The 143,560-nt window shown below is 44.5% G+C and overlaps 7 protein-coding genes across 11 annotated transcripts; 4 read left to right on the top strand and 3 right to left on the bottom strand.

Moving 5' to 3' along the window:
* Window positions 1–5,236: 5,236 nt before the first annotated feature.
* On the top strand, window positions 5,237–14,369 carry LOC120051348 (inositol-3-phosphate synthase 1-A-like). Of its 3 annotated transcripts, none has more exons than XM_038998173.1 (11): window positions 5,237–5,508; window positions 9,662–9,777; window positions 9,860–10,021; window positions 10,981–11,113; window positions 11,458–11,651; window positions 11,775–11,924; window positions 12,010–12,225; window positions 12,481–12,645; window positions 12,832–12,945; window positions 13,022–13,239; window positions 13,409–14,369. In XM_038998173.1, exons 2-11 carry the CDS (start codon window positions 9,664–9,666, stop codon window positions 13,596–13,598), a joined length of 1,656 nt encoding a protein of 551 aa, XP_038854101.1. In that variant the 5' UTR covers window positions 5,237–5,508; window positions 9,662–9,663; the 3' UTR covers window positions 13,599–14,369. The 3 variants fall into 3 exon arrangements, with proteins under 3 accessions (XP_038854101.1, XP_038854100.1, XP_038854102.1); XM_038998172.1 differs by having other exon boundaries at window positions 9,655–9,777; XM_038998174.1 differs by lacking the exon at window positions 9,662–9,777.
* An 8,262-nt stretch (window positions 14,370–22,631) lies between these two features.
* LOC120051353 (protein ANTAGONIST OF LIKE HETEROCHROMATIN PROTEIN 1) lies at window positions 22,632–34,602 on the top strand. The gene is made up of 5 exons (XM_038998181.1): window positions 22,632–22,907; window positions 32,025–32,573; window positions 33,041–33,201; window positions 33,366–33,498; window positions 33,734–34,602. Exons 1-5 carry the CDS (start codon window positions 22,743–22,745, stop codon window positions 34,064–34,066), a joined length of 1,341 nt encoding a protein of 446 aa, XP_038854109.1. The 5' UTR covers window positions 22,632–22,742; the 3' UTR covers window positions 34,067–34,602.
* Window positions 34,603–45,366: 10,764 nt separating this feature from the next.
* Window positions 45,367–81,371, top strand: LOC120051355 (guanine nucleotide-binding protein subunit alpha-11-like). 2 transcript variants are annotated; one of them, XM_038998183.1, is made up of 7 exons: window positions 45,367–46,002; window positions 68,475–68,659; window positions 68,835–68,989; window positions 75,230–75,358; window positions 78,877–79,006; window positions 79,288–79,441; window positions 79,558–81,371. In XM_038998183.1, the coding sequence occupies exons 1-7, from the start codon at window positions 45,867–45,869 to the stop codon at window positions 79,746–79,748; spliced, it is 1,080 nt and encodes a 359-aa protein (XP_038854111.1). In that variant the 5' UTR covers window positions 45,367–45,866; the 3' UTR covers window positions 79,749–81,371. The 2 variants fall into 2 exon arrangements, with proteins under 2 accessions (XP_038854111.1, XP_038854112.1); XM_038998184.1 differs by lacking the exon at window positions 75,230–75,358 and adding an exon at window positions 74,545–74,673.
* Window positions 81,372–85,375: 4,004 nt separating this feature from the next.
* On the top strand, window positions 85,376–103,552 carry LOC120051361 (TLE family member 5-like). 2 transcript variants are annotated; one of them, XM_038998191.1, is made up of 8 exons: window positions 85,376–86,069; window positions 87,803–87,900; window positions 88,063–88,126; window positions 89,780–89,824; window positions 90,367–90,429; window positions 90,557–90,631; window positions 90,724–90,897; window positions 100,547–103,552. In XM_038998191.1, exons 1-8 carry the CDS (start codon window positions 86,043–86,045, stop codon window positions 100,631–100,633), a joined length of 633 nt encoding a protein of 210 aa, XP_038854119.1. In that variant the 5' UTR covers window positions 85,376–86,042; the 3' UTR covers window positions 100,634–103,552. The 2 variants fall into 2 exon arrangements, with proteins under 2 accessions (XP_038854119.1, XP_038854120.1); XM_038998192.1 differs by having other exon boundaries at window positions 85,377–86,069; window positions 90,727–90,897.
* A 9,289-nt stretch (window positions 103,553–112,841) lies between these two features.
* On the bottom strand, window positions 112,842–126,285 carry LOC120051357 (phospholipid phosphatase 2-like). The gene is made up of 7 exons (XM_038998186.1): window positions 125,857–126,285; window positions 117,213–117,364; window positions 117,029–117,115; window positions 116,723–116,898; window positions 116,586–116,643; window positions 116,323–116,499; window positions 112,842–115,659 (listed from the first exon to the last, which is right to left on the bottom strand). The coding sequence occupies exons 1-7, from the start codon at window positions 125,921–125,923 to the stop codon at window positions 115,504–115,506; spliced, it is 873 nt and encodes a 290-aa protein (XP_038854114.1). The 5' UTR covers window positions 125,924–126,285; the 3' UTR covers window positions 112,842–115,503.
* A 6,738-nt stretch (window positions 126,286–133,023) lies between these two features.
* LOC120050778 (testicular haploid expressed gene protein-like) lies at window positions 133,024–135,524 on the bottom strand. Its single transcript, XM_038997329.1, has 7 exons — window positions 135,072–135,524; window positions 134,954–135,015; window positions 134,576–134,642; window positions 134,378–134,504; window positions 134,072–134,228; window positions 133,660–133,859; window positions 133,024–133,577 (listed from the first exon to the last, which is right to left on the bottom strand). Exons 1-7 carry the CDS (start codon window positions 135,194–135,196, stop codon window positions 133,536–133,538), a joined length of 780 nt encoding a protein of 259 aa, XP_038853257.1. The 5' UTR covers window positions 135,197–135,524; the 3' UTR covers window positions 133,024–133,535.
* Window positions 135,525–138,319: 2,795 nt separating this feature from the next.
* LOC120051351 (SH2 domain-containing adapter protein F-like) lies at window positions 138,320–142,317 on the bottom strand. The gene is made up of 9 exons (XM_038998178.1): window positions 141,953–142,317; window positions 140,919–141,165; window positions 140,609–140,710; window positions 140,222–140,474; window positions 139,934–140,097; window positions 139,754–139,859; window positions 139,258–139,429; window positions 139,019–139,138; window positions 138,320–138,841 (listed from the first exon to the last, which is right to left on the bottom strand). The coding sequence occupies exons 2-9, from the start codon at window positions 141,159–141,161 to the stop codon at window positions 138,655–138,657; spliced, it is 1,347 nt and encodes a 448-aa protein (XP_038854106.1). The 5' UTR covers window positions 141,162–141,165; window positions 141,953–142,317; the 3' UTR covers window positions 138,320–138,654.
* Between the last annotated feature and the right edge of the window lie 1,243 nt (window positions 142,318–143,560).

The following is a 143,560-nucleotide window of genomic DNA, read 5'->3' as shown; positions in this document are numbered from 1 at the left end:
CACCAGCTACACCCAACACCCTGACACCAACACTTTCTATGTTGCGTTTATATTTTTGTTCAAAGTACATTCATTAATCTGACTTCATTATTATGTGAATGCTGTAGGCCCATAAGCATTTCCAACGTATCTATCCAAGGTAGCGAGCCTTGCGTCACCACTGAATACTATTAAGAGGCTAAGAGACAAAATAACTAATATCTTATGTCCTAGCATTAAATGATTGAGTTGACAATTAGACGCCAAGCATGTAGGATGTGTAGTGTAAATAACCCTTACCATTAGACCATTCAACAAATAATAATACAAAGAATTTTAGCTTCTCCGAAAAATGAGGACTACGGTTTCGTATCCATTTAAAAGTGATCAGATTTATTTATTTTAGTTTTGCAATAAGAATACAATTATCAAATGGTACATTTTTTATTTGATTTTATTTCACCTTTATTTAACCAGGTAGGCCAGTTGAGAACAAGATCTCATTTACAACTGCGACCTGGCCAAGATAAAGAAAAGCAGTGCGACAAAAACAACAACACAGAGTTACACATGGGATAAACAAACGTACAGTCAATAACACAATAGAAAAATGTATGTACAGTGTGTGCAAATGTAGTAAGATTAGGGAGGTAAGGCAATAAATAGGCCATAGAGGCAAAGTAATAACAATTTAGCATTAACACTGGAGCGATAGATGTGCAGATGATGATGTGCAAGTAGAGATGCTGGGAGGCAAAATAGCAAAAACATATGGGGATGAGGTAATTGGGTGTGCTGTTTACAGATGGGCTCTGTACAGCTACAGTGATCGGTAAGCTGCTCTGACAGCTGATGCTTAAAGTTAGAGAGGGAGATATAAGTCTCCAGCTTCAGTGATTTTTGCAATTCGTTCCAGTCATTGGCAGCAGATAACTGGAAGGAAAGGCGGCCAAAGGAGGTGTTGGCTTTGGGGATGACTAGTGAAATATATACCTGCTGGAGCGCTGCTACGGGTGGGTGTTGCTATGGTGACCAGTGAGCTGAGATAAGGCGGGGCTTTACCTAGCAAATACTTATAGATGATCTGGAGCCAGTGGATTTGGCGACGAATTTGTAGCGAGGGCCAGCCAACGAGAGCATACAGGTCGCAGTGGTGGGTAGTATATGGGGCTTTGGTGACAAAACGGATGCCACTGTGATAGACTACATCCAGTTTGCTGAGTAGAGTGTTGGAGGCTATTTTGTAAATGACATCGCCGAAGTCAAGGACCGGTAGGATAGTCAGTTTTACGAGGGTATGTTTGGCAGCATGAGTGAAGGAGGCTTTGTTGTGAAATAGGAAGCCGATTCTACAGCTCTTTTGCAGCTCTTTCAGAACATCAGCTGTCTGGATTTGGATGAAGGAGAAACGGGGAGGAATTGGGCAAGTTTCTGCGGGGGGTGCAGAGCTGTTGGTTGGGGTAGTGGTAGCCAGGTGGAAAGCAGGGCCAGCTGTAGAAAAATGCTTATTGAAATGATTGATTATCGTAGATTTATCGGTGGTGACAGTGTTTTCTAGCAGCTTGGAGGAGGTGCTTTTAATCTCCATGGACTTTACAGTGTCCCAAAACTGTTTGTAATTAGTGCTACAGGATGCAAATTTCTGTTTGAAAAAGCTAGCCTTAGCTTTCCTAACTGACTGTGTATATTGGTTCCTGACTTCCCTGAAAAGTTGCATATCGCAGAGGCTATTTGATACTAATGCATTACGCCACAGGATGTTTTTGTGCTGGTCAAGGGCAGTCAAGTCTGGGGTGAACCAAGGGCTATATCTGTTCTTAGTTCTAAATTTTTGGAATGGGGTATGCTTATTTAAGATGGTGAGGAAAGCACTTTTAAAGAACAACCAGGCATTCTCTACTGATGGGGTGAGGTCAATATCCTTCCAGAGTACCCGGGCCAGGTCGATTAGAAAGGTCTGCTCGCTGAACTGTTTTAGGAAGCGTTTGAGAGTGATGAGGGGTGGTCGTTTGAACGCGGACCCATTACTGACGCAGGCAATGAGGCAGTGATCGCTGAGATCCTGGTGGAAGACGGCCGAGGTGTATTTAGAAGGCAAGTTGGTCAGGATGATATCTATGAGGTAGCCCATGATTCCGGATTTGGGGTTGTACCTGGTAGATTCCTTGATAATTTGTGTGAGATTGAGGGCATCTAGCTTAGATTGTAGGATGGCCGGGGTGTTAAGCATATCCCAGTTTAGGCCACCTAACAGTACGAACTCTGAAGATAGATGGGGGCAATCAATTCACATATGGTGTCCAGGGCACAGCTGGGGGCTGATGGGGGTCTATAACAAGCGGCAACGGTGTGAGACTTGTTTCTGGAAAGGTGGATTATTAGAAGTAGAAGCTCGAATTGTTTGGGCACGGACCTGGATAGTATGACAGAACTCTGCAGGCTATCTCTGCAGTAGATTGCAACTCCGCCCCCTTTGGCAGTTCTATCTTGTCGGGAAAATTTTGTATTTTGGGATGGAAATTTCAGAATTTTTGGTGGCCTTTTTGGTGGATTCAGACACGGCTAGGACATCAGGTTTAGCAGAGTGTGCTAAAGCAGTGAATAAAACAAACGTAGGTAGGAGGCTTCTGATGTTGACATGCATGAAACCAAGGTTTTTACGGTTACAGAACTAAACAAATGAGAGCTGTGGAATAGGTGTGATGCTGGAGGTTACAGGGCCTGGATTAACCTCTACATCACCAGAGGAACAGAGGAGGAGTAGGATAAGGGTATGGCTAAAAGCTATAAGAACTGGTCGTCTAGTGCGTTGGGAACAGAGAATAAAAGGAGTCGATTTCTGAGCATGGTCGATTAGATTCAGGGCATAATGTACAGACAAGGGTATGGTAGGATGTGAGTACAGTTGAGCTAAACCTAGGCATTGAGTGACAATGAGAGCGTTTGTGTCTCTGGAGGCACCAGTTAAGCCAGGTGAGGTCTCCGCATGTGTAGGGGGTGGGACAAAAGAGCTATCTAAGGCATGTTGGGCAGGGCTGGGGGCTCTACAGTGAAATAAAACAATAATAACTAACCTAAACAGCAGTAGACAAAGTATATTGACATTAGGGAGAGGCATACATACCATACCACAAGTCTTTAATGTCATAAAATACAAAAATATCTCAAAGTCTATAGGCTAACTTTAAAAAAACACACTATAGTGTAATGGAACGCTACACCAGGAGACTGGTCTACAATGTTTCAGTTTCAAGTTTTAATGTCACGTGCACAAGTACAGTGAAATATCTTTCTTGCAAGCTCTAAACCCAACAAAGCAGTAATCAATAGCAATGTAATACTAAAAATAACACAAGGTAGTACAAAAAAACACACGAGAAATAGAACTAAGAACACTGGAAAGTAAGTGAGCATACTACATATTTACAGGGTCAGTCAGTTTCAGTACCATATTTACAATGTGCAGGGACGCTGGAGTGATAGAGGTAGATATGTATAGGGGTAAGGTGACTAGGCATCAGGATATACAGTACCGTGGAAAAGTATTTGCCCCTTTCTGATTTTCTCTATTTTTGCATATTTTTTTACTGAAAGTTATCAGATCTTCAACCAATACCTAATATTAGATCAGTTGAGTTTACAAATAAATAAAAATTATACTTATTTTATTTATAAATTAACAAAGTTGTGTAACATCCAATCCCCCTTACACTCAATAACTGGTTGTGCCACCTTTAGCTGCAATGAGTGAAGCCAAATGCTTCCTGTAGTTGTTGATCTGTCTCTGACATCTCTGTGGAGGAATTTTGGCTTCTGATAGGATAATTGACATCATCAGAGTCAATTGGAGGTGTACCTGTGGATGTATTTCAAGGCCTACCTTCAAACTCAGTGTCGCTTTGCTTGACATCATGGGAAAATGAAAAGAAATCAACCAAGACCTCAGAAAAAAAATTGTAGACCTCCACAAGTCTGGTTCATCCTTGGGAGCAATTTCCAAACGCCTGAAGGTACCACGTTCATCTGTACAAACAATAGTACGCAATTATAAACACCATGGGACCACGCAGCCGGCATACCGCTCAGGAAGGAGATGCGTTCTGTCTCCTACAGATGAACGTACTTTTGTGCGAAAAGTGCAAATCAATCCCAGAACAACAGCAAAGGACCCTGTGAAGATGCTGGAGGAAACAGGTACAAAAGTATATATATTCACAGTAAAACGAGTCCTATATCAACATGACCTGAAAGGCCGCTCAGCAAGGAAGAAGCCACTGCTCCAAAACCGCCATAAAAAAGCCTGACTACGGTTTGTAACTGCACATGGGGACAAAGATCATACTTTTTGGAGAAATGTCTTCTGATCTGATAAAACAAAAATAGAACTGTTTGGCCATAATGACCATCGTTATGTTTGGAGGAAAAAGGGGGATGCTTGCAAGCAGGAGAACACCATCCCAACCGTGAAGCACGGGGGAGGCAGCATCATGTTGTGGGGGTGCTTTGCTGCAGGAGGCACAAAATAGATGGCATCATGAGGATGGAAAATTATGTGGATATATTGAAGCAACATCTCAAGACATCAGTCAGGAAGTTAAAGCTTGGTCGCAAATGGGTCTTCCAAATGGACAATAACCCCAAGCATACTTCCAAAGTTGTGGCAAAATGGCTTAAGGACAACCAAGTCAAGGTATTGGAGTGGCCATCACAAAGCCCTGACCTCAATCCTATAGAACATTTGTGGGCAGAACTGAAAAAGCATGTGTGCGAGCAAGGAGGCCTACAAACCTGACTCAGTTACACCAGCTCTGTCAGGAGAAATGGGCCAAAATTCACCCAACTTATTGGGGGAATCTTGTGGAAGGCTATCCGAAAGGTTTGATCCAAGTTAAACAATTTAAAGGCAATGCTACCAAATACCAATTGAGTGTATGTAAACTTCTGACCCACTGGGAATGTGATGAAAGAAATAAAAGCTGAAATAAACAATTCTCTCTACTATTATTCTGACATTTCACACTCTTAAAATGTGAAATGTCAGAATAATAGTAGAGAGAATGATTTATTTCAGCTTTTATTTCTAACTGACCTAAGACAAGGAATTCTTGAGGATTAAATGTCAGGAATGGTGAAAAACTGAGTTTAAATGTACTTGGCTAAGGTGTATGTAAACTTCCGACTTCAACAGTATATGTAAATGTCGGGATTTTGCATAGACACTCCTCTGCCTACAAGTAGCCATTCCGGCTCTGCCACTAAGCTATCTATAAATGAACCGGGCTCTAAGGGATATCCTCCGGCACTCACAACGCCAATATTGGAACAGCACACCTTCATTCCACTTCGGCTCACTTGACGAATTGAAGAGGTCGGGCTGCGCATGAGAACGAGCGATTTACTAGGCTATTAGATGAAATATAACAGAAAAATCTAAACAAGCAAGCTATCAAATCAACGAAGAACCGTCCGTAACCTATCACTGTTGTTTAGAAGAGAAAGTTCCATCTCCTGACTCCAACGTATTCCACGGTAAGTAGACTAAAGTGCGTAGGCTTTAAGTGCGTACTAGGCGCTTTTTTTTTTTACTACTAAAGTGAATTCCCACTGTCAAAGTTCCGCAATAGGAGCTACGATGCTAATATCTGTGCATACATAGGCTACTATTCAGAATTGTGTTTTGTAGGCTACAGTAGGTGTCACCGATTACCCTCAAACTCCATGTCATGCATTCACAATCTAACGGTAATGCTGTACAGTGTATAAGCATTAACTCGCTTGTCAAACCTGACAAGCTGAGGATTTCTCCTTTTCAGCCATCAATTTCCTTTGTGTTTCCTGTAGCCTGTTGTCACTGGATCGATTGCGTTCATTTTACGCTGTCGACTCGAACCCAATCTTGCTTGTGCCATTAGTTTCCCCCCGTTAACGTTTAGTAATGACCTTTCAAACACACTCCAGTAATGGCTGAAATAGACTCAAAGCAATACAATGGGTTTTTGCATCTCAGGCGATTTTGGGGGTAGCCCAAACCCGCATTCGAACCCTGGCCCAGCGACTATCAAGCCAATACCGTTGAACCGCTACGCCAAGAGATCCGAGCCTCTTGACAAGGTGGCTAGGTATTGGTTAAGGTTGCTATTGTAACAGTATAACTTTAAACCGTCCCCTCGCCCCGACACGGGCGCGAACCAGGGACCCTCTGCACACATCAACAACAGTCACCCACGAAGCGTCGTTACCCATCGCTCCACAAAAGCCACGGCCCTTGCAGAGCAAGGTGCAACACTACTTCTAGGTTTCAGAGCAAGTGACGTAACTGATTGAAACGCTAGTAGCGCGTACCCGCTAACTAGCTAGCCATTTCACATCCGTTACACTCACCCCCCTTTCAACCTCCTCCTTTTCCGCAGCAACCAGTGATCCGGGTCAACAGCATCAATGTAACAGTATAACTTTAGTACGTCCCCTCGCCCCGACAAAGGGGCGAACCAGGGACCCTCTGCACACATCAACAACAGTCACCCACGAAGCGTCGTTACCCATCGCTCCACAAAAGCCACGGCCCTTGCAGAGCAAGGTGCAACACTACTTCTAGGTTTCAGAGCAAGTGACGTAACTGATTGAAACGCTAGTAGCGCGTACCCGCTAACTAGCTAGCCATTTCACATCCGTTACACTATATTACTTCCTTCCGGAGAGCTGTCCCCACTCGTCTCTATACCAGTGGTTCCCAACCTTTTTCAGTTTCCAAACCACCAACTTAATTTTGCTCTGCCCGGAGTACCCCTGAAGTACCCCCTCATGTGCATTTTACCAGTATGCCTATGGTCTCGAGTCTTCTCAAGTACCCCCAGGGGTCCTAGTACCCCTGGTGGGGAACCAATGCTCTATACGAAGTTCCTCCCCACTGGGCAAAAACTAGTTGAATCAACATTTTTTCCCCCACGTAATTTCAACAAAAATAAATGTTATGATGTTGAATCAACGTGGAAAATTGGTTTGCATTTGTAAAAAGGCATCAATGTAGAATTAGTTTTTCACCCATTTTTTAAAATTTATTTTTAACCTAAATCCAATGTTATGTGAAATGTTCTGGTGATTTCATGTTAGTTGACAACTCAACCAAATGTTAATAAAAAATAGACATTGAACTGATGTATGTACCCAGTTGGTCACGTGTACCTGCCTCTGCGAGGGCGCCACAAACATCTGACACCAACTTCACCCCGGGTACAGCGACTGTCAAACAACCGCTTTAACCGTTAGGCCAAGAGATCAGAACCTCTTGATGAGGCCTATGTAGGCTATAGATGGGTGTAATCTAGAGCCAGGCAGGAAAAAAAGTGACTATGGGGAATTTGACTATTTTCACAGTGTTCGGACAAAAACTTGAAATACCTGAATTCCAACAAATGCCCGATATCCACTCATTATTTGTTTGTGCCAGTAGGCTACAACGTTTTATATCGTCATCCATTGTCTGTTACATTTGTCAGAATTGTATTTTTAACAATTTAGACAGACGTTTCTAATATACAGTAAGTAGGGCCAAAAACTCTCACATCAACACCATTATCCCAGAAACCCTAGACCCACTCCAATTTGCATACTGCACCAACAGTTCCACAGATGATGCAATCTCCATTGCACTCCACACTGCCCTTTCCCACCTGGACAAAAGGAACACATGTGAGAATGCTATTCATTGACTACAGCTCAGCGTTAAACACCATAGTGCCCTCAAAGCTCATCAATAAGCTAAGGACCCTGGGACTAAACACCTCCCTCTGCAACTGGATCCTGGACTTCCTGACGGGCCGCCCCCAGGTGGTAAGGGTAGGTAACAACACATCCGCCACGCTGATCCTCAACATGGGGGCCCCTCGGGTACGTGCTCAGTCCCTTCCTGTACTCCCTTTTCACTCATGACTGCACGGCCAAGCACGACTCCAACACCATCATTAAGTTTGCCGATGACACAACAGGGGTAGGCCTGATCACCGACAACGATGAGACAGCCTATAGGAAGGAGGTCAAAGACCTGACCATGTGGTACAAGGACAACAACCTCTCCCTCAATGTGATCAAGACAAAGGAGATTGTGGACTGCAGGAAAAGGAGGACCGAGCACGCCCCCATTCTCATTGACAGGGCTGTAGTGGAGCAGGTTGAGAGCGTCAAGTTCCTTTGCGTCCACATCACCAACAAACTAAGATGGTCCAAGCACACCAAGACAGTCGTGAAGAGGGCACGACAAAACCTATTCCCCCTCAGGAGACTGAAAAGATTTGGCATGAGTCCTTAGAGCCTCAAGGTTTTACAGCTGCACCTTCGAGAGCATCCTGACGGGTTGCATCCCTGCCTGGTATGGCAACTGCTCGGCCTCTGACTGCAAGGCACTACAGAGGGTAGTGCGTACGGCCCAGTACATCACCGGGGCCAAGCTTCCTGCCATGCAGGACCTCTATACCAGGTGGTGTCAGAGGAAGGCCCTACAAATTGGCAAAGACTCCAGCCACCCTAGTCAAAGACTGTTCTCTCTGCTACCGCACGGCAAGCAGTACTGGAGCGCCAAGTCTAGGTCCAAGAGGCTTCTAAACATCTTCTACCCCCAGGCCATAAGACACCTGAACAGCTAATCAAAGGGCTACCCAGACTATCCCCCCCCCCCCCCCCCCCCCCTCCACACTGCTGCTACTCTCTGTTATTATCTACGTGTAGACACTTTAATCTACCTACATGTACAATCACCTCGACACTGGTGCCTCCGCACATTGACTCTGTATCGGTACCCCCTGTATATAGCCCCACTATTGTTATTTACTGTGTTGTCTAATTATTTGTTATACTTATCTCTTACTTTTAAGGTATTTTCTTAAAACTGCAAGTTAAGGGCTTGTAAGTAAGCTTTTCACTGTAAGGTTTACCTACACCTGTTCAATTCGGGGTAAGGGGCAAATAAAATTTGATTTGAAGCCCCAATGCAATTCTGAAGTCTATTGGGCCTACATCCACAGTGTGATTTCAACTGATTTTGCTGTATATTCTAAAATTAATTAATTATTGTCTTTTGTTGAAATTATAACGACATTCCAACCATGTTCACCATTATCCAGTCCAATTGTGGCATGATTCCACTATTTATCAGTTTGCATCAGTTTCAATGCAGGACTTTTATTTTGAAGGCGAACCGCTGATTCGACTATTGCTGCTAACTTTACAGTCGTGGCTTGTAGCGTATCACTATCGAAAGTGCAGCGTTCCGACTGAGAAGTTTCACTTGAATTCAAGTGAGAATCTCTGAGAAAATGTTGTTACTCCAGTTGTGACGTTTCACCACTAACGTTTCATCTTTTCAACCAAAAGATGACAAATACGCTTTTGACAATTAGCCTCTAAACTTATTAATGTAGATAGTTTGACCATATTGTCAATGTTAAGCGAGTTAGCTAACTTTTTTTTTATTTGCATCGTTAGCTACCTTATCAATTTATTCAGTCTATACTTATTTTTCAAATGTTATTTTTTTTAAATTATATTTGTGGAAATTAAGTTATTCAAATAAATAAATGAAGCCATAACTCCTAGGCTGTCTTAATATCTCCCCTAACTCTCCTGTTGCACTCTCTATCACTCTTTCTCTTTGTCTCTCTGCCTCTGTCACTCTCTCTCAAGCCTGCAGTCATGACTGAGAACATTCGTATCAACAATCCCAATGTGAAGTACACAGATACACACATCGAGGCTCAATACTGCTACCATACTACTGCTGTACGCAGGGACGGAGACACACTCACAGTGAGTCACACACACACACACACACACCAGCATCATCTATCTCATTTCTAACTGTGTAACTCTCTCGACTCCACCCCTCCAGGTGACCCCGTCCGTTAGTGAGCTTGAGTTCCGTACTGAGCGACGTGTCCCCAAGCTGGGGGTGATGCTAGTTGGCTGGGGAGGAAACAATGGGACCACCGTCACCGCTGCTGTCCTGGCCAACAGACTGGGACTCACCTGGAAAACCAAAACTGGAGAACAGGTAAGGTGGTGTGTGTGTCTCATTGATCCAACTTTGTAACTGTTTTTTGGCCTATTTTCCAAAGACATGTCTCTTCCCTGATGCAGAGCCTCATTATACCCCTAATACAGTGATGGGTTCACACACACACACTGATATGATGGGTTTCGTGGAGTGTTAAGGGCTTAACATTGACTGACACACTAATGTTTACAACACAGGCAGTCCTTTACCTTATATTTTTATTTTATTTTACCTTTATTTAACTAGGCAAGTCAGTTAAGAACAAATTCTTATATTCAATGATGGCCTAGGAACAGTGGGTTAACTGCCTTGTTCGGGGGCAGAACAACAGAGTTCTACCTTGTCAGCTCAGCGATTCGATCTTGCAACCTTTCGGTTACAAGTCCAATGCTCTAACCACTAGGCTACCTGCCGCCCCGGGGCATAATTACTGGGCATCATTACTTCCCCAAATGTGAGTTTTCTTTTTTCCTGTTTGAAAGAATCCCTCAAATCATTCTCCATTTAATGCAGGGATATTCAAAGTTGGGGTCACGACTCCTAGTGGGGTCCCGGGGGGAATTGCAGTGGGTTCGCCAAAACAAATTTAAAAGTAAACATTACTGAATAGGATAATATAAAACGTTTTTGAGAAAGATCATTTGAAAAATAGAGTGCATTTTATTTATTGGTTTTCTTAATTCTGATAAGAGAGATGAAAATGTAGTGAATTGAAGGTTATTTGTTGATGTACAAATCCCAATTTAAAAAATAAATACATTTTAAATGGTAAATTAAGGTTGTGTCATTAGATTTTGGGTGGGGTTGGCTGAAATTCTGGGGGGGGGAAAGGAGTCCCTGTATAAAAAGTTTGAATACCACTGATTTAATGTGTTTATTATTCAATACCTATTTATTTTTGTTCTGTCTGTCTTATTACCCTCTCCCCCTTTTCGAACCCCCCTCCCCCTTCCCAGAAAGCCAACTACTACGGTTCCCTCTTCCAGTCCTCAACTGTGTGTTTAGGACCGGGGCCAGATGGAAAGGAAGTTAACATTCCGTTCCGTGACCTCTTACCCATGGTGCACCCTAATGATATCGTCTTTGATGGTAAAGGAGTGTGTATGGGCATGTCTGTGTGTGTCTGTATGTAATCAGAGAAGGAATGCTGACCCTAGGTCAATTCTTCAGGCGCCACTGTGGAGAAGGAGAAGGTAAAAGGCTCCATGTGGAATGTCTGTCAGGCTGGTTTTTTAACCTCCTGTTTAACTCTATCAGTTTATCTAGCACCATTATTCAGCACTGCCCTGGAGGCAGAGGTACAGTATACACCTCTGGTCCTCTAGTCTAACTGGTCCTCTGTTCTTTTGGGCCTGTCTGACAGGTTTTCTTTCAAGAGACATTAGGTTTGTAAAACGTTAGCTAACTAATTAAATAAAGAGAGTGTGTGTCAGGCTGGGACATCTCATCCATGGACCTGGGCAGTGCGATGGAGAGAGCCGAGGTCCTTGATTGGTCCCTCCAGGAGAAGCTCCGCCCACACATGAACTACCTCCGACCCAGAGCCTCCATCTATATCCCAGAATTCATAGCTGCCAACCAGGCGGGCCGAGCAGACAACGTTCTGAAAGGGACCATGGCTGAACAGGTACGCCCAATCCCAAGTAGTGTGTGTGCGCCTCGTACACCCTGTCCCCTAACCCCTTATCTCTTACCCCATAGACCCTATGTGTCTCTGTCTGAGTAGTGATTCTTCTCTCTCTCCCTCCAGGTGGAGCAGATCAGAGCAGACATTCAGGACTTCCGGCATTCAAGCGGTGTGGAGAAGGTCATCGTTTTGTGGACGGCCAACACCGAACGTTTCTGTGACCTCACAGCCGGGGTCAACGACACGGCCAAGAATCTCCTGGCTGCCATACAGGTAGAGATCTGACAGATCTATTCTCTCTTTCTCTCTCTTTTACTCTCTCTCACTCTCTCTTTTACACTCTCTCTGTCTCTATCAGTCAGGTGGGGAGGTGTCTCCCTCTACTTTGTTTGCCGTAGCCAGTATCCTGGAGGGCTGTGCCTACATTAACGGTTCTCCCCAGAACACGTTTGTCCCTGGGGCGATAGAGCTGGCTGTGGAGAGAAACGTGTTCATAGCAGGAGATGACTTCAAGTCTGGTCAGACAAAGATCAAGTCAGTCCTGGTCGACTTCCTCATCAGTGCTGGGATCAAGGTGAGAGGTCGACCCAGTCCATTTGATGTTTCATTCACTTTAATCGGACTTCTGTTATATGAACAGTCCCCGTTCCACTTGTATAATGACGAAGTACATAATTATACAATTACTAAGTTATTCTAAATTACTATACAACATGTTAACACTGTTATTACAATGATCGCACCAAGGTATAAGAGCAATTTCATGTGTGTAAACACTAGGTTAATACCAGACTGTACAATAACGTGTTGCCGTCTGTTGCCATGACAGCCCACCTCCATTGTCAGCTACAATCACCTTGGCAACAACGATGGTATGAACCTCTCAGCACCGCAGCAGTTCCGCTCCAAGGAGATCTCCAAGAGCAATGTGGTGGATGACATGGTCAACTCCAACCCTATACTGTACCACAAAGGGGAGAAACCTGACCACTGTGTAAGTTTGCGGGTGTTTTTGTGTGCGTGTACCACAGAGAAACCTGATCTGCGTTAAGAGTTGAATGTGTGTGTGTTTTTTCATACCTGGTAGATATCAATTGCATTTGTTTTACTAAGTGGCAGAAAGTACTTGTAGTTTTTCTTGAGAAAAACTTGACTCAGTTGTCTTGCTGCGTGTGTGTAGGTGGTGATTAAGTATGTGCCGTATGTGGGGGACAGTAAGAGGGCGATGGATGAATACACCTCTGAGATCATGATGGGAGGAACCAACACTATCGCAATGCACAACACCTGTGAGGTGAGTCTCTCACACACACCACACACACACACCTACACCTCGACCTGATTTTTCTAACAAAGGTGTCTCTCTCCAGGACTCTCTGCTAGCCAGCCCTATCATCCTGGACCTGGTCCTCCTCACAGAGTTGTGTCAGCGTGTATGTGTTCGGCCCCAAGGATCAGAGACCTTCCAGTCCTTCCACAGTGTCCTGGCTATCCTCTCCTTCATGTGTAAAGCTCCCCTTGTTCCCCCTGGGGCCCCGCTGGTCAATGCTTACTTCAGACAGAGAGCCTGCATTGAGAACATCATGAGGTCAGAACACATACCACCCTGTCTTGTTAGGGATTTGTCTTAGTGGTCATCAATCGTAATGTTTGTTACTGAACTTCCTGTCTCTATTGTCCAATAAAATGTTGTGCTGGTCTCTGTGGTTATATGCATTCAGTTTTGCAACTGACTAGGTATCCCTTTTCCCTTTCAGAGCGTGCCTTGGTCTCCCCCCTCAGAACCACATGCACCTGGAGCACAAGCTGCAGAGGGGCTTCCTGCCTCGCCACGACAACCGTATCTACGACAATGTGGCTACCAAGATGGTCCTAAGCACCGGTTACCACGCCTCCCAACAGAATGGTGTCTGCGCACACGTGGTGAAAGAGGCAACGATTGGATAATGGTTGCAGATTAGGTCTCTGTCATCATAGGGAAGATTCTAGAAGTGTCCACAGCCATAGAGAAACAATTACATCCATAGTTTAGTTTATTAGGATCCCCATTAGCTGTTGCACATGCAGCAGCTACTCTTCCTGGGGTTACACAATATTACATATTCAGATACTTATATACAGTGCAGTTAAATTAGATCCATAGAAAGTTAGCCAAACTCTTTATACAGCATACTGTATGATCATGTTTTATTTGGCCTATTTGTGTAAGATGCATACAGTAGGAAAAATTGGCACAAACCATTGTAACTTTTGGATGACCAGTTTAATATTCTGTGGTTTTAGACTCGTATTGCTCATACATACAAACTTAACCAAACTCTGTTCTTGTATTTGTTCCAATGACATGTAAAATGCAATGTTACCCTACCATCCCTACCCTGCTTGGAGTAAACTAACGGACAACAATACTTCTTCTGCTACTTACAGCTATTTTCGCTCACATCTACGATACCTGTATTTAAACAATTATACATATATTTCTAATTTCTCCTTCAAGTGCTGGATTTTCGCCCACAGCGGCCAATCCACCATTCATTCTGATCGTAAATCCAACCCTCCAGTGTCCACAGATTAACCCATCTTTCCCAGTATAATGCCATTTTTATATTTCCTTTTGCAATACATCCCTCCATTTTACTATGATGTCTTTTGAGTCCTTGTAACATTTCTACCGATATTGCCAAAAAAATAAATACTTTACCCAAGAGTATAATCATATTTCCCATTGACTGATCTGAAAAAACACGATCTCTTAACAATACAGCTTCCATGTTCCTGATATTATGACATAACAACCATCCCTGGACCTGACTCAAAGTGAGCCACCAATAGACAGAACCAGAAAATATATTCTAGTGATTCTGCTTCCTCGTGGCAGAGTCTGCAAAAGGCTGACTGTTCAATGTCCCATATATTGAGCATTATTTTTGTAGCAAGTATTTTATGTAATAGCTTAAATTGAAACAAACGGATTGTGTATGTCAGTTCATAGACCCGATGCCAAGGTATTGGGACATCAAAAACCTCTTCCCAAATGACTAGAATTTTTATACAGTACTGCTGTCAAACCTTTTGACGACAGTTTTTTTCTTTCTCTATCAGTACATTTTCTCTATCAGTACACCATATTATTTGCTGTAAAATTAGATCTGCCTTTTCTGGAGGATGAAATTGTAATACTTTAAAAAGGAGAATACTTTAAAACAGGGATCCATTGTGAATCCAACAAAAATGTAAGGTTTTAATATGCAAAAAGGCTAAGAGCCCACTCAAACAGGATGGGCCTCTCTTAGTAGCTTGCTAGAAAACCAATTTGGATGTAGATACAATGGAGGCTTTAAGAGAGGTTTAATGCCGTAATATTTAATAGTTTTAACCCTACAAACTTATATTGGTCATAAATATGCTCGTTTAACTTTATCTGGTTTGCCATTCCAAATAAGGTGAATCCCCCCCCCCCCCCATGATTTGAAAAAGGATTCTCCTGGAGATGGTAGAGCCATGGAATAAATATGTAAACTGCAATATCACGAGATAATTAATCAGGGAAATCTTCCCTTAAATGGATAGGCGTTTCCCTTTCCACTGTTTCAAGATTCTATCTATTTTGCTTTTGATCGAAGTTAGTTGCAAGATCGCTCAACTTTTCCAGGATATGTTACATCAAGCACATCAACTTCACCATCCGCCCATTTAAAATCGGGTGACCACATGGCAATTTAAAGTTTGTATCTTTTAGAGACCCAATCCGTAATATACAGTTGAAGTTGGAAGTTTAGATACACTTAGGTTAGAGTCATTAAAACTAGTTTTTCAACCACTCCATAAATTTATTGTCAACTATAGTTTGTTTTGGCAAGTCGGTTAGGACTCGGTTAGGATCTACTTTGTGCATGACACAAGTCATTTTTCCAACAATTGTTTACAGACAGATTATTTAAACTATAATTCACTGTATCACAATTCCAGTTGGTCAGAAGTTTACATACACTAAGTTGACTGTGCCTTTAAACAGCTTGGAAAATTCCATAAAATGATGTCATGGCTTTAGAAGCTTCTGATAGGCTAATTGACATCATTTGAGTCAATTAGAGGTGAACCTGTGGATGTATTTCAAGCCTACCTTCAAACTCAGTGCCGCTTTGCTTGACATCATGGGAAAATGAAAAGAAATCAGCCAAGACCTCAGGCAAAAAAATTGTAGACCTCCACAAGTCTGGTTCATCCTTGGGAGCAATTTCCAAATGCCTGAAGGTACCATGTTCATCTGTACAAACAATAGTACGCAAGTATAAACACCATGGGACCACACAGCCGTCATACCGCTCAGGAAGGAGACACGTTCTGTCTCCTATAGATGAATGTACTTTTGTGCGAAAAGTACAAATCAATCCCAGAACAACAGCAAAGGACCTTGTGAAGATGCTGGAGGAAACCGGTACAAATGTATCTATATCCACAGTAAAATGAGTCCTATATCGATATAACCTGAAAGGCTGCTCAGCAAGGAAGAAGCCACTGTTCCAAAACCTCCATAAAAAAGCCAGACCACGGTTTGCAACTGCACATGAGGACAAAGATTGTACTTTTTGGAGAAATGTCCTCTGGTCTGATGAAACAAAAATAGAACTGTTTGGCCATAATGACCATTGTTATGTTTGGAGGAAAAATGGGGAGGCTGGCAAGCCGAAGAACATCATCCTAACCGTGAAGCACGGGGGTGGCAGCATCATGTTGTGGGTGCACTTCACAAAATAGCTGGTGCACTTCACAAAATAGCCTGGCATCATGAAGCAGGACAATTATGTGGATATATTGAAGCAACATCTCAAGACATCAGTCGGGAAGTTAAAGCTTGGTCGCAAATGGGCCTTCCAAATGGACAATGATCCCAAGCATACTTCCAAGTTGTGGCTTGGAATGGCTTAAGGACAACAAAGTCTAGGTATTGGAGTGGCCATCACAAAGCCCTGACCTCAATTCTATAGAAAATTTGTGGGCAGAACTGAAAAAGCATGTGTGAGCAAGGAGGCCTACAAACCTGACTCCGTTACACCAGCTCTGTCAGGAGGAATGGGCCAAAATTCACCCAACTTATTGTGGGAAGCTTGTGGAAGGCTACCCAAAACGTTTAATCCAAGTTAAACAATTGAAAGCCAATGCTACCAAGTACTAATTGAGTGTATGTAAACTTATGACCCACTGGGAATGTGATGAAAGAAATAAAAGCTGAAATAAATTATTCTGACATTTCACATTCTTAAAATACATTGGTGATCCTAACTGACCTAAGACAGGGAATTTTTACTTGGATTAAATGTCAGGAACTGTGAAAAACTGATCTTAAATGTATTTGGCTAAAATGTATGTACATTTTCAATTTCAACTGTAGTTGGGTTTAAGACCAGAGAAACTGGAGGAATTATCCAGGTCCTCAATGAGCCCCTTCAAGGTTGAAGATTGAGGACTCAAGAGAACTTGAGTCAATAGCATACATTGGTACTTTTGTCTTTAATCCCTTAACTTTTAGGCCCTTCATTGTTTATGGTTCATTGAATAAGCATGGGAAACAGTGTTCAAACCCTTTACAATGAATATCTGTGAAGTTTTTTGGATTTTTACAAATTATCTTTGAAAGACAGGGTCCTGAAAAAGGGACGTTTCCTTTTTTGCTGAGTTTATTTACTCAAAAAATATATGGGGGATTGGAAATGATACAGACAATTACATTGATAGAAGCCACAATCTATCTGCAATATTAAAGTTACGGTTGCTATGACATCACTCACAAACACATCTTCCCGTCTTAAGTCAGGTTCATCATACACAAACACACACACTTCTCCTCTCCTATATCCGCTCTCCACCGCAGCCAGGCCTTCCCACAATCCCCCAAGGGTTCGACCTATGACCCGAGAGAGGTGTATTCTGGGTAATGTTGTTTTCATAACTCCTACCACCCTGGCTCTACAAACACACAGGACCACAGAACATATGCACCACACACACACACACACACACACACACACACACACACACACACACACACACACACACACACACACACACACACACACACACACACACACACACACACACACAGATCTGCAGTCAGAACTAGTCTAGGTAGATAAATACTTCTCAATACCACACACAGACACCCCATGACTCCCTCTCCTAACAATGTGTTGATCAGTGTGGTCAGTTTATAGTAAAATGTGGATAATGGTTATCAAGGAGACCTTGACTAATAAGAAAAACAATGCTGTTTCCCCGTCATTTTACTGATTTGTTTTCTTTCAGTTAAACCGATACCGATTACAAATGAACGTCATGTTCGTACGACATCCTAATCTTTATGTAATTAATTTAATGTTAACAATTCAATGGCCATAATGAAATAGATATGGTGACAGAGGGCAGCCTTGTTTTAAGCCTCTTAGCAATTCAAAGTTGTCAGAAGTAACCGTTATTTATTATTTCAGAAATTCATAAGTTTGATAAATCTATATTGGAATGCCTTCAGACGAGGGGTTTTCCTCATCTGAAAGGAATCAATTGCCAACCATAGTTCATCATGTGTAATTATGCCTTCACCAAAAACTGTGTTGAAGATAGTTTAACATAATTTTTTGGGGGAGATGGGAATACATTTTGTAATATCCAAGTGAGGTTGAAGAAAGGATTTGGTGAGAAGGATTTCTCCATGTTTGTAAAAAGAATTGTAGGTTATTTTTGGTAGCAGTTCTATATTGAAGGTTTCGGGAAAGGTTGGTGCATTTTTGCCATTCTCCATCCAATTTGATGTTTTTTTAGATAAATTAAACCGATCTTTCCTGAATAAGTTCCTCAAACTCCTTTTGTTTTGCGTCTGGATTATTCAGTGCTTCTGTATTACTTTTATTTACACCATTGACGGATACCGTTTTTGGGATGAAAATGTAATTGAATTGCCTCTAAGGGCACACGTAAAGGCATCCCATATCATACGTGCCTACACTGAACCTGTATTGTGCAAGAAAAAGTATGTTATTCCTTTGTTTTTGTTAAGAAAGTAGTCAGTCAATAAACCCTGGTTAAATTTCCAATAGAGAGGGCTATAAAATGATGGTCGGATCGCATTCGATCCTCAATCGGTACTTTTTTCACTTTTGGCACCATATACAAGGATACCATAAAAAAATCTATCAGACTAGATTGATTAAGCCTCCTCCAAGTATATTTGACGAGATCTGCATTTTTAAGCTTCCAAATATCCGTAAATTCTTAACGTGTCTATAATATTCGGAATCTCTTTGAGAGACAGAGGGTGATAGTTGATAAGTAATATGATTGCCTTTAAAATTGATGTACTTAAAAAATCTATTGGAATCCCCTACCATTACAATAGAGTTATTTGTTTCTAAGGAGACTAATTCGATTATTATAAATATTTTCAAAGAAGCTTGGATTATCATTATTCGGTCCATATAAATGTATGAGCCATAACTCTTCATTATCCAGTAGCATATTCAAGGCAATCCATCTTCATTGAGGATCTGATTTAACGGATTGTACCTGAAGGTCCAAATTGTTTTTGAATCGGATAATAACACTAAAACTTTTGAATTTTTTATTAACCCATGACTGAAATAGATTTTACCATCCCATTATTTTTCCCAGGCCACACACATCAAAAGATTTGGAATGAATTTTCTGAAGACAACAAATATGGTAATCCTTCTCCTTTAGCCATATAAAAACGACTCTTCTTTTGGATTGATGAAAAGCTGTCTTTTAAAAAGCATATTGAGGAGTTAGTTAAGAAGCTGAAAATAAAATGGTCTTCTTCTCTATAAAAATGGGCTTCTTCTATAGAAATAGGTCCTGCCTATCGCTAAAAAAGTAGAAAGCAGATTACTCAGTCGTCGTTCCTATTGGTCGTAAACTATGGCGACATCATATATATGAACGCAGCTGCCACTTCATTAAATGAGTTAGATGCAGTTTATCATAGCACACTGCGCTTTATTACGGGCGACAATTTTAGTATTCGTCACTGCATTGTTTACCAGAAGGTTCATTGGCCCTCATGTAGGTTGCTACATTGCTATGTTTTCATTTATAAAAGCCCTTTTACAAAAAGGCCTACTGTACCTAACATCATTACTAAACTTTAGACATACTAGTTGCTACACCCAGTCTCAGGGATGGCTAAGTCTGGAAATGAATTTGGTCTCAACCGAGTTAACTAAAAGCAGATGTATCTTTCTTGCACCTTATTTGTGGAACAATCTTCAAAATGTTCTTAAATTGTATGCTCTGTTGCTTCTAGGGCAATTGAGAAAACTAACTGAGCACCGTATTACTGATGAATGTGGTTTTTATGACCAGGTTTTTCTTTCTACTTGCATTTTATGTAATTCAGGGCTCATCTGTAAGAGACCTTGGTCTCAGTCTGACTCCCTGATAAAATAAAGGTAAAAAAAGGTTAGGGTTAGGTTTTAAATCACATTTTCAGAAGATAAATTGTAGAAATGGGCAGGGTTTATGACTGCGGCCATAGACGCTAGTGACGACCAAATTACAGCTCTTGATGTGTTTGTCACTGAATGACGTATGCCACATTCACGTGCTGGTAGGAATTAGGAAACTCTGAAATGTCATAGTGAGCAATTTCAAATATGATTAAACCAGTCACATAGATGAAAGACCGCATCCTTGCGAAGAATGTGGCAAATGCTACAGAACGAAGGTATGCTTCACCAGACATTCCAAGTGTGCACTCAAGGAAACCAAATTACTGTAAAGTCTGTGGCAAATGTTTTGAAAGAAAGGAAGACTTGGCGAAACATACAGAGATACATACAAGAGAGAAATTATATTGCTGCAAAGACTGTGGCAAATACGTCAACCAGAAACTAAATTTAACGATACACATGATATCTCACAGATTGGAGAAACCTTATATTCCTGCATAGACTGTGGAAAATGCTTCACTCGATCACAGGGCCTTAGAATTAATAAGACCATACACACATGGAAGAAATCATATAGGTGTCCAATATGCAATAAATGCTTTGCCTTCCATAGCCATTTAAAATACCATCAGACTGTTCACACAGGGGAGAAATGTTATAGTTGGCGCCCCCCCCTTGGGTTGTGCCGTGGCGGACATCTTTGTGGGCTATACTCAGGCTTGTCTCAGGATGGTAAGTTGGTGGTTGAAGATATCCCTCTAGTGGTGTGGGGGCTGTGCTTTGGCAAAGTGGGTGGGGTTATATCCTGCCTGTTTGGCCCTGTCCGGGGGTATGGTCGGATGGGGCCACAGTGTCTCCCGACCCCTCCTGTCTCAGCCTCCAGTATTTATGCTGCAGTAGTTTATGTGTCGGGGGGCTAGGGTTAGTCTGTATTATCTGGAGTATTTCTCCTGTCTTATCCGGTGTCCTGTGTGAATTTAAGAATGCTCTCTCTAATTCTCTCTCTTTCTGTCTTCTTTCTTTCTCTCTCTCGGAGGACCTGAGCCCTAGGACCATGCCTCAGGACTACCTGGCCTGATTGATGACTCCTTGCTGTCCCCAGTCCACCTGGCCGTGCTGCTGCCCCAGTTTCAACTGTTCTGCCTGCGGCTATGGAACCCTGACCTGTTCACCAGATGTGCTACCTGTCCCAGACCTGCTGTTTTCAACTCTCTAGAGACAGCAGGAGCGGTAGAGATACTCTGAATGATCGGTTATGAGAAGCCAACTGACATTTACTCCTGAGGTGCTGACCTGTTGCACCCTCGACAACCACTGTGATTATTATTATTTGACCCTGTTGGTCATCTATGAACATTTGAACATCTTGGCCATGTTCTGTTATAATCTCCACCCGGCACAGCCAGAAGAGGACTGGCCACCCCTCATAGCCTGGTTCCTCTCTAGGTTTCTTCCTAGGTTCTGGCCTTTTTAGGGAGTTTTTCCTAGCCACCATGCTTCTACATCTGCATTGCTTGCTGTTTGGGGTTTTAGGCTGGGTTTCTGTACAGCACTTTGAAATATCAGCTGATGTAAGAAGGGCTTTATAAATACATTTGATTTGATAGTAGACAGAGTGGCAGTTGCTTCTTTTTCAAAGTAAACTTGAGAAGACATATGAGATGCTTTCACAACAAATAGAAAACTGTCATTGTGTCATCATTTTCTGTATATTTTGTTTCTGTGTTCGCACATCACAACATGAATACGTTATGAATACATGAGTAAAGGTGCCAAGGTCTGAACTCAGTGGGCCCCTTGTTTGTATATATTTGAAAATGAAATAATTTGTAAAGTCTTCTCTTTTTACTTGTGACAACACAACACTATAGATGAAGCAAGAAGGTTACAACTTGATAGTGCCCCTGTGTTGAGGGAAAACATCAGAACCAGATTTCTTACAACATTCTAACTTCAACTTGTGTGTGTCCTCCAGGACACTGCTGGCTTCAGTTAGCCCACACCACTGTGTATTACTCATAATATTTCGTGATTTCTTAAGACAGCAGTCCCTGCGACCTTTGGTACACTGTCCTCTATATGTACAGAAAGCCCACCAAAACTGCTATTTGTTTAAAATACAGTATTTAAATATGTCACATCTGTTTTTGACTGAATTCATCAAAGTACATATCTTGTTTTATTAAAGTTTTTTTAATGGATGTCATTTGAATGCCTCCGTTTCCGTTATTGTACATGAGTACTATGATGGATAACATTGGACATGTTTGATCATATCTTTATTCTTTGGTGTGGTTGGTTGGTTAAAATACTGAGATCTGCATCCTATTCCTAAACTGTTCGTCTTGTTAAGTTAAAGTAAATCAGATTTATTCAAGTACTTTTTTTGTGGACAAAAATATAGCATAATATGTTCGCTATAACATTTTGCATTAGCAGTAAAACTTTTATTTTGAAATTCATGGGAAAATACTACCGGAAGTTCAACCTGGTGTTGTTCTAATCTTCCTGCAACCGAGTTCACGACCGAAACGCCCATTGCACGTTAGAACCTTATATACCTCAATGGTTAGAAATCATGTTTGCTTTTGTCCATTTGTGAGAAGCTCTTCAACGGTTGAAATATATTAAAATGGCTGATGAAGACAAGCTTCAGCCGTTAATGTTTCTTATGACCTATATGCTGATGAAGCGCCGAAGAGACATAAACAACGCGGATACACAGAGACTCAATGAGGTGAAGAGACGTATCCGCCACAGACAGTACTTCTTCCAAAGGCAGAGGCGAATGCTCATGGTACTGTAATCTGATCAAGCTAAACCAAGCAATTTATATTAAAGTGCATTGGACTGCGTTCCATACACGAATAGCTAAACGCACACGCATAAACAAAGCAATAAATTCTGTGTCACATAAGACGTTCAACCATGTTTCTCAAACTTCTAATTTCGAAGTGGTTGTAAACGTCAAATTAAGAAGTGTTTAAGGTTATGTTTAGGCATTAACTCCGAATGGTGAAGGTTTTGGATAGACTTTAAACGAAAGTCTCAAAAGCAACTTTATATTGCTGGATTCAGACATGCAACATTTTGCACCAGATGCAGATACTTACCAGTCCACAATGACCTAGCAAAACTTACTTTAACAGCGCCCATAAGCAATAAATCACGAGAGCGTGTGGTATATGGCCAATTAGTGGTAATTTTAGCATGTAAATCTTGGAGGGGCAAACCAATTTTTTTTTATTTTTTTTAGATGCATGCCAGCATGGCACAACACTAAACAATACATTAATTGCACTATAATGGTGACAAACGGTGCCCACAAACTGTTAGGGCCTACAGTGCCTTCGTAAAGTATTTAAATCAAATTGATTTAAAAAAAATGCTCATCAATCTACACACAATTACCAAAAATGACAAAGCAAAAATAAGTTTAGAATTTTTTGCTAATTTATAAAAAACTATCACATTTACATACGTATTAATACCCTTTACTCAATACTTTGTTGAAGCAGTGATTACAGCCTTAAGTCTTCTCGGGTATGACGCTACAAGCTTGGCACACCTGTATTTGGATAGTTTTTCCCATTCTTCTCTGCAGATCCTCTCAAGCTTTGTCAGGTTGGATTGGATGGGGAGTGTTGCTGCACAGCTATTTTCAGGTCTCTCCAGGGATTTTTGATCGGGTTCAAGTCCGGGCTCTGGCTGGGCCACTCAAGGACATTCAGAGACTTGTCGCCGAAGCCACTCCTGCGTTGTCTTGGCTGTGTGCTTAGGGTCGTTGTCCTGTTGGAAGATGAACCTTCTCCCAGTCTGAGGTCCTGAGCTCTGTGGAGCAGGTTTTCATCAAGGAACTCTCTGTACTTTGCTCAGTTCATCTTTGCCTCAATCCTGACTAGTCTCCCAGTCCCTGCCTCTGAAAAACATCCCCACAGCATGATGCTGCCACCACCATGCTTCACCCTCGGGATGTGGCCAGGTTTCCTCCAGACGTGACGATTGGCATTCAGGCTAAAGAGTTCAATCTTGGTTTCATTAGACCAGAGAATCTTATTTCTCATGGTCTGAGAGTCTTTAGGTGCCTTTTGGGAAACTCCAAGTGGGCTGTTGTACCTTTTACTGAGGAGTGGCTTCCATCTGGCCACTCTACCATAAAGGCTTGATTGGTGGAGTGCTGCAGAGATGGTTGGTCTTCTGGAAGGTTCTCCCATCTCCACAGAGGAACTCTGGAGTTCTGTCAGAGTGACCATTGGGTTCTTGGTCACCTCCCTGACCAAGACCTTTCTCCCCTGATTGCTCAGTTTCTTCGGGCGGCCAGCTGTAGGAAGAGACTTGGTGGTTCCAAACTTCTTCCATTTAAGAATGATGAAGGCCACTGTGTTCTTGGGGACCTTCAATGCTGCAGAAATGTTTTGGTACCCTTCCCCAGATCTGTGCCTCGACACAATCCTGTCTCGGAGCTCTACGGACAATTCCTCATGGCTTGGTTTTTGCTCTGACGTGCAATGTCAACCTTTATATAGACAGGTGTGTGCCTTTCCAAATCATGTCCAATCAATTGAATTTACCACAGGTCGACTCCAATCAAGTTGTAGAAACATCTCAAGGATGATCAATGGAAACAGGGTGCACCTGAGCAAAATTTGTTGTCTCATAACAAAGGTTCTGAATACTTATATAAAAACGGTATTTCTGTTTTTTATTTTTAATAACTTTGCAAACATTTCTAAAAACCTCTTTTGGCTTTGTCATTATGGGGTTTTGTGTGTAGATTGATGAGGATGTTTTTATTTATTTAATACATTTTAGAATAAGGCTGTAACGTAACAATGTGGAAAAAGTAAATGGGTCTGAATACTTTCTGAAGGCACTGTTCATAAAGATGTCTCAACAGCAGAGCTTTCATTTCAGCACCATGGAGTGAATCCTTACCACCGCTAGAACTGGCTATCGGCGGAGCCTTGTCTGGCAGCGAAACAGTTAATTTAGCCTCATTTACTGCCTTTAAAAAAAACATAGCTGATATGGTTGACTTGCTTAAACAAAATGTGGTTTCTACTGACAATTGAGATGTATAAACTATGGTATAAGGGGACGACAAGCGGATAAGAGGTCTGTAATTTCGATTAAGACATTAATGAGCGAGCTAGGACGGACGTAGTCAATATTTCTTCAGCACTTTTGAAATGTACAGCGACAGAATTCAGAACATGGGCCGTTCTTACAGTATTCTCCCTGTACACCGTCAGAACCGTAGGATAAATAAAGGGGGCATATAAGCAGACAATGAAAACTCTTACAATATTCAATAATTATATTTCTCTTAAACAGGCTATAGGCTAAATGTGCACCACCAAGTCAGAACAGTAGGCTAAGTTATGAGGGGGAAAGGGACCAAATTATTAGGGTGAGGCACATGGGCTACTAACAGCTTACTGCACAACATGCACTTAGTATTACTTTCTTAGCTACAGTATACTTTCTTAGCTACAGTATACATATCTCCCTGGCATATTACATAATTTATGCACCAGCATACAAGACATCTTTGGACTCACCTTGTTGTGCTGTGCTCACTTGAACAGGAAGGTGGCGCGGCAGTCCTTCTTGGGCACATTTTTGTCATCAAAGTCTGCCATTCTCTGGATTTATGGTTCTTTCAAGGCAACTGGGAACTCGGGAAAAAAACAAGGTTGAATCATGACATCAGTGATCTTCAGGTGGGAACTCAGGCCTCTTTCTAGAGCTCCCGACTTGGAATTCCGAGTTGGATGACCATTCAAAACCTGGTTTACCCAGTCAGAGCTCGTTTTTTTCCCCCCAGAGTTCCCAGTTGTCTTGAACTCACTGAAGTCTGAGATTTCCCAGTTCTGAGTTTCTAGTTGTTTTGAACGCAGCAGGAGTCATGCTGGAATGACAGCATGGCCAATGTATTCAACCTTTTCTGGCCCATGGTGTGTTGCGAGTGAATGTTTATCCTTTTTAGCTTGGAAAAGAGACCCTTAAACCCAGACTTGAACCACACATCTTCTCCACTGAATAGCAGGCTTGTGACTGCTTTGAAAAGCTTGTAGTTAACCACTGATTGCTTCCAAACCACTCATTGTTGAATTTGCGATTTCCAACTTGTTGTGTAATGTTTATGCCCAATGGCCGATGAGCACCGATAAGTTTTATATATAATTTGTCGACTTGATTCATGAAGATGACTGCTTGTCTAGCTTGATAGCTAAGATTTTTAAAGTATGATGTTGACATGATCAGTCCAATCAAAGCTATGGTAGGTATAACGTGATTTGACATCATTTTATCTGTGGCCAATGACCTTGATCCACATTGGATGGAAACTTCTAATGTAAATCTATGGCAGCACCCAACGGGCTTGAATTTTCGAGTTCTCCCTGTAGATTTTGCGGCGACGTAGTGTCCCCATGAGTGACAGAACAATGAGCCAATCACGGCGCAACTAGAGAACATTACCAACCCCTACGCTCCGTATTTTCCGCTGGCTGCCCCACCACCACAGAATGCACTGAGCTAGACTGAAACACCTGCATTTTGGAGCTGCCTTACTCAAGAAAGCAAAAACCATGTTTGTATGCGGCTTTATTAACTCAATAAAATATTTTTTTATATATACATTGTTTGCAAACTGATATGTGACATGTATTAATGCCGAAATAACATGCAACAACAAAAAAAGATATACATATACAGTACCAGTCAAAAGTTTGGACACACCTACTCCTATTCCGAAAGACTGCAAAGAACCCATTACTCCTGCCAATAGTCGACCAATTAGTCTACTCCCTACTCTCAGTAAGATATTGGAGGGTATTGTGAGTAGACAAATGTGGGAGTACATGGAAAAGAATGATCTGATTACAGCCAATCAGCATGCTTATCGCAAAAACCATTCCACTACCACTGCATTGGTTGACATGACTGACCAGTGGCTCAATGCTATGGATAATGGCAAGTTTGTGGGTGTACTATTTTTAGATTTCAGTGCAACATTTGATTTAGTGGATCATGAAATAATTTTGCCAAAATTAATGCATTATGGTTTTAAGGAGGTAGCATTGAATTGGGTACAGTCATATCTAACTGATAGGAAACAATCCACCTATATCAATGGTTCATTTTCTTCCCCTCGTGTGTTAAACTGTGGAATACCGCAGGGCAGCTGCCTTGGGCCACTTCTTTATTTAATATATACCAACCTTAGTTGAAACTCAAGCTACTATATTTGCAGATGATACTACAATTTATGCAGCAAGACAATCGGTTCAACAGGTGCAGCAAGCTTTACAAGGAGATTTGGAGAATATCAAGGAGTGGGTTTGCCAAAACAAACTTGTTTTAAACACCAAGAAAACCAAAGTTATGTTGGTCTGTTCAACTAGGAAAAGGCCAAAACAGCATGGGATACAATTAAATATGGGAGGAGTACATATTGAAGAAGTGGCAGAAACCAAAGTATTGGTAGTGCAGCTAGACAACTGCTTATCACGGTCGTCTCAAATAACTAATCTATGTAAAAAAATAAATATTAAAACAGCTTGCATTATCAGAAGGATAGCTAAATATTTACCAGGAAAAATTATTCAGCAAATAACACCAGCATTAATTGAGAGTCAGGTGAACTACTGTTCTGTGGTCTGGGGAAATGCATCATCAAGTGAAGTTAGGAGGCTGCAGAATGCACAGAACAAAGCAGCAAGGATTGTTTTAAGGTTCTTCTGTTGCAGTCATGCGCAGTGTTCTTGGTTGGTCATCAATCGACAAGATAATTGAAAAAAACATGCTTATTTTATTTCATAATATACATAATTTAATACGGCCAAGTTCTATTCACAACAGTATTCAGTTGGTAAGAGACAGACATTCAGTATATACTAGGAATAGATTGTCCACCATCTATGCGTTATCCAGACAGAAAAGAGAAATAGGCAAAATAACATTTCGATTTAGAGCAATAAAGAAATGGAATAAATTAACTGAGCAAACTAGAAACCTTTCAATATATAAATTTAAACATTATTTTAAAACTATTTAAATATAATACATAGAAATGTTGTGGGACTTTAGTAGATGAAGAATCTATATTTTTTAGATTGAGTATTTGTTGGGTCATTATGTTAGTATATTATGTATGTTTGTAATAGTGTGTTATATGTGAAAATGGGTTTGTATTATAAATTGTATTTTAATGTTTAAGGACTCTTGGAAGATTAGTCCAAATGGGGACTAAAAGAGATCCAAATAAAAAAATAAAAACCTACTGATTAAAGGGTTTTTCTTTATTTTTACTATTTTCTACATTGTAGAATACTAGTGAAGACATCAACACTATGAAATAACACATATGGAATCATGTAGTAACCAAAAAAGTTTTAAACAAATATTATATATTTGATATTATTCAAGGAATGCTTTTCCAACAGTCTTGAAGGAGTTCCCACATATGCTGAGCACTTGTTGGCTGCTTTTCCTTCACTCTGCGGTCCAACTCATCCCAAACCATCTCAATTGGGTTGAGGTCGGTTGATTGTAGAGGCCAGGTCATCTGATGCAGCACTCCATCACTCTCCTTGGTCAAATAGCCCTTACACAGCCTGGAGGTGTGTTTTGGGTCAAAACAAATGATAGTCCCACTAAGCGCAAACCAGATGGGATGGCGTATCGCTGCAGAATGCTGTGTAGCCATGCTGGTTAAGTGTGCTTTGAATTCTAAATAAATCAGTGTAATCAGCAAAGCACCCCCACACCACCTCCTCCGTGCTTCATGCTGGGAACCACACATGCAGAGATCATCCGTTTATCTACTCTGCGTCTCACAAAGACATGGCGGTTGGAACAAAAAATCTCCAGTTTGGACTCATCAGACCAAAGGACAGATTTCCACCGGTCTAATGTCCATTGCTCATGTTTCTTGGCCCAAGAAAGTCTCTTCTTCTTATTGGTGTCCTTTAGTAATGGTTTCTTTGCAGCAATTGACCCTGAGGGCCTAATTCACGCAGTCTCCTCTGAACAGTTGATGTTGAGATGTCTGTTACTTGAACTCTGTGAAGCATTTATTTGGGCTGCAATCTGAGGTGCAATTAACTCTAATGAACTTATCCTCTGCAGCAGAGGTAACTCTGGGTCTTCCTTTCCTGTGGCGGTCCTCATGAGAGCCAGTTTCATCATAGAACTTTATGTTTTTTTTTTGACTGCATTGACTGACCTTGATGTCTTAAAGTAATGACGGACTGTCATTTCTCTTTGCTTATTTGAGACGTTCTTGCCATAATATGGACTTGGTCTTTTACCAAATAGGGCTATCTTCTGTATACCACCCCTACCTTGTCACAACACAACTGATTGGCTCAAACTCATTAAGAAGGAAAGAAATTCCACAAATTAACTTTGAACAAGGCACACCTGTTAATTGAAATGCATTCCAGGTGACTACCTCATGAAGCTGGTTGAGAGAATGCCAATTTTGTGCAAAGCTGTCATCAAGGCAAAGGGTGGCTACTTTGAAGAATCTCAAATATAAAATATATTTTGATTTGTTTAACACTTTTGGTGACTACATGATTCAATATGTGTTACTTCATAGTTTTGATTTTCTACAATGTAGAAAATAGTAACAATAAAAAAATATATATATATACACACACACACACACACACACACACACACAGTACCAATCAAAAGTTTGGACACACCTACTCATTCCATTTTTTTTATTGTTATATACAGTGCTGTGAAAAAGTATTTGCCCCCTTCCTGATTTCTTATTTTTTTGCACATATGTCACACTTAAATGTTTCAGATCATCAAACAAATTTTAATATTACACAAAGATAACCCACGTAAACACAAAATGCAGTTTAAGTGATGATTATATTAATTAAGGGAAAAAAGCTATCTGAACCTTCATGGCCCTATGTGAAAAAGTAATTGCCCCCTAAACCTAATAACTGGTTGTGCCACCCTCAGCAGCAACAACTGCAATCAAGCGTTTGCGATAACTGGCAATGAGTCTTTCACATCGCTGTGGAGGAATTTTGTCCCACTCTTCTTTGCAGAATTGTTTTAATTCGGCCACATTGGAGGGTTTTCGAGCACGAACAGCCTTTTTAAGGTCACGCCACAGCATCTCAAGTGGATTCAAGTCCGGACTTTGACTAGGCCACTCCAAAACCTTAATTTTGCTTTTTTAAGCCATTCAGAGGTGGACTTGCTGGTGTGTTTTGGATCATTGTCCTGCTGCAGAACCCAAGTGCGCTTCAGCTTGAGGTCACGAACTGATGGCCGGACATTCTCCTTCAGGATTTTTTTGGTAGAGAGCAGAATTCATGGTTCCATCAATCACAGCAAGTCGTCCAGGTCCTGAAGCAGCAAAGCAGCCCCAGACCATCACACTACCACCACCATATTTGACTGTTGGTATGATGTTCGTTTTCTGAAATGCTGTGTTACTTTTACACCAGATGTAACGGGACGCACACCTTCCAAAAAGTTTAACTTTTGTCCTGTCAGTCCACAGAATATTTTCCCAAAAGTCTTGGGGATCATCAAGATGTTTTTTGCCAAAAGTGAAATGAGCCTTTATGTTCTTTTTGGTCAGCAGTGGTTTTCGCTTGGAACTCTGCCATGGATGCCATTTTTGCCCAGTGTCTTTCTTATGGTTGAGTCATGAACACTGACCTTAACTGAGGCAAGTGAGGCCTGCAGTTCTTTAGATGTTGTTGTGGGTTCTTTTGTGACCTCTTGGATGAGTCGTCGCTGCGCTCTTGGGGTAATTTTGGTAGGCCAGCCACTCCTGGGAAGGTTCACCACTGTTCCAAATTTTCTCCATTTGTGGATAATGGCGCTCACCGTGGTTTGCTGGAGTCCCAAAGCTTTAGAAATGGCTTTGTAACCCTTTCCAGACTGATAGATGTCAATTACTTTGTTTCTCATCTGTTCCTGAATTTCTTTGGATCGCGGCATGATGTCTTGCTTTTTGAGATCTTTTGGCCTACTTCACTTTGTCAGACAGGTTCTATTTAAGTGATTTCTTGATTCAACAGGTCTTTCAGTAATCAGGCCTGGGTGTGGCTAGTGAAATTGAACTCCGCTTTCCAAAACATGGGATTAACCACAGTAAATTCATGATTTAACAAGGGGGGGGGCAATTACTTTTTCACATAGGGCCATGAAGGTTCGGATAGCTTTTTTCCCTTAATAAATACAAGTATCAGTTAACTGCAGTTTGTGTTTACTTGTGTTATCTTGGTGTAATATAAAAAAATGTTTAATAATCTGAAACATTTAAGTGTGACAAACGTGCAAAAATATAAGAAATCAGGAAGGGGGCAAATACTTTTTCACGGCACTGTATGTGAGAATGCTGTTTATCGACTACAGCTCAGCGTGCAACACCACAGTGTCCACAAAGCTCATAACTAAGCTAAGGACTCTGGGACTAAACACCTCCCCCTGCAACTGGATCTATATATGTGTGTGTGTGTGTGTGTATATATACACATTTTTGCTAAACAGGTGGGGCTCAAAACGGGCCCCACCTGCCCTGAATGACAGGTCACCACTGTGGCCAATATGCCACGGCTAAGGGCTGTTCTTAAGCACAACTCAACGCGTAGTGCCTGGATACAGCCCTTAGCCGTGGCATATTGGCAATATACCACAAACCACCAAGGTGCCTTATTGCTATTATAAACTGGTTACCAATGTAATTAGAGCAGTACAAATAAATGTTTTGTCATACCCGTGGTATAGGGTTTGATATACCACGGCTTTCGGCCAATAAGCATTCAGGGCTTAAACCACCCGGTTTATAATACTGATTTGTATCACTGGTGAAAACAAAGACCCCCCCCCCCCCCTCTCTGTCTCTCCCTCTTTCTCTCTCCAGATGCTGACAGCTCGAGACTTGCGCTGCAGCTGTGACATCCGTACCCGACCCTGGACCAGCACGGAGTGCACTGATTGGTGGGAGCGGGTAGTGATGACTGAGTTCCAGCCCTCTGATTGGCTGGAGAAGTTCCGCATGAGCCGGGAGACCTTCTTCTTCCTTTGTGGCAAGCTGAAACCTCGCCTGGCTCGCCAGGACACCCACTTCCGCAGGGCGCTTCCGCTGGAGAAGCGTGTGGCGGTTGCCCTGTGGCGGCTGGCGTCCAACATTGAGTACCGCACCATCAGTGGGCTGTTTGGCGTGGGCAGCTCCACGGTGTGTAAGTGTGTGAGGGACGTGTGTCACGCCATCGTCACACTACTCCGGCCCGTCTACCTATGCTCGCCCAGCGTACAGGAAGTGGAAGACTCTGCACATCACTTCCTATCTCGCTGGGGCTTCCCTCATTGCGTGGGTGCCGTGGCAACCCTCCACACTGCCATCCTCACGCCGTCCGCTAACGTGGCCAACTACGCCAACCCAGACGGGTGGCTCTCTGTGGTCTCCCAGGTAGGACAGGACCTCTGCTGCAATAAATAGCCCTGGCTTTTATTTGCTTCAATCGCTGAACACAGCCAGCTTTTATTAGAGACAGGCTTCTATTTGAGCCAAGCGTCTATTTTTGCTCAATAAAATGTTGAAAAGACGTTGTTTATTTTGACCAGTATGACCAAGATAAACATTAGAATAACATCCTTCGCAGATCAGACTTGCAAAGACTAGACTGCCTATCATAAACCCCCGATTTTGCGTTTCAGCACCATGGAGAGCGTGTGCCGATAACAATTCATTTAGACACACATTTGCTGAAATGTGTGTCGATGCCCGGCTATTGAAAGGGACAGGTGGCTATTTGAGACTCTGCATTTAATTTAAGTTTTACAGTATATGGTTGTGTATGACTGCCTGTCTGTCTGTGAGATAGTAACATTCATCTGCCTGTCTGTGAGGTAGTAACACTCCTATCTGTCTGTTAGGTGGCTGTGAATGGGCTGGGTCAGTTCTGGGACGTCTGTGCTGGTTTCCCTGGCAGCACTGAGCCGACAGCCATCTTGCAGAACTCAGCACTTTGGGCGTCGGCCTCTGAGGGCGTGCTGTCACCTGACCCACCCCCGAGCTTCATGGGAAAGCCCCTGAGGTATCATTGATATTATTATTATTTCCCTTTTTAGATAGTGCTATCATTGTTACTTGTATAAGTATGACCAAAGTAGTAGTCCAGTGCTACAATTATTATTGTTATCCCTCTGGTGACCTGTGTCCTACCAGCTAAATTGACTGAGAGCACATTATCTTGTCCAGATATGTGTTGTTGGGGGAGCCAGGGTACCCCCTCCAGCCCTGGCTGATGAAGGCCTATTCCAAGAAGAAGGAGGAGGATGATGTGGAGGAGGAGGAAGGAGGGCTCGCGGAGGCCCGGAGGGCCTTCAACCAGGCAGGTTTTATTTTCAACAACGCAAAACAGAATCACTCATGGATTAAACTCAAAGTAGTAACGTGTTTTAAAAAATCCCAATTTCAGTGAACATTTCAGACGTTTTACACAGTTGTGAGCTAAATTTACACATTAGACTGTAGTAGACCCAGAGTTTTGCTGCAGTAAATAATAATACAAAATAAAAAAAGAAGTTTATCAACGTTTAACCTGGTTACTTTGTCTCCTGCTGTAGCGATTTGTGCGGGCAAGGCGTGGGGCGGCAACGGCGCTTCTTCGCCTGCGGGCGCGCTGGCAATGTCTGAGCAAGAGGAACGACTGCAGCCTAGACGTGGTACCCACCATGATCCTGGCCTGCTGCATCCTGCATAACGTGTGTGAGGCCCATGGAGATTTGTTCCAGGGGGAATGGCATGGTGAGGTAACCAAGGGTGAGAACCCCCAGCCTGGTCACACTACGGCCCGCGCCCCCTCTCCCCCTGGAACTTCAGACCACCTCCAGGGTGAGGAGGTCAGAAAATTGTTCTGTGACTACTTCCAGCAGTCACAACTACAACAACAGGACTAATGGAATGGACAGTGTTGTGATTGGGAAAGAGGGGGAAAAAATATAGAATTCTCCACAAGATTCTCATGACTGTATACATAGCCCTGGCCAGCATTCCAGTCACTGTTCCTACAATCTCTATCAGCATGTATTCATAAAGCATCTCAGAATAGTAGGTAGTGCTGATCTAAGATCAGCTTGGCCTTTTAGATCATAGTGAACAAGATTATATGGACAGGGGGGACCTGATCCTAGATCAGCACTCCTATTCTGAGATATATTCTGTATATGAGCCCTCTCTCTCTCGTGCAACTCCTCTCTGTTCTGTTACTGTTTTTGGGGTTTTGTTCTCTCGTAGGTTGTTAGTGTGTCTAAATAGTTGTGTAGCTCAGTGTTCATGTGCATGTGGTGTATATAGTCATGCTTTTTATTGATGCACAATACAAGTTACATTTTCTGTTCTGTCTTTCACTACATTTGTATCTACGGTTACACTGACATTGTTCTATGCTCTGATTAAAAAAATAAAAATAGAACCTTGTTCTAGCTACCTAGTACCTACACTGCACTTTTTGTAGCTGTAAATAAGATCTATGGTCTCCAATCTCCTACTCTCCCTCTACTAGAAGAAATACTAGGGGAAACACTTCCAGCTAACGGAGCTGCCCTCTTAGCAGAGAATGTGGACATTCTTGTCTTTCTGAAAAATAACTTTCAAATAGAATGACTGTCACTGAATATAAGCTGACGATGAGCAGGCCTACAATGCATTCGGAAAGTATTCAGACCTCTCTACTCTTTCCACATTTTGTTACATTGCAGCCTTATTTAAATAATAATTATCCTGATCAATCTACACACAATACCCCATAATGACAAAGCGAAAACAGGTTTTTCTGAATGTTTGCAAATGTATTATGAATAAAAAACAGATACCTTATATACATAATTATTCAGAAGCTTTGCTATGAGACTTGAAATTGAGCTCAGGTGCAGCCTGTTTCCATTGATCATCCTTGAAATGTTTCTACAACATGATTAGAGTCCACCTGTGGTAAATTCAATTGATTGGACATGATTTGGAAAAGCACACAGTTGACAGTGCATGTCAGAGCAAACACCAAGCCATGAGGTCGAAGGAATTGTCCGTAGAGCTCCGAGACAGGATTGTGTCGCGGCACAGATCTAGGGAAGGGTACCAAAAAATGTCTGCAGACTTGAAAGTCCCCTAGAACACAGTGGCCTCCATCATTCTTAAATTGAAGATGTTTGGAACCACCAAGACTCTTCCTAGAGCTGGCCACCGGGCCAAACTGAGCAATCGGGGGAGAAGGGCCTTGGTCAGGGAGGTGACTGAGAACCCGATGGTCACTCTGACAAAGCTCCAGAGTTCCTCTGTGGAGATAGGAGAACCTTCCAGAAGGACAACCATCTCTGCAGCATTCCAACAAGCAGGCCTTTATGGTAGAGTGGTCATGCGGAAGCAACACCTTAGTAAAAGGCACATGACAGTCTGCTTGGAGATTTGCCAAAAGGCACCTAAAGGACTCAGACCATGAGAAACAAGATTCTCTGATCTGATGAAACCAAATGCAACTTTGGCCTGAAAGCAAAGCATCACATCTGGAGGAAACCTGGCCCCATTCCTACGGTGAAGCATGGTGGTGGCAGCATCATGCTGTGGGGATGTTTTTCAGCGGCAGGGACTGGGAGACTAGTCAGGATTGAGGGAAAGATGCAGAGTACAGGAGCAAAGTACAGAGAGATCCTTGGTGAAAACCTGCTCCAGAGCACTCAGGACATCAGACTGGGGCGAAGGTTCACCTTCCAACAGAACAACAACCCTAGGCACACAGTCTCTGAATATCCTTGAGTGGCACAGCCAGAGCCCGGACTTGAACCCGTATTGTGTGTAGATTGATGAGAGGAAAAAATAATTAAATTCAATTTTTAATAAGGCTGTAACGTAACAAAATGTGGAAAAAGTCAAGGGACCTGAATACTTTCCGTATGTGCTGGTGATTTGAATTGATTGTGGTCTACTGCAGTTAAATGTATGTTGTAATGAACATGATTTCCCTTCTGTGCCGAACACCCGTTATACCCCTAGACAAAACCTTTTTATAACATTTTAGTAATTAGCAGATGCTCTTATCCAGAGCGACATACAGTAGCAATTAGGGTTAAGTGCCTTGCTCAAGGGCAGATCGACATATTTTTCACCTAGTCGGTTCAGGGATTCTAACCAGCAACCTTTCGGTTACTGGTACAACTCTTAACTGCTAGGCTACCTGCCGCCCCAAAGCTTTAAATAAGGTCTATAGTCTCTAATCTATCTCTCTCCCAGGATTGAGTATAGCATATTTGTCTATTATATTTCTCCAGCATGAATCTGGCCTCGACCCAAGGAGACATGGTTATACTAGACTGGTACACATACACATCATAGTTTGGTATGTCCCCCCCAATCCTCCTTGGAGAATTTCACTGCCTATTGGTAGGTCTCCTACTCCATAAAGGCAAGTTTGCCTTTGGAGTGGAAGCCAATCCAGAAGTAGTAGAAAGCGTCCTTCCATTGATCAAAGTACTTCCTGATGTAAAGTTGAGCGCAGGCCTTTCCATCTTTAACCCAGCTGCAGACTGGCTTCACAGAGCGATAAATAAAGGGGATCCTCCCCACTGGCGTCGTGACACTCAGGACCCCACTAGAACCAATGAGAGTTCTCCTGGTGCAGCCTGGCCTGCAGGCCGGGATTCAGGAGCACTGAGGTGTCGTAGCTCCCAGGGGCCCCGCCCCTGACCACGGTGTAGTCCAGCCTCTCTTGTTCTTATAAAGCACCACTGGTCCAGGAGCCTTCTGGAGATGTCCGTCCATCTGATCTGGGCTCTCCCTCTCTGTGTGCTCTTTATTTCCAGCTTCATCCTGACAGTTGTTGCTCATTACCCCAGCACCCTGCAGTCCACCGTACGGACAAATTAAATCCTCTCCACCGAATACAAAAATCAGCAGCAGTGCTATCCCTGCTGAGGCACCCCAGCTGACTCACATCTCTTTTGTAGCAGCTTCGGATTTCACCTGGCGTCATTCCAGGGAGTTCCCGAAATCTTTGGATCTCTCTGAGGAGATTGTGTGTGACCTCATAGGTGGTCCGTGGGTTGTATGCAATTCCTTGTGGGTGGCTGTATGGATGGTTCTGTGTTATGTAGAGCTTGTCCACTCTGAAACTCATATAGCCTTCCTGTCTGACTCTGAATACAACTCGGTATCTTGTTGTCCTTAGAATCCAGGGAGTTGTAGCAGCTTTTAGTGACATAAGCAAGAAGTGCTTTGTTGTGGTTGCCATTGTGGTTGAGATTTCCCAGTGTGTCGTATTCATCCCCGTCTGGATAAGGTAACATACGTTCATAGTTGTAATAGTGATGAAAGCCGTAGTCTCCCCTGTTTGGTTCGAAGGGGGGGACTACTGATGTTGCAATTGTTGTCGAAGGCGATATTGTGAGCAAACAAGTGCAGCAGCGTGAGGCCGTAGCGAGGGAAGGGCCAACCAAAGTCAACGTTGACTTTGGTTGGCCCTTCCCTTGCTACGGCCTCACGCTGCTGCACTTTTAAAGCTCCTGCTGTTCATTAGGTCTCTGATTAGATTGAGCAGATAAGGATTCCTCTTTTCAGGGTCAAAAGTGAAGTGTAAGCTGAAACGGTTGAACTAACAAGGCATATTTATGTCTAAGTCATAAAACTTTGGCAAACACTCGTTCTTTAGATTTACTGGGTGTGCAGGCTTTTACTCCAACCCTTCTCTAACAATCAGCTGCTCATCAGGACCTTTAGGTTTGGCCACCAATGGTGGAAAGAAACCAACTCGAGGAGAAATTTCTGCGATAGTGTACTATGGGTATGCGGTTGAGTTACATCCTCTTATCTCCCATTTCTCTAACCCCCTCAACCCCCAAACCTAGTGGCCTATCAGAGCTGAACTAGGTGCAACTCCTTTGCCCATGAGGCCCTGCATGATAGTCCTAGTCCTAGAGGGTTGCTACAATATAAACAAATATATAAAGACATATAAACTATATAGAAACTATAATACCGGTACCCTGAATGTCTTACCTTGTTTATGTCTGCAGAAGGCTTGTAGTGAAGTGAGCAGACAACTGACTGAGCCTATTGATTCTGTGTTTTTTGACTTTGTCCTCTCTAGCTGTAGCCTCCCTCTCAACCCTCAACAGGGTCGTCACTAGTTACCACCCCGCCTACTTCTAAAATGTATCTTCTGAATAAAATTTGATTTTAAACCTAACCTTAATCCCACTGCTAAACGTATGCCTAACCTTAAATTATGACCAAAAATATTATTTTAGTTTTCAGGAATTTTTACGATATAACCAAACTACAGACATAGCACAGCCACAAAATATAAATCTGACTATCTAGTGGAAACCCCTCAACAGTCGCCTCAGAATGGAAAGGGAATGTGATCTACGCTTGGAAAGTGAAACTCAAACTTCCGCTTCTTTCTAGTGATGTGTATCCCATCATACCCAGGTCCCATACCCATCATTTATAGATTTATAAACACTGCGTCTTTCCCTTGGCCTTGATTTCAAATGTGGGTGTGTTCTCTTGACTCAAATGTGTGGTTGATATTTTAAAGCTCCTGCTGTTATTTTCAATTTATTATTTATCTTAGCTTTTTCAGGGACCTGAAAGCTCTCGAGGGCCTGCCCGTTTGAGAGTGTAATTATGCAATATGGCCACAAGATGTCATTACACTTCTTCAAAAGTTTTGCTCGCTACATTTGCTTTACTGTCGTGGTGATTCTGTTTATTTATTTATCATGTTGTTGTTTTTTATATGCTGTAATGGTCTCCAAAGAAATTGTCATCAGTGTTCTAACCTATTAAAAATAGGGTACTGGGTGGTATCTTGCCCCCTGGGGGTAACTTCCCCCACCCCCTGTAATTCACATTAAGACCACAAGATGTCACCAAATTATTTCCCCAACACTTTCCTGGCTGCCACTGCTCTTGCTCAGCACATTGTTTTTATTTATTTTATTTAACCTTTATTTAACTAGGCAAGTCCCTCTGTGATTCCCTCTGTGTCATCACAACTTTGGGAGATATTTCAACTAAACCATTTTGAGGTAAGTTTATCTATTTTTTAATTTTGAAAAAGTTGTAGATATATTCTAATGAAGTTAGAACTATAATTTTTTAAATATACAAATAGGAACGTCTTAAGATAAATAATCCACTTGTTTAGAGAGAAAAAAATATATATATTTTTTGTAAAGTAGTAAAATGTTGGATGAGTGTGGGTAACTGATCCCTGGGGGCTAGTTACCCCTTTATGGTTATAGATGGGTTTCTACCTGTCATTTAGGCAATGACTAGAACAGTTAGCGATAGTTTATTCTAACTTGCTAACTAGCAACTTCACTATCAGTAAATGCTAGCCAGCTAGTTAGTTAGCATTAGCTGCTAGGAGTGATAACGAGCAACCTTACTACCAATTTTGCATTGTTTGTCACTTATTTTGTACATGTTGCTGCTACTGTCTCTTATGATCGAAAATAGCTTCTGGATATCAGAACAGCAATTACTCACCTCGAACTGGACAAAGATTTTTTCTTTAATGAGTCCGACGCAAAGGATATACTGTTTCTCCGAGACCAGGCCCAAATAATTTGTGTGAGGAAAAGACAGAGGTACAGGGGACGGCGATCGGGGTTCCTTGTGAGAATTCATCAGCAAGTGGGTAACCCGTCTCTAAATCAAATCAAATTTTATTTGTCACATGCGCCGAATACAACAGGTGTAGTAGACATTACAGTAAAATGCTTACTGACAAGCCCTTAACCAACAATGCGGTTTTAAGAAAAATACCACAAAAAAAAGAAATAAAATAACAAATAATTAAAGAGCAGCAGTAAATAACAATAGTGGGGCTATATACAGGGGGTACCGGTGCAGGGGCACCGGTATTGAGGTAATATGTACGTGTAGGTAGAGTTCTTAAAGTGACTATGCATAGATAATAACAGAGTAGCAGCAGCGTAGAAGTGGGGTGGGGGCAATGCAAATAGTCTGGGTAGCCATTTGATTTGCTGTTCAGGAGTCTTATGGCTTGGGGGTAGAAGCTGTTTAGAAGCCTCTTGGACCTAGACTTAGCACTCCGGGTACCGCTTGCCGTGCGGTAGCAGAGTAAATAGTTTGACTAGGGTGGCTGGAGTCTTTGACAATTTTTAGGGCCTTGTTCTGACACCGCCTGGTATATAGGTCCTGGATGGCAGGAAGCTTGGCCCCGGTGATGTAATGGGCCATGTGGTCGGAGGGCGAGCAGTTGCCATACCAGGCAGTGACGCAACCCGTCAGGATGCTCTCGATGGTGCAGCTGTAAAACATTTTGAGGGTCTGGGGACCCATGCCAAATCTTTTCAGTCTCCTGAGGGGGAATAGGTTTTGTTGTGCCCTCTTCACGACTGTCTTGGTGTGCTTGGACCATGTTAGTTTGTTGGTGATGTGGACGCCAAGGAACTTGAAGCTCTCAACCTGCTCCACTACAGACCCGTCGATGAGAATGGGGGCATGCTCGGTCTTCCTTTTCCTGTAGTCCACAATCATCTCCTTTTGTCTTGATTACGTTGAGGGAGAGGTTGTTGTCCTTGCACCATACGGTCACCTCCCTATAGGCTGTCTCATTGTTGTCAGTTATCAGGCCTACCACTGTTGTGAAAACTTGATAATGGTGTTGGAGTCGTGCCTGGCCGTGCAGTCATGAGTGAACAGGGATTACAGGAGGGGACTGAGCACGCACCCGAGGAGCCCCCGTGTTGAGGAACAGCGTGGGGAATGTGTTGTTACCTACCCTTACCACCTGGGGGCGGCCTGTCAGGAAGTCCAGGATCCAGTTGCAGAGGGAGGTGTTTAGTCCCAGGGTCCTTAGCTTAGTGATGAGCTTTGAGGCACTATGGTGTTTAACGCTGAGCTGTAGCCAATGAATAGCATTCTCACATAGGTGTTCCTTTTGTCCAGGTGTGAAAGGGCAGTGTGGAGTGCAATAGAAATGGCAAAATCTGTGGATCTGATGGTGCGGTATGCAAATTGGAGTGGGTCTAGTGTTTCGGGGATAATGGTATTGATGTGAGCCATGACCAGCCTTTCAAAGCATTTCATGGCTACAGACGTGAGTGCTACGGGTCGGTAGTCATTTAGGCAGGTTACCTTAGTGTTCTTGGGCACAGGGACTATGGTGGTCTCCTTGAAACATGTAGGTATTACAGACTCAGACAGGGAGAAGTTGAAAATGTCAGTGAAGACACCCTCTACCATCTGTTCTATTGACCAACGTGCAATCACTGGAAAATAAACTGGATGAGCTCCATTCGAAACTATCCTACCAACTGGATATTAAAAACGGTAATGTCTTATGTTTCACAGAGTCATGTTTGAATGACGACGCAGATAATATACAGTTGGCTGGTTTTTCCGTGCATCGGCAGGACAGAACTGCTACGTCCGGTAAGACGAGGGGTGGTGCTGTGTGTCTATTTGTCAATAACAGCTGGTGCGCGATGTCTAATATTAAGGAAGTATCGAGGTATTGCTCGTCTGGGGTACAGTACCTCATGATGATAAGCTGTAGACCACACTCTCCCTCAACGTACCAAGAGAGTTTTCATTAAATATTTTTTTGTAGCTGTCTATTTACCACCACAAACCGATGCTGGCACTAAGACTACATTCAACGAACTGTATAAGGCCATAAGCAAACAAGAAAATGCTCATCCGGAAGCGGCGCTCCTAGTGGCCGGGGACTTTAATGCAGGCAAACTTAAATCCGTTTGAACTCCTTTCTACCAACATGTCACGTGCAACCAGAGGAAAAAACTCTAGACCACCTTTACTCCACCCACAGAGACCCATACAACGTTTTCCCTCGCCCTCCATTTGGCAAATCTGACAAAATTATATCCTCCTGATTCCTGCTTACAAGCAAAAACTAAAGCAGGATGTACCAGTGACTCGCTCAATACAGAAGTGGTCAGATGACGCGGATGCTACGCTACAGGACTGTGTTGATAGCACAGACTGTAATATGTTTCCGGGATTCATCCAATGGCATTGAGGAGTATACCACCTCGGTCACCGGGTTTGTCAATAAGTGCATCGACAACGTCGTCCCTACAGTGTCCGTATGTACATATCCCAACCAGAAGCTATCGATTACAGGCAACATCCGCACAGAGCTAAAGGCTAGAGCTGCTGCTTTCAATGAGCAGGATACCTATCCGGATGCTTATATGAAATCCTGCTATGCCCTCAGACGAACCATCAAACAGGCAAAGTATTCATACAGGACGATGTTTGAATCCTACTACACCAGCTATGATGCTCGTCGGAGGTGGCAGGGCTTGCAAACTATTACAGACTAAAAAAGGAAAACCAGGCGCGAGCTGCCCAGTGACGCGAGCCTACCATATGGGCTAAATGCCTTTTATGCTTGCTTCGAGGAAAGCAACACTGAAGCATGCATGAGAGAACCAGCTGTTATGGACGACTGTGTGATAACGCTCTCCGTAGATGATCTGAGTAAGACCCTTTAAACAGGTCAACATTCACAAGGCTGCGGGGCCAGACGGATTACCAGGATGTGTACTCAGAGCATGCGCGGACCAACTGGCAAGTGTCTTCACTGACATTTTCAACCTCTCCCTGTCCGAGTATTTAATACCTACATGTTTCAAGCAGACCACCATAGTGCCTGTGCCCAAGAACACTAAGGTAACCTGCCTAAATGACTATCGCCCCGTAGCACTCACGTCGGTAGCCATGAAGTGCTTTGAAAGGCTGGTCATGGCTCACATCAACACCATCATCCTGGAAACCCTAGACCCACTCCAATTCGCACACCGCCCTAACAGATCTACAGATGACGCAGTCTCAATCGCACTCTACACTGCCCTTTCCCACCTGGACAAAAGGAACACCTATGTGAGAATGATGTTCATTGACTAAAGCTCAGCGTTCAACATCATAGCGCCCACAAAGCTCATCACTAAGCTAAGGACCCTGGGACTAAACACCTCCCTCTGCAACTGGATCCTGGACTTCCTGACGGGCCGCACCCAGGTGGTAAGGGTAGGCAACAACACATCTGCCACTCTGATCCTCAACACGGGGGCCGCTCAGGGGTGTGTGCTTAGTCCCCTCCTGTACTCCCCATTCACCCACGACTGCGTGGCCAAGCACGACTCCAATACCATCATTAAGTTTGCTGACAACACAATGGTGGTAGGCCTGATCACCGACAACGATGAGATAGCCTATAGGGAGGAGGTCAGGGATCTGGCAGTGTGGTGCCAAGACAACAACCTCTCTTTCAACGTGAGCAAGAGAAAGGAGATTATCGTGGACTACAGGAAAAGGAGGGCCGTCACATTGACGGGGCTGTAGTGGAGCGGGTCAAGAGTTTCAAGTTCCTTGGTGTCAACATCACCAGCAAACTATCATGGTTCAAACACATCAAGAAAGTCGTGAAGAAGGCCTTTTCCCCCTCAGGGACCTGATAAGATTTGGCATGTGTTCCTAGATCCTCAAAAAGTTATACAGCTGCACCATCGAGAGCATCCTGACCGGTTGCATCACCCCCTGGTATAGCAACTGCTCGGCATCCGACCGTAAGGCGCTACAGAGGGTAGGGCATACAGCCCAGTACATCACTGGGGCCTACATGTACAAATTACCTTGAATAACCTGTACCCCCGCACATTGACCCGGTTCTGGTACCCGCCTGTATATAGCCTCGTTATTGTTATTTTATTGTGTTACTTTTTAAGTAAGTATTGCACAGTAAGGTCTATTTGGTGCATGTGAGAAATACGATTTGATTTAGCTTGATAGCTAGCTACATTTTTAAGAGAGAGCATTTCAATTGGCATCTCTCCCCGTTTTTAGTCACAGGTGGGCTTATGAGTTGTGCTCCACTATTACTGGGGATAGCTTTATTTGTGACCTATGTACAAATTAGAATCGTGCAATAGCAGAGCATAAGAGTTGCCACATCAATGTTACACTGAATGAATTAGTTATGAGTTATTGTTATTAAACGTTATATTTCAATGTTATTAGTTATATTCCAATATTATATTCCAATTAATATTTTTTTTCAGAATGAACAACTATTGAAAAACCTTTTGCTACTGAATGTCATTTTTAAAACTGTTGTGATTTAAAATCTTGCATTATTCAAATAATATGTAGTGTCATTGTACATAATGGATTGTACGAAAAAGAACAGCAGAGAAAATTAATGTGCAGGTGAATTAAAAAGAGGAACCTTACATCAAATCTCCTCATAGTGCGGATATTAATGGTGACATGCAATGTGCGAATGTTGCTTTTTTGTATCAGCAATTAGACATTGTTCTTGGGGGGGCTCCTAACGTCCATAAACTCCATCATCTAATTGCGTGCATTTGCAGTGCAAACCCGCAGATCATTAGTGGGTGGGAACTGCAATATTAATCCGTTGATCCCTGTGCCATTGAAAAACCAATACCGGTAATCACCCTAAATAGATCTATTATGAACTCATAAGGAAATATGGCAAAAAATCGGAATTATTTGTCGTTGATTTTTAGCTGTATTCTATGTGTGCCGTTCCTTGTATGCATCGACCTAACTTGAGTGGTTCTCAGAATCCACATCCAGAATTAAAAGACGTCCCGCCCCTTTTCCTGTCCATGTAACGTGCAAACCCACTGTCACTCACTTTGGTTGCCTAGTACCCTCCTGGCATCAATCTAAAGTGTGCCATGCCCACGGTTTTCAACAGAAGCGCAACGATCTGCTAATAAATGGAACTGCTAGTTGCTAGCGAGTGATGGATCCATCTTCTTGGACGAAGGCCATCAATACGCATTTTGTTTTCTGTTTATTTAACTAGCGGCTGTGTTTTCATAGGAAATGTATTAGCAATCTAACGTCAGATAGCTCGATAACTGCGCCAAAAATGATGCGAGATTCAATCGAATGCTGCACTGCTAGCTAGTCAGCCAAATCTGACTGGGGAATGGTCATTTCTCGGTTTGCCAGCATCACAGCTCTGACACATCGCGAAGCCGTTCAGCTATCGAGACATAACGCTGGAACCTAGCTAGCGTTTAGTTGGATAGAAAAAGAGGACGAACATTTGTTGGGAAGCGGTGACTGTGCCATTGCAAGACTGGTCATATGGATGCTTCGTGTGCATTTTATTGACAATTGTGGCTTGGCTCTAGCTAGGGGGCGGACAGCTCTGAGAAGGCGGACAGTTGGCTACGTTAGCTTGTTGGATGTCGCGACAGTGCAGTTAGGTTCGTTCGTTGTCATGCCAGGGACGCACGAACCCAGTCAGTGAACAGGGGGTATCGCAATCGAGGCGGGTAATAGGGATAGTTAGCTAGCCAGGTAGCTAGCTAGTTGTCCAACTAACGTTAGCTAGCTAACGTGAGAAATCTAAACAAGGCTTGTAGCGCGCATCAACGGAGTGAGGCCCTCAACACACCCCCTCGCATCGACACTGCCCCCTCTTCGCCGATCCTCCCGTGATTTGCTGAGATCTGTACACGGGTGAAGTCGGACAGTTCTCGGTTGGGGACAACTTGACAGCGAGGCCCCTAGCTCCCCTCCCCCATTCCCATCCAAGACCCCTCAGTCCACCTCTTCGCAAGACATTAGAAGCGAGGATCGGGATATTAGATACCTAGCTAAAGTTAACCCATCCAACCGAAGTCCAGCTAGTCCATTCTAACCCGCGGGTTGCCAAAACCAGGAGGTATGACTTTGGAGTCGATGATGGCTTGCTGCCTGAGCGAAGAGGCGAAGGAATCGAAACGAATCAATGCGGAGATAGACAAACAACTCCGGCGAGACAAGCGGGACTCGAGGAGAGAACTGAAATTACTCCTTCTCGGTAACTCAAACTGTCATTCATATTTTGGGGATTCTTTGAACCATAGTTAGCTAGTTGCCGTTTTGTGAAATATCAATTTAGCAAGCTTCAGGCCTCCCCCCCTCCCCAAGCTAGCTAATGTTAGCTAACCAGTCAATATGTATTAGTTAGTTAACGTTAGCTAGCTAGGTATGTATTTGGTTAATAAACGAGTTTGTTAGCTAGTCAGATGGGTAGGTAGGTAGCTACCTCCTGATGCTAGCCAAATCACCAAGCCACTTGGCCAACATCTGGTCACTTTAGTTGTTGGTGTTGGTGCTACTAGTGCTTGCTAACCAACTAGCTACCTAACGTTGGCATCTAGCTATTTGCTGTCATTGCTTGCTAGCTAGCTAACTGTATCTTGCTTACCATCCACTCACCCCTGGTTTAACTAGTCAATTAGTCTATGGACGGTTAGCTAGCTAAGGGCTAGGCTTCAATTTAATTCTTAGAACGGGGGAATGGTTCGTAATCAAATCAAGTGGTTATGCTAACTATGTATTATTAGATGAGTAACGTTAGTGTCACCATATTGTTATAACCAAGTTCTACTATTACTACAAGGACTGGAGAGGTCAATTTCAGAATGAATCTGATGGTGAAAATAATTTAAGCATATATGGTCATGTTAGTGGTACTGTATTGCAGAAAACAGATCCCTCCTGGCTATTTTTATGTTAACCCCAGCCAAATGAATGATCCATTGGAAGGTGATAGATTGTAACAGTTGTACTGCTAAATAAAGAATACAGGTGAGCTGAAAGGATGAATAGGACTAGGGGGTCACACATTACACAACCTGGCAGATGCAATTCCTATAGCTAGGCCTAGGCTCTATATGGGAAAGAGTTCTGGTGTGCTCTTTGAATTAAATGTATATATGAAACATTGGGTGCAGCTTCTCAACATCAGTCAGAAGCATGAAGATACTTGTGTGTGTCTGTATATGTGTCTCTGTGCTTTTACAGACCCCCACGATGAAGAGCATGGAGGCAAAATCAGCAGTAACTCTTTTAAATCTCCTGGCAGTAGAAGTTGTTTTAAGACACAGGTCTCTAGGATCAGTTTGGCGTTCCTAAATCCTAACCTTAGGCACAGGAGAAAAATAACTGGCCTTAGATTGCCAGCATCTACCAGTCTTCTAGACATTAAAAAGTTACATTGTGTTTCTATTGGACAAGTTCATTTCGGGTAGTAGACTACCTCTGTTTCAGAAACGTTTGCTCCCGTTTCACACTTACAAAACATATCCCAGGTTGTCTGACACGTGTGATTGCCCCTCTCTCCAGTCGTTTCCCTGTGGACCCTGGCTCAGTTCTGAGAAGTAGGCCAAACCACACAGAGACACACTATTCTATTGTAGGCTATTTAGTCATTTTTCCCCCTATTTTATCACATTATATCCTACTGTATTGTATTCTTGACTTGAACCTGTGGGGAGCATACTAGGCCTAGGTCATGAAGAAAATAATATATAGCTGTCACACTGAACAAAAATATTAACGCAACATGTAAAATGTTGGTTTCATGAGCTGAAATAAAAGATCTCCGAAATGTTTCATACGCACAAAAAGCTTATTTCTCATTCTGTGCACAAATTTGTTTTCATCTCTGTTAGTGACTATTTCTCCTTTTGCCAAGATAATCCATCCACCTGACATGTGTGGCATATCAATAACCTAATTAAACAGCATGATCATTACACAGGTGCACCTTGTGCTGGGGGCAATAAAAGGCCACTAAGATGTGCAGTTTTCTCACACAACACAATGATACAGATGTCTCAAGTTTTGAGGGAGTGTGCAGTTGGCATGCTGACTGAAGGAATGTCCACCAGAGCTGTTGCCAGATAATTTAATGTTCATTTCTATACCGTAAGCTGCCTCCAATGTCGTTTTAGAGAGTTTGGCATTACATCCAACCGGCCTCACAACCGCAGACCATGTGTAACCACGCAAGCCGAGGACCTCCACATCCGGCTTCTTCAGCCACTTGGACAGCTGATGAAACTGGGTTTGCACAACCAAAGAATTTCTGCACAAACTGTCAGAAACCATGTCAGGGAAGCTCATCTGGATTCTCGTCGTCCTCACCAGGGTCTTGACCTAATTGCAGTTCGGTATCGTAACTGACTTCAGTGGGCAAATTCTCACCTTTAATGGCCACTGGTACGCTTGAGAAGTGTGCTCTTCATGGATGAATCCCGGTTTCAACTGTACCGGGCAGATATGCAGACAGTGGTATATGGTGTAGTGTGGGGCAAGCGGTTTGCTGATGTCAATGTCAGAGTGCTCCATGGTAGCAGTGGGGTTATGGTATAGACAGGCATAAGCTATGGACAATGAGCACAATTTAATTTAAGCAATGACAATTTGATTGCACAGAGATACCATGATGAGATCCTCATGCCATTCATCTGGCGCTATCACCATGTTTCAGCATGATAATGCATGGCCCAATGTTGCAAGGATCGATACACAATTCCTGGAAGCTGAAAATGTCCCAGTTCTTCCATGGCCTGCATACTCACCAGACATGTCACCCATTGAGCATGTTTGGAATGCTCTGGATTGGCGTGTACGACAGCGTGTTCCAGTTCCCGCCAATATCCAACAACTTCACACAGCCATTGAAGAGTGGGACAACATTCCACAGGCCACAATCAACAGCCTGATCAACTCTATGTGAAGGAGATGTCGCTCTGCATGAGACAAATGGTCGTGAAACCAGATTGGTTTTCTGATCCCCCTCCCCTACTTTTTTTTTAAAGGTATCTGTGACCAACAGATGCATATCTGCATTCACAGTAATGTGAATTCTATAGATTAGGGCCTGATTAATTTATTTCCATTGATTGATTTTCTTTGAACAGTAACTCAGTAAAATCTTAGAAATTCTTGCATATTGCGTTTTATATTTTTGGTGTGTGTACACAGAGTAGGCGCAGTTGGATTACTGTTCCCCACTTCCATTTCTCAATTCTACTGCTTCAGAGTGGAGCACAGAGAGGATGGATGTGTGGGTTGGGACTGCTCACTTTATCATCAATTTATCTCTGTTTATACCTACTGACTATTCCTACTCTTGTGATGCAATGCTGTGTGAGTCTAGGACCAGGGCTGGAACTAAAGCCAGTACTAGTTCTGCAGGAACTAAAGCATGTAAAGACCAGGCTAGTCCTGATCAGGGGTCAGTGGAGAAGTTTACTTCCTGTATCAGATTCTTAGATGTTAGTCAGTCAGTGGGACTTCTGTGAGAGGCAGTGTGTGCCTGTGCCTCTGTGTGACCAGTCATGCTGTAAACAGACTATTCTAAGTGAGTTAAGGCTGTGTATTTGTGTCTGAGCAGGGATAAGGAGGTGTAAAGAAGGATTAGTCCTTGTCTATAATAGGCTTTGTTAAACATGGATAAAGCTTAGACTGATATGTCACTGACTCCTATTAATCACACGTCTCACTAGGGCTGTGCGTGGTTTTCCAGGTCAATTACCTTGTTTTTAAATGCTTCATAGTTCTACACTCTCCTGTTCATTGCATGATGTTACGAGTACCACAGTCCCAAGCTGTTGCATTTATCAGGAGTTGATTGTACATGCAAATACTGTGGTTTCCTATGGCTCGGTTGGTTGGAGTATGAAGTGCTTGTATGACCAGAGTTGAGTTTTGATGCCTAAAGATAGGACAGGCCATGGAGACCTCACTCACTCTCTACCCCCCCCCCCCCCCCCCCCCCCCCCCCCTCTCCTCTGTAACATGTTCTCCTGAGGGCAATATCAGGCCATAGGACCAGCCATGGTGTCTTTCTCTACTTGGTCAAAACATAGAGGGCTCTAGGCTGGCTCGGCTGGTGGCTGCTGTAGCTTGACTTGGGGCTTGCTGGCTTGGGCTGCTATTGCTGGGCTTGGGGCTGTGCTGTGCTGGCTGGCTGGGATTGGGGGCTGCTGTAGCTTGACTTGGGGCTGACTGGATTGGGGGCTGCTGTAGCTTGACTTGGGGCTGACTGGATAGGGGGCTGCTGTAGCTTGACTTGGGGCTGACTGGATTGGGGGCTGCTGCAGCTTGACTTGGGGCTGGCTTGGCTAGGGGCAGCTGTTGCCTGAATTGGGGTTGTGTTGGCTGGCTGGGCTGGGGGCTGCTGTAACTTGACTAGGGACTGGCTGGCTGGGCTGGGGGCTGCTGTAGCTTGACTTGGGGCTTGCTGGCTTGGGCTGCTATTGCTGGGCTTGGGGTTGTGCTGGCTGGCTGGGATCGGGGCTGCTGTAGCTTGACTTGGGGCTGACTGGATTGGGGGCTGCTGTAGCTTGACTTGGGGCTGACTGGATTGGGGGCTGCTGCAGCTTGACTTGGGGCTGGCTTGGCTAGGGGCAGCTGTTGCCTGAATTGGGGTTGTGTTGGCTGGCTGGGCTGGGGGCTGCTGTAACTTGACTAGGGACTGGCTGGCTGGGCTGGGGGCTGCTGTAGCTTGACTTGGGGCTTGCTGGCTTGGGCTGCTATTGCTGGGCTTGGGGTTGTGCTGGCTGGCTGGGATCGGGGCTGCTGTAGCTTGACTTGGGGCTGACTGGATTGGGGGCTGCTGTAGCTTGACTTGGGGCTGACTGGATTGGGGGCTGCTGCAGCTTGACTTGGGGCTGGCTTGGCTAGGGGCAGCTGTTGCCTGAATTGGGGTTGTGTTGGCTGGCTGGGCTGGGGGCTGCTGCAGCTTGACTTGGGACTGGCTGGCTGGGCAGGGGGCAGCTGTTGCCTGAATTGGGGCTGTGTTGGCTGGGCTGGGGGCTGCTGCAGCATGACTTGGGACTGGCTGGCTGGGCAGGGGGCAGCTGTTGCCTGAATTGGGGCTGTGTTGGCTGGGCTGGGGGCTGCTGCAGCATGACTTGGAGCTTTGTTGGCTGGCTGGCTGGGCTGGTGGCTGCTGTAGCCTGACTTGGGGCTGTGTATCTGTGGCCTGGGTGACCTGGGCTGTTGGCTAAATGAACTGCTGCCTACTCAGTCACTTTCTTGCCCTGCTGCTTCGCTCCAAATGGGAGGGTTATCCATGTCGGGCTAGCAGGGCTTAGACTCTCCCAGTGGAGAATAAACTAGCTCAGATGAAGTTCGATTTGGGTGGTCACTCACTAGCCAGGGGCAGGTTGATGGGTTTAGTTCTAAACCCTGGTGACGGTCAGAGCAGAAATAGCCTGGAGGAGAAAAGACTCAGGTGTTCTCTCATTATTTTGGTCATATAAGGGAATGTTGTCATGCTTCTTGAGCTAGTTTTGACAGCCCTATGTGTGTGTGTGTGTTAAATCCCTCCGTGCCAAGGGTCAGGTTTAGGGATAATGATCTGACTTGCATTACATAAATGCTATTACAAAAAAATTGTATAATTTTATAGTGGCCATCAACACGGTGTTCAGGTTCAACAAACTTTTTCTATGATTCTGACCCACTGGCTGGTACACAGTCCGACGAACACACACACACACACACACACACACACACACACACACACACACACACACACACACACACACACACACACACACACACACACACACACACACACACACACACACACACTCAGAAGCCAGCCTATAAATACTTTCCCAGGTGCTCACCTTGTTAATGAAGAGGATTTTAATCGAGTGTGTGTCCCACAGCCGCCAATCCTCATGGAACACCACGCACACACAGCCCAAACGGGGTCATGCATTTCTCTCTGGAGATGTAGGGGGGTTATGAGGCAGAGTTCTAGACTAACTTTTATTCTGGCGGCTCTGGTGCTCCCAACGTTTTCAGTTGATGGCACCAGCACATGATTTGGTCATCCCGGTTTTTCACCACTGCTCAGCGATAATGACCTGAGTCTCATAATGTGCCTGCATTCCATACAGAACCTAATAATGACTAGCTGTCTTTTATATTAGCATGCCCTTGCAGAGCTTGACATTCAGGTACATTTGCCAGTGGCACACCGGGCCAGTGCCAACAATGCTACTGGCCCAAATTTAAAAGAATACTGACTAGGGAAAGCGGATGATGCACGCATAATTTAAATGTTATCTTTCGTTTGTGGGCTGAGCAAGTAGCCTATAGTCTATAATGACCTACCCTCCATACACAAAGACATTACATTTTAACTTGACAATATCATTTATATTGATTGTTTGGAGGGAAAAAATGGTGCAAAGATTTTATTTAATCTCAAAAAGGGTGTTAATGTTAAAGATTTTTGAAGTTACTTTGTAGGGTCCTATAAAATCCAGTTCGCAGTTTTATTTTTCCAGGCTTCTGAGTTATCCTAGTTTTTTTCAGGTTCTCTCTGTCACCTTTTATAGAAAATAACATTACATTTCTGTATTTAAGTCCACGACAATGCTTAAACCACATCAGGAGAACAAAAGCAACATTGGAGGGTGTAGTTGCCCTTTAATTTGTGTAAACTAGCAAGAGACCATTGTTTGGCAAGTCGTTTTTTTTACTCTAGGCTACAATGTACAGTGTAGGCTACATGTGATGGCAGTTTGCTAAACAAATGTCCCGCGATTGGTACAAATCATCATGAAATCATTCTTCCAGGTAGACCTACTTTGCAGTCAACATTTTAATTCTGAAGTTTTTTGGGGGAATGCCTTTAGAAATGTTCATTCAGCCTCCCAAGTGGCGGTCTAATGCGTGCTGCGTAGTCACTACAGCCTGGAGTTCGATCCCACAGCCGGCCACAATTGCCCAGCATTGTCCGGGTTGGGAGGGTTTGGCCAGGTTGGGGTGCTTTACTTGGCTCATCGTGCTCTAGCGACTCCTTTTGGCGGGCCGGGCGCCTGCAGGCTGACTTCGGTCCTCAGTTGAGCGGTGCTTCCTCCGACACATTGCTGCTGGCTTCAGGGTTAAGTGAGCGGGTGTTAAGAAGCGCGGTTTGGTGGGTCATGTTTCGGAAGACGCATGACTCGGCCTTCGCCTCTCTCGTTGGGGAGTTTCAGCGACGAGACAAAATCGTAATCACAAAAATTGGGGAGAAATAGTGGGTAAAAATTACAACAACAAAAAAGTTAATTCAAACAGTGCATGATGACTGAATTGCGCATCGTGAAGATTCAACCAAGACTTCGGACCAAACTTTTTGAATACCTGGTTTACCATTGCTGTTTTGAAAAGCTAAATGTGAACCAAAGACTAACGTGACCAGCTAAAAAAGAAATAACTTGCGACCAATAAAAAATTTGTATCGTACTGCCAAGCCAAATGGTTGCAAATGCAAGTGTGTTTTTTTGTCGCAGTTTTGAGCCTTGTGAGGGTAGAGGGGGAAACTGGCCAATTTACTACCCCATTGTCAGTCCCAAGGGGCCAAGGTTCCGTTCTAGAAGCACGGTTTCGACTGCTCCTACAGTTTTGCTTCGGTACTGCAGTTTAACTGACACCCAGCCCAGAAAGATATTTGCCACATAGAGAAGTCAGATTCGAAAATTCCTAATAAGCAGCTCTCGAATTTCCCGGCGGCATCGACGGACATGGCCGTAATGCCTCCTAAAAAAATCCATGCCTTGCAGCCAAAGTGGCCATTGTGCCCTTGCGCTGAATACAATAATTATTCTTCGCTTCTCCCAGCTACCAATCGCCATGCTCCGAAGCACCTCTCGCTCACATGTCTTTCTCAGATAATTCAATTCTTATTAACCCATGCCTGTCACTTGATTGGGTCCTTCTCACCGGCGTCGCCGGGTAGACTACAAGTGAAGACGGACTCATCAGGGATTCAGCCGCGGGCCATTATCTGAATTCCGATGCACAAATAACCTGTTATCAGCGGTCTTCTTTACCACAATGCAAATGTCTATCTCTGGATTTGCAAACACTTATATATACAGTATATATATATATATATATATATATATATATATATATATATATATATATATATATATATATGGTTGAAGTTGGAAGTTTACATACACTTAAGTTGTAGTCATTAAAACTAGTTTTTCAGCCACTCTACACATTTCCTGTTTAAACTATAGTTTGTTTTGGCAAGTCGGTTAGAACATCTACTTTGTGCATGACACAAGTAATTTTTCCAACAATTGTTTACAGAAAGATTATTTCACTTATAATTCACTGTATCACAATTCCAGTGGGTCAGAAGTTTACATACACTGAGTTGACTGTGCCTTTAAACAGCTTGGGAAATTCCAGAAAATGATGTCATGGCTTTAGAAGATTCTGATGGGCCAATTGACATCATTTGAGTCAATTGGAGGTGTACCTTTGGATGTATTTCAAGGCCTACCTTCAAACTCAGTGCCTCCTTGCTTGACATCATGGGATGTAGACCTCCACAAGTCTGGTTCATCCTTGGGAGCAATTTCTGAACGCCTGAAGGTGCCACATTCATCTGTACAAACAATAGTACGCAGGTATAAACACCAAGTGACCACGCAGCCGTCATACCGCTCCGGAAGGAGACACGTTCTGTCTCCTAGATATGAACGTACTTTGGTGCGAATAGTGCAAATCAATCCCAGAACAACAGCAAAGGACCTTGTGAAGATGCTGGAGGAAACAGGTACAAAAGTATCTATATCCACAGTAAAACGAGTCCAATATTGACATAACCTGAAAGGCTGCTCAGCAAGGAAGAAGCCACTGCTCCGCCATAAAAAAGCCATACTAACCTTTTGGAACTGCACATGGGGACAAAGATCGTACTTTTTGGAGAAATGTCCTCTGATCTGATGAAACAAAAATAGAACTGTTTGGCCATAATGACCATCGTTATGTTTGGAGGAAAAAAGGGGAGGCTTGCAAGCCGGAGAACACCATACTAACCGTGAAGCACGGGGGAGGCAGCATCATGTTGTGGGGGTGCTTTGCTGCAGGAGGGACTGGTGCACTTCCCAAATAGATGGTATCATGAGGAAGTGAAATGATGTGGATATATTGAAGCAACATCTCAAGACATCAGTCAGGAAGTTCAAGCTTGGTCGCAAATGGGTCTTCTAAATGGACAATGATCCCAAGCATACTTCCAAAGTTGTGGCAAAATGGCTTAAGGACAACAAAGTCAAGGTATTGGAGTGGCCATCACAAAGCCCTGACCTCAATCCTATAGAAAATTTGTGGGCAGAACTGAAAAAGCATGTGTGAACAAGGAGGCCTACAAACCTGACTCAGTTACACCAGCTCTGTCAGGAGGAATGGGCCAAAATTCACCCAACTTATTGTGGGAAGCTTGTGGAAGGCTACCCAAAACATTTCATCCAAGTTAAACAATTTAAAGGCAATGCTACCAAGTACTAATTGAGTGTATATAAACTTCTGACCCACTGGGAATGTGATGAAAGAAATAAAAGCTGAAATAAATCATTCTCTCTACTATTATTCTGACATTTCACATTCTTAAAATAGTGGTGATCCTAATTGACCTAAGACAGGGAATTGTTACTCGGATTAAATGTCAGGAATTGTGAAAAACTGAGTTTAAATGTATTTGTCTAAGGTGTATGTAAACTTCCGACTTCAACTGTATGTGTGTGTGTGTGTGTGATATACACGCAGGCACGCATGCATACACACACGCGTAAATCACCAGGTAGGGCCCTATAAAAACGGAATCCAGATGTAGAAACGGAATAAAAAAAAAAACAAATTTTAGTAAAAATATATCTATATCAATTTAAATAGACTATTTTGGTTAATGGCCTTGGTGCCCTAGCAGGTGGCTTTGGTGCCCTGGCACACTGGGCTCCTCTTGAAGGCCAAATGGCCTTGCCACTAAGAAATTCCAGGCCTGCTAATAAGACCCTTTTAGTCATCACATTTGTGCCATAAAAATCGGAATTAGTCAAATAATTGTAGCTGAGGCCGAAATTTTTTAAATAAACGTAATATAATTTAGCACTTACAGCCAAAGATATTAACGTTTTTATATTCATGCAATGTCTGCCATATTTTTGGATAACTTGATGTTGCTGCTTGCTCTGCTCTGTGCGCACTGAGTGGTAGTGCACATGTGATGCTGGTCTGTATAAACCGGATGCAACCCGGATATAGACGGTCCATGAATTGGCGAACGTGAGTAGATTACCTTGAAAACAACGAGGCGTACGTCTTGGACGCAGTCTCCAGTTCTTATACCCCAGTGGTCAGACCCCCACGTCTCTTTCTCCCCCTCTCTCTGTATCCCTCTTTCTCTGCACCCCCTCTCTCATCATTCCCTTTTTCTGTCTCTTTATATCCCCTCCCTTCCCCCTGTTGATGTCAGAACGGAAGTGATTCACTGGTACATACGTTTGTTCCCCCTTCTTACCCTAAGCGTGGGTATACGGGTGGGTGTGTGTGTGTTTAGGTAGGCCAACTAAGGGAAGTGGGGCGTCACAGCGAAGGTAACATTGACTGGCCTGCGGCTGACCACAGGATCTCTATAACCTCAGTTGGTAGGCAGCTGGTGTGTGTTGTATGCCTTAGGGCTGCCTTGGCTGCTACTCTCTGTGTGTGTGTGTGTGTGTCCTAAATGCTGCCAGAGAGATACGTATACTTTGGATCGCCCAGCAGGCATGCTTTTGTGTTTGTCTCTTCGCTCCAAATGTCTCTGTACAATGATTAGCTGAATAGTCCATTATTTATTCTCCTTTCTAAAGTAGTACACACACACCCACGTTTCCACAACAGGTTCAGGGTACAACAAAAACATAATGGGGAAAAACAAATAAAAAAATCCCAAGACACTAAGAAATAGTTGTTTGTTGTTAGGTGTGAGGCATTGTAGACGAAGCTTGGGCCGCATCGACACGGTCTATGATCACGTTCCCATCCCACAGTGGGGAAGTCCAGAAATGAACTACACAGATAATCAACCACAGTTCACCACTGGTTAACCTCACCTAACCTGTTATCAGCAGTCTGATTTACCACAATGCAAATGGCTACCTCTGGATTTGCAAACACACTTATATAATATATACACACACACGTAAATCACCAGGTAGGGTCCTATTAAAACAGAATCCAGACTTAGAAACGGAATAAAAAAACAAACCGATTTTAGTTAAATTATTTACGTGTATTGAACTTATTAGAAAAGTAGTTAAATTGCACTGAACTGTCAGCAGAGGAAATCCATTCTGAGATATTACAGGTTGTGTCTGCAGGTGCAGACTTTGGTCTGGTTTGTTGTGTTTCAGTGTCTTTACTATGTACAGTACCAGTCAAGTTTGGACACACCTACTCATTGAAGGGTTTTTCTTAATTATTATTCTACAATGTAGAAAATAGTAAAAAATAAAGACATCAAAACTATGAAATAACATACAGTTGAAGTCGTAAGTTTACATACACTTAGGTTGGAGTCATTAAAACTCGTTTTTCAATCACTCCACAAATTTGTTAACAAACTATAGTTTTGGCAAGTCGGTTAGGACATCTACTTCATGCATGACAAGTAATTTTTCCAACAATTGTTTACAGACAGATTATTTCACTTATAATTCACTGTATCGCAATTCCAGTGGGTCAGAAGTTTACATAAAGTAAGTTGACTGTGTCTTTAAACAGCATGGAAAATTCCAGAAAATGACATCATGGCTTTAGAAGCTTCTGATAGGCAAATTGACATAATTTAAGTCAATTGGAGGTGTACCTGGAGATGTATTTCAAGGCCTACCTTCAAACTCAGTGCCTCTTTGCGTGACATCATGGGAAAATCAAAAGAAATCAGCCAAGACCTCAGAAACAAAAAATTGTAGACCTCCACAAGTCTGGTTCATCCTTGGGAGAAATTTCCAAACGCCTGAAGGTACCATGTTCATCTATACAAACAATAGTACGCAAGTATAAACACCACGGGACCACATACAGCTCAGGAAGGAGACGCGTTCTGTCTCCTAGAGATGAACGTACTTTGGTGCGAACGTATAAATCAATCCCAGAACAACAGCAAAGGACCTTGTGAAGATGCTGGAGGAAACGGGTACAAATGTATCTATATCCACAGTAAAACGAGTCCAATATCGACATAACCTGAAAGGCTGCTCAGCAAGGAAGAAGCCACTGCTCCAAAACCGTCATAAAGCCAGACTACGGTTTGCAACTGCACATGGAGACAAAGATCGTACTTTTTGGAGAAATGTCCTCTGATCTGATGAAACAAAAATAGAACTGTTTGACCATAATGACCATCGTTATGTTTGGAGGAAAAAGGGGGAGGTTTGCAAGCCGGAGAACACCATCCCAACCCTGAGGCAGCATCATGTTGTGGGGGTGCTTTGCTGCAGGAGGGACTGGTGCACTTCACAAAATTGATGGCATCATGAGGAAGGGAAATTATGTGGGTATATTGACGCAACATCTCAAGACATCAGTCAGGACGTTAAAGCTTGGTCTCAAATGGGTCTTCCAAATGGACAATGACCCCAAGCATACTTCCAAGTTGTGGCAAAATGGCTTAAGGACAACAAAGTCAAGGTATTGGAGTGGCCATCAGAAAGCCCTGACCTCAATCCTATAGAAAATTTGTGGGCAGAACTGAAAATGCGTGTGCGGGCAAGGAGGCCTACAAACCTGACTCCGTTACACCAGCTCTGTCAGGAGGAATGGGCCAAAATTCACCCAACTTATTGTGGGAAGCTTGGGGAAGGCCACCTGAAACGTTTGACACAAGTTAAACAATTTAAAGGAAATGCTACCAAATACTAATTGAGTGTATGTCAACTTCTGACACACTGGGAATGTGATGAAAGAAATAAAAGCTTAAATAAATAATTCTCTCTACTAATATTCTGACATTTCACATTATTAAAATAAAGTGGTGATCCTAACTGACCTAAAACAGGGAATTTGTACTAGGATTTATTGTCAGGAATTGGGAAAAACTGAGATTAAATGTATTTAGGTAAGGTGTATGTACATTTCTGACTTCAACTGTATTTATACACACACTACTCAAAATCTGGACGTTGTGTTGAACTTTTGCTGACCGCATTCTAGCTTTTTGTTTCGCTGAGGAATTGTATGTTAAACAAACACTTTTAACATTTGTGTGCATTTACCAATAACATTTTCAAATGTGGTGTTTAGTGTCCGCTAAAAATCAGTACGGTGTGTTTCTGTTTGCTGAGGTTTTTGCGCAAGGTTCCCCTATTACTCTGCTCTCTTGCCACCATCATATCTGTTACCACATACACCCCTCTCTTTACCAGACGTGTGTGTGTGGGCTGTGTGTTTCACCCTGCGCTGTAGCCTCGTGGGCGTTTTTCTAAGCGCTGCGGTCTTTCTCGCGCTGCTGCCTGGAAAGACCCAAGTAGTGTCAGCTAGTAAAAGGTGTGTGTGTGTGTATGTAAGCGTTGCTCTGGTTCGCTCTCTCTCTCTTTGCCGACTGGGAAGGAAAGCGTTATCAAACCCAGTAGTGTGGTCTATTAAAAGGTGACCTCCGTTTTTCTAGGTCGCCACCAAAAAAGAATGGACAGATTCTAGTTCTGAATATCCCAAATGCTTGACAGGGAGGAGAATGAGCGAGTGAGGGACGGGAGAGGCGAAGGGAAGGGGGAGGTGGATGATAATGGGGGAGATGGATTTCCAGCCTCAGGGAGTGGGAGGAAGACAACGATTAGGGGCATAAGAGGAGAGATGGAGTAAGGGCGAGGCTGGGTGAAGGGGAGGCGGGAGTGGGCTGGGGGAGTGGGAGGAAGACAACGATTAGGGGCATGAGAGGAGAGATGGAGTAAGGGCGAGGCTGGGAGAGAGGAGGGGAGGCGGGAGTGGGCTTGGGGAGAGGAGGCGGGAGTGTGCTGGGGGAGAGGAGGGAGACAGAGGCTGGTAGTGTGCTCTAGAGGAGAGGAAGCGACAGAACAGAAGCGAGATGGAGGGAGAGATCTTATGACAGGGTCACGAGAAATAAATCAGACCTCAGACTGATCTTTCACTGAGGACACGGGCCGTGTTCCAGTACTGTAACACAGCCTCTTCTCTCCTTGGGCTGCATACCAATACTGTGAAGGGGAAATACAAAACTGACCTTACAATTGCTAGTAATTACTATCTTGTCTCATCGCTACAACTCCCGTACGGGCTCGGGAAAGACGAAGGTCGAAAGCCATGCGTCCTCCGAAACACAACCCAACCAAGCCGCACTGCTTCTTAACACAGCGCGCCTCCAACCCGGAAGCCAGCCGCACCAATGTGTCGGAGGAAACACCGTGCACCTGGCTCCCTTGGTTAGCGCGCACTGCGCCCGGCACGCCACAGGAGTCGCTGGTGTGCGATGAGACAAGGATATCCCTACCGGCCTAACCCGGACGACGCTAGGCCAATTGTGCGTCACGGCCGGGTGCGACAGAGCCTGGGCGCGAACCCAGAGTCTCTGGTGGCGCAGCTAGCACTGCGATGCAGTGCCCTAGACCACTGCGCCACCCGGGAGAGCAGTGGCTTTTATATATACAGTACCAGTCAAAAGTTTGGACACCTACTCATTCCAGGGTTTTTATTTATTTTTACTATTTTCTACATTGTCTATGTAATAACTATGAAATAATACATGGAATCATGTAGTAACCAAAAAAGTGTTAAACAAATCAAAATATATTTGAGATTCTTCAAAGTAGCCACCCTTCGCCTTGATGACAGCTTGTGCCTTGTTCAAAGTTAATTTGTGGAATTTCTTTCCATCATAATGTGTTTAAGCCAATCAGTTGTGTTGTGACAAGGTAGGGGGGTTTACAGAAGATAGCCCTATTTGGTAAAAGACCAAGTCCATATTATAGCAAGAACAGCTCAAATAAGCAAAGAGAAACGACAGTCCATCATTACTTTAAGACATGAAGGTCAGTCAATCGGGAACATTTCAAGATCTTTGGAAGTTTCTTCAAGTGCAGTCGCAAAAACCATCAAGCGCTATGATGAAACTTTCTCTCATGAGTACCGCCACAGGAAAGGAAGACCCAGATTTACCTTTGCTACAGAGGATTAGTTCATTAGAGTTAACTGCACCTCAGATTGCAGCCCAAATAAATGCTTCCCAGAGTTCAAGTAACAGACACATCTCAACATCAACTGTTCAGAGGAGACTGCGTGAATTAGGCCCTCAGGGTCAATTGCTGCAAAGAAACCACTACTAAAGGACACCAATAAGTAGAAGAGACTTGCTTGGGCCAAGAAACACGAGCAATGGACATTTGACCGGTGGAAATCTGTCCTTTGGTCCAAACTGTCTTTGTGAGATGCAGAGTAGGTGAACGGATGATCTCCGCATGTGTGGTTCTCACCGTGAAGAATGGAGGAGGAGGTGTGGGGGTGCTCTGCTGTTGACACTATCAGTGACTTATTTAGAATTCAAGGCACACTTAACCAGCATGGCTACCACAGCATTCTGCAGCGATATGCAATCCCATCTGGTTAGCGCTTAGTGGGACTATCATTTGTTTTTCAACAGGACAATGACCCAACACACATCCTGGCTCTGTAAGGGCTATTTGACCAGAAAGGAGAGTGATGGAGTGCTGCATCAGATGACCTGGCCTCCACAATCACCCAACCTCAACCCAATTGAGATGGTTTGGGATGAATAGGGGCGCAGAGTGAAGGAAAAGCAGCCAACAAGTGCTCAGCTTATGTGGGAACTCCTTTAAGACTGTTGGAAAAGCATTCCTCATGAAGCTGGTTGAGAGAATGCCAAGAGTGTGCAAAGTTGTCATCAAGACAAAGGGTGGCTACTTTGAAGAATCTAAATTATATTTTGTTTTAACACTTTTTATGGTTACTACATGATTCCATATGTGTTATTTCATAGTTTTGATGTCTTCACTATTATTCCACAATGTAGAAATAAAGTAAAACCCTTAAATGAGTAGGCGTGTCCAAACTTTTGTCTGGTACTGTATATATTTTTTATTTAATCTGTATTTAACTAGACAAGTCAGTTAAGGACAAAGTCTTATTTACAATGATGGCCTACCAAAAGGCCTCCTGCGGGGACAGGGGCTGGGATTAAAAATATAGGACAAAACACACATCACGACGAGACCACAACACTCCATAGAGACCAAAGACAACGCCATAGCATGGCAGCTACACATGACAACACAGCATGGTTGCAACACCACATGACAACAACATGGTTGCAACACCACATGACAACAACATGGTAGCAACACAACATGGCAGCAGCACAACAGTTGTTTAGAAACAGCCTCGTCCTCCTCCTCAGTATTGTATCTAACAGACTGAAGAGAGGAGCAGGGCCCTTCTACATAGCAGCAGAGCGAGATGGAGAGAGAGAGCCTGAGGCATAGTTATATTTACTATCTGCTAGGAATGAAAGAGGGAAAAAAATGCAGGAGGAGAGAAGAGGGTTGCCATGGCAACCGAAATATGGCTGCTCTTCAAAAACCTTGAATGTAAGTGGTGGTGTTTCTTTCTCTCCATCTCTTTCTCCATCTCTTTCGGTTTGCAGATATAGCAGATCTGTGTTTAGGGATTGATGTGGCAGTAGCCTGGTGTTAGCCTGCCTCAGGTTATATGTGTATTTCTGTGCATATGGTGCAGAGAGGCTGAGAAATATGGGTTACCAGCAGCCCCTTTGGCTAGTGAGGGTTTAGCCAGCGAGGTGAAGTAAATCTAGCTAAAATAGTTACTTTGCCAAATGTGTGTGTTGTGAGTTCTCATAAAACCACTGCATCAGAAAATGAATTTCTGATCGGACACTTTCAGATAGTACCTCGCCGTTTCTTTCCGTCTCGTTCGTACAAAACACGACCCAGGTGAGGACAGTTGGTGCCAGAAATCGATCAGTTATTTACCAGGGAGAACAGAGTTGCAGCAGTACTGTAGGCCTGTAGGGGAACACCCCTCCTTTAAAAGGCAAGCGGCTCAAGTTGTTTAATCTCACCCAATGATATGGCTGATTATCGTATTCCATAACTCCCCCCCTCTCAGATGGCTGTAGTATTGGGACAAAGAACCTTTGACATATCTGAGAGCATAAACAGTTTAGCGTAATCAATTAGATCTGTTCTCAGTACTGTTTTGTAAGGCATGGTGTCTGGCTGGGCCCTGGAGAGGCTTGTATTAGCAAAAGGAGATGAGGATATGGCAGGGTCCCAAGTTTCTACTGGAAAGACAAGGGTCTACTTCTGGCAGTCAAGTCATGTGACAGTTTTGTTTGAACCAATTCCCTGCCTCCCCTGGATTATATACGGAAAACAAAAATATAAACGCAACTTGCAACAATTTCATTGATTTGTACTGAGTTACAGTTTATATGAGGAAATCAGTCAATTAAAATAAATAAATTAGGCCCTAATCTATGGATTTCACGACTGGTCACAGATACCTTAAAAAAATGGCCTCACAATGGTCCTCAGGATCTCGTCACTGTATTTTTGTGCATTCAAATTGCCATTGATTTAAAATTGGTAGAGAAATCAACATTAAATTCTCTGACAACAGCTCTGGTGGACATTCCTGCAGTCAGTATGCCAATTGCACGCTCCATCAACCTGAGACATCTGTGGCATTGTGTTGTGACACAACTGCACATTATAGATTGGCCTTTTTATTGTCCCCAGCAAAAGGTGCACCTGTGTAATGATTGTGCTGTTTAATCGGCTTCTTGATATGCCACAGCTGTCAGGTGGATGGACTATCTTGGTAAAGGAGAAATGGTCACTAACAGGGATGGAAACACATTTGTGGACCACATTTGAGAGAGAGAAGTTTTTTGTGCGAATGGAACATTTCTGGGAGCTTTTATTTCAGCTCATGAAACACGGAACCAACACTTTACATGTTGCCTTTTTTTCAATTTTTTTTCAGTGTATGTCATTGGTTGGATAGAGCCTCATTTGAACCCATTCCTCTGTTTACGATTCTTTCTCTTCTCACGGAAGTGCACTCATTCATTCCTCTTCATGGATTGGAAAGGACTGGTGAAAGAAGGAACGTTTAGGCAGTGGAAACTCCCTGTAGCCCATACCTACACCAAGCCAATGATTTTAAATTCATGAGGTGGGAGTGAGCAAGCACTCCTTTGTGGAAACTGTGAGGGGAGTCTAACTTGTGGTCGTACAGTAGTAGGATTTCATAGTAACCCCAAACCGTCCTATGGTTTGTAGTTGACCATGGGGGTGAAAAGAGACCGTGTGCGACTGGATACTGCATTGCAGGCTGGGTTGAATGGAGCTCTGGGTGGTGCTGGTGGGGGTGTCGGTCTGAGGAGGAGGACATGACTGTGGAGATCTGACAAACATCTGGTTCCTTCGGTTAGAAGCTGTCTGCTGCTGTCGTAGCTGTTTGTGTTAAAGAATGACACCGTTGAAACGGATCTCACTGGATTCCCCTTCACCCTGGCACTCACAACACAACTCCCTCCCTCGCTTTCTCGCTCTCCCTCGCTTTCTCGTTCTCCCCCGCTCTCCGTCTCGCTCGCTCTCCGTCTCGCTCGCGCTCTCCGTCTAGCTCTGTATACTATGCTCTTCAGTGATGTATTGAAGGTTTAACACAGTTTACACACTTTTTTCAAATGCAATTTTATGAATAGCATTTACACACCTATCCCGCTAAATTAGGGCACCTGTTGCACAGCACAGGGTGTGGGATGCATTTGCTGTTTGTTTTGGTTGTGTTTCGGATTATTTTGTGCCCAATAGGAATGAATGGTAAATAATGTGTAGCCATTTTGGAGTCACTTTTATTGTAAATAAGAATAGAATGTTTCTAAACATTTAAAGTGGATGCTACCATGATTACGGATAGTCCTGGATGAATCATGAATAATGATGAGTGAAAATTAGATGCACAAATATCATACTCCCAAGACATGCTAACCTCTCACCATTACAAGCATCCACATTTAATGTAGAAGTGTAAGAAATTCATTTTTATTGTGCCCAATAAAATGAATGGTAAATAATCTGAAACACAACCAAAACAAACAGCAAACACATTTGTAGTCACAAGCTTCATGTAATCATTGCGTGCTAAGGATACGGGACCAAATGCAAAAATGTTGACTACTTTAATACACAAATTAATTTGTCCCAATACTTTTGGTCCCCTAAAATGGAGAGGGGGGCTATGTACAAAAATAGTTGTAATTTCGAAACCGTTCACACAATATGGATGAAAATACCCTCAATAAAGTTGAGTCTGCACTTTTCAAATCCAACGTGCTGGAGTACAGAGTCAAAACAAATACTTCTGGAGCTCACTGTAGGTGTGTGTGTCCAGGTACAGGAGAGAGTGGTGCTAACAGTGTGTGTCCAGGTACAGAAGAGAGTGGTGCTAACAGTGGGTGTCCAGGTACAGGAGAGAGTGGTGCTAACAGTGGGTGTCCAGGTACAGGAGAGAGTGGTGCTAACAGTGGGTGTCCAGGTACAGGAGAGAGTGGTGCTAACAGTGGGTGTCCAGGTACAGGAGAGAGTGGTGCTAACAGTGGGTGTCCAGGTACAGGAGAGAGTGGTGCTAACAGTGTGTGTCCAGGTACAGGAGAGAGTGGTGCTAACAGTGTGTGTCCAGGTACAGGAGAGAGTGGTGCTAACAGTGTGTGTCCAGGTACAGGAGAGAGTGGTGCTAACAGTGGGTGTCCAGGTACAGGAGAGAGTGGTGCTAACAGTGGGTGTCCAGGTACAGGAGAGAGTGGTGCTAACAGTGGGTGTCCAGGTACAGGAGAGAGTGGTGCTAACAGTGGGTGTCCAGGTACAGGAGAGAGTGGTGCTAACAGTGGGTGTCCAGGTACAGGAGAGAGTGGTGCTAACAGTGGGTGTCCAGGTACAGGAGAGAGTGGTGCTAACAGTGGGTGTCCAGGTACAGGAGAGAGTGGTGCTAACAGTGGGTGTCCAGGTACAAGAGAGAGTGGTGCTAACAGCGGGTGTTCTGTGTGTGTGTCTAGGTACAGGAGAGAGTGGTGCTAACAGCGGGTGTTCTGTGTGTGTGTCCAGGTACAGGAGAGAGTGGTGCTAACAGTGGGTGTTCTATGTGTGTGTCCAGGTACAGGAGAGAGTGGTGCTAACAGCGGGTGTTCTATGTGTGTGTCCAGGTACAGGAGAGAGTGGTGCTAACAGTGGGTGTTCTATGTGTGTGTCCAGGTACAGGAGAGAGTGGTGCTAACAGTGGGTGTTCTATGTGTGTGTCCAGGTACAGGAGAGAGTGGTGCTAACAGTGGGTGTTCTATGTGTGTGTCCAGGTACAGGAGAGAGTGGTGCTAACAGCGGGTGTTCTATGTGTGTGTCCAGGTACAGGAGAGAGTGGTGCTAACAGCGGGTGTTCTGTGTGTGTGTCCAGGTACAGGAGAGAGTGGTGCTAACAGTGGGTGTTCTATGTGTGTGTCCAGGTACAGGAGAGAGTGGTGCTAACAGCGGGTGTTCTATGTGTGTGTCCAGGTACAGGAGAGAGTGGTGCTAACAGTGGGTGTTCTATGTGTGTGTCCAGGTACAGGAGAGAGTGGTGCTAACAGTGGGTGTTCTATGTGTGTGTCCAGGTACAGGAGAGAGTGGTGCTAACAGTGGGTGTTCTATGTGTGTGTCCAGGTACAGGAGAGAGTGGTGCTAACAGTGGGTGTTCTATGTGTGTGTCCAGGTACAGGAGAGAGTGGTGCTAACAGCGGGTGTTCTATGTGTGTGTCCAGGTACAGCAGAGAGTGGTGCTAACAGCGGGTGTTCTATGTGTGTGTCCAGGTACAGGAGAGAGTGGTGCTAACAGCGGGTGTTCTATGTGTGTGTCCAGGTACAGGAGAGAGTGGTGCTAACAGTGTGTGTGTTCTATGTGTGTGTCCAGGTACAGGAGAGAGTGGTGCTAACAGCGGGTGTTCTATGTGTGTGTCCAGGTACAGGAGAGAGTGGTGCTAACAGTGGGTGTTCTATGTGTGTGTCCAGGTACAGGAGAGAGTGGTGCTAACAGCGGGTGTTCTATGTGTGTGTCCAGGTACAGGAGAGAGTGGTGCTAACAGCGGGTGTTCTGTGTGTGTGTCCAGGTACAGGAGAGAGTGGTGCTAACAGTGGGTGTTCTATGTGTGTGTCCAGGTACAGGAGAGAGTGGTGCTAACAGCGGGTGTTCTATGTGTGTGTCCAGGTACAGGAGAGAGTGGTGCTAACAGTGGGTGTTCTATGTGTGTGTCCAGGTACAGGAGAGAGTGGTGCTAACAGTGGGTGTTCTATGTGTGTGTCCAGGTACAGGAGAGAGTGGTGCTAACAGTGGGTGTTCTATGTGTGTGTCTAGGTACAGGAGAGAGTGGTGCTAACAGTGGGTGTTCTATGTGTGTGTCCAGGTACAGGAGAGAGTGGTGCTAACAGCGGGTGTTCTGTGTGTGTGTGTCCAGGTACAGGAGAGAGTGGTGCTAACAGTGGGTGTTCTATGTGTGTGTCTAGGTACAGGAGAGAGTGGTGCTAACAGCGGGTGTTCTGTGTGTGTGTCTAGGTACAGGAGAGAGTGGTGCTAACAGCGGGTGTTCTATGTGTGTGTCCAGGTACAGGAGAGAGTGGTGCTAACAGCGGGTGTTCTGTGTGTGTGTCCAGGTACAGGAGAGAGTCGTGCTAACAGTGTGTGTTCTATGTGTGTGTCCAGGTACAGGAGAGAGTGGTGCTAACAGCGGGTGTTCTATGTGTGTGTCCAGGTACAGGAGAGAGTGGTGCTAACAGTGTGTGTTCTATGTGTGTGTCCAGGTACAGGAGAGAGTGGTGCTAACAGCGGGTGTTCTGTGTGTGTGTGTCCAGGTACAGGAGAGAGTGGTGCTAACAGTGGGTGTTCTATGTGTGTGTCTAGGTACAGGAGAGAGTGGTGCTAACAGCGGGTGTTCTATGTGTGTGTCCAGGTACAGGAGAGAGTGGTGCTAACAGCGGGTGTTCTGTGTGTGTGTCCAGGTACAGGAGAGAGTGGTGCTAACAGCGGGTGTTCTATGTGTGTGTCCAGGTACAGCAGAGAGTGGTGCTAACAGCGGGTGTTCTATGTGTGTGTCTAGGTACAGGAGAGAGTGGTGCTAACAGCGGGTGTTCTATGTGTGTGTCCAGGTACAGGAGAGAGTGGTGCTAACAGCGGGTGTTCTGTGTGTGTGTCCAGGTACAGGAGAGAGTGGTGCTAACAGCGGGTGTTCTGTGTGTGTGTCCAGGTACAGGAGAGAGTGGTGCTAACAGCGGGTGTTCTGTGTGTGTGTCCAGGTACAGGAGAGAGTGGTGCTAACAGCGGGTGTTCTGTGTGTGTGTCCAGGTACAGGAGAGAGTGGTGCTAACAGCGGGTGTTCTATGTGTGTGTCCAGGTACAGGAGAGAGTGGTGCTAACAGCGGGTGTTCTATGTGTGTGTCCAGGTACAGGAGAGAGTGGTGCTAACAGCGGGTGTTCTATGTGTGTGTCCAGGTACAGGAGAGAGTGGTGCTAACAGTGGGTGTTCTATGTGTGTGTCCAGGTACAGGAGAGAGTGGTGCTAACAGCGGGTGTTCTATGTGTGTGTCCAGGTACAGGAGAGAGTGGTGCTAACAGCGGGTGTTCTATGTGTGTGTCCAGGTACAGGAGAGAGTGGGAAGAGTACATTCATCAAGCAGATGAGGATCATCCACGGGGCGGGCTACACAGAGGAGGACAAGAGGGGTTTCATCAGGCTGGTGTACCAGAACATCTTCACCTCCATGCAGTCTATGATCAAAGCCACAGAGAACCTCAAGATCCCCTTCAAATACGAGCAGAACCGGGTAGGAAGTACTAACGCAACCATAAAAAAACACTGCCTTCCACACACACAACCAGAATAGGTTTGGTCAGAACGCATCTACAGTCACTCACACAAACACAATATAGTTCCAATGCACTCACTCTTCCCTCCTCTCTCTCTCTCTTGCTCTGTCTGTCTCTCCCCTCCCTCCCCAGTCTAATGCCATGTTAGTGAAGGAGGTGGACATAGAGAAGATCTGTGGTTTCGACCAGCCCTACATCAGCGCCATCAAGACCCTGTGGGCCGACCCTGGGATACAGGAGGCCTACGACAGACGCAGGGAATACCAGCTGTCAGACTCCACTAAATAGTATGTCCTGGTGTGTCTCTGTGTGTAAGAGGTTGTTCGGGTGGGGGAGGGGTGGATGTGAGCGCACGTGTGTGTGTTGGGGTTAAGGCATTTGCGTGTGTGTGTGTGGTTCACTCTGGTGCCTCTCGACCGGTTGCCCCAACTCGAGAGCTGATGGCTAGAAATAAAGTGAGATACCGACTGTCACACACACAGTGCATTTGGAAAGTATTCAGACCCCTTCACTTTTTCCATGTTTAGTTACGTTACTGCCTTATTTTAAAATGCTAATTTATAGCTGTATTTGGAGAGTTTCTCCCATTCTTCTCTGCAGATCCTCTCAAGCTCTGTCAGGTTGGATGGGCAGTTTTGCTGCACAGCTATTTTCAGGTCTCTCCAGAGATGTTCGATCGTGTTCAAATCCCGGCTCCGTCTGCGCAGTTCAAGTACATTGAGATTTGTCCCGAAGCCACTGCTGCGTGGCTTCGGGACACTCTTGGCTGTGTGCTTAGGGTTGTTGTCCTGTTGGAAGGTGATCCTTCGCCCCAGTCTTAGGTCCTGAGCCCTCTGGAGCAGGTTTTCTTCAAGGATCTCTCTCTACTTGGCTCCGTTCATCTTTCCCTTGATCCTTACTAGTCCCCTAGTCCCTGCCGTATAAAACATCCCCACAGCATGATGCTGCCACCACCATACTTCACCGTAGGTATGGTATTAGACAGGTGATGAGCAGTGTCTGGTTTCTTCTAGACGTGACGCTTGACATTCAGGCCAAAGAGTTCAATCTTGGTTTCATTACACCAGAGAATCTTGTTTCTCATGGTCAGAGTCCTTTAGGTGCCTTTTGGCAAACTCCAAGTGGGCTGTCATGTGCCTTTTTACTTAGGCGTGGCTTCCGTTTGGCCACTTTACCATAAAGGCCTGGTTGGTGGAGTGCTGCCGAGATGGTTGTCCTTCTGGAAGGTTCTTCCATCTCCACAGAGGAACTCTGGAGCACTGTTAGTGACCATTGGGTTCTTGGTCATCTCCCTGACCAAGGCCCTTCTCCCCCGATTGCTCAGTTTGGCCGGACAGCCAGCTCTAGGAAGAGTCTTCTTCCATTTAAGAATAATGGAGGCCACTGTGTTCTTGGACCTTCAATGCTGCAGACATTTTTTGGTACCCTTCCCCAAATCTGTGCCTCAATACATTCCTGAGCTCAATTTTGAGTCTCGTAGCAAAGTCAAATCAAATGTATTTATATAGCCCTACTTACATCAGCTGATATATCAAAGTACTGTATAGACACCCAGCCTAAAACCCCAAACAGCAAGCAATGCAGGTGTAGAAGCTTGGTGGCTAGGAAAAACTCCCTAGAAAGGCCAGAACCTAGGAAGAAACCTAGAGAGGAACCAGGCTATGAGGGTTGGCTAGTCCTCTTCTGGCTGTGCCGGGTGGAGATTATAACAGAACATGGCCAAGATGTTCAAATGTTCATAGATGACCAGCATGGTCAAATAATAATAATCATAGTAGTTGTCGAGGGTGCAACAAGTCTGCACCTCAGGAGTAAATGTCAGTTGGCGTATCTCTACCGATCCTGCTGTCTCTAGAGAGTTGAAAACAGCAGGTCTGGGACAGGTGGCACATCCGGTGAACAGGTCAGGCTTCCATAGCCGCAGGCAGAACAGTTGAAACTGGAGCAGCAGCACGACCAGGTGGACTGGGGACAGCAAGGAGTCATCATGCCAGGTAGTCCTGAGCCATGGTCCTAGGGCTCAGGTCCTCAGAGAGAGAGAGAGAGAGAGAGAGAAAGAAAGAGAGAATTAGAGAGAGCATACTTAAATTCACACGTGACACCGGATAAGAAAGAAGAAATACTCCAGATAATACAGACTGACCCTAGCCCCCCGACACATAAACTACTGCAGCATAAATACTGGAGGCTGAGACAGGAGGGGTCGGGAGACACTGTGGCCCCATCCGACGATACCCCCGGACAGGGCCAAAGGGTCTGTATACTTATGTAAATAAGTTATTTCTGTTTTTGAAAAGCCTGTTTTTGCTTTGTCAAATGGGGTGTTGTGTGTTGATTGATTAAGGATTTTTTTTTTTTTGTAATCCATTTTAGAATAAGGCTGTAACGTAACAAAAATGTGGAACAATTCAAAGGGGTCTGAATACTTTCTGAATGCACTGTACACACACACACACACACTACAGTTCACACACTCCTCTCTCCACCCCTCACACTCAGCTAATTGAAAGCTTATGTTGAATATACACCATTGCTTTACCTTCTAAGAGGTGCTGGGAATAAATCTCCAGTACTTATTCAACAATAATATTACACTACTACACACGCATTTACCATTCAACAATAATATTACACTACTACACACGCATTTACCATTTACACAATCTATTGCTGACATTTAATTCAAGTCAAACCTTAGAATAAATTGAATCGTGTGTGTGAGCGTAATGTTGATCTTTGATTTCTGGTTGGTTGCCTGTTAACGTTATGGGAGGACACCATCTCTGCTGACACCCGGCTAATTGGACATCAGGACCTTGATAAGCTGAATTGGGTGTGATTGAGTTGGACTGGGCTGGAACGAACGCCTGCACACCCAGGGCTGAAGAATCGCTCCCAACGCTGCCCCCTGTCAAAAACCCTGTTGTATTACAGCTAATCAGTCTGTTCTGCCCGTGTGTGTGTGTGTGTGTGTGTTTGTGTGTGAGAATTACATGCTGACCACAGTGCTCACGTCGTAAGCGTTGCAAAATAAATGTACACAGACATGTTATCATTGCACCCACACTGCTTGCACACGTCAACGAGCGTCTCCGTAGCCAGGCTCTAATATAGAACTTGGTTCTATTTGTGACGCTTGACACGCTGAAAGTCCCGCCTCTCCCAGCTCCTCATTGGTTTTTAGGATTATATACCCACGTGTGTGTGATTGAAAGATGAACTGAGGTCCATTGTCTAGTTGGTGGTGGTAATGCACCCTAAAGTTGGGTGCCAACCGCCATATAAAGTCAAAGGAGAAGAAGAAGCCCGAAGGAGGAGAGATTACTAGTAAACAAACTCGGTTTACCCTTTTATCTGTGGATTCATTGTCGGAGTAGAGGACCTTGTGCATTTCAGGTAAAATAACAACCCGATGTTTATATCATGCTTTTCGACCTGTCCCCAAATTAATGTTGTTGGTTCAGAGTTCGTTTTGATATTTCAACCTGCGTGTCCTGATCGCGTCTGGTGTGGGTGGACAAATCAACCTGCGTGTCCTGATCGCGTCTGGTGTGGGTGGACAAAATCAACATGCCTGTCCTGATCGCGTCTGGTGTGGGTGGACAAAATCAACCTGCGTGTCCTGATCGCGTCTGGTGTGGGTGGACAAATCAACATGCCTGTCCTGATCGCGTCTGGTGTGGGTTGCGTGTCCTGATCGCGTCTGGTGTGGGTGGACAAAATCAACATGCCTGTCCTGATCGCGTCTGGTGTGGGTGGACAAAATCAACCTGCGTGTCCTGATCCCGTCTGGTGTGGGGGGACAAAATCAACATGCGTGTCCTGATCCCGTCTGGTGTGGGGGGACAAAATCAACATGCGTGTCCTGATCCCGTCTGGTGTGGGGGGACAAATCAACATGCCTGTCCTGATCGCGTCTGGTGTGGGGGGACAAAATCAACATGCCTGTCCTGATCGCGTCTGGTGTGGGTGGACAAAATCAACCTGCGTGTCCTGATCGCGTCTGGTGTGGGTGGACAAAATCAACATGCCTGTCCTGATCGCGTCTGGTGTGGGTGGACAAAATCAACCTGCCTGTCCTGATCGCGTCTGGTGTGGGGGGACAAAATCAACATGCCTGTCCTGATCGCGTCTGGTGTGGGTGGACAAAATCAACATGCGTGTCCTGATCGCGTCTGGTGTGGGGGGACAAAATCAACATGCGTGTCCTGATCGCGTCTGGTGTGGGGGGACAAAATCAACATGCGTGTCCTGATCCCGTCTGGTGTGGGGGGACAAAATCAACATGCGTGTCCTGATCCCGTCTGGTGTGGGGGGACAAATCAACATGCCTGTCCTGATCGCGTCTGGTGTGGGTGGACAAAATCAACCTGCCTGTCCTGATCGCGTCTGGTGTGGGGGGACAAAATCAACATGCCTGTCCTGATCGCGTCTGGTGTGGGGGGACAAAATCAACATGCCTGTCCTGATCGCGTCTGGTGTGGGTGGACAAAATCAACATGCCTGTCCTGATCGCGTCTGGTGTGGGTGGACAAAATCAACCTGCGTGTCCTGATCGCGTCTGGTGTGGGGGGACAAAATCAACCTGCCTGTCCTGATCGCGTCTGGTGTGGGTGGACAAAATCAACCTGCGTGTCCTGATCGCGTCTGGTGTGGGTGGACAAAATCAACATGCCTGTCCTGATCGCGTCTGGTGTGGGTGGACAAAATCAACCTGCGTGTCCTGATCGCGTCTGGTGTGGGGGGACAAAATCAACATGCGTGTCCTGATCCCGTCTGGTGTGGGGGGACAAAATCAACATGCGTGTCCTGATCCCGTCTGGTGTGGGGGGACAAATCAACATGCCTGTCCTGATCGCGTCTGGTGTGGGGGGACAAAATCAACATGCCTGTCCTGATCGCGTCTGGTGTGGGTGGACAAAATCAACCTGCGTGTCCTGATCGCGTCTGGTGTGGGTGGACAAAATCAACATGCCTGTCCTGATCGCGTCTGGTGTGGGTGGACAAAATCAACCTGCCTGTCCTGATCGCGTCTGGTGTGGGGGGACAAAATCAACATGCCTGTCCTGATCGCGTCTGGTGTGGGTGGACAAAATCAACATGCGTGTCCTGATCGCGTCTGGTGTGGGGGGACAAAATCAACATGCGTGTCCTGATCGCGTCTGGTGTGGGGGGACAAAATCAACATGCGTGTCCTGATCCCGTCTGGTGTGGGGGGACAAAATCAACATGCGTGTCCTGATCCCGTCTGGTGTGGGGGGACAAATCAACATGCCTGTCCTGATCGCGTCTGGTGTGGGTGGACAAAATCAACCTGCCTGTCCTGATCGCGTCTGGTGTGGGGGGACAAAATCAACATGCCTGTCCTGATCGCGTCTGGTGTGGGGGGACAAAATCAACATGCCTGTCCTGATCGCGTCTGGTGTGGGTGGACAAAATCAACATGCCTGTCCTGATCGCGTCTGGTGTGGGTGGACAAAATCAACCTGCGTGTCCTGATCGCGTCTGGTGTGGGGGGACAAAATCAACCTGCCTGTCCTGATCGCGTCTGGTGTGGGTGGACAAAATCAACCTGCGTGTCCTGATCGCGTCTGGTGTGGGTGGACAAAATCAACCTGCCTGTCCTGATCGCGTCTGGTGTGGGTGGACAAAATCAACCTGCGTGTCCTGATCGCGTCTGGTGTGGGGGGACAAAATCAACATGCCTGTCCTGATTGCGTCTGGTGTGGGTGGACAAAATCAACATGCGCACGATGGCGCACAAACGAGCAGTCTGGTCAGCATGTTAGTGCGTATGTGCAACCATCCAGTTTCTTTAGTGATTGTCTGTGTGTGTCTGCAGTTACCTTAGTGATATAGACCGCGTCACCGCGGAGGGATATGTTCCTACTCAGCAGGATGTGCTTCGTGTCCGGGTCCCCACCACGGGAATCATAGAGTACCCATTTGACCTGGAGAACTGCATCTTCAGGTACCGTCACGGTACTGCAGCGAGGGACTGCTCCTTCTCTGCCTCTGCTGCTGCCACCGACGTCCTCACTATGTCACTGTCCTGCAACACACTGACACACACACACACACCCAGGTCCCCACATAGCACCTCTCTGAGACTGGGCCCACTCAGGACAACCCAACTGTTATGCAATCGTTGCAGAACCCCAAACTAGAAATGATGTGAAATAGCATCGACATGGCTTGTTAGCTTGATGCAAAAATGGCTACAACTAAACTAAAGCCTCAAGGTCTTTTATTGTGATGGTAAAGACCTGAAACGGCCGTTCTCAGAGTTGCTTTGGGGGGTGAGCGGGTCTGTGTATGGGGCTCGGGGTGGTGGTGGAAGCCTAATACGGACCAACACCACTGTTCTTCTAGACTTGGTACGGTCGCCCAAGCCTTCCACACTGGACTGATCCACCTTCTCTGGATTGGTAGGGGTGTGTGGCGGTAATGCTTACTGTCTACCGTGCTTTATATGACTGTGGTCTGTCTCTTTCTGTCTCTCTCTCTCTTTCTCCCTCTGTGTGTAGCTATCTAACTGATCTGGACCGTATCTCAGACAACAACTATCTGCCCACACAGCAAGATGTTCTGAGGGTGCGAATCCCCACCACCGGCATCATAGAGTACCCCTTCGACTTGTCAAGCATCATTTTCAGGTAGACAATGCTAGCGTGCTAACTTTAGCCTAGCAAATGCATCAGTCAGGTGGAGTTGCTAACATTAGCCTAAAAAAAGCATCATATTCAAGTAGAGGCTAACGTGCTAACATTAGCTTAGCAAATGCATCATTTTCAGGTAGACAATGCTAACGTGCTAACATGAGCCCAGCAAAAGCATCAGTCAGGTGGCGCAACTAACTTCAGCTTAGAAAAACCATCCTATTCAAATAGAAGAGGCTAAGGTGCTAACATTGGCCTAGCAAATGCATCATTCAGGAAGGGGATGCTTGCATCAGTGCCCTTGTGCAGTCATGTTAACCAGTGAATCATCCCATGGCCCTGCTCCATTACTTCTTAAAATGCATCCTCCTTTTCTCAAAGTAATCACCGCTTTGGCATGAGAGCATAGGTGAAATTTAGGGTCCCACTTTAAGCTTTCACCAATCCAGTCATGTCAGGAATTAGTGGTTACTTTAAATTAAGGAAGGATGCATTTATTTATCAGTATTTGGACAGGGCATACCGATGTGGGCGTTCATCTCACATGTCATACGTTCTGGTTGTTCCATAACTATCATTGAACTCTTCGATCAGCAGTGGACAGAGCTGTGTTTTATTGTAGGCTTGATCTCCACCATTACGGCCCGATCTCTCTCTCTCTCACACACACACACACACACACACCCAACCTCATCCACTCACACACATCCTCGTGAGTCCAAAGTCCTACATTCTGGCGCCCGTCTTTTTAAAATGGGTCACCCTCTTTCTCCTCTCCTCCCCTCTGTTCATCCTGGCAGAGGAAAGGAGGTCGTCCTCTCTCTCTCCCAGTGAAGGATGTTATTTCGGGCCTGGGGTCCTGCAGGGCTCTGATTGGCTCTTGGTCTCTGTGGACTGCAGTATCCCATGCTACAGCAGGGGGGCGTTTCATCACAAATTAAATCACATACATTCACTTCTGGGGGGAAAAAACAATCTGTTTAATTCAAAGACAGGACTATGCAAATCTAGGCCTCGAAGACCACAGTACTGCTGGTTGCCTTTTCCCTGGATGTTAAATCATTGATCAATATCGCTGATTCTGGTCTGAATCAGTTCCTGGTACATAATGTAACTTTATAAGACAGACTAACATTTTACATGACTTACCTTTACTTCTACTTGAATCGTTTAACACAGAAGAACGCTTAACAAAACCTAAAAGACAACCTAGGAGGACAGTGGCAAAGAGAAACGGAAGGAAGAAACCTTGACATGCACACACTCTCACACACACACTCCAGTCAGAACTACTCGGAGGACACACTCCTGTCGTTCACCCAGCAAAGGAATCCCGCCATCAGAGGTGCCTTCTGTATCCCTCCCCCTCCATCTTCTTCCCTTTTTTATTCTCATCCCTTCCTCAGTCTTCATCTGCTCCTCTTTCTCTGTTCCTAGTCCTCTCTCTACCTCCTCTCCCGTTCTCCTCTTTTTGTCTCACCTCCACTAGGGTTGCACAATTGCGCTTGGCTAATGCTTCAGGGACATGGACACACACACACACACACACACACACACACACACACACACACTAGGGAATGGTGGGAGAGCTGGTTTGCTTTTTATGCCCTCCCATCTTGCCACTGGGTGGACTAGGTAGAATTTCCCTCCATCCACTGATCCAGGATCTGATATACCTTCATTCCCCTTATGGTTAATGTTTGGAATTGGGGTAAGGTTATCTGATCCTAGATCTGAGGTTAGAGGCAACTTGAGAATGGTGATGGGCACCGCTCACTCTTTACTGATGATCCATTCACTGGGTAACACTTTATGCATAGATAAGGTTATAAACTGCCTATAACATAGGCCTACCAACTAAATGATGTAATGATAATAAGCAGTTTAAAGTCAGATCTTCAAGAAGTAAAGTGTTACCTACATTTGTTTCCACACTGTGTTACATACAGTACCAGTCAAAAGTTTGGACACAATCATGTAGTAACCAACAGTGTTAAATAAATCAAAAAATATTTTATATTTGAGATTCTTCAAAGTAGCCACCCTTTGCCTTGATGACAGCTTTGCAAACTCTTGGAATTCTCTCAACCAGCTTCATGAGGAATGCTTTTCCAAACGTCTTGGAGTTCCCACATATGCTGAGCACTTTTTGGCTGCTTTTCCTACACTCTGCGGTCCAACTCATCCCCCGAGTGATATTGGAGGCCAGGTCATCTGATGCAGCACTCCATCACTATCCTTGGTCAAATAGCCATTAGACAGCCTGGAGGTGTGTTTTGGGTAATTTCCTGTTGAAAAACAAATGATAGGCCCACTAAGCACAAACAGATGGGATGGCGTATCGCTGCAGAATGGTGTGGTAGCCATGCTGGTTAAATGTGCCTTGAATTCTAAATAAATCACCGACAGTGTCACCAGCAAAGCAACCCCACACCATCTTGCTTTCCTGTGGTGGTCCTCATGAGAGCCAGTTTCATCATAGCGCTTGTTGGTTTTTGCGACTGCACTTAAAGAAACTTTCAAAGTTCTTGAAATGTTCTGCATTGACTGACCTTCATGTCTTAAAGTAATTATGGACTGTCATTTCTCTTTGCTTATTGGAGTCGTTCTTGCCATAATATGGACTTGGTCTTTTACCAAATAGGGCTATCTTCTGTAAACCCCCCTACCTTGTCACAACACAACTGATTGGCTCAAAAGCATTAAGAAGGAAAGAAATTCCACAAATTAACTTTTAACAAGGCACACCTGTTATATGAAATGCATTCCAGGTGACTGACTACCTTATGAAGCTGATTGAGAGAACGACCAAAGAGTGTGCAAAGCTGTCATCAAAGCAAAGGGTGGCTACTTTGAAGAATCTTCAATATAAAATATATTTTGATTTGTTTAAAACCTTTTTGGTTACTACATGATTCCATATGTGTTATTTCATAGTTTTGATGTCTTCTATTGTTCCACAATGTAGAAAATAGTAAAAATGAAGAAAAACCCTGGAATGAGTAGGTGTGTCCAAACTTGACTGGTACTGTATTTCAGTTTATGATCTGTGTGTGTTTTCCACCGTAGGCTCTCCTTCTAACTGTGACCTCTCAGGGCCATAGATGAGACAGAATTCAGCGAACAAACTATCCTCCATGTTGCCACCAAACGTTCTCGTTTAGATTCTCAGTGCAATGGGATTGTCTTGGAACGTTAGGTGCCAAAATGGCGGCCATTAGGATTCTACATCTCAAGTTTGCCACCACCCTCTGTATATGTGTGTGGTTTTGGGCTCAGTCTTCAAGTAGCTGTTGAATCCATCCATACACTACTGTATGTGGAGTTAAATCAGACATTGAAAATCAATGAGGACCAACCCTTTTGCATGGATGGATTCAGGAAGCCATTTTAGAGTTTTTAGACAGTCTTATTAGTTGTTCTTTTAGTTGTTCTACAAACACAACACTGTTTAACATCTCTTCTCTCTCGTCCTCCGTGTCCTGGCACCTCTCCTCCCTCCGTCCATGCTCCAGGATGGTGGATGTAGGGGGTCAAAGGTCAGAGAGGAGGAAGTGGATCCACTGTTTTGAGAATGTCACTTCCATCATGTTCCTGGTGGCCCTCAGCGAGTACGACCAAGTCCTGGTGGAGTCTGACAACGAGGTGTGTACACACACACACACACTAGGGAAAGGTGGGATAGATGGCTCACCTTTTTGCCCTCCCGGTTTCCAATAGTGAAACATTGGTGGACTAGGTAGAATGTAACTCTATCCAGTGATCCAGGATCTGATATGCCTTAATGGTGCATTTTTGGAGTTGGGGTTAGGTAATCTGATCCTAGATCTGTGGTTATCATGTCAAAGATACCACACACTCGCCGCACACATCACGGCACACACACATCAAACACGCTTACTAACTGTCCTCTGTCCCGCTGTCAGAACCGTATGGAGGAGAGTAAGGCGTTGTTCAGGACCATCATCACCTACCCCTGGTTCCAGAACTCCTCAGTCATCCTGTTCCTCAACAAGAAGGATCTGCTGGAGGAGAAGATCTCATACTCCCACCTGGTCGACTACTTCCCTGAGTTTGATGGTGTGTGTGTGTGTGTCTGTCTACAGTTACCTTCGTGATATACCATGTGTCTGATAGTTTCTGACTACCGTGATGCGGGATTGACTGTGTGTGTGTTCGTGTCTGTGCCGCCCCAGGTCCCCAGCGAGATGCCCAGGCAGGCCGGGAGTTTATCCTGAAGATGTTTGTGGACCTGAACCCGGATAGCGACAAGATCATCTACTCCCACTTCACCTGCGCCACGGACACCGAGAATATCCGCTTCGTCTTCGCTGCCGTCAAAGACACCATCCTGCAGCTCAACCTCAAAGAATACAACCTGGTCTGAGAGACTCTTGCGCACACACACACACACACACACTCTTCCCAGTTGCACAGCTTAGCCTACACGCGCGCACACACACACACACACACACACACACACACACACACACATGGACACCTATGAAGCTTACACACACCTACATGTCTAGTTGATCTTTCCCCCTCCTGCTTATCACTCCAGCGATTTAAGACCCCTCTCTTCCAATATCTCTCCTCCCATCCCCTCTCTCATTCCTTCCCTCTTTCTACCCTTTTGCCATAAGCCTGTCCTCTCACTCGTTCTCAGCAGCTTGTTAGTCTCCTCTTCTCCACACCACACATACACACACGCCATGCAGTATACAGTGACTACGGGAGGGGACAATGGGTGTATGTGTGTGAGAAGGTGAGGAAGAGGACCAGTGTGGTCAGTGAACTGTGGGTCTTTAACCCTTGAACCCTCAGTCAACTAGCCTGAGATCACATCCTCTGATTTGGTGGAAGGAGTGACCCAACCTCAAGGCAAAAAACACCTGAGAGGGTGAAGTTTTACACTCTATAAGGGAGGGGCTAAAGACTGGGAGGGGGGTGGAGACGATGAGGTAACAAAGGAAGCCACTAGGACCCGAGCAGGAAGTGATGTCACACACAAGTGAGGAGTCAGACCAAGGATTCTGTTTGCACCTCGCATTGATGAATGTATACTCCGAGTGATCGTTGCAAACGCAAAAATATATATAATTAAATATGTTATAAAGTAATTACATATGTAGACAAAATACACGAAGACTGAAAGCACCAGAGGGAGAGGAAAAAGCTAATTGATTAAATATGTGTTTCGCTGAGCTTTTTTACAAATAGTTTTTAATAATAGTAACTTGTTGCTACGTCAACTTCTATCCGACGACTAAGAAGTGGTTTGAAAAGTTTTAGAAGCGGTTAACAAAACAAAATCTCGTATTTAAAAAATTTGCAAAATTGCCAAAATATCACAAAAACAAGATGGTAACCAGAAACTGACTCTAATTTTATCCTTTACAGACGGCTGTGGTTGTTCATGTTTAGGTTTGATCACATCGCTTCCCTCCTTCACTGGTATACTGACTGATACACCGGAACCTTCCGTTTGACATCCGCAGTACCACGTTCTGTTTGATACACGCTACATTAAGATTACCGAACATCCGACACTCGCTACTATGTTCTGATTGGAGTCGCTGAGGGGGAGGGAGTCATGAATGGATGATGTCATCAGCATACGGTACATCAATCTGTGAAAGAATGACATCACGTGTTAAGTTGCCCAGCGACCCAAATAGATGTGCTCTGGAGATTCTGGGCAATCCATCCCCACAAATGACACGGTGGCATCCATTATCCCAGACACACAGGAAGCTTTACGTTGTTTACTTTTTTTACTGTATAGACACTTTTGTTTGTTGATGAGAGGTGGTTGTTGATTGGTGGGAGCGGGAGACGTATGATCCTGCCTCCCAAATGGACAGACAAGCGCACTCTGAAGTCTACAAAAAGTTATTGTTTGTGTATATTTCTGTTTGTAAATACATGTACACAGAAACGCTCCTGTACAAAAACACTCTGTGGTACAGTACACCATCTTTGGCAAAAAAAACACACACAAAAAAAAGAAAATCCACATTTTTTTCGATAGTGTACTGTTTTTGTTTTCCTATGAATTTACTAGTATTTATACTGTGATTCTGGATTTCTTTAATTATTGATAATCAGTTGATTATAAGAGGACTACACACACAGAGGGCTGCAGTGAGAGGAAAGGAACGGTCTCAGAACAGAGGTTCTTAACCATCAGGAGCCTTCTAGTCTAGAACCTTTAGAACATTCTAGATCCTCGGCTCTCCTCTGCAGCTTCTCCCTACTAACACTAGAGCAGATTAGTTATTCACAATATGTTGACAAAAGACATGATATTAAAAGAGTAACTAAATAAAGATTTTTTTTTTTTTTTTTTATTATTTATCTAATAATTTATGGAACCAGGTTTGAAGGTGTTGATGAATTTGACTGCTTTTGTTTCTATCATGTTGAAATGCGGTCGGGGCTAGACTTGAGTCTAAACTGCTGTAACAAAACAAACGTCTACTATAGTATGTACTAAATCTCTGCTTTCTTTTTTTCTCTTAAGACAATTCCAGATGTACTTTGCCATTCTATCTATATCCATGTTAAATTCTATGGTTTTCTTCTCACATTAAGTCACTTTGTTTCGTTTCATTGATGAAAACTTGTATTTCTCCTCTTGGGTTTCTAATAGGCACAGCTCTGTAACTGCATACATAGGAAATGTACCATATGAACGTAGGTGAATTTTTATAACCAGTGATTGGAGACCAGTACGGTCTATGCTTGCTCTGTCGTTGTAATTTAAACACAGTTTGCGTTGTCGTTGGTTTGAGTTGTTTTAGTTCAAGTTCCGAGGCTTGCTTTGATAGAACCAGTGACGTTGCAGATCTACTTTTGAAACTCTTTCTACGGGCAACTTTTTCTTCATTATTCTCATTAAGGGCTATCGCCATGCACCAGACAGGCAGATGGGGGAGAACTAGTATAAGACAGGGCTCAATTCGGTTTTCAATTCATGAAGTGAGTGGAAATTCAATGAGTGAATTCAAAAATCCTAGAAAGCGATGGGCAGTAGAGGACAAGGGTACACTGTTGCATTCTGTCCTCAAGGGCTGCAGTCTTGCTGGGGTTTTTTCTGTTGCCTTCTAACCAAAAATGGATTTCTACCTGTGAAATCAGGTGTTTGCAATCCCCAGCCGATTGGTAACATTCATTGATCAAGTAAATGCCGGGGAGAAATGAAAACCAGCAGGAATGCGGATTTCGAAGCACTGGGTTGTGCACCCCTGGTTTTAGGTTCACAGTCAACTAAGCCATTCACTCATGAGTGTTTGTGGGGATCATTTTGTTCAACAAAGACTGTGTGTGAATACAGCTGTGGTAGGATACATGACCAACACTATTATTAGAAGGTTCATTTTTTTACTTTTTCTTTCTCTTTCTCTGGATCAACAGTGGATCACACAAGCTTCCAGCTCCAAATGAGGGAATCTCTCAAGCCCCAAGTTCCCTACTGCACTGTTTGATGTGTTATCATCAGGGGTGTGATCCTGGATCAGCTTACCCTCCCTCAATGCTAACCTTAAAGGCCCAGTGCAGTCAAATGTGATTTTCCTGTGTTTTGTATAGATTTCCACACTGAGGTTGGAATAATACTGTGAAATTGTGAAAATGGTGATAATGCTATTTTAGTGTAAGAGCTGTTTGAAAAGACCGCCTGAAATTTCTGCCTGTTTTGGTGGGATGGAGTTTTGGTTTGTCTGTTTGATATCACCATGCGATAAATTAGTTAATAAACCAATAAAAAAAGTTTCGAACCTCTCTGCCAATAACAGCTAGTTTTCAGTTTTCCCCTTGCCACTCACACCACTTCGACAGTCCTAGCAAAATTCATGCTTGATAAATTACTCATGCTAAGGAGCTATTTTTGTTTGTTTTCACTCAAAATGGTCAAAAATAATCAAAGTAAGGTACTTAATTGTTACCCAGAAATGACTTGATTTTGAGGTAAAAACGTCTGCATTGGGCCTTTATCCATTAGGGGGGATGCAAAACTGACCTTAGATCAGTGTTAAGGGGAACTTTCCTTCTACTGTCCTACTGCTAGTTTTACCATCCGGGGGTGTGCTTTGTGCTTGTTGAGGAGATTTTGCACATTGTCAATAGACACTCCTACAGTAGAGGCAGGGTGGTAAACCAGGTGTTAAAATGCTATTCCAAGTTAAAGCATAGCTGCGCAACACACAGCTCTAGCACACCTGTGCAGGATTTTGTTCCATACCAGCACTAACACCCCAGTCAACTGATTGAGAACTAATCATGGTTTTGGATTTAGACCGCAACTAGTTGAACCAAGTGTGTTAGTGTTGTACTGGAACTAAAGTCTGCACACTTCAGCCAGTATTAGAGGATGTTATCCAAGTATGACATGCAGTATTTAATTCAGTGTTGACCTGCCCACAAACAATGTGTTGAATACAACTCGCATACCAAACAGACAAGCACTTGGGCTCCTGTACTGCCTCCACAATGAAGGGTGAAAACAGCCCTAACTACAAGCATCTGACTTGGTGATTAATCAGTCATATTTATAGGAAACACTACTAATCTCTTGTTTACCACTTTCTGTGGGTTAATTGGTTGGCACTCCTGAAGTGTCTGCACATTAGGGGCCAGAGTTTTTCCTAGGCTGTAACAAGGACCCAGAGTTTTACCTGGTCAGATTAACATGGACATGGTGCATATTGAGAACTTAGCTTGACTTATTTCCTTTAAATCTTTTTTGTAAGATTAAAAAAACATTACCGGAACACTATTGTATTTAGGACCACTTGATTTATTTTTTAATCTAAGGAAACCTGAGGGTTAAATGTTTTAGTTGGTGTATAAAATATACAATGCTGTTTTTGTTTCTTTATTTTGTATGTAACCCAAATGTAAATGATGTATTATACTGCGTGCCAACCCAACTCTCTCTAGAGCCAGGCTCTCTCTCTCTTAAGTGCCAACGCTGACATCATCATCAGGGGATAGCCATCTTGGATGGTCCCATTTTTAAGAACACCAGAGACCTAAACACGTGGCGACTACGCCACCCCTAACAAAAACTATAAGTACACATTTCTTGTGTAATTATATAATTGCATGTATTGTTTAGTGTTGGGAGGAGGTGAGGGCTCGGAAAAATGTATTGGCTGATGCAGAGACCTTGATGAAAGGCTGAAATCGGTTATTGATTGATCGGTTGGTTATTATTGATTTGCATTACTCTCGCCATATTTCTTTTTTTTCTGTGTGTTTTCATGCATTTGTTTCAACCACTGTTGCCTGATCCTCATTCAAACATGAACATGATTTATTACGATCATCGTCGCCTTCTAAGAGAGAACATAATGACAAGGTATCTGTTTTAAATTGAAATAAATTTGTTCGTATACTTGCTGATGGTGTGTGTGTGGTTCATGACTAGTCTGGCATATTCCATGTCTAGAAACAACCCAAGCACTTCTCCTCTAGCCACTATGCACTTGTGTAGGTCTCAGAGGATTTGATAAGTAGGCCTTCAACTGCCTATGGTTCTGAACAATAGGGGTTGTTTCTGGACCTGGCCCTTGTTTCATCAAAGAGGGTCTATACAATATGTCTCTTGGGTCTATACAGAGGTTTTCCATCCTCTCTTGGTGTTTTTGATATGCTGTCATCTCTCAGAATTGTCAGTTGTCGTTCTGTGACTTCTGATAGTGAAATAGATGGAGTGTCACAGAATAGAAATAATCAGTGATGGACATATTTCGTCTACATTATGAGGATCATGATAACGAAGTTATGGGAATGGGGTTATTCTACATTAAATGAGCTCGCTATTGTTATGAGTGTTAGGGAACCACCACATCTCACACTTGTAGACGTAGCTCGTTTGTGCGTGCATCATCGGAGGACAGTTCTGCACACCTTCCACCGGGGGCACACGGCAGCAGTAACACTTCCGCAAACTGTAATTTTATACATTTGACATCTTAAATGGGCCTTCGGAGCGCCACCTCTTTCTCTCATCACATGCAACGCCCGCTCATCGATGACTCGTACATTTTGTAGCGCAAGGGGTGGTTACAGCTAGTAGTGAAGGCTTGTGTGTGGACATTAGCTAGCTAGCCAGCTAACGGTAGCTAGCTAACATATTGTGGAATTGAAGACGCTTTTCAATAACAGATTTTCGACACGATTGCCCCACTTGACAGTAGCTAGAATATCTACGAGGAATTGGACAATATACAAATCTGCTACCTAAACTTACGTTGGCTCGCATGTCTCTGCTAAGATTTGCTAGCTAGTTAGTTAGCTAACAAGAAAGGATATTGCTGCGACTTAGTCAACATCTACCTAGCCCAGATTTATTTTAAGATTCTTAGTAATCGGTGCCATATCTAACTTTGCACGTCTTGGTGTTCAGCCTTTGTTGGTGCAATTTGTTAATTTTTAGCAAGGTACCAAATCAAAACCAACGCTAGCTAGCCAACAACGTTGGAGAAAAAACAATCACGACGCAAGACTGGGTAACGTTAACTGGTGTCCTAGGTAACGTTAAGATAAATAGCTAGCCAGCTAACGTTAACGTAGCTGTCTAAAAAGCAAGAAAGGGAAGACGCTATAGTTGTCCAAAAACGGGGTCTAGATATTTTTATCCTGGTTGCTGAGGAACACCGATAAATCCATTGACATGATGTTTCCACAATCAAGACACTCGGTAAGTAGCTAACGTTAGCATAATTAGCTAGATGATAGCTAAATTCAAGCTATTCTAGCTAGCTACATAAGCAATTCGGCGTTATCTATGTAAGAATAAAGGGGGATATCTACGATGGCCATAGCGCTGTGGTATGTTTTCATTTGTGTTGTTGATGATCGATTCAATCGCTTGTCTGTCACGCGCCCCCGGCATTTGTTTACATTCCAGGCTAGCTCCCACTTAGCTAGCTAACGTTAGCTAACCAATATTACTAACTACAGCAGTTTTCATTAAGCTTTGTAAATTGATGTTTACCTTTTTGCTAGTCTATAATACTACACTAAACGTTTTTCACTCATTAGTAATGTGACATATTTGAACAGGGATATCTCAGTTAGCTAGGTAAAGTGACATGTGCTAATAAAACGTAGCCTAGCCAACGTTGCTAGCTAGATAACTTTATTCTTGTCAGTCTTTTAGTCAAACCTAACACTTAAGGGCATGTGGAATTAAGTCAGTTAATTCATACACTAATAATTAAAAGTTACCCTTGATTGAGGATTCAATGGATGTCTTTAATTTGGATCCTTGATTACATTGAAGTCTCAAGGACTTCCAGCCACTATGCCATGTGGGATCACTACAGAAGTGGATGTAATATGCAATAAAATATGCCATTTAGCAGACTATTTTATTCAAAGCGACTTAGTCATGCCCACATTTTATGTATGTGTGGCCCAGGGAATCGAGCCCACAACCCTGGCGATGCAAGTGTCATGCTCTACCAACTGAACTATACAGGATTTTGTGGATTTATAATTTAGGCCTGAAGGTTTTAAAATGAATACTGGTGTGCTGATGATAATGATGATAGTGGGTGGGAAATAAGAATGTACACAATTTGTTATGGTTGAGCCTATTTCCGTGCTTCTTCTTTCTCTTTAGCGTCCTACTACCCCTTAGGCCGGGATTGTAGTTCACACTATCAGGGTTTGTCCCTGCATAAACCTGTCCTCTCTCAATTCCAGGGGTGACCAGCCCCTCCTGGAGAGTGTGTGCTCTACTGGGTGCGCAGGCTTTTGCTCCAGCCCTACTAATCACCTCATCAGGAGGACCTTGATTAGCTAAACCAAGTGTGTTTGTGTAGGGGCTGGAGCAGAAGCATTCACAGCCAGTAAGTCTCCAGGATGGTAGTTGTAGAGCCCTGGTGTAATTTGGGTGGTGGCCTCCTTCCACCAGTCTGAAGTAGTAAGGCCTTGATGAGAAGCTTAACACTGGATTATGGCTCTGACCCAGCCTGGGGTCATTCTTGTCAGTTGGCCACCTCTGGAAACTCTCATCTAACCCTGACCATACTCACAGACACACACATCCTCTCAGCCTGTGCTAATATCCCCCCCCCCCCCCCCCCCCGTAAAAGTCTAGAAAAAAACCCTGCTATAAGGTTAATCTCAGAGGTCAATCCCTCTGTTACTAAACAAACAATACCACCCCCATCTGTCTCACACACATACACAGTCGCAAACCGTGCCTGTTCCCTTTCTATCACACACCCAGGTGTACGCCCCTTCTGATAAACATACAGTCCCACATACAGGGGGAGTGAAGACATGCACATGTCAGTGAGAAGGGTAGGGGATGGAGACGCAGCTTCTCACTGATTGTTGTTATCTTGTTGATTGTCTAACTGTTTGTTGTTGTTGTCTTGGGGATTCTGACTGTTGTATGTTTGTTATTGTGTTGTCCCCCAGGCTTCCTCCCAGTCCTCCCAGCCTCTCAAGTTCACCACCTCTGACTCCTGCGACCGCATCAAGGACGAGTTTCAGTTCCTACAAGCACAATACCATAGGTAACACTGAAACACACACATGCTCAGTCACACACTGAAAATACCCACCTACACACACCCACAAACACTCACGTCACACACACTGCATGCACTCAGATTCCAACATGCACTCACTCATATATAGACACGTTCCTTACCAAATGTTGTCATATATCCAATCAGCTTGAAGATGGAGTGTGACAAGCTAGCTAGTGAGAAGTCAGAGATGCAGCGTCATTACATCATGGTGAGTGACATCATCACCTCTTATTTTACTTTTAGCCTACCTAGGATACACGTTGGCCATTACTACAATTCTCTCAGATATACAGTACCAGTCAAAGGTTTGGACACACCTACTCATTCCAGGGTTTTTATTTTATTTAGACTATTTTCTACATTGTAGAATAATAGTGAAGACATCAAAACTATGAAATAACACATATGGAATAATGTAGTAACCAAAAACGGGTTAAACAAATCAAAATATATTTCAGATTCTTCAAAGTAGCCACCCTTTACCTTGATGACAGCTTTGCACACTCTTGGTAGTCACCTGGAATGCATTTCAATTAACAGGTGTGCCTTGTTAAATGTAAAATTTTATGGAATTTCTTTCCTTAATGCGTTTGAGCCAATCAGTTGTGTTGTGACAAGGTAGGGGTGGTATACAGAAGACAGCCCTATTTGGTAAAAGACCATGTCCATATTATGGCAAGAATAGCTCAAATAAGCAAAGAGAAACGACAGTCCATCATTACTTTAAGACATGAAGGTCAGTCAATCGGGGAAATTTCAAGAACTTTGAAAGTTTCTTCAAGTGCAGTCACAAAAACCATCAAGCGCTATGATGAAACTGGCCACAGGAAAGGAAGACCCAGAGTTACCTCTGCTGCAGAGGATAAGTTCATTAGAGTTAACTGCACCTCAGAATTGCAGCCCAATTAAATGCTTCAAGTACAGACACATCTCCGCATCAACTGTTCAGAGGAGACTGCGTAAATCAGGCCTTCGTGGTCGAATTGCTGCAAAGAAACCACTACTAAAGGACACCAATAAGAAGAGACTTGCTTGGACCAAGAAACACAAGCAATGGACATTAGACCGGTGGAAATCTGTCCTTTGGTCTGATGAGTCCAATTTGGAGATTTTTGGTTCCAACCGCCATGTCTTTGTGAGACGCAGAGTAGGTGAACGGATGATCTCCGCATGTGTGGTTCCCAGCATGAAGCATGGAGGAGGTGGTGTGGGGGTGCTTCTCTGGTGACACTGTCTGTGATTTATTTAGAATTCAAAGCACACTTAACCAGCATGGCTACCACAGCATTCTGCAGCGATACACCATCCCATCTGGTTTGCGCTTAGTGGGACTATCATTTGTTTTTCAACAGGACAATGACCTAACACACCAATAGGCTGTGTAATGACTATTTGACCAAGAAGGAAAGCTGCATCAGATGACCTGGCTTCCACAATCACTCGACCTCAACCCAATTGAGATGTTTTGGGATGAGTTGGACCACAGTGTGAGGGAAAAGCATCCACCAAGTGCTCAGCATATGTGGATACTCCTTCAAGACTGTTGGAAAAGCATTCCTCATGAAGCTGGCTGAGAAAAGGGTGGCTACTTTGAAGAATCTCAAATATATTTTGATTTGTTTTTTAAAAAGTAACCCGTTTTTTGGTTACTACCTGATTCCATGTGGGTTATTTCATAGTTTTGATGTCTTCACTATTGTACAGTGTAGAGAATCGTAAAAATAAAGAACCCATTGAATGAGTAGGTGTGTCCAAACTTTTGACTGGTACTGTACACAAGTGTATTGAGGGCTAGGGATTGATTTGGAATTCTGCAGTATGTTAGTGTTACGTCACAAACTCCCAAATCTTCTTTTTGCAGTACTACGAGATGTCTTATGGACTGAACATTGAAATGCACAAACAGGTAACTTTTATTTTCCCTCTCTCTCTTCCCCCTCTTCTCTCTCTGGTACTGTGTTGTATGGTAAAGCCAGTGTTGTATTCTGACCATAGAGATCGTTAGAAGATGCAACTTTGCATCTTTCCCATTATGGCATCTGTGAGAACATTGGCACCATTGAGGCCATCTCCATTTTGAAGTAGTACATTTTCTTCTTCTACTACTTCTGAGTTGGTAAACAAACTGAAAGGGTGAGTTGGTAAACAAACTGAAAGGGTGCAAACGGCCACCAAGACTGTGTTGTTTGAAACGGTATAAAGCCATGGTTGGTGATTTACTGCCACCCGCAGTTATGGAATGTTTCCTCACAAGTATAATTCATTGGCTGATCCCTCCTGATGACCTGGATGGAATTTTGTGATCTTTCCTTAACCCATAGGAAGTACCACTCAGTTAACTACTTTAAAATGGTGAGTGTCTTCAATGGCGCTGCCCATGCTAAAACAGGCTTTGGGCACTAGAAACCTCTCTATGATTCTGACTGTCGGTCTGTCTCTTCTCCCCAGGCTGAGATCGTGAAGAGACTAAGCGGGATCTGTGCTCAGGTTCTCCCCTACCTATCTCAAGAGGTATTACACTCTCCTCTCTACACATACTTTTCCTTAGGATAACATAATCCCATATCAACGGGCTGTACAATGTCAATCTATTTAATTCTGTACAATAGCTAAATGTGTTTGGATGTGTGTGTTGCAGCACCAGCAGCAGGTCCTAGGGGCCATAGAGAGAGCCAAGCAGGTCACTCCTCCTGAGATGAACTCTATCATACGGGTAGGCTGGTGTGTGTGTGTTAACCGTGCGTATGTTACTCATGTGTATGAATATGTGTGTATATAACCATATGTATCTGTCTGTGTGTTTAGCAGCAGCTCCAGGTACACCAGTTATCTCAGCTTCAGGGCTTGGGCCTCCCCACGATGGCCCCTCTCCCCATGGGTCTGTCTGCTCCCAGCCTCCCCCCAACCTCCAGCGCCGGACTGATGTCCCTGTCCTCCATCCTGGCCTCGCACTCCCACTCACAGGCAGCACATGCACAGGTAACACACACACACACACACACACACACACACCTAACACGGGCAACGCACACCTCCAGGGCTCTACAGTGTGACCATTTCACTCGCATATGTGACTAAAAATAAATATGCGCTAAACGGTCAAAGTGATGTATCCAAGTGGGGACTTATACCCCCAGTACCAATACTGCTGTGGTTGTAGTATTTCTGCTATTTTATGGTTGGTAATCACACGAAGAACTACCAATACCATAATGCAACACACAGCTCAATGAGCCAATCGTAGCATAATGTAGTCAGAGGCCGGAACTACCTCAGTAGGCTGGAAACGCAAGCCTTTGAATAGCTACCTTGAGAGGATCTGCATTCACTTCTGTCAGGAGAAGGATGAAGAGGATCACATTTTATTTTAAAGGTGTACTATGAGGAAATCGCTCCGCTTGGTTGCAAAAATGTTAACCGTTCGCCTCATTTCGGTTTGTGACAAAACAAGCAAGTAGTGTACAGAATCATTGTACAATCTAATATATTTTCCATAACCAAACATTGTATTTTCACTGTTTTGAAGCTGGTGTACAAAACTGAACATGAAAGACGCAAAAAATAAACTTAAGAACGGGAATCATAGAAATAGTGGACATAGAACGGATCTACCGCTTCTTCGACTTGCTTTCAATGAGAATGTCAGGTCTATAACTCCACATTTCTATGTGAATTTTGTCAGGTCACCCAAAAAGTTACATATTGCAGCTTTAAGCGACAAGATCAACAACAGGAGACCGATGTGTCTGCCAGTGATATTGATGTGGATGTGGCTGAGCCCATGATCGTCGAGCCAACAGCAACACAAGAAGACGAAGCTTTCGCTAGCACTAATAGTGACGTTAGCGCCGACGTTGCTCTGCTAGCCAGTGTCACTGCCAGCGGGAGGCATACAAGTACATCGAACAGTGAGGAAAAACCTTGGAGAGTTTGGAGGTTAATGAAAGCTTATGTTTTGCAAGTATTGAAAGGCCGAACCAATACTTGCAAGGCAGCATTCTAGCTTTGTGGTGGGGAATCCTCACTTAAAAATAAAAAATAAAAAAACCTTCAAATTCATCATCTCCAGCTCCACCCCAACATCAACATATGTGAAAATAACGCTTTTTTAATGTTTTGTAGTCAAAAAGGCAGAGGAAGATTAGTGTTTTCGTATGGAATACCTACTTATAATTTTAACCAATTAGGAGTAGGCGTTCCATGCTAAATTGTCTAAGAATTGGTTGTTGATGTCATTACAAAAGGAAGATAACTCTTTCTAGTCTTTTTGACTACAAAACATAAAGTGTTATTTTCACATGTTGATGTAGTGCCTGAGATGTTGAGAAATGGTGAAACAGAGAGACACTGTTGTTAAACACAGTGTCAAAAAGCACATCTCATCAAGAGCAACAAACAACACTTCAGTCGGCTGTGAATAGGCAGGTGAATATTTGAGAAGACAACAAATGTAAATTCAATATATTGTCCATGAGTAGTAGATTTGGTTACATCAAATCAAATGTATTTATATAGCCCTTCTTACATCAGCCGATATCTCAAAGTGCTGTACGGAAACCCAGCCTAAAACCCCAAACAGCAAGCAATGCAGGTGTAGAAGCACGGTGGCTAGGAAAAACTCCCTAGAAAGGCCGAAATCTAGAGAGGAACCAGGCTATGAGGGGTGGCCAGTCCTCTTCTTGCTGTGCCGGATGGAGATTATAACAGAACATGGCCAAGATGTTCAAATGTTCATAAATGACCAGCATGGTCAAATAATAATAATCACAGTTGTTGTCGAGGGTGCAGCAAGTCAGCACCCCTCTAGCAGGTAACACACACGCGCGCACCCCTCTAGCAGGTAACACACGCGCGCACCCCTCTAGCAGGTAACACACGCGCGCACCCCTCTATCAGGTTAAGACACATGCGCACCCCTCTAGCAGGTAACACACACACGCGCACCCCCCTAGCAGGTAACACACACGCGCACCCCCCTAGCAGGTAATACACACGCGCGCACCCCTCTAGCAGGTAACACACACGCGCACCCCCCTAGCAGGTAATACACACGCGCGCACCCCTCTAGCAGGTAACACACACGCGCGCACCCCTCTAGCAGGTAACACACATGCGCGCACCCCTCTAGCAGGTAACACACGCGCGCGCACCCCCCTAGCAGGTAACACACGCACGCACCCCTCTAGCAGGTAACACACACGCGCGCACCCCTCTAGCAGGTAACACACATGCGCGCACCCCTCTAGCAGGTAACACACATGCGCGCACCCCTCTAGCAGGTAACACACATGCGCGCACCCCTCTAGCAGGTAACACACATGCGCGCACCCCTCTAGCAGGTAACACACATGCGCGCACCCCTCTAGCAGGTAACACACATGCGCGCACCCCTCTAGCAGGTAACACACATGCGCGCCCCTCTAGCAGGTAACACACATGCGCGCCCCCCTCTAGCAGGTAACACACATACGTGCACCCCCCTACAGGTAACACACATACGTGCACCCCCCTACAGGTAACACACGCGCGCACCCCCCCACAGGTAACACACGCGCGCACCCCCCTACAGGTAACACACGCGCGCACCCCCCTACAGGTAACACACGCGCGCACCCCCCTACAGGTAACACACGCGCACCCCCCTACAGGTAACACACGCGCGCACCCCCCTACAGGTAACACACGCGCGCACCCCCCTACAGGTAACACACGCGCGCACCCCCCTACAGGTAACACACGCGCGCACCCCCCTACAGGTAACACACGCGCGCACCCCCCTACAGGTAACACACGCGCGCACCCCCCTACAGGTAACACACGCGCGCACCCCCCTACAGGTAACACACGCGCGCACCCCCCTACAGGTAACACACGCGCGCACCCCCCTACAGGTAACACACGCGCGCACCCCCCTACAGGTAACACACGCGCGCACCCCCCTACAGGTAACACACGCGCGCACCCCCCTACAGGTAACACACTGCGCGCACCCCCCTACAGGTAACACACGCGCGCACCCCCCTACAGGTAACACACGCGCGCACAACCCCCTACAGGTAACACACGCGCGCACCCCCCTACAGGTAACACACGCGCGCACCCCCCTACAGGTAACACACGCGCGCACCCCCCTACAGGTAACACACGCGCGCACCCCCCTACAGGTAACACACGCGCGCACCCCCCTACAGGTAACACACGCGCGCACCCCCCTACAGGTAACACACGCGCGCACCCCCCTACAGGTAACACACGCGCACCCCCCTACAGGTAACACACGCGCGCACCCCCCCTACAGGTAACACACGCGCGCACCCCCCTACAGGTAACACACGCGCGCACCCCCCTACAGGTAACACACGCGCGCACCCCCCCTACAGGTAACACACGCGCGCACCCCCCTACAGGTAACACACGCGCGCACCCCCCTACAGGTAACACACGCGCGCACCCCCCTACAGGTAACACACGCGCGCACCCCCCTACAGGTAACACACGCGCGCACCCCCCTACAGGTAACACACGCGCGCACCCCCCTACAGGTAACACACGCGCGCACCCCCCTACAGGTAACACACGCGCGCACCCCCCTACAGGTAACACACGCGCGCACCCCCCTACAGGTAACACACGCGCGCACCCCTCTAGCAGGTAACACACGCGCGCACCCCTCTAGCAGGTAACACACGCGCGCACCCCCCTACAGGTAACACACGCGCGCACCCCCCTACAGGTAACACACGCGCGCACCCCCCTACAGGTAACACACGCGCGCACCCCCCTACAGGTAACACACGCGCGCACCCCCCTACAGGTAACACACGCGCGCACCCCCCTACAGGTAACACACGCGCGCACCCCCCTACAGGTAACACACGCGCGCACCCCCCTACAGGTAACACACGCGCGCACCCCCCTACAGGTAACATACGCACGCGCACCCCTCTAGCAGGTAACATACGCGCGCGCACCCCCCTAGCAGGTAACACACGCGCGCGCACCCCCCTAGCAGGTAACACACGCGCGCGCACCCCTCTAGCAGGTAACACACGCGCGCGCACCCCTCTAGCAGGTAACACACGCGCGCGCACCCCTCTAGCAGGTAACACACGCACGCGCACCCCTCTAGCAGGTAACACACGCACGCGCACCCCTCTAGCAGTTAACACACGCACGCGCACCCCTCTAGCAGGTAACACACGCACGCGCACCCCTCTAGCAGGTAACACACGCACGCGCACCCCTCTAGCAGGTAACACGCGCACCCCTCTAGCAGGTAACACACGCACGCGCACCCCTCTAGCAGGTAACACACGCACCCCTCTAGCAGGTAACACACGCACACGCACCCCTCTAGCAGGTAACACACGCACCCCTCTAGCAGGTAACACACGCACACGCACCCCTCTAGCAGGTAACACACGCACGCGCACCCCCCTACAGGTAACACACGCGCGCACCCCCCTACAGGTAACACACGCGCGCACCCCCCTACAGGTAACACACGCGCGCACCCCCCTACAGGTAACATACGCACACGCACCCCTCTAGCAGGTAACATACGCACACGCACCCCCCTAGCAGGTAACACACGCACACGCACCCCTCTAGCAGGTAACACACGCGCCCCTCTAGCAGGTAACACACACGCGCGCACCCCTCTAGCAGGTAACACACGCGCACGCACCCCTCTAGCAGGTAACACACGCGCACGCACCCCTCTAGCAGGTAACACACGCACCCCTCTAGCAGGTAACACACGCACCCCTCTAGCAGGTAACACACGCACACGCACCCCTCTAGCAGGTAACACACGCACCCCTCTAGCAGTTAACACACGCACACGCACCCCTCTAGCAGGTAACACACGCACGCGCACCCCCCTACAGGTAACACACGCGCGCACCCCCCTACAGGTAACACACGCGCGCACCCCCCTACAGGTAACACACGCGCGCACCCCCCTACAGGTAACATACGCACACGCACCCCTCTAGCAGGTAACATACGCACACGCACCCCCCTAGCAGGTAACACACGCACACGCACCCCTCTAGCAGGTAACACACGCGCCCCTCTAGCAGGTAACACACACGCGCGCACCCCTCTAGCAGGTAACACACGCGCACGCACCCCTCTAGCAGGTAACACACGCGCACGCACCCCTCTAGCAGGTAACACGCGCACCCCTCTAGCAGGTAACACACGCACCCCTCTAGCAGTTAACACACGCACACGCACCCCTCTAGCAGGTAACACACGCACGCGCACCCCTCTAGCAGGTAACACACGCACGCGCACCCCTCTAGCAGGTAACACGCGCACCCCTCTAGCAGGTAACACACGCACGCGCACCCCTCTAGCAGGTAACACACGCACGCGCACCCCTCTAGCAGGTAACACACGCACCCCTCTAGCAGGTAACACACGCACACGCACCCCTCTAGCAGGTAACACACGCACCCCTCTAGCAGGTAACACACGCACACGCACCCCTCTAGCAGGTAACACACGCACACGCACCCCTCTAGCAGGTAACACACGCACACGCACCCCTCTAGCAGGTAACACGCACACGCACCCCTCTAGCAGGTAACACACGCACGCACCCCTCTAGCAGGTAACACACGCACGCACCCCTCTAGCAGGTAACACACGCACGCACCCCTCTAGCAGGTAACACACGCACCCCTCTAGCAGGTAACACACGCACACGCACCCCTCTAGCAGGTAACACACGCACACGCACCCCTCTAGCAGGTAACACACGCACACGCACCCCTCTAGCAGGTAACACACGCACACGCACCCCTCTAGCAGGTAACACACGCACGCACCCCTCTAGCAGGTAACACACGCACCCCTCTAGCAGGTAACACACGCACCCCTCTAGCAGGTAACACACGCACCCCTCTAGCAGGTAACACACGCACACGCACCCCTCTAGCAGGTAACACACGCACCCCTCTAGCAGGTAACACACGCACACGCACCCCTCTAGCAGGTAACACACGCACGCACCCCTCTAGCAGGTAACACACGCACACGCACCCCTCTAGCAGGTAACACACGCACCCCTCTAGCAGGTAACACACGCACCCCTCTAGCAGGTAACACACGCACCCCTCTAGCAGGTAACACACGCACCCCTCTAGCAGGTAACACACGCACCCCTCTAGCAGGTAACACACGCACCCCTCTAGCAGGTAACACACGCACACGCACCCCCCTAGCAGGTAACACACGCGCGCACCCCCCTAGCAGGTAACACACGCGCGCGCACCCCCCTAGCAGGTAACACACACGCGCGCACCCCCCTAGCAGGTAACACACACGCGCGCACCCCCCTAGCAGGTAACACACACGCGCGCACCCCCCTAGCAGGTAACACACACGCGCGCACCCCCCCTAGCAGGTAACACACACGCGCGCACCCCCCTAGCAGGTAACACACATGCGCGCACCCCCCTAGCAGGTAACACACACGCGCGCACCCCTCTAGCAGGTAACACACATGCGCGCACCCCCCTAGCAGGTAACACACACGCGCGCACCCCCCTAGCAGGTAACACACATGCGCGCACCCCCCTAGCAGGTAACACACATGCGCGCACCCCCCTAGCAGGTAACACACATGCGCGCACCCCCCTAGCAGGTAACACACATGCACGCACCCCCCTAGCAGGTAACACACGCGCGCACCCCCTAGCAGGTAACACACGCGCGCACCCCCTAGCAGGTAACACACGCGCGCACCCCCCTAGCAGGTAACACACGCGCGCACCCCCCTAGCAGGTAACACACGCGCGCACCCCCCTAGCAGGTAACACACGCGCGCACCCCCCTAGCAGGTAACACACGCGCGCACCCCCCTAGCAGGTAACACACGCGCGCACCCCCCTAGCAGGTAACACACACGCGCGCACCCCCCTAGCAGGTAACACACACGCGCGCACCCCTCTAGCAGGTAACACACGCGCGCGCACCCCTCTAGCAGGTAACACACGCGCGCACCCCCCTAGCAGGTAACACACGCGCGCACCCCCCTAGCAGGTAACACACGCGCGCACCCCCCTAGCAGGTAACACACGCGCGCACCCCCCTAGCAGGTAACACACGCGCGCACCCCCCTAGCAGGTAACACACGCGCGCACCCCCCTAGCAGGTAACACACGCGCGCACCCCTCTAGCAGGTAACACACGCGCGCACCCCCCTAGCAGGTAACACACATGCGCGCACCCCCCTAGCAGGTAACACACACGCGCGCACCCCTCTAGCAGGTAACACACACGCGCGCACCCCTCTAGCAGGTAACACACACGCGCGCACCCCTCTAGCAGGTAACACACACACGCGCACCCCCCTAGCAGGTAACACACACGCGCGCACCCCCCTAGCAGGTAACACACACGCGCGCACCCCCCTAGCAGGTAACACACACGCGCGCACCCCTCTAGCAGGTAACACACACGCGCGCACCCCTCTATCAGGTTAAGACACATGCGCACCCCTCTAGCAGGTAACACACACGCGCGCACCCCCCTAGCAGGTAACACACACGCGCGCATCCCCCTAGCAGGTAACACACACGCGCGCACCCCCCTAGCAGGTAACACACACGCGCGCACCCCCCTAGCAGGTAACACACACGCGCGCACCCCCCTAGCAGGTAACACACACGCGCGCACCCCCCTAGCAGGTAACACACACGCGCGCACCCCCCTAGCAGGTAACACACACGCGCGCACCCCCCTAGCAGGTAACACACATGCGCGCACCCCTCTAGCAGGTAACACACACGCGCGCACCCCTCTAGCAGGTAACACACACGCGCGCACCCCTCTAGCAGGTAACACACACGCGCGCACCCCTCTAGCAGGTAACACACACGCGCGCACCCCTCTAGCAGGTAACACACACGCGCACCCCCTAGCAGGTAACACCCTAGCAGGTAACACACACGCGCGCACCCCTCTAGCAGGTAACACACACGCGCGCACCCCTCTAGCAGGTAACACACACGCGCGCACCCCTCTAGCAGGTAACACACACGCGCGCACCCCTCTAGCAGGTAACACACACGCGCGCACCCCTCTAGCAGGTAACACACACGCGCGCACCCCTCTAGCAGGTAACACACACGCGCGCACCCCTCTAGCAGGTAACACACACGCGCGCACCCCTCTAGCAGGTAACACACACGCGCGCACACCCCTAGCAGGTAACACACACGCGCGCACCCCTCTAGCAGGTAACACACACGCGCGCACCCCCCTAGCAGGTAACACACACGCGCGCACCCCCCTAGCAGGTAACACACACGCGCGCACCCCCCTAGCAGGTAACACACGCGCGCACCCCCCTAGCAGGTAACACACACGCGCGCACCCCCCTAGCAGGTAACACACACGCGCGCACCCCTCTAGCAGGTAACACACACGCGCGCACCCCCCTAGCAGGTAACACACACGTGCGCACCCCTCTAGCAGGTAACACACACGCGCGCACCCCTCTAGCAGGTAACACACACGCGCGCACCCCTCTAGCAGGTAACACACACGCGCGCACCCCTCTAGCAGGTAACACACACGCGCACCCCCCCTAGCAGGTAACACACACGTGCGCACCCCTCTAGCAGGTAACACACACGCGCGCACCCCTCTAGCAGGTAACACACACGCGCGCACCCCTCTAGCAGGTAACACACACGCGCGCACACCCCTAGCAGGTAACACACACGCGCGCACCCCTCTAGCAGGTAACACACACGCGCGCACCCCTCTAGCAGGTAACACACACGCGCGCACCCCCCTAGCAGGTAACACACGCGCGCACCCCTCTAGCAGGTAACACACACGCGCGCACCCCTCTAGCAGGTAACACACACGCGCGCACCCCTCTAGCAGGTAACACACACGCGCGCACCCCTCTAGCAGGTAACACACACGCGCGCACCCCTCTAGCAGGTAACACACACGCGCGCACCCCTCTAGCAGGTAACACACACGCGCGCACCCCTCTAGCAGGTAACACACACGCGCGCACCCCCCTAGCAGGTAACACACACGCGCACCCCTCTAGCAGGTAACACACACGCGCGCACCCCCCTAGCAGGTAACACACACGCGCGCACCCCCCTAGCAGGTAACACACGTGCGCACCCCCCTAGCAGGTAACACACACGCGCGCACCCCTCTAGCAGGTAACACACACGCGCGCACCCCTCTAGCAGGTAACACACACGCGCGCACCCCTCTAGCAGGTAACACACACGCGCACCCCTCTAGCAGGTAACACACACGCGCGCACACCCCTAGCAGGTAACACACACGCGCGCACCCCTCTAGCAGGTAACACACACGCGCGCACCCCTCTAGCAGGTAACACACACGCGCGCACCCCCCTAGCAGGTAACACACACGCGCGCACCCCCCTAGCAGGTAACACACACGCGCGCACCCCCCTAGCAGGTAACACACGCGCGCGCACCACTCTAGCAGGTAACACACACGCGCGCACCACTCTAGCAGGTAACACACACGCGCGCACCCCCCTAGCAGGTAACACACACATGACAGTTCACGGCTCTCTTCCTTGTGTTTTGTTCTCTGGTCTCCTCCCCACCAGGCTCAGGCCCAGCTGGCTAAAGAAGACAAGGCCAGAGACGCAGCAGAGAGAGAACAGAGGGAAGAGGACGGAGACAAGTCCGACTGATGGTGGAGTGTGGATGGGAAGGAGTGGAGAGCGGGCCGAGGGTGAGACAAGTTGGACTGATGGACAACCAGGAGTGGATCTACTGTGGGAGGGCTAAGGGGAGGGGGGGTGAGTTGAGTGTTCATACAGTAGGTGTCACCCTGTGGTTCAGGTCTTTAGAGTTACTCTCTGGGCATCCACTCCATCGCTTTCTTATCCTTCTTTTTCATCTTCTATTATCATCAAATCAGTTCGTCACCAAGCCAGTTGGACAGATCTCCTCTGTCTGACTCCTTCCTCTTTTCCTTTCCTCTCCTCCTCTGTTCACTATTGCTGCTGACAACCCATTGCCAACAGATACTACCCTGACCTCTAACCCAGAGATGTGGACTCGAGTCACGTGACTTGGACATTTTATGACTTGACATTTTATGAAGCACCCCGCTCTCCACTGTCCTGCGATATTTATTTAGCAAACGTGATAACACATCACTCCCAACAAACAAAAGCAAGAACTCTTAACAGAAATGTTACAGCAGCCTACACCTAAACTGTATGGGAAGAAAACGAGATGACTTCTGTCTGATCAACTAGGCTACTGACAACATGTTATGTAGCCTATTTTATAGACCGTTTATTTGTGTTAGGAGAAAATGTGATCAAATTTGGTTTAAGCTAAATTCAAACTTGGACTGGCTAGGCTACCTTGACCTTTTCAAACCAAAACTATTAACTGAAATTAATCCAACACTACTGATTTACATGGACTGTGTGAGTTACTTTTGAATTAAAGTTGCAGAGGCCTACACGATGTAAACCTGCATAAAACCAGCTTAGCCCTGTGAGTTGTATTGTCCAATTGCAATTGTTGTGTCTGTAGAGGAAACCCTTGTTAGTGTAGTTTTTAAATATAATTCATGTGAACAAGTACAGGGTTGGTGCAGTTTGACGGGGGTTTTCGTCCTCCCTAGGGCCAGGAGTAAAAAAAATACAAATATTGGGGCCAACTCACATTGTCCATATAAAAACCATTTTACAACTGATTAATGACTGTCATACCCTATAAAGTCTTTATACCTGGTTAGGTTACCAGATTAGGGAAAGGTCCAAGCCCCAGGGAAAACTATTTGCCCCACCACTCTGGGACCTGTGGTGCCACCTCTGCATCAGGGCATCTGGATCAGCCCCAAAATTCGTTGCGTTCAGTTTGAAAGACTGTGGGGGGGGGGGGGTCCAAAATCATTGCAGTTGCAATGAAATTGGCATAAAACACTTAACCATTGACTTGAGGACTCGAAACCCAAAATTAGGAACTTGACTCGACCTGAGCTGTGGGACTTGACTTGAGACTTGCCCGTTATTTCTTGGGACTTGACTCAAAGCTTAAAACTTGAGACTTGCCGTTATTTCTTGGGACTTGACTCAAAGCTTAAAACTTGCAAAATTGTGACTTGGTCCCATCTCAGCTCTAAGCCTTTAACCCTGACCTCTGTTCCTCTTCTCCTAGTAGAAGTTGCCCTTAAGCTCAGATTTAAACGATCAAAACATTACTGACCTTTGATCAGTGTCTAGGGACAACTTCCTCCTGTAGGTCTCTGCTGATTTGGCTGCAGAGTTACTGCTAACTCTGCTCACTGATCTCATAGACAGTGTTCTGAAAGGGCCACTTGAATAAGACAGTCAAGTGTAAAAGTCATAGGAGCTAGAGTGTGTGTGCAAACTTAAGTTTTATTTTTATGAACCACCTTTCGTATTCTCCCTCCCGCCCCTGTCTGTCCACTCTCTTAACTGACCAAGTCTATGGTCCAGTCCCAAATCAACCCCTATCCCCTAAGCACTTTCCCCTAGACAGAGGAAGTGTCCGAGGGGTAAGGGTTGATCCTGGACGGGGCCGAAATCTAACGGGACCCAAACTTCACATCAATCATGTGCTCATTCAGATCAGATCCTATTGGTGGAAAGAGAGAGGAATATATTTGCATATGTCGTTCTGTTGGTTAGCATAGCACTTGGAGCTAGAATGTGTGGTGAGCGAGCCTGGTGCCAAACCATTGAACACAGCTGTAGCGCACTAACCTATTACCTACCCTCAGACGCGTAACTGTCTTTCTAATTCAAGGCGATAAGTTTTAGTTCTTCTCCAGGACAGTAGGTGGCAGCAATGCCACACCAAAGCCAAACCAGACCCAGGGCTGTATTCAATCAAACCCCATTACAGTATTTACACACACTTTATTCCCCCCCAATGGATTAATTAAAATCACAGGACCCTAAAAACCTACTACTACTGCCAGGTAGACTCCCCTCACAGGTAGATGCTTCAAGTTTTCAGAATAAGAAGTGTGATTTTGGGCAGTAGTTTGTAAACCAAGACACTGTAAACTTTGCTATTGCAGGTTTGATTGAATTTAGAGCAAAACTCAGACATGAATGGTTTGTGTGTTTCTGTTGTGAAGGGCCCATTTATATAACTATATCAATATACATATATACTTTTTTAAGCATTTTTGTATGTTTCAAAGCTGCTTTTAGTGTGTATGCGTGTGATGGAAGACGACGTTTCAGTGTAGCGTGTGTATTATCCGATGTGCTATGGAAAGAGGTACTATCCAATACCCCCCCCTCCCTCTCCTGCCCCCTTGACAATGCTGAGGAAATGTCGCCTCCTTGTTGAGCTTTGTAAATGTAATTTTTACAACTCTTTATTTTGTCGTTATATGTGAAACTTCATAAGTGTGTACTTGGCGATTAATGTATGTCATCTGTGTTATGAAAAACCAATACTTATAGCTTCATTTAAAAGAAAAGACGTGGCGGGGAAAAGTCACATCTAATGTAAACCAACCAAACAGAAACATTGACTACACAACATGACTGAAAGAAGCGCTCGGCAGTAAGGAAATGTCTATGGTGCCTTACAAATAAATGACTCAACGGAGAGACTGTTTCTAGTGGTTTTTGTATTTGTGTGTTTGCATACAAGAATGCCTGTGGGTATACTACAAAGCAGTATCGATGAGTTAGCCAGATAACTTTGATAAACAACCAGAAATAATTTAAGATTTTCTGGTTTATTAAGAAAGCTTAAATTAACTTGCAGAAGTTTTGATTTTTTTTTGTCAACAGTCTACACAGTACTTTGTCAAAGTGGAAGAACTTTTTTTTTAAAGATTAATTCAAATGTAATGACATATAGTCATTAAGTTGCATAAGTATTCAGCTCCCTGAGTCAATACATGTTAGAAACACCTTTGTCATCGATTACAGCTGTGAATCTTCTTGGGTAAGTCTCTAAGAGATTTCCACACCTGCATTGTGCAATATTTGCTTATTATTCTTCATGCTCGATCAAGATGTTGCGGATCATAGCTAGACAGGAATTATCAACTCTTGCCCTAGATTTTCAAGGCGATTTAAGTCAACTAACTTGGCCACTCAGGAACATTGTCTTGGTAAGCAATTCCAGTGAGGATTTGGCCTTCAGTGGTATGTTATTGTCCTGCTGAATTCCTCTCCCATTCTCTAGTGTGATGCAGGTTTTCCTCTATGATTTTGCCTGTGCTTAGCTCAATCCCATTTATTTTTATCCTGAAAAACTCCCCAGTATTTTCCAATGACAAGCATACCGATACCATGATGCAGCCACCACCATGCTTGAAAGTAAGGAGGCAGTTACTCACTGTTGTGCTGGCTTTACATTTAGACCTTTGCTGTGTTTCTTTGCGGTATTACATTAGTGCCTTGTTGCATACAAGATGCATGCATTTTTATTCTGTATATTTCTGTTCTTTTCACTCAATGTTTTTCTCCCATCACAGCCATTGAAGCGGTTGTAAAATCACCAATGGCCTCATGGTAACATCCCTGAGCAGTTTCATTCCTGTCCTGGAGCTCAATTCAGAAGGACGACTATCTTTTGATGTGTCTGGGTGGTTTAATACTTAATCCACAGCATAATTATTAACTACACCATGGTTAAAGAGATATTCAGTGTCTAATTTATTGTTAGCCATCTATCAATCACTGCCCTTTTATGAGGCTTTCGAAAAGCTCACTGATCTTTGTAGATGAATCTGTGCATGAAATTCAATACTTAACTGAGGGAACTTACAGATGTTGTATGTATGGGAGACAGAGGAAGGGCTAGTCATTCAAAAATCATTATTATTTCACACCGAGTGAGTCCATCTAACAAGTGATTTGTTAAGCCAAATTTGACTCCTGAACTAATTTAGGCTTACCTAAACAAAGGGTCTGAATGCTTATGCAACCACTATATTTTAGTTAATAATTTATTATCCACTTTGACGGTCTTTTATATAGATTGTTGACATTTTAATTCCACTTTGTAACAAAATGTGGGGGGGAAATCCAAGGGGTCTGAATACTTTTGCAAGGTACTGTGTTTTTGGTTGAGTCAATTATAGTGCCTTCAGAAAGTATTCATACCCCTTGACTTATTCCACATTGTGTTACAGCCTGAATTCAAAATATTTTTTTCTCACCCATCTACATGCAGTACCCCATAACGACAAAGGGAAAACCATGTTTTTAGAACTTTTTGCAAATTTATTGAAAATAAAATACAGAAATATCTAATTTACATAAGTATTCACACCCCTCAGGTGCATCCAATTTCCTTCGATCATCCTTGCAACGTCGTTAAAACTTAAGAGTCCACCTGTGGCCAATTCAATTGTTTGGGCATGAGTTAGAAAGAAACACCTGTCTATGTAAGGTCCCACATTTGACAGCGCTTGTCAGAGCAGAAATTGAAAAAATATGGAACTACCCAGACTCTGCTTAGAGCTGGCTGTCCCAATGACCACTCTAACAGAACTACAGAGTTCCTTGGCTGAGATGGGAGAACCTGCCAGAAGGACAGCTGTCTCTACAGCACTTCACCCATCAGAGGCTTCATGGGAGAGTGGCCAAATGGAAGCCACTCCTGAGAAAAAGGCACATAACGAAACACCTGGAGTTTACAGAAAGGCAAGGATTCTGTGGTTCGATGAGACAACAATGTAACTATTTGGCCTGAATGTAAAGCTCTGTCTGGAGAACCAGGCACAGCTCATCACCCATTTTAACACCATCCCTACCATTAAACATGGTGGTGGCAGCATCAGGCTATGGGGATGTTTTTCAGAGACAGGGACTGGTAAGGATAAAGAGAACAAGTGGAACCAAATACAGGCAAATCCTTGATGTGAACCTGTTTGAGTGCAAATGATAGACCGGGGGTGAAGATTTACATTAACAGGACAATGACCCAAAGAATACAACCAAAGCAATGCTGGAATGGCTTCAGAACAAGAATGTGAAGTCAGAGTGGCCCAGCCAAAGCCCAGACTTGAATCTCATTGAAAATCTGGAGAGACTTGATTGCTGTTCACCATCTAACTTAACAGAGCTTGAGAAAATCCCCAAATCCAGATGTGCAAAGCTGATAGACATACCCAAGATGACTCAGAGATGTAATCGCCACCAAAGGTGCTTGCTTCTACAAAGTATTGACTCGGGTGTGTGAATACTTATGTAGTAATTGAGATATTTCTGTATTTCATTTTTTGATAAATTTGCAAACGTTTCTAAAAGCATGTTTTCACTTTGTCACAAAGTATTGTGTGTAGAAGGGTGAGAAACAGTTTAATCCATGTGTGGATGGTGTGTGTTTTATTTTTTTGTTATGTTTGGGAAAGTGTGGTGTTGAATGAGAAAGGAAATGGTTGCATATCCCAGAACCAATGTATTGCTGTGAGCGGGTGTGGGAGAGAACTTTCAATGTTGTTCAGATGATGGATATACTTTTTATAATGAATTATGTCTTATTTACTTATTTATTGTCCTATCATGGTGGAACTGTTTTAAAATAAATTATACATTTAATTTATTTATTGTCCTATCATGGGGAACTAAATTTAATTTAAAAAAAAAAAAAAAAAAAAAAATGTATATCTAATTTATTTATTTATGATCCTATATTGATGGAACGGTCCACAACCCTATACCCTAGACACACACCTGAATGACCCAGATACTAAGGAGAAGTCCCTAACTGTTTTATGGGCCTGCTGTATGCAGCCAAAATGCGGTCAGAGACCTAGAGCAGCACTGCCCCCTCAATATTCTGAGCCTGCTTGGCAGGGTTGGTCCTGCAAAGCCAAAGCCCCCTAAAGGGAGAGCATACTATACAAGGAAAAAGCTGCTAATTGATAGGGGACAGAATGCGGTCGGATCATCACATAATTGGCATATATATTACTCTTACAGAATTTCCACGTGGGCGAGGATATTGGAAATTTAATGAAAGCCTACTGGATGATAAATTGTTTAGAACTAGGACAGAAGAATTTATAACTGACTTTTTCAGACAACATCGGTACAGCAGATCCCCTTATTGTATGGGACACTTTTAAATGTGTCTTTAGAGGCCATGCAATTCAGTACTCATCTATAAAACAAAAGCAATTTAGATCGAGTCCATATTAACAAAGGAAATTGAAGGACTATCAGTACAGTTAGATAGCAATAAAAACTGTACCATAGAGGCACAGAATAAGTTAGAGGAAAAACAAAAAGAAATGGAGGAACTTATTCAAGAAAGAGACAGTGTAAATATTATAAAAAATAAAGCAAATTGAATGGAATATGGGGGAAAATGCACCAAATTCTTTTATCTTCAATATAGAAATGCTACCAAAAAATGAATCACGCATGATTCACCGAATGATATTTTGAAAGAGGAAGTAAAGTACTTTAAGAATATGTTTTCGCTTCAGTCTCCTCCATCTCCACTAACTGAAACTAATTGTATGGATTTTTTCCCTAATAATAATGTATAATTAGCATCTGTACAGAAAGACTCATGGGAAGGCCAAATTACAGAGGAGGAACTTCTTGATGCAATTAAAGCCTTTAAGGCTGGGAAAACTCCAGGGCTGGATGGCATACTAGTGGAAGTATACAAAACTTTTTTTGATATACTCAGAGGACCATTATTAGTTTTTTTTAGTTTTAACCACTCCTATATAAATGATAGATTATCAGACACGCAACAAGGTCTGATATCATTATTACTGAAACAGGACCCAAGTGGTATATACACTGCTCAAAAAAATAAAGGGAACACTTAAACACAATGTAACTCCAAGTCAATCACACTTCTGTGAAATCAAACTGTCCACTTAGGAAGCAACACTGATTGACAATAAATTTCACATGCTGTTGTGCAAATGGAATAGACAAAAGGTGGAAATTATAGGCAATTAGCAAGACACCCCCGAAAAAGGAGTGATTCTGCAGGTGGTGACCACAGACCACTTCTCAGTTCCTATGCTTCCTGGCTGATGTTTTGGTCACTTTTGAATGCTGGCGGTGCTCTCACTCTAGTGGTAGCATGAGACGGAGTCTACAACCCACACAAGTGGCTCAGGTAGTGCAGTTCATCCAGGATGGCACATCAATGCGAGCTGTGGCAAAAAGGTTTGCTGTGTCTGTCAGCGTAGTGTCCAGAGCATGGAGGCGCTACCAGGAGACAGGCCAGTACATCAGGAGACGTGGAGGAGGTCGTAGGAGGGCAACAACCCAGCAGCAGGACCGCTACCTCCGCCTTTGTGCAAGGAGGTGCACTGCCAGCGCCCTGCAAAATGACCTCCAGCAGGCCACAAATGTGCATGTGTCTGCTCAAACGGTCAGAAACAGACTCCATGAGGGTGGTATGAGGGCCCGACGTCCACAGGTGGGGGTTGTGCTTACAGCCCAACACCGTGCAGGACGTTTGGCATTTGCCAGAGAACACCAAGATTGGCAAATTCGCCACTGGCGCCCTGTGCTCTTCACAGATGAAAGCAGGTTCACACTGAGCACATGAGCACATTTGACAGACGTGACAGAGTCTGGAGACGCCGTGGAGAACGTTCTGCTGCCTGCAACATCCTCCAGCATGACCGGTTTGGCGATGGGTCAGTCATGGTGTGGGGTGGCATTTCTTTGTGGGGCCGCACAGCCCTCCATGTGCTCGCCAGAGGTAGCCTGACTGCCATTAGGTACCGAGATGAGATCCTCAGACCCCTTGTGAGACCATATGCTGACACATGCACATTTGTGGCCTGCTGGAGGTCATTTTGCAGGGCGCTGGCAGTGCACCTCCTTGCACAAAGGCGGAGGTAGCGGTCCTGCTGCTGGGTTGTTGCCCTCCTACGGCCTCCTCCACGTCTCCTGATGTACTGGCCTGTCTCCTGGTAGCGCCTCCATGCTCTGGACACTACGCTGACAGACACAGCAAACCTTTTTGCCACAGCTCGCATTGATGTGCCATCCTGGATGAACTGCACTACCTGAGCCACTTGTGTGAGTTGTAGACTCCATCTCATGCTACCACTAGAGTGAGAGCACCGCCAGCATTCAAAAGTGACCAAAACATCAGCCAGGAAGCATAGGAACTGAGAAGTGGTCTGTGGTCACCACATGCAGAATCACTCCTTTTTCGGGGGTGTCTTGCTAATTGCCTATAATTTCCACCTTTTGTCTATTCCATTTGCACAACAGCATGTGAAATTTATTGTCAATCAGTGTTGCTTCCTAAGTGGACAGTTTGATTTCACAGAAGTGTGATTGACTTGGAGTTACATTGTGTTGTTTAAGTGTTCCCTTTATTTTTTTGAGCAGTGTATATGGGGGATACAATCTTCCCAGCTCTGCAGATTTTGCTGTGAGAAGGCAGAGTCATTAGATCATTTATTTTGGTATTGTCCATATGTAGCTCGTTTTTGGTCACAGGTCCAGGAATGGCTGAAGAATTGCAACATTTGCCTAGAACTAACGCTGCAGATAGCAATACTGGGGGATTTGAAAAGCCATAGTCAAATCAATCAATAATATAATAATTATTTTAGCAAAAATGTTTATTTTTAATTTACAATCTGTAGAAGCTATGAGAATAGAAAGGTTCAGTACTTTTATGAAGCATCACAGCCCAGTTGAAAAATATATGGCAAATAGAAATCCAAAATGGATGATGTTGAGAGATAGATGGGAGGGGTTGAATGGAGCTGAAGGGTGGGACTAATAGCAATATAACCAATGTAAAACAATGTTGTGAAATAGCACAGTTACAAATAGAAATCAAACTGGATGGACATCAGAAATAGAGGAAGGACTAAAAACAAACAAAATAGAACTATTGTAAAATAGATTGTGTCTGTAAAATGTCTATAAAATGTATAAACTGAAGGTAGAAGCCTAAGTGTTTATTAGTTTACTCCAATTGGGGGAAGGATGGTAAGGGTTTGCGGGGAATAATAAAGGTATATTCTTTAAAAAGTATGTATGTCTATATAGGTATGTATATATGTGTATATGTATGCATATGTGTATGTATATGGATATATATATTTACCCAAACAATATATGGGGGATTGGAAATGATGCAGACAATTACATTGATAAAAGCAACAATCTTTTCGCAATATTAAGCTGATCCACCCCTTAATTATTATTTTTTAATCCATATTGAATTCAGGCTGTAACACAAATTAGAATAGGTCAAGGGGTATGAATATTTTCTGAAGGCATTGTAGACCATTCCCATTTCAAACCTTTTTCTTAAAAGAAAATGTAAAAAATAAAGCTCTGGATATTTAGGCAAACTAGCTGGCTAACTCATTGATTCTGCTTGTAGTATACTCCTATGGAGTTTGTTTTCTAACTGACGAGAGTTATCCCACAAATCGGACAAGTCTGGACAGGCCTGCAGCATCCTGGGAGTTCCACTTGTCAACAGGATAGTGTTTTACCTGAGTACATCCAAGTACATGTCACTGTGGCAATACTGATGTGTTTTTTTAACATTCAGGTTAGGATAATTAACTAGGCAGGTTAGAATAATTAACTAGGCAGGTTAGGAGAATGAGGTTAAGGTTAGGCCTAGCTAAAATGCTACAGTTTTCCCCAACGTGACAACTAGAAGGCGCTGCACTGGTAGCCACAAACGTACAAACCATCAGTACCATAACACCGGCTGTTCTTACGAGGAAGCGCATAGTGTATACAGCGAAATGGTTTGCGGAGAGTCTTTGTCTGCAAGGACCATCCAAACTAAAAAAATTGAATCATGCGCAGGGCTTTATAGCAACCGTGGTTGAGGTACAGTCAATTTATACCTGCACCCTTTTCAGCAACTATTCCCTCATTAGGCTACAGAATCAACTAGCACACACACACTCGCTTTAATAACAAAAATCAGTCTGATGCACAAAGGGCATATTAGTTCGTCTTTATGCATAAACTACAAAAAAGCAATACAGAGAAATAAAATAAAACAACTTCAAATAAAGCTATGACAACATGTGCAATGTCTTCATCACTGGGTCTGGTGTGCCATCACCCCAACAAACATTGGGAAAGTCCTAGTGAATGACTTGGATGAATCCATGAAGTTGAAGGCGTCCTATCCATTCATCCATCCCTCCACTCGTTCCAATCATCCCTCTCTACCCATCCCTCCACAGCAGTAACTCTGTGGTTCTGCATGCACTTTCGTCTCAGCAGGAGTTGTCAGATTATAAAGGAAAGACACTTCTGTAAAATCAAGTTCCCTTTTCCATCAAGAAGAAATACACACATTTGATTGCAGCTACAGTTTGTTACAGACAAGCTTATGAAGGATTACAGTGTGGATACAAACACAATAAAATACACTACATGGCCAAAAGTAGGTTGACACCCCTTCAAATTAGTGGATTCGGCTATTTCAGCCACACTCGTTGCTGACAGATGTATAAATTGAACACCCAGCCATGCAATCTCCATAGACAAACAATGGCCCGTAGTGAAAAGCTCAGTGACTTTCAACGTGGCACCGTCATAGGATGACACCGTTTCAACAAGTCAGTTTGTCAAATTTCTGCCCTGCTAGAGATGCCCCAGTCAACTGTAAGTGCGAGTGTCAACGTCTAAGAGTAACAATGGCTCAGCTACAAAGTGGTAGGCCACAAGCTCACAGAATGGGACCGCTTGTCTTCGGTTGCAACATTCACTACCGCGTTCCAAACTGCCTCTGGAAACAACGTCAGCACAAAAACTGTTTGTCTGGAGCTTCATGAAATGAGTTTCTATGCCTAAGCAGACTAACAGGCTGACTGGAAGAGACTAGTAACGATTCGGTTGACCGTTTATGTGTGGATTAATTGGTGGAGTGGAGGACCTTGTGCATTTCAGGTAAAACAACTCAATGTTTATATCCCAGGACAAATTAGCAACAGCAAGCTAGCTAAATAGGACAAATTAGCTAGCACATGCACGCTAACTAGCCATAAATGTTTAATGCTTTTCGACCTGTCCCCAAATTTATATCATTGGTTCAGAGTTTGTTTTGATATTTTAACCTGCGTGTCGTGATCGCGTTTGATGTGGGAGGACAAAATAAATGTATGCATGATGATGCACGCGCGAAGCCGGTTTGGGTTCCGTGTAAGATCACCATGTGCAATGCCAAGCGTCAGCTGGAGTGGTGTAAAGCTCGCAATTGGATTCTGGATCAGTGGAAATGCGTTCTCTGGAGTGACAAATCACGCTTCACCATCGGACAGTCCGACGGATGAATCTGGGTTTGACAGATGCCAGGAGAATGCTACATGCCCCAATGCATAGTGCCAACTGTAAAGGTTGGTGAAGGAGAAATAATTGTCTGGGGCTGTTTTTTTCGTTCCAGTGAAGGGAAATCAATGATATTCTAGACGATTCTGTGTTTCCAACATTGTGGCAACAGTTTGGACAATGCCCCCATGCACAAAGCGAGGCCCATACAGAAATGGTTTGTCGAGATCGTTGTGGAAGAAATTGACTGGCCTGCACAGAGCCCTGACCTCACCCCCATCAGACATCTTTGGGATTAATTGGAACACCGACTGCGAACCAGGCATAATCGCCTAACATCAGTGCCCAACCTGACTAATGCTGGTGGCTGAATGGAAGCAAGTCCTCATAGCAATGTTCCAACATCTAGTGGAAAGCCTTCCCAGAAGATTGGAGGCTGTTATAGCAGCAAAGCGGGGACCAACTCCATATTAATGCCCATGATTTTGGAATGAGATGTTGGACGAGCAGGTGTCCACATACTTTTGGTCATATAGTGTATATATTAACCCTTTGCAGAAGTGTAATGTGTTTTTCAGAGAACATCTCAGTGAGTGACTCAATCATTGACACACTGACGATTGTCAACATCAACATTTCAAAGGCAGCACATGGCATCATGATCTCACAGGACCTGTGTTGCCATGCGAGAAGGCAGGTTATACACAGCTTTATATATAATAAACTGGAGTAACTAATACAAGTTGCGTCAATAACATTAAAAAAACATCAGTGGGCTAGTAGTGGTATTACATTCTTAGAGATACGACAGAAATAAACAGTTAGTTAGAAAGTAATTATCTATGCAACACTGTGTTTTACATTCCATATACTGTACATGCATGTCTTCTACAGACATGCTAGGTATCAGTAGGCCTAACATTGAACTCCACAGACCATTGGTCTTCCCCCCCTCCTTGAGAACTACAGGATGAGCACACTAACCCACCCGATTCAGCTAATCAAGGTCTTAACGACTAGTTAAATCAGGTAGGTTGGTGGTGGGCGGGAACAAAAGCCCGCAGCCTAGTAGATCCCCAGCACGAGGCTTGGAGACCGCTGTCTTGATGGAAGAAGTGTGAGAGGGTTAGCTCCAGTGTAGGTAACAAAGGGATCAAAGCATTACAAACACACACAAAAAAAAACTAATTTACAAATTCAAACTAGACTAGAGGGTGGGTTAAAAAAGAACTACAGGACACTCAAAGAAACTACAAATCCCAAGAAGACAACCTGGTTGATGCTGCTGCACAGGAAATATAAATGAATCATAAAAAACAATTTAAAAAAAAGTTGTTTCAGTGTTTCCTGTTAGCATAATTGAAATCTAGGGAACTACACAATAATTCTTTCTCTCTGCTAAAACTGTCTCATCCTCCATACTTTTAGTACATTTTATTAAAATACAAAGTTAAATGCATGTGAGTGGTTATACACATCTTCTCATATACACCAGTGGCGGCTGGTGGGAGAAGCTATCGGAGGACAGGGTCATTGTAATGCTGGACTGGAATAAACAGATGTGTTTATGTGGTTTCCATATGCTTGAGGTGTTTGATACGTTTCATTTATTCCAGTCCAGCCAATACAATGAGCCTACACTGATATACACACTTCTCTCACACAGACAGCCCCACGGCAGGGGCGTAGGCATGGGTGGGCCCAGCCCCCCCCCCACTGGGAGCAAAAACCTATTTTCTTTCTAGATATAAAAAATGTACTGCTCTTTCCTTGTCATTGTTCCAAATGGGACATTATTTGTAGAGCCCGACCGATAAATTGGTTGACCAATATTATCGGCCGATATTAGCCTTTCACAGAAATATTTTTATCTGCCTTTATTCCACAGATAAAGTGCCCATATTATATACATAGAATAAACAAATGTGTCTGCTCCATTTTCAATGGTTGCCTAAAGAGGGCACTCTACCAGCTGCTCATTGAACATCATTCAGCCCTAGTCCACAATGTGAGAGAAAGTAGACATGGTGGTTTGATGGTGAGTAGCTTGCCACAGCCAGCATGAGTAAATAATCAAAAGTACACTTCACCAAGCAAGCAGCCCTGTCCTCATCACATTCTCACTTTGTTAACGTTAGCTGGCTAGCTAGCCAGCAAGGTAGTTAGCTTAGCTATCTAGCCAGCAAGGTAGTAAACTTAGCTAGATAGCTAGCAATCTGTGCTACGTATGTGCCAACACTGGACTGACGCCAAAGTGAACACTCGTCCTTGATACAAAAAGAAGACCGATACTGTCAGGGCCTATTATGTTAGCTAGTGGGCTAATTTAGTTAGTTTTCTGAAATATGCAATCTGCAAAAAACAACAGTTGGCGCAGGTCTATCATTCAGGCCATGTGCTTGCATTCATTATGAGATAAGTAGCTAATGTTAGCTAGCTCGCGAAATTAGAATGTGTGACAAAAACCAGTGAGGCAAGAATTTGCATGCATAAACATTTTCAGTCATCAGCGCATGCCATTTGCAGTTGAAATGTATAGCCAATATATTTTGTATTGAATAACAATGTTATGTAAATATGGTTTCTGTAAGAAAACATTGTCGTAATGAACAGCTAGCTTGTGCTTGTCATAACGTACTCTCATTGCAAGGTTGACCATAAAGTGTTTGTTTACATGACTACCCTTATGGTGGTTTAGCACAAATAGTTTTTCATACCTCTTTTCCACTGCCATAGACATTTTTAAGTTGCACCTAAGGTCAACTAAACAAGCTTTTGTATTCACTGTTGTATTTATAGAGAATATAATGTGTAAACCACAAATAAAATGTTCTTAAATAATGTTATCTATAATATTTAGTTAAGAAATCATCATTTAGAGTATCTGTTGATCCTTTGAAGCACAATTTGGTCTGTTTTTCATTCAACCTCTAAAAAAACAATATATCGGCAGATATATCAGTAATCTGTGACTTTTCCCTTCCTCAAAATCGGTATCGGACCCAAAAATCCAATATGGGTCGGGCTCTGATTATTTGTCGTCTTTTTACCTAAACATGCAAACATCATCAGATAGAATTCATAGACAGCTATAAAACTGTACATTTCTCTCTTGGCCACATGGCAACATTGCAGGAAGTTATCTCCTTTCCCCAACAACAAAACATTTTAATTTAAAAAAAATTGCCCACCCACCAACAAATTCCTGTCTACGCCACTTCCCCACGGTTGCCGTGATTGTTGTGTAGAGGTTGTTGTGTAGTTGCAGTGGTAGTGTAGTTGTTAGTCTATGTTCACGCTGTAGTAGTTGTGTAGTTGTAGTGGTTGTTGTGTAGTTGTGTGTCTGGGTTCAGACCAGGTTTGGCCTCTAGGTGTTCGTCTTCAGCCGTCTCTGATCGTGGGCAGCGAGGAGGGTGCCGGAGCTTAAAAAAATCAGAGACGTAGCAAACCTGAGAGAAAAGGATAGTTTAAAGTCAGTAGTGCTGAGCGATTGGTGCTTTTTGAGGTTGGTTCTGTTTCAGGTCGATTACGAAAAAATTATTACGTTTTAGATTTTGTTCACAATTTTTTTTTTATACATTAAATGCATTGTGGGTTAAATGCTGTAACACAGAATAAAACAATAAAAAGTCCCATGAGGGTAGTGACTGCCCATTACTGTTCATCACTTATTAACATTACTTTAATAAAATATCTCAGTTGTTGTGTATATTACATTTGTTTTATTTGATTACTTTATTGTTTTATTCCAAGTCATCATCTCATCTCTATAGAGCTGCTGCCTACGGTTTCTGACAAAATCACTGTTTTAGTAGTAAAGAAGGCATACTTTTATGACTGCTGAATACCAACTATCAATCACTTAGATCATGTATTTTCTGGAAACTACAACTCCCTACTACATCGCACAGTTCGGGCTTGATCTAATTTATCTCTAGAGAAACTGTGCAATGTGCACATTGAGCTCACAGAAAAAATGGAATGGAATTAAAATAATTGAACTGACATCGGTCAATTAGTTGTTCCAAAACCAAAGAATTACAGACATTTCGGTTTAATTGCTCAGCACATATACAAACACACCTCCTACAACCCCCTACACACACACTCACGTTGAGCACAGCGATGAGAGTTCCCTGCAGCAGTCCCACCAGTACGTCGCTCCAGTGGTGTTTGTAGTCGCTAACCCGTGTGTATCCAACGTACAACGCAAACAACACGAGGAAAAACTGCACTGTGGGTCTGACCAGACGAGTCCACTTCCCCTGCATACGTGCTTGCACATACAACTACACACACACACACACACCACACATACACACATTAATCGTCATCTCACGTGTGTATGAAACTCACACAAATAAAAAACACTCACTGCTAGAAACAGCATGCTGTACATCCCGAAGGCAGAGTGTCCGGAGTAAAACGACAATCTGGAACACAGAGGAGAGAAACATGTTGACATTGCATCACATAGCAAGAGAAGAAAGACGGACAGAAAGATACACACACCTGGACTCTGTGACGTTTCGAGGGTTGCCAGTACAGTTGAGTTGCAGCATGTACCCAGAACACACAGTGGGATTACACACAGACAGGAAGTTAGGGCGTGGCCTGCCGATGGTGAACTTGGCCAGGTCAGTCAGTGATTGGCTCACAGCTGCTCCAAACAGGAAGGTCCCCACCACCTAGTAGAGGCACAGCACAGGCCAATTGAACCACTTTCCCAAACCAATGAAATTGGGAAGATGCAGCTAGCCAATCTGAGCTAAGACCACATATTGTCAGCCCAAAACTATGGCCCGTGTTCCTACTGACCTTGTAGAGAGCTGACATGTACTGGTTAAAGTTAGAGTTGGAGTGGAGACGCTTGGAGTACACCAGGTACGCTTCTCCTGTAGTTATCTATGGAGATAGGGGCAAATTCATAGCATAGCAGAGGTAAACTCGTACCATAGCGTGCCATTTTGTACATAACCATCAAGTTGTTCATCAAACTTACTATGACTATGGAGGAGGTGATGGTGACTGCAGCCATTGCCCTGTGGGAGATGGTGTCTCTTCTGTAAGGATATCTGATGCTCTCGTCATCACAGTAGATACCCCTCTGGTACGGGCTGAACATTAACGTCAAGACCGCTGACGGAAGGGCCGCTGGGAAGGAGGGAGAGCGTTAGGAAGGGGCAAGGTAGAGGGAGAGAGAGGAGGGGTGTCGGAGTGGGTAAGGGAGACAGTATCAACATGGTGCTGAACTTGTCTCTGTATAGGCCTAGGTGAGATTGAGGTTGAAGAAGCAGCTCAACAGGCTCTGATACACATGTTTAAATCTATCAGCTGGACAGGAACTGTGAACAATACATGGGCATGGCATGTGAAGGCACATCTAGGCACTTATTGGTCAGCAGTATATCAGTGACCTCCGTCCCCTGGGGAGGAAGCTGCTAGCTAACACCACACACACGCGATCCAAAGATTGTATAGTACAGTATGACGATGCTTAGAAACTGCTTCTCCAATAGAAATCCCCAATCACGCTTGTAGGCGATGTCATGGCAACGTTGGCTAGCTAAGCTCAGAAACTTCATCGGGTCTAACGGTCGTCTCGCTCCGAACTGCGCCCGAGCAGGCCGTCAAATCAAAAGCCCTCCTTAGACATAAAGTTATTTTACACCAAAATGAAAACATGTCAGTTTGTCACTTCCACACAAGGTTGGGGTAACATGTTCAGCTACTTAAGACACCTAGGTCGATTTAGAGAATATTAGCAGCAAAGGAAGAATTTTTCACTTCTATTGACTTCCCAAACCCCTGTCTGGTCTGTCAAGTCTGCTTCACGAAGCGTTCCTGGAAGTTTTGCGTCGTTGGGCCTCTGGGTTTAGATACTCACACACATCCATCACCATAGATATGCTTAACAGTGTAACAGCCTTAAAGTTTCACCACTGAATTCTGCTGACAAGGGCATGGGAGCCAACTTTCAGACGGGACATGCGCGTGCACGCACACACACACACACGCAGAGAACGGGACATTGTGTATTTATTTATACACAAAGTTACCATGAGAAATTCCCTTAAACTGATCTCTCACGGAAGAGACCATGGACTTTTCTTTTAACCTTTCTCCTCTCTTTCCCGCACTCAAACCTTTCTCCCCCCTGCTCTCACCCTCTCTTTCTTTCACTCCCTCGCCCCATAGTTCAGTGACTCACAGACTAGAGCAGAGACTGGCACCAGGAAAGACTATAAAACTGTCTCAACTGACAACACAATGGTGTGCAAACACACACACTCAAATCTGACAGGACAATGGTTTTATACACCCTGATGATTTTTTTTTCCTGTTTTCATGAACCCTGTCACTAGACAACATGCTCCCCTAATACAAACTGAACTTCCACCAGTCATATACTGAACAAAAATATAAAACGCAACATGCAACAATTTCAAAGATTTGACTGAGTAACAATTCATAGTAGGAAACCAGTCAAACCAGTCAATAAATTCATTATGCTCTAATCTATGTATTTCACATTACTGGGCAAGGGAACAGCCATGGGAGGGCATAGGCCCTCCCAATCAGAATTTGTTTTCCCACACAAAAGGGCTTTATTACAGACAGAAATACAGCTGCTCGGTCATGGAAACCCATTTTAGGAAGCTTCCGACAAACAGTTCTTGTTCTGACGTTGCTTCCACAGGCAGTTTGGAACTTGAGTGTTGCAACCAAAGACAGGAGATTTTTTACGCGCTTCAGCACTCGGCAGTCCCGTTCTGTGTGCTTGTGTGGCCTACCACTTTGCGGCTGAGCCGTTGTTGCTCCCAGACGTTTCCACTTCACAATAACAGCGCTTACAGTTGACCGGGGCAGCTCTAGCTTTTTGGAAAGGTGGCGTCATATGACAGTGCCACATTGAAAGTCACTGAGCTCTTCAGTAAGGCCATTTTACTGCCAATGTTTGTCTATGGGTATAATAAAGTGCATTCGAAAATTATTCAGACCCCTTGGCTTTTTCCACATTGTTACATTACAGCCGTATTCTAAAATGGATAAAATTGTTTATTTCCTAAATCTACACACAATACCCCATATTGACAAAGCATGAAACAGGTATTTTTTCCTTTTTTTGCAAATGTATTAAATATAAAAACTTAAATATCACATTTACATAAGTATTCAGACCCATTACTCAGTACTTTGTTGAAGCACCTTTGGCAGCGATAAGAGCCTTAAGTCTTCTTGGGTATGACGCTACAAGCTTGACACACCTGTATTTGGGGAGTTTCTCACATTCTTCTCTGCAGATCCTCTCAAGCTCTATCAGGTTGAATGGGGAGTGTCGCTGCACAGCTATTTTCAGGTCTCTCCAGGGATGTTTGCTCGGGTTCAAGTCAGGGCTCTGGCTGGACCACTCAAGGACATTGAGACTTGTCGCGAAGCCACTCCTGCGTTGTCTTGGTTGTGTGCTTAGGGTCGTTGTCCTGTTGGAAGGTGAACCTTCACTCTGGAGCAGGTTTTCATCAAGGATCTCTCGTTACTATGCTCCATTCATCTTTCCCTCGATCCTGACTAGTCTACCAGTCCCTTTTTTTTGTACCCTTCCCCAGGTCTGTGCCTCGACACAATCCTGTCTAGGAGCTCTACGGAAAATTCCTTCAACCTCGTAGCTTGATTTTTTCTCTGACATGCTGTGGGACAGGTGTGTGACAGGTGTGTGCCTTTGCAAAGCATGTCCAATCAAATTAATTTGACACAGGTGGACTCCAATCAAGTTGTAGAAACATCTCAAGGATGATCAATGGAAACAGGATGCACCTGAGCTCAATTTCAATTCATAGCGAAGGGTCTGAACACTTATGTAGATATTTTTTTATATTTTTTTATTACATTTGCAAAAAATTCAGAAAACCTGTATTCGCTTTGTCATTTTGGGTATGGTGTGTAGATCGATGAAAAACATTAAATGTAATCCATTTTAAAATAAGGCTGTAACATAACAAAAATGTGGAGAAAGGAAAGGGGTCTGAATACTTTTCTGGGTTCCCCTAAAGTAAATTGATGTTTTGCCAAAATTATAATTACTCCTGTCTAAATAAAATCATTGAAAATACTTTACCAGACAGCTTGACTTAGCTGATCATTCACCTTTTTTTTTTTTAAACAACAGTGGATTGTTTCACATCACAAGTGCATAGGCCTATGCCTATTTCGGAAGCAAGCAATTTGGGCAGCGCGTGTGGCAATAGGCTTAGCGTAAAGCATCTATAATGTGTCTTGAGTATAATTTCAAATGTTGAGACAAGAAGAAAGGGTGTGTTGCGGAGATATGGGCGTCTTTCTCCAGAATGAATTGTTTGCCCTTCGATTGTTTATTTCTATCAATTCACCATTACATATATAACCACTAGGCCTAGTAACTACCATTAATCCCCGTCATTTGTTTACATTCATTTATGTTTATGCATGTATTGGTCATTTACCATTCTCATTCTCCGAGTGGAACCGTTGTTTGCAGAGTTCACAACCTGCTACACTTGTGAGAAACAAGTTTTGGTTTATTTCATAACCATAATTTAGGAGTTTTTTCAATTTTTTCATTGTCTTTTGTTTTGAGTGCTCTGTGAGCAATGCTGATGAGCAATTCTGTCCTGATAATGTTGAGGGAGCGCGCACGCCTGAGCACACCAACATGCTGAGTTGATACAATGTTACAATTCATTACCCATAGCGCAAATCAAGACAGATAGGCACAGCCAGAAGAGGACTGGCCACCCCTCAGAGCCGGGTTCCTCGCTACGTTTCTTCCTAGGTTCTGGCCTTTCTAGGGAGTTTTTCCTAGCCACCGTGCTTCTACATCTGCATTGCTTGCTGTTTGGGGTTTTAGGCTGGGTTTCTGTACAGCACTTTGTGACATTGGCTGATGTAAAAATGGCTTTATAAATACATTTGACTGATTGATTGAAAGGGAGGCAGACAGGCAGAGTAGAGATTAATGCAATTGAAATAACCAGAATTTTCACCAGGATATTTTCTACTGTTTTTGTCAGCTTTAGGCTTATGTATTTTACTTAGTTGATGATGGAAGTTATAGGGGCTCCCGAGTGGCGCAGTGGTCTGCATCTCAGTGCAAGAGGCGTCACTGCAGTACCTGGTTCGAATCCAGGCTGCATCACATCCGGCCGTTATTGGGCGTCACATAGGGCGGCACACAATTGGCCCAGCGTCGTCAGGGGTAGGCCTCATTGTAAATAAGAATTTGTTCTAAAATTACTTGCCTAGTTAAATAAAATAAGCCTATAGTTTCTCTCTTAGTTCCATGCGCTCATTTCTTCCAATGGATCACGGTGTAGGCTGTGTCCATATGGCAAAATGCTCTTGCACTAGTTTAATTTTAACTTCTAGATTTGTATTATTTAAATTAAGATTGTGATTAACCATGTGACAATAATTTTGAGAAACGAAAAACGTTATTATTGAAATGAAACTGTTCCACGAAAATGTACACAGCATTAAAATAATCAGAACTGGTAGGATAACTTGTAAGCTTCCCCAAACTTGAAACCCACAAGCTGTCTTTATCATAACACCCATTATCAAATGTGTGAAGGCGCAAGTACGTGCACACAGGAGGTCCCGTGAAAAAAACGGGCCCGCCTCTAAAAATCAAATGCCAGTCCAACTGATTCGTTCTGGCGCCCACATGCTCACATTGTCACTCATCAGCGGCGTATGAACAGCGTGACTAATTTGTCAACCTCAATTCCTCTAGGTCAAGCATGCACTCAGCCACTTTGAAGTTTACTAACTAGTATTTACTTTGAAGTCATGTCGACTTTGTAGGGTTCTAGGATAACAGTTAGATAAGACAGCTCTCTGGAGAGGAGTGGTTAGGGTGAGGATGAAGTGCGCATGTGTGTGTACTGCTGCAGTGTCAGAGAAATAAACACACACACACAAACGTATAATTGTAGTAATCTCCAGTTTTATTCCAGTAAGGTTTCTGCTACAGTGTTATTGTAGCCATGGGTTGAGTTGAACCAAGATTGTTCCTCTCTCCAGAGAGTGGGCTGAGCTGGATTTGATAAAACAAGGAAGGCGAAAGGGGAGTGTGTGAATAAATAGATGAAAGATTGAAAACCAACACTATTAAGACAATGTGGTAACAGTGAATCTGGAACTGATTTTGAAACATTCAACCCTGCTGAATGGCATATATTGTAACAGAACTGGTGACGACCCGTACCTGGGATCCAGTGGTACTGGAGATGTTTTAATGAACCCAAAGGAAAACTGATTCAAGCATTCTCTTCGGTATCTTCGGGAAGAGGTTAGTTTGTAGCACACATCTTGACCTTCCTCAGCGATGTAGGAAGAACAGCGATGTTGCACAGACTCAGAGGGCTGGGCGTTTGTGTGTCCAGTGGCAGATACAGGAAGCAGAGTCCATAGTCCGTCTTCTTTAACCCCCCGCCCCACACAGTTATCTTGGCCGAGGGGGTTGGTCTTCAGTAACAGAATGGGCAGCGCGGTCAGAGAGAAAGAAGAAGAGGGGATAACATTGTTTCACATTCTCATCTGGCTAGAAAGAAAGTTCCAGATGCCTCCCAGAGAAAACAAACATGGAGGAATGTCTGGTGAGATATGACACATGATCAACTTCCTCCTGACCTCTGACCTCACACGAAAGAGGAACCTAATAAGTGTTCCTGTTATTCTCCAGACTAGACGCCAAAAAACGTACACAATTCCACTGTCCTACTAGTCACACCCAACAGCTACAACACACACACACACACACACACACACACACACACACACACACACACACACACACACACACACACATTGATCAAATCTAGACAATAGAGAGATTCCAATAGGGAGACAGAGTACTGATCCTCTTCCTGCTCTATGGCTGTAGTAATCCCGCTGTACTGTCAGAATCCTGGTTATTTTCCACACAGGAAAAGTCAATACCCCCCCTCTCTCTCACACACATAGTTGGCACAGAGAGATGGTGTGTGTGTGTGTGTGTGTGTGTGAGAGATAGTCAGTAAAACAGCAGCAGAGTATCTTCTCTAACTCTAGTTGTGTGCAAAACCCAGAAAATCAAACAGATAAATAACAAACTAACCCAACAACAGTTGGCATCAGTCTATAGTTTGATGCAGATGCTCTTCTAACCCCAAGTCACATAAATAACAGTAAGAACTTAGAGCAACAGCAGCTGTTTTAGGTCTCATGTTCACTTCCAGAGAAAGTTTGATGACCCAAGGTTTTTAAAGGACTGTGACACCCCCCAATCACAGCAAACTTCTGGGAAGAAAGTAAAAAACATTGACACAATATGAAACTATATTAATTTAGATTCCTTAGAATGACCCTTAGAATGAACATGAGGGTGTGTACAGGTCTTACAACATCAATCTGTCCCATTCACACAATCACCAGTCAATATTGAACGATCTAAAGGTCTAAATGAAATTATGGATACGTCAGGCCCTTTTGTTATGCATATAACAGCAGATTGGTTTGGTTGGTATTTCTGTTAAAAGAGTGTGTTGCAGAAATAACTCAGTGTGTGTGTGTGTGTGTGTGTGTGTGTGTGTGTGTGTGTGTGTGTGTGTGTGTGTGTGTGTGTGTGTGTGTGTGTGTGTGTGTGTGTGTGTGTGTGTGTGTGTGTGTGTGTGTGTGTGTGTGTGTAAAGTTTCTTTGTCTGCAGTGATAACAAGGCAAAGGAGAGGAGAAAATAGTTAAACAGGGAGAAAGAGGATAGAGAGAGTGAGTAAAAGAGGGATGGGAGAATGAGAGAGAGAGAGAGAGAGAGGGATGGGAGAAAGAGAGGGATGGGAGAATGAGAGATGGAAGAATGAGAGAGTGAGAGAAAGAGGGATGGGAGAATGAGAGAGGGATAGGAGAATGAGAGAAGGAGAGAAAGAAAGAGGATTGAGGAAAAGCTTTGTCAGATCAGATCCAGTTTGTCGACTCGGCACATTCCTACTATATTAATGACAGAGTGGGGAAGCTGGGCTATGGCCTACGAACACACACACGCTAACAAAACACAAGTATGCACACTAACAAAAACACAACCCTGTATCACTCTTATCTGAACTGGGAATTCAAAAATCCCAATAGTTTTCTTGTCACTAATTGTAGACTGATTACTGCTACCCCCAGAGACCACTATAATAGATAGATAGATAGAGAAGAAAAATAAGCAACTGGAGAGATTGAGGGAGGAAATATTGAAAGAAGAAAAGAGAAAGTGATTTTACTGTAGTCAGACTACAGGCCCAGACACACAGCCCTCTGAGTCTGTCAACAAACATGGTTACTGTATTTATTTTTTACCTTTATTTGACTAGGCAAGTCAGTTAAATATTTACAATGACGGCCAACCCCGGCTAAACCCTAACCCGGACGACGCTGGGTCAATTGTGCGCCGCCCTATGGGACTCACAATCACGGCCAGTTGTGATACAGCCTGGAATCGAACCAGGGCCTGTAGTGACGCCTATATCACTGAGAATCAGTGCCTTAGACCGTTGCGCCACTCGGGAATGTCAGACCCCAGGTCCAGACACACAGCCCTCTGAGACTGTCAACAAACATGGTTATGCCACGAGATGATGTTGTCTGTTAACAGCTTAACTGTTAAACAACCCTACTCTCTCACTCACTAAATACCATGAGAGAAAGGGAGTGGGGGAGGAAGACAAAGAGTGGGGGATAGGGGGAAGAAAGGGAGGAAGAGGGAAAGATGTGGAGGTAGTGGGAGATAGAGGGGGTAGGAGACTGTCCACCCAAATGTCTATTCTAAACTACAGTTCCTGTAGTATTGAGAGTCCAGTACAAGTCCGAACATGCACACCCCGGCTCCACACACACACAAATGCAGCAATCACACTGGAAGCAATAGGGAAAGGCCCAACAAGCAGGACACTTTCCATGGAAGACCAGTCAGAAGAACAGGTGTTCTGTTACAAGTGCGCGTGCACACACACACACACACACACACACACACACACACACACACACACATTTTTAAATGGTCAAAATAATTGTAACTGTGAAATTGTAAACTTAAAATCATAGTAAATGTGATTATGCAATTTGTGTTACTAACCCATGCTGACTGATGACTAGCCTACAATCTACAGTATTTGAATCAATACAGAACAATGTTACACCACTCCACCAGGCACTGTGACCACCTGTAATGTGCTGACAGACAATGAAAGAATCCATTAAACAAGCTATTACACGAGCAATGCTGACTCTCTTCCTATTACAATACTATTGCGGTGTGTCTGTCTGTGTGTGTAACACAAAACATGTTCTTATGACTGGCCTGTAATGGAAAGTGTCCGGCATGTTGGGCTTTGGCCTGTGATGTGTGTGCGTGTGTGTAGCCTGCCTAAACATTGTTTACTAAGTCCCCCACCATCTCAGTCTTATCCAGCATTTACCCAATAAACAACTATACATAAACAACTATTTTATTGATTTATCGGTGGGTAGTGCTACCCTATTGCATTGCGCATGTGTAGACGGCAGAGAGAGCGAGTTGTGTCATTGGGTATTACAACAAATAATGTTATATCAGCCATATTGTTGGAGAGAGAGATAAATAGGGCACTTACCGATAACCACACAGAAAACATCAACTAGAATCAGCCTATTTTTCTTGTGAACTGGTAGTTCCGTCATCTTCACACTTCTACTCTCTCAGAAGAAGAATTATCAAAACTGCATAAACGTTATTGGGAGAAGTTTAGTTGCAGAGGTAAGAGAAAAATAGTGTGAACAATCAGATGTGCTTGTTCTTCCGGTTTCGCTCCCGTAGTCTACCTGGCCTACACTCTATAGGTGAGTCGGGGAAAGACGCAACTGTAGTATACACCACACACACAGAGTGTCCAGCGCTGTCAACACACGGACATGTGTGGGTCGCGCATTGTCCAAACGCAAGCAGAGATAACGGAAGAAAAAAAAACTTCTGAAATCGTTTCCTTTACGGAAAGTTGAGAATGGGCTCTTTCTCCAACTAAAGGCGTGTGTGCGTTTACAATCTCCACTCCCCAGAGCTGACGTCAGAACTCTTGTGAACAGAAAAGTGAACCAGACCGCAGTGTGGAGTCAGAGGATGAAGAGATTATTTTTGTTGAAGAGATTAAGAGATAAAGCGGTGTTGCAGCAACATCCAGATTTTTTGTTGAAAAGATGCAAGATAATTGAGATGGGTCATGGAAGATGTAGGTTTTCTGATAATATATAAATAAACGAATTTTACCCCCCATATCAATCATTCACATTTATTTATAAATCCCTTTTTACATCAGCCAATGTCACAAAGTGCTATACAGAAACCCAGCCTAAAACCCCAAACAGCAAGCACTGCAGATGTAGAAGCACGGTGGCTAGGAAAAACTCCCTAGAAAGGCAGGAACCTAGGAAGAAACGTAGCGAGGAACCAGGCTCTGAGGGGTGGCCAGTCCTCTTCTGGCTGTGCAGGGTGGAGATTATAACAGTACATGGCCAAGATGTTCAAACGTTCATAGATGACCAGCAGGGTCAAATAATAATAATCACAGTGGTTGTAGAGGGTGCAACAGGTCTGCACCTCAGTAGTAAATGTCAGTTGGTTTTTCATAGCTGATCATTCAGAGTTAGAGACAGCAGGTGCGGTAGAAAGAGAGAGTTGAAAACAGCAGGTCTGGGACAAGGTAGCATGTCCGGTGAACAGGTCAGGGTTCCATAGCTGTAGGCAGAACAGTTGAAACTGGAGCAGCAGCACGACCAGGTGGACTGGGGACAGCAAGGAGTCATCAGGCCTCCATCTCCACTAACTGAAACTAATTGTATGGATTTTTTTCCTAATAATAATGTAAAATCAACATCTGTACAGAAAGACTCATGTGAAGGCCTAATTACAGAGGAGGAACTACTTGATGCAATTGGGGCCTTTAAGGATGGCATACCAGTGGAAGTATACACATTTTTTTTTTATATACTCAAAGGACCATTATTAGCTTGTTTTAACCACTCCTATATAAATGATAGATTATCAGACACGCAACAAGAAGGTGTGATATCATTATTACTGAAACAGGACCCAAGTGGTATATATAAAGATCCAGTCCATTTAAAAAATTGGAGACCTCTTACACTTCAGTGTTGTGATGCAAAAATCCTAGCAAAATGCTTGGCGCATAGAATAAAAAAAGTTTTGTCAGATATTATTCATCCTAATCAGACAGGTTTTTTACATGGACGATACATTGGAGATAATATAAGGCAAGTACTGGAAACAATAGAACACTATGAAATATCGGGGACACCAGGCCTGGTTTTCATAGCTGATTTTGAAAAGGCTTTTGATAAAGTACGACTGGAGTTTATATATAAATGCCTAGAATATTTCAATTTTGGGGAATCTCTTATAAAATGGGTTAAAATTATGTATAGTAACCCTAGGTGTAAAATAGTAAATAATGGCTACATCTCAGAAAGTTTTAAACTATCTAGAGGAGTAAAACAAGGTTGTCCACTATCGGCATATCTATTTATTATTGCCATCGAAATGTTAGCTGTTAAAATTAGATCAAACATTAATATTAAGGGATTAGAAATCCAGGGCCTAAAAACTAAGGTGTCATTGTACGCTGATGATTCATGTTTTCTTTTAAAACCACAACTAGAGTCTCTCCACGGCCTCTTAGAGGATCTAGATACATTTGCTATCCTCTCTGGATTAAAACCAAATTATGATAAATGTACCATATTACGTATTGGATCACTAAAAAATACACATTTTACATTGCCATGTAGTTTACCAATTAAATGGTCTGACGGAGATGTGGACATACTCGGTATACAAATCCCAAAAGAAAGAAATGATCTCACTCCAATAAATTTTTATAGAAAGTTAGCAAAAATAGATAAGATCTTGCTACCATGGAAAGGAAAATACCTGTCTATTTGTGGGAAAATCACCCTGATTAACTCTTTAATCATATCACAGTTTACCTATTTGCTTATGGTTTTGCCTACACCTAGTGACCTGCTTTTTAAATTATATGAACAAAAAATATTAAATTTTATTTGGAACGGCAAGCCAGATAAAATTAAAAGGGCCTATTTATATAACGAATATGAATTCGGAGGGCAGAAATTATTAAATATTAAAGCATTAGACCTCTCACTAAAGGCATCAGTCATACAAAAGTTATACTTAAATCCAAACTGGTTCTCTAGTAGATTGGTACGAATGTCTCATCCTATGTTCAAGAAGGGCCTTTTTCCCTTTATTCAGATTACACCTGCTCACTTTCGGTTGTTTGAAAAGGAAATAATCTCCAAAATATCTTTATTTTTTAAACAAGCCTTAGAAAGTTGGTTGGAATTTCAGTTTAATCCACCTGAAAGGACGGAACAAATAGTACAACAAATATTGTGGTTAAATTCAAATATAGTAATTGATAAAAAAAACTGTATTTATCGAAGAAATGTTTAAAAAAGGTATAATTTTTGTGAATGATATCATAAATAGGACTGGTGGAGTAATGTCACACATGCAGCTAACACAGACATGGAAATGTCTGCTCTACCCAAAATTACAACCAATTAATTGCAGCATTACCACAAAAATGGAAGAGGCAAGTAGAAGAGGGAAAAAGTAAGGAACTTGTATGTCGGCCCTGTATTAAAGAACATACATGGTTAAAGAAGAGTGTGATAAATAAAAACATATACCAATTTAATTTAAGGACCAAAAAACTGACAGCTGTGCCATATAAATTGCAAAATAGTTGGGAAGAGATTTTCGATGTACCCATTCCATGGCACATGGTTTATGAATTGATACGCAAAACGCCGGATTCAAAACTTCGAATTTTTCAATTTAAATTACTGTACAAAATTCTTGCAACTAATAGAATGTTATATATATGGGGGATACAATCTTCCCAGCTCTGCAGATTCTGCTGTGAGGAGGCAGAGTCATTAGATCATTTATTTTGGTATTGTCCGTATGTAGCTCGTTTTTGGTCACAGGTCCAGGAATGGCTGAAGAATTGCAACATTTGCGTAGAACTAACGCTACAGATAGCAATACTGGGGGATTTGAAAAGCCATAGTCAATCAATCAATAATATAATAATTATTTTAGCAAAAATGTTTATTTTTAATTTACAATCCGTGGAAGCTATGAGAATAGGAAGATTCAAATCTTTTGTGAAGCATCACAGCACAGTTGAAAAATATATGGCAAATAAAAATCCGAAATGGATGATGTTGGAAGATAGATGGGAAGGGTTGAGTGGAGCTGAAGGGTGGGACTAATAACAAGATAAACAATGTAGGGCATACGGGATCTGTGAAATGTGTATAGGTGCGGAGCTTTTGTGAAATAGCACAGTTACAAGTGGAAATCAAACTGGATGGACAACAGAAATAGAGGAAGGACTAAGAACAAACAAGAGAGAACTATTATAAAGTAGACTGTGTCTGTAAAATGTGTATAAGATGTATAAATTGAAGGTAAAAACAGAAATGTTTATCAGTTTACTCCAATTGGGGGATCGGTGGTAGGGTTTGCGGGGAATAATAATAAAGGTATACTCTTTAAAAAAGTATGTGTGTCTATATAGGTATGTGTATGTATATATGTGTATATGTATGCATACGTGTATGGATATATATATTTACCCCAAAAAATATGGGGGATTGGAAATGATGCAGACAATTACATTGGAAGCAACATTCTTTCCGCAATATTAAGCTGATCCACCCCTAAAAAAAAAAGAAGAAAAAAAAGAAAGAAAAAAAAGGAGTCATCAGGCCATGTAGTCCTGAGGCATGGTCCTAGGGCTCAGGTCCTCTGAAAGAAGAGAGAAAGAGAGAGAGAGAATTAGAGGGAGCATACTTAAATTCACACAGGACACCGGATAAGACAGGAGAAATACTTCAGATTTAACAGACTGACCCTAGCCCCCCGACACAAACTATTGCAGCATAAATTAATCATTGTTTTTGTTTCCTCAGGGCAACGCTGTGCAATAAAGGTAGGCTAAAACACAAAGGAAAATCAGATACAGAACATGTATTAAGTGAAATATAGTAGAAACAAGCACTCTTTTCCTAAGAAAATACAAGTTGGGCATAACCCAGTATTTCACTGCCTATCCAACCAGATTCTGGGGTCCATTCTTCTTCACTGTCACTGTCCTCAAGCTGACTGTCCTCACTATCAGAGGGTATGATCTAACTGATCCATTAGGCTCCCTTTGCTCATCGAATGTCCCTGTGCCCATTGCCTGTAAACGTCAGTGGTTATGTTGGAAAAAACATTGACCAAGGCCATAATTTTACATCAAATTACATGTATTTCATTGAGCATGATATTGCAATGAAAAGTAGCCGAACTGCAAAGTAAAAGATGGAAAAACTCAACTTAAAAACGGAAAGCATAGAAATATTGCACATACAACAGATAGACCGCTTTTTAGACTTGCTTTCAATGAAAATGGCAGATCTAGAACTCATATTTCTATGTGCATTTTGTTGGGTCGCCCAAGAAGTTACGTTGCAGCTTTAAACATGCAAAAGAATGAAATGTATCTGGGCCTCCCGAGTGGCGCAGTAGTCTAAGGCACTGCATCGCAGTGCTAGGAGTGCCAATAGAGATTCTTGGTTTGAGTCTAGGCTATGTCGGGGGCCGGCCGCGACCGGTAGACCCATGGGGTAGCGCACAATTGGCCCAGTGTCGTCTGGGTTAGGGGAGGATTTGGCGGGCAGGGATGTCCTTCTCCCATCGTGCACTAGTGACTCCTGTGGCGGGCCGGGCTCAGTACATGGTTGCCAGATGTACAGTGTTTCCTCTGACACATTGGTGTGGCTGGCTTCTGGGTTAAGTGGGCATTGTGTCAAGAAGCAGTGCAGCCTAGTTGGGTTGTGTTTTGGAGAACGTATGGCTCTCGACCTTTGCCTCTCCTGAGTCTGTATGGGAGTTGTAGCGACGAGACAAGACTGTAACTACCAATTGGATACCATGAAATTGGGAGAAAAGGGGGTAAAAAAATGAAATGTATCTTACCATGTGCTCACATGTGTTTTTGTTCTGTTTCCTGAAAGAAGTTCCCTGCCCAAATTGATACATCATACCGCCTCATTGGATTGTTGAATTTAAAACAATTCACATGGGAGGTTGTAAGAGGCAAAATGGTTTTCTGTTGCCCTGAAGTCGTAAGTTTACATACACCTTAGACAAATACATTTAAACTCAGTTTTTCACAATTCCTGACATGTAATCCTAGTAAAAATTCCCTGTTTTATGTCAGTTAGGATCACCACTTTATTTTAAGAATGTGAAATGTCCGAATAATAGTAGAGAATGATTTATTTAAGCTTTTATATCTTTCATCACATTCCCACTGGGTCAGAAGTTTACATACACTCAATTAGTATTTGGTAGCATTGCCTTTGAATTGTTTAACTTGGGTCAAACATTTCAGGTGGCCTTCCACAAGCTTCCCACAATAAGTTGGGTGAATTTTGGCCCATTCCTTCTGACAGAACTGGCGTAACTGAGTCAGGTTTGTAGGCCTCCTTGCTCGCACACGCTTTTTCAGTTCTGCCCACACATTTCTATAGGATTGAGGTCAGGGCTTTGTGATTGCCACTCCAATACCTTGACTTTGTTGTCCTTAAGCCATTTTGCCACAACTTTGGAAGTATGCTTGGGGTCATTGTCCATTTGGAAGACCCATTTGCGACCAAGCTTTAACTTCCTGACTGATGTCTTGAGATGGTGCTTCAATATATCCACATAATTTTCTTGCCTCATGATGCCATCTATTTTGGGAAGTGCACCAGTCCCTCCTGCAGCAAAGCAACCCCACAACATGATGCTGCCACCCCTGTGCTTCACGGTTGGGATGCGGTTCTTCGGCTTGCAAGCATCCCCCTTTTTCCTCCAAACATAACGATGGTCATTATGGCCAAACAGTTCTATTTTTGTTTCTTCAGACCAGAGGACATTTCTCCAAAAAGTACAATCTTTGTCCCCATGTGCAGTTGCAAACTGTGGTCTGGCATTTTTATGGCGGTTTTGGAGCAGTGACCTCTTCCTTGCTGAGCGGCCTTTCAGGTCATGTTGATATAGGACTTGTTTTACTGTGGATATAAATACTTTTGTACCTGTTTCCTCCAGTATCTTCACAAGGTCCTTTGCTGTTGTTCTGGTATTGATTTGCACTTTTCACACCAAAGTACGTTAATCTCTAAGAGACAGAACGCGTCTCCTTCCTGAGCGGTATGGCGGATGCGATGTCCCATGGTGTTTATACATGCATACTATTGTTTGTACAGATTAAAGCGGTACCTTCAGGCCTTTGTAAATTGCTCCCAAGGATGAACCAGACTTGTGGAGGTCTACAACTTTTTTCTGAGGTCTTGGCTGAAATCTATTAATTTTCCCATGATGTCAAGCAAAGAGGCACTGAGTTTGAAGGTAGGCCTTGAAATACATCCACAGGTACACCTCTAATTGACTCAAATTATGTAAATTAGCCTATCAGAAGCTTCTAAAGCCATGACATCATTTTCTGGAATTTCCCAAGCTGTTTAAAGGCACAGTCAACTTAGTGTATGTAAACTTCTGACCCACTAGAATTGTGATACAGTGAATTATAAGTGAAATGATCTGTCTGTAAACAATTGTTGGAAAAATTACTTGTGTCATGCACCAAGTAGATGTCCTAACCGACTTGCCAAAACTATAGTTTGTTAACAAGAAATTTGTGGAGTGGTTGAAAAACAAGTTTTAATGACTCCAACCTAAGTGTATGTAAACTTCCGACTTCAACTGTATGTGCAGTAGAGGGTTAACAGGAGAGGGAATATTCATTAAAGATATTACATCCTTTGTCAGGTTTCCTACATCTGTCACATACTACAAGTACACACTAAAATATATAAGGTAGACTTTTATATTCAGGTGGTTTTCGCTTTATGTATGTAATGTGCGTTGTAATGTTCTAGGTCCGTGACAACTCTCCTTTGGTGATAGTAAAAGTCACTTCAGTTCAGTTGAATGAACAGCACGATGTTGAACGTCACAGCACTAAACAATCCACTTTCTAAAGCCAGTGGTCCCGTTGGACCTGAACAAAGACCCAGCAACATGTCTCAATGAGATCATAGAGGGTCTTTAATATGGAGCAGTGGTGATCAGGGACATAGACATGCTGTACTGGAGACAGAGTATCTGAAGAAGAGGCGGATGGAGGTACTGTAGAGGTGTGAGATGAGATGCATTCGTCTATTTGCCCTTGCATTTCCGCGGCAGGGGCAGACAAAGCTCCTGTAATAAACACACAGAGAAACTAATGACATTTTTATAAAATTATTTAAATAAATGAGTAAATGAGAGAAACACAGCTCACCTGTAGGCGTGGCGAGGCGCTAGCGGAGCGTGCAGCTAGGGTAACCGTGTACGGGTTGTAGCCTTGGAACAGCGCCTTCCGCTGGTTGGGCTGTGAAAGGACCTGCACCCTCTCACTGGCTACTGCCTTCCTCACTGGCCCAGGCACTGGCCAGCTGACTTGACGGTCCTGGGCATACTGGGGGTGGTCAGACTTAGGGACTGTGAGAGGGGAGGTGTGGTGGGGAGGTGGAAGGAGACAGAGAGTAATGGAGAGAGAGAGTGTGTGTGCGAGACAGATGTAGATAGAGTAGCGACAATTTTCAGGCTAAAAATGAACACCACATTTACTGCAATGTTACTGCAATGAACATTACATTTACTGCAATGTAGTTACTGTCTGAGGTAAATACGAGGTTTCCTAAGTGTCTTACGGGCGAGGAGCTGTAGTCGGGAGGAGGTTGCAGCTGGGTGAGGGGGTGCCAGTGAGGTCTTCGACGAATGGGGCGAATAGAGACCCTGCCTCCGCTTGGGACAGGCCAACTGGCAGACCCTAGGACTGGCTACTGCAGTCTGCACCGCTCTGCTCAGCTAGAGAGAGAGAGAGACACAAAGAGAGGAAACAAGAGAGATAGATATATGCAGAGAGAGACACAGATAGAGAGGGTTATACATTGAGGTAGGTGTGTGTGTGTGTGTGTGTGTGTGTGTGTGTGTGTGTGTGTGTGTGTGGTACTCACGGAGGCCAGTAGGGGGCGGTCAGGTTCCCAGCCTACGGTGGGGAGGCGGGGCAAAGCCAGAGAACACACTCTATTGGATGGATAGGCACTCAAAGCTGCTACACTGACCTCCCATTGGGGAGATGACCTGGAGAGGGAGGAGAGTCATCATGCATTATACACATCATTAACATACTGTACAACATTATGAAGTGTTACCTGCTCTGTTCAAACCCAGAATTAAGCCGCTTCCTGCCACACAGCTGGGACCAGTGGGGCGTCAACTCTACAACAAAAACAATAACATTAAAAAGGTCATTATAAAGTAAATTATCCACAACACAAACATCATAGAGCGTTGGACTAGTAACCGAAAGGTTGCAAGATCGAATCCCCGAGCTGACAAGGTAAAAATCTGTCGTTCTGCCCCTGAACAAGGCAGTTAACCCACTGTTCCTAGTCCGTGATTGAAAAGAATAATTTGTTCCTAACTGACTTGCCTAGTTAAATAAAGGTCAAATAAATAAAAAAATAAATAGAGACAGAAAGAGAGAGTGAAAAAGGGATAGGGACAGAAAGAGAGTGGGGTGATCTTACCAAACGTGGTGGTGGAGCCATTTCTTTCAGGTGGGAGTTCATCTAGCCAGTAGACTGACCGTCTGGAAGGAAAATAATCAGTCAGTCAGTCTGTCAGTCAGTGTGTGTGTGTGTGTTTGTGTGGCAGTACCGGTCGGGGAATCGGAGCAGGTTGGGTTTGGGCTGAGCGAGTTGCACCATCCGGGTAGCCATGGATACGTGAGCTGCTGAAGCATAACACAAAAATGACTGTTTATTGCACATGAGGTTGGTGGCACCTTAATTGGGGATGACAGGCTCGTGGTAATGGCTGGAGCGGAATAGGTGGAATGGTGTCAAATACATCAAATATGGGTTCCATGTGTATGATGCCATTCCATTAGCTCCTTTCCAGACATTATTATGTGCCTTGCTCCTCTCAGCAGCCTCCACTGGTTGATTGTATTTTCCTTTAAATGTCTCTGAACACAGTGCACACACACACCATTTCTTCAATGGGAGACAAGTGCAAAGTCAAAGGGGTAACAATAACACCTCATTATGACATGGAAATAGCCTAACAATGGCATAAACATGACATAAGAGCTGACATGACCACTAGTAAGACAATAATTTGAACTTTCTCGCAAATATGCTGTCAACTATGCACTGGATGCGAAGTTGCCAACGACTTTACTACTACAGTAGGAAAAATTCACCTTGAACAATGATAACATAGGCTAGTGAGTCAGTTCATGAGTACACCATATTAATCAGATACGGTTTTATAAAGTAAACGCAATATCCACGATTAGCAGCTCAAAATATTTGCACACATCATCACGTTATTTTATCACGTCGCCTACCTGCCGCTGCCTCGCGATGAACTTGGGGTGTGTTCGTAAATTCGCTCTAGATTGCCAGAGTGCGCTCTGTGCGTTCGTAAATTTAGAGAAATGTCAGATTGTCCATTCGTAAATTCAGAGCGCACAGTTGACACTCTGGCCGAGGAGTAGGGTTGATCCGAAAGTTCTGACCTCACAACGGCAGTCGAGCACCCAAGCTAACTGGCTAAAGTTGGCTAACTTGCTTGCTACTTCCAGACATAAATGAGAGAACACCTCACTCTAACCATTTAACTCGCGCTAGCAGAGCAGGATAAGCTGTTTTCATGTCATCTAGAGAGTTGGTGACTATAACTGTGCCGCTGGCAATATGTAATATTCAACAGGTGTTGTGCGTTCATAAATTCATTAGCTAGTTATTCTGCGTTCTGGTACTGACATCGGAGTAGGGGTGCGCTTGTATATTCACTGTGGCAATCTACACAGATTTCAGAGCACTCTCGGGTGCGTTCGTAAATTAACTCTGGCTATCTACTCCAATTTCAGAGCACTCTCGTTAGTGCCAGAGCGCTGAATAACTGGTGAATTTACGAACGTGCAACACCCATAGAAAATTACCGGTCGGTAGAAGTTGGCAAAAAAAACGATGAAATTGTTGCGAGCAGCAGTTAGTTACAAACGCTCGAGATAACAAGAAAAAAAGCCTAATCTGCTCTGCTATGGTGAGTAAAATGGTTAGAGTGAGGTGTTCATTTGTGTCTTGAAGTAGCTAGCAATCTAACCACCTTTAGCCAGTTAGCTTGGGTGCTTGACTGCTAGCCAAAGCGTCCAGTGTGCGCTCTGAACGCTCTCGCTCAAATTTATGAACGTCCAGATGCAGTCTGAGCGCACTCTGGCACTCCAGATTGAATTTACGAACACACCCTAAATAACCAGCCAAAGTGAATTTACGAACGCACCCTTGATGTTTATCCTTGTTTACGCTGATACTGACGCCTGGTGGTTGCTATGGTGACGCCGGTATCTATATCATCGGTCATGTCACACACTGTGTGAAAGGCTTTCATAATGAAGACATTATTGAATGCACATGCTGGTAGTTCTTCAGTTTCTCTTGCATTTCCAATTTAAACGCATACCAATTAGAACGAAGCAATGATATTAGTATGGACAATGGAAAGTAGCAAATATATTTATCTTAACAACCCTTATTCCTTCCCTCTACCTGTGTATATGTGGTTAGACTTTCAACACAGTTTTTTAAAAACAGAATTACTTTATTTTCATAGAACATGAGAAAATCTTACAAACAGCACCACAGTAACAAACCTACCTATTATTCTTTAGCTTTCATGATCAAAGTCAAAAAAACATTCACACTTTAACACACAACTACACCGAGTGTACAAAACATTAGGAACACCTGCTCTTCCCATTACACACTGACTAGGTGAAAGCTATGATCCCTTACTGATGTCACCTGTGTGTATGAAGGGGAGGAGACAGGTTAAAGGAGGATTTTTACGCCTATAGACAATTCAGACATGGATTGTGGGTGTGCGCCATTCAGAGTGTGAATCGGCAAGACAAAATATTGAAGTGCCTTTGAACGGGGTATGGTAGTACGCGCTCCGGATTGAGTGTGTCAAGAACTGCAACGCTGCTGGGTTTTTCACACGCAACAGTTTCCTGTGTGTATCAAGAATGGTCCACCACTCAAAGGACATCCAGCCAACTTGACAACTGTGAGAAGCATTGGAGTCAACATGGGCCAGTATCCCTGTGGAACGCTTTCGACACCTTGTAGTCCATGACCCGGCAAACTGAGGCTGTTCTGAGGGCAAAAGGGGGTGCAACTCAATATGGGGAGAAATTTCCTCTGGTCTGATGAAACAAAAATATAACTGTTTGGTAATAATGACCATCGTTATGTTTGGAGGAAAAAGGGGGATGCTTGCAAGCAGGAGAACACCATCCCAACCGTGAAGCACGGGTGTGGCAGCATCATGTTGTGGGGGTGCTTTGCTGCAGGAGGGACTGGTGCACTTCACAAAATAGATGGCATCATGAGGAACGGAAATTATGTGGCTATATTGAAGCAACATCTCAAGACATCAGTCAGGAAGTTAAAGCTTGGTCGCAAATGGGTCTTCCAAATGGACAATGACCCCAAGCATACTTCCAAAGTTGTGGCAAAATGGCTTAAGGACAACAAAGTTAAGGTATTGGAGTGACCATCACAAAGCGCTGACCTCAATCCTATAGAAAATTTGTGGGCAGAACTGAAAAAGCGTGTGCGAGCAAGGAGGCCTACAAACCTGACTCAGTTACACCAGTTTTGTCAGGAGGAATGGGCCAAAATGCACCTAACTTATTGTGGAAGGCTACCTGAAACGTTTGACCCAAGTTAAACAATTTAAAGGCAACGTTAGCAAATACTAATTGAGTGTATGTAAACTTTTGACCCACTGGGAATGTGGTGAAATAAACAAAATAAATCATTCACTACTATTATTCTGACATTTCACATTCTTAAAATAAAGTGGTGATCCTAACTGACCTAAGACAGGGCATTTTTACTAGGATTAAATGTCAGGAATTGTGAAACTGAGTTTAAATGTATTTGTCTAAGGTGTATGTAAACTTCCGACTTCAACTGTAATAGTTCAACCATTGTGGTTTCCACCAGAACCATGTTGACGCTCTAAGAATAACATCACACAGTTCCACAGCAGCCATGTTAGCATCTCCGCAGACGACAGCACCTTCTGTATTAGTAATAGTATCATAAATAGCCGTGTCCCACTCTATTGCCTATATAGTGCACTACTTTTGATCAGAGTGCACTACATAGGGAATAGGGTGCCAGTTGGGATGCAGCTAATGAGTGGAGAAGGGTCAGAGGGTCTGTACTATGACAGGGTAGAGCAGAGACAGGTGTTCAGCTCCTCTGATAGGTAGTTTGTGCTTGGTGTAGTAGTGAATGACCTCTGGTACAGAGGAGAATGGAGGACTGTTCTCTCCCAGGACGTAACGACTCTCTGAACTCCGAGTGAACTTCATATGCATGAAGCCCTGACAACTCCTGAAAAAGAGAGAGCAAGAGAGAGAGAGCGAAATAGAGATCAGCGTTATAAAATACTTAACACCTTATTATGGCCTAGATAAATATGGAAAACCCATGGAAAACAGATTTACGATGATGTGATTGGAATAATGCAGAACATTAGTAGAATGAGAGAGGGAGAGTGTGTAAAGGTACCTGAGGGAGAGAGAGTAGTCTTGTGGGCAGGCCTGGCTCTTCCTCACCAGGTAGGAACTCTCTTTGCATAACGTCAGTAGAGTCTCTGCCTCCGCACGACTCACAGAACCGTGGTACCACCTGCAAGGGGGACATATTACTGTGTGACGCATAGCAAGGGACACAAAACAGTGTGACACACGGCCAGGGGGAGCTTCTTGAATTATCCTGAGAGTCAGCTGTTGAGGGAAGGAACTTACACCTGTCTCTCCAGGGGCAGGCAGGGGTCCACTCTCTCACCCAGGATAGGGGTGGTGTCACCAGGCCTCAGAAGGCTGGCTGCGCCCCCTGGGGCTGTGGGGCTGGTCCTGGGTAGTCTGGCCTGGTCTGACTGGGCTAACGACTTCTCCCACTCTGCCCCCTCAAACTTCACTACAAATGGAGAGTTTTATTAGCCAACTACTTAAATACCTGGGCAACAGGTAGCTTAGCAGTTAAGAGCGTTGAGCCAGTTACCGAAAGGTCACTGGTTCGAATCCCGAGCAGACTAGGTGAAAAAATGTGCCCTTGAGCAAGGCACTGGACTCTAATTGCTCCTGTAAATCACTCTGGATAAGAGCGTGTAAAACTGCAGCATCTACTGAGTGCCTCCTACACCAGAATAGATCAGAGCACTGGTCTACTTGCTAGAGCTTTAGAGATTATGTATTTTAGAGCCCAACAATTCAGTGATGCTTTCCTTTATTAGATATCTACCTGCTAGAGCTTTGGAGATGTTGTCCTTCTTCCATTCCCAGGGCTGGTCATACTCCTCTGCTGGTCTCTCATCGTCCTGGGGCAGCCTGCTCTCTCTGACCTCTCTCTGGAAGAGGAAGAGGAGGAGAGGGTGTAGGAGGATGATGAAATCAAAACAGAGAAGAAGAAGAAGATTGTTACCTGTTCGTCCCTGAGGAACTCTCTCCCCTGCTGCTGCGGTGGCGCCCCCCGGTGGCGATGTCGAGTCCCATCGTAGGGGTCATCATAGAGTTGATCTCCGATCCCAACCCCTGACCTTCCACTGCCCACTCCTGGCCGGCCCTGCTCTGGGCCCTGTTGGAGCTCTACACACACAATCAATAAATTAACTATAAGTCTATGCATCTCAGTAGTAGGTCAGTCATTTTAGACAGCCAGGCGTGAAGTCCAAGGTGTGTGTTTGTAGGCAACAGCAAAAAAGAAGCCGACCTGTGATGACCCTCTGGGCTTCAAAGGGTTCCATGTAGCTGCTGCTGTGCCCTGGACGGAGACTGAGACCTAGGATAGGGTTAGGGCTGAAGGCTACCAGGGTAGGACTGGTGATGGGGCTGAGGCCCAAGGTAAGGTGTGGGTTAGGGTTAGGCTCCCAATCTGCTCTAAGCCGAGGAACTGGTCTGGCATCAAATGGGTCTGAGTAGTCGGTGTCGGAGTCCCCTACTGCTGTAGGAGCAGAGGGAAGCACCTGGAGAGAGTGATGGAGGGTGGGTGGGATAGTGAGGAAAAAGTCAAAGCCATAAATGAGGAGAATCATGTGGATACAAAGAACATGAAAGAGGGAGAAGATCAACAACAAAAACAACAACTGTCATTCCATACCGGTTCTTGGTGGATGGTGACGGGGCTGAGGGGGACCTTATTGCGACTGAACTCCTGAGAGTCCACCTTGATCAGCCTGTGTTTGGGAGACACCACCTTCACCTGGAATACATTATAACAACCGTAAAAGACCTGTAATAACATGGTCATAACACCTGTAAAGCCATGTGTTTGATACTGTTAGAGTCATCGCATTCCAGCAATTACATTGAGTCAGTCCTCCTATATCTCCGCCAACCAGCCGCCTCTGCTGTAATAACATGGTCATAACACAACATGTTCATGCCCTATAAGATATAACATTGCCCACCTCTGCATTGTTGGGAAGGACAGAAGCGAAGGCGGGAAACGCATGCAGGCTTACTGTCCCCCTACAGCCACCGTAGCAGCCATTTTGTGGTTTCTCTGCGCTCTGGTAGGGGTCTTCAAAGTCCAGGTCTTTCTGGGCTCTGTAGGCCCTCAGGATCTCACTCTCTGTGTAGTCAGGACGCGGAAGCTGGGGGGCGTCACGACGGCTGCCGAAGTTCAAGTAGTCCTTCAACCACTTTGCCATGGGTCTGAGGGAAGGAGAATAAAGCAGAATATTACATCATATCTAACTAACACTGTCAACACTTCCAGTAATGTGCTTACCGTGACAATGGAATCAGTAAAAACAACACACTGGCATTCAGTGGATGCTCATCAGACTGGGTGTGTGAGGGAATATGGGAATAAAACACTGGGTCTGGCAGTCAGTCATTGGACAATGTAAGTGATCAGGGTAGGTCAGACAATTTATCTAAGAGGAATATTAAGGTTCTAATGTAACTAATGACATAACTTGATTGGTATGGGCAGTGGGCCTGAAAGGAGGAGGAAAGACTGGCATGATAGACCTGAGCAGGAAAAACTCTGGGCCCTAGTTGTTTAAAGGCCCATATATATATAACATATTGAGCAAAAGAAAGGAATATTTCAATCACACTAGCTACCTATGTAACCTTTGGTTTGTGACAAGAGGATCGGAGCTAGATAAAGCTAGGTAGCCGAACTGGAATGCATTAATCAAACTAACGTTTGAGAGAGCAGTAACTTTTTGTTAGCTGGCTAGATATAGTATTGTATTTCCAGATCCTTCTATTTACAAGAAGGCTATATTTCGTGTGAATCTGGAAAGTGACAGACAAGCTAGTCAGGGATCTACCTACGAATGTTTGGCTATTGGCTGGCTAGCTATAATCAGCTGATGTTAGCTAGCTAGTCATGTTTGGTGCAACATTGAAGACATAACGTTAACTAGCTAACGTTAGCTATGCAGCTTATATTTGCATAATATAAAAACGATACACTGTCAATACTTACGTTTTGATGGAAATCGGGGCCGTTAGCCAATGACGTATTTAATTGTGTGTCCACCCCCCATGAATTCACAAAAATGTAATTGTAGCTAGCTAACGTTAGCTTGTTAACTTCCCTCGGCTCGAGCTGAAGAAAACAAGTTTGACTGCCACCAACGTAAATTAACTACGCTACGTCAGTCAGTTTAAAACAAAGATTAAATGCATTTTGTATAATATTATTTCAGTTAACAAGCTAGCTAGCTAGTTGGCTAACGTTACAATTTCTATCTAGCTAACTATTTCGACTATTTTAGTCCGAAATGGTTATCTCACTGAGCTATAATAAGAAGGGTTAGCTAGCTACAAGAAAGTATTATTCGGTGGGGTTTAACGACGGTTGGCATCCAATATTAATGGCCTATTACCGCCACCAAATGGACTGGAGTATAAATCCATTATACTTTGCGTTACAAAAAAGTATTGCCAACCAACCCCCCTTCACTCATTAAAAACCCATTTCACTATTTTGAACCTATCTGATCCTATACCAGGCAGATGGCCAGGGAGGACGGGACACTACCATTCAACACACCCTCTTCTGCAGTAAAATCTCGTAAACCCAAGTACTTCTCTGCAGCTGCCACCACAACACCTATTTTCTGTGATTTTACATTATATTCCTGCAGGACAGTTGACAACCATAGCAATAAACACTAAAAAGCCAACCTTACTGAAGCACATTGCATTTGTAGGCCTATCACTCTGTACTGGCAAAATTATACTACTCACCTGGAGCCTCTTAGGATCCCTTACCCTTGACGCATCTTCCTCTACTTTCTTCACTGCCTCAGCATAGGACACCTTCTGTACAACTCTGACCATGGCAACTTCAACCTGCCTCTCTGGCACTGGACACTTCTGATCCCCAGTAACATGAGCACCCCTACAGTTAGCCCTAATTTGGACTAAAGGAGCCTAACGTTACTCATTAGTCCAAGGACCTTACATTTTCTGTTTAATTGGTGAATTGGCTCTGGAAACCAAAACAGACAAATACCCCATCTAAACATGAATCGATTCGCAATTGCAGTATTGTTCTAGAAACATAAATCCCTCTACTTTCAAATTACCTCAAAATAATATCACAAATGCAAAATATACACTTACTGTCCACTGTGTTAACCAGTTAGATTAGATGATTTTATTAGTCACACACACAGGGTTGCATTTGCAATTGCGGGGTACGGTGAAATGCTCACTTTTGTGTCTGTAGGTATACAGACGAGGAGGCATACAAAGGTATGTCAATTGATATTGGATTGTTATGCAGATCACATTTACCATCCCCCCCTTACCTCTTCAATGAATATCCCATAAGCCTCTACATTATAGACAAGTTATGTGTATGAAAAGCATTATCAAAAGTTCTTTTATTTTACATTCAGCATATTCGTATAGCCTACATATTCTTACCTCTTTGTTGATTGATATCCATTGAATTGTGTCCATTTTCTGTTTTAGAAAGATTTGCACAAGTATGTAAAGATAGATGGTATCATCACAAAACAATATCAATTTAGATCATACAAGGGAAAAACCTGCAAGAACCCCCACCAAGTAAGGAGGTTCC

Source organism: Salvelinus namaycush, chromosome 7 (assembly GCF_016432855.1).
Source record: "Salvelinus namaycush isolate Seneca chromosome 7, SaNama_1.0, whole genome shotgun sequence".
Lineage (NCBI taxonomy): Eukaryota > Metazoa > Chordata > Actinopteri > Salmoniformes > Salmonidae > Salvelinus > Salvelinus namaycush.
This window is presented reverse-complemented; position numbering and strand designations above follow the sequence as displayed.

What these genes read in the sequence shown, in the direction of transcription:
- LOC120051348 (XM_038998173.1), top strand. Translation starts at nt 9,664, where the DNA reads ATGACTGAGAACATTCGTATCAACAATCCCAATGTGAAGTACACAGAT. An exon ending in AAACCAAAACTGGAGAACAG is followed by an intron (nt 10,022 to 10,980) that starts GTAAGGTGGTGT and finishes CCCCCTTCCCAG; the next exon opens with AAAGCCAACTACTACGGTTC. An exon ending in TAATGATATCGTCTTTGATG is followed by an intron (nt 11,114 to 11,457) that starts GTAAAGGAGTGT and finishes AGTGTGTGTCAG; the next exon opens with GCTGGGACATCTCATCCATG.
- LOC120051353 (XM_038998181.1), top strand. Translation starts at nt 22,743, where the DNA reads ATGGCTGATGAAGACAAGCTTCAGCCGTTAATGTTTCTTATGACCTAT. An exon ending in GGCAGAGGCGAATGCTCATG is followed by an intron (nt 22,908 to 32,024) that starts GTACTGTAATCT and finishes TTCTCTCTCCAG; the next exon opens with ATGCTGACAGCTCGAGACTT. An exon ending in TTCATGGGAAAGCCCCTGAG is followed by an intron (nt 33,202 to 33,365) that starts GTATCATTGATA and finishes TATCTTGTCCAG; the next exon opens with ATATGTGTTGTTGGGGGAGC.
- LOC120051355 (XM_038998183.1), top strand. Translation starts at nt 45,867, where the DNA reads ATGACTTTGGAGTCGATGATGGCTTGCTGCCTGAGCGAAGAGGCGAAG. An exon ending in ACTGAAATTACTCCTTCTCG is followed by an intron (nt 46,003 to 68,474) that starts GTAACTCAAACT and finishes GTGTGTGTCCAG; the next exon opens with GTACAGGAGAGAGTGGGAAG. An exon ending in TCAAATACGAGCAGAACCGG is followed by an intron (nt 68,660 to 68,834) that starts GTAGGAAGTACT and finishes CTCCCTCCCCAG; the next exon opens with TCTAATGCCATGTTAGTGAA.
- LOC120051361 (XM_038998191.1), top strand. Translation starts at nt 86,043, where the DNA reads ATGATGTTTCCACAATCAAGACACTCG. An exon ending in ACATTGAAATGCACAAACAG is followed by an intron (nt 89,825 to 90,366) that starts GTAACTTTTATT and finishes TCTTCTCCCCAG; the next exon opens with GCTGAGATCGTGAAGAGACT. An exon ending in TCCCCTACCTATCTCAAGAG is followed by an intron (nt 90,430 to 90,556) that starts GTATTACACTCT and finishes TGTGTGTTGCAG; the next exon opens with CACCAGCAGCAGGTCCTAGG.
- LOC120051357 (XM_038998186.1), bottom strand. Translation starts at nt 125,923, where the DNA reads ATGACGGAACTACCAGTTCACAAGAAAAATAGGCTGATTCTAGTTGAT. An exon ending in TGTTTTCTGTGTGGTTATCG is followed by an intron (nt 117,365 to 125,856) that starts GTAAGTGCCCTA and finishes CCTCCTTCCCAG; the next exon opens with CGGCCCTTCCGTCAGCGGTC. An exon ending in CGAAACGTCACAGAGTCCAG is followed by an intron (nt 116,644 to 116,722) that starts GTGTGTGTATCT and finishes TCTGTGTTCCAG; the next exon opens with ATTGTCGTTTTACTCCGGAC.
- LOC120050778 (XM_038997329.1), bottom strand. Translation starts at nt 135,196, where the DNA reads ATGTGCAATAAACAGTCATTTTTGTGTTATGCTTCAGCAGCTCACGTA. An exon ending in TCTGGGTTTGAACAGAGCAG is followed by an intron (nt 134,505 to 134,575) that starts GTAACACTTCAT and finishes CTCCCTCTCCAG; the next exon opens with GTCATCTCCCCAATGGGAGG. An exon ending in CCGACTACAGCTCCTCGCCC is followed by an intron (nt 133,860 to 134,071) that starts GTAAGACACTTA and finishes CCCCTCTCACAG; the next exon opens with TCCCTAAGTCTGACCACCCC.
- LOC120051351 (XM_038998178.1), bottom strand. Translation starts at nt 141,161, where the DNA reads ATGGCAAAGTGGTTGAAGGACTACTTGAACTTCGGCAGCCGTCGTGAC. An exon ending in AGCCCAGAGGGTCATCACAG is followed by an intron (nt 140,098 to 140,221) that starts GTCGGCTTCTTT and finishes TTGTGTGTGTAG; the next exon opens with AGCTCCAACAGGGCCCAGAG. An exon ending in CATCTCCAAAGCTCTAGCAG is followed by an intron (nt 139,430 to 139,753) that starts GTAGATATCTAA and finishes CTCCATTTGTAG; the next exon opens with TGAAGTTTGAGGGGGCAGAG.